This window comes from Delphinus delphis, chromosome 11 (assembly GCF_949987515.2).
Source record: "Delphinus delphis chromosome 11, mDelDel1.2, whole genome shotgun sequence".
NCBI lineage: Eukaryota > Metazoa > Chordata > Mammalia > Artiodactyla > Delphinidae > Delphinus > Delphinus delphis.
This window is the reverse complement of record NC_082693.1, coordinates 86,969,917-87,114,095: the sequence shown is the minus strand read 5'-3', so window position 1 is coordinate 87,114,095 and position 144,179 is coordinate 86,969,917. Positions and strand designations below refer to the sequence as shown.

Below are 144,179 nucleotides of genomic sequence, written 5' to 3'. Positions count from 1 at the left end.
AGTGGCCATGGCTCACGGGCCCAGCCGCTCCGGGGCATGTGGAATCTTCCCGGACCGGGGCACGAACCCGTGTCCCCTGCATCAGCAAGCAGACTCCCAACCACTGCACCACCAGGGAAGCCCATGATTCACAATTTTTAAAGGTTATACTTCATTTATAGTTATAAAATGTTGGCTATGTTCCCTGTGTTGTATAATATATCCTTGTAGCTTATTTTAAACATAATAGTTTGTACCCCTTAGTCCCCATCCTTCTATTGCCCCTCCTCCTCGCCTCTCCCCACTAGCAACCATTAGTTTGTTCTCTGTATCTGTGAATCTGTTTCTTTCTTCTTATATTCACTAGTTTGTTGTATTCTTTTAGATTCCACATATGTGATATCATACAGTATTTGTCTTTCTCTGACTTATTTCACTTAACATAATGCCCTCCAAGTCCATCCACGTTGTTGCAAATCACAAAATTTCATTCTTTTTATGGCTGAGTAGTAGTATTCCATTGTGTGTGTGTGTATATATATATATATATATATATATATATATATATATATACACACCACACCTTCTTTATCTATTCAGCTCTTGATGGACATTTAGGTTGCTTTCATGTCTTGATAATTGTAAATAATGCTGCTATGAACATTGGGGTGCATGTATCTTTTCAAATTAGTGTTCTGGGGGGCTTTTTTTGGATATATACCCAGGAGTGGAATTGCTGGCTTATATGGTAGTTCTTTGAGAAACTAGTTTTTTGAGAACACTCCATACTGTTCTCCATAGTGACTGCACCAATTTACATTCCAACCAGCAGTGTAGGAGGGTTCCCTTTTCTCCACATCTGCACCAACATTTGTTATTTGTGTTCTTTTTGATGATAGCCATTCTGACAGGTGTGAGGTGAACTCTCACTGTGCTTGTGATTTGCATTTCCATGATGATTACCGATGTTGAACATCTTTTCATGTGCCTGTTGGCCATCTGCATGTCCTCTTTGGAAAAACGTCTATTCAGGTCTTCTGCCCATTTTTTAATTGGGTTGTTTGCTTTTTTGATGCTGAGTTGTATGAGCTATTTATATATTTTGGATATTAACCCCTTATTGGTCCTATCATTTGCAAATATTTTCTCCCATTCAGTAGGTTGTCTTTTTGTTGTGACACGTATCTGTGTTTATGTCCACTTTTCCCCTTAATTACATGGATCAAGCTGGTTGAAGTGAATAGTTTCCACTTCTCATCCAGCCAGTATGCACCTGGGTTTCAATTCCTCCACACAAGACAAGGCACTCAAGTTACTCAATTCCAACCATTCCAATCAAGTCAACTATTTACTACTTTCCTAATATGTATGCAGAGCTATCCCCTGTGTTGCAAAAGGACCTGGGAATTTAGAAATGATATCTGACCCCACAGATCATATAATCTCTATGGCAATAGATGCCCAAAACAAAAGAATTTGAGATCACTGTAGAAAGAAATCTAGCATTAAGTATGAAGAGCCTTAGAAATGTTCATACCTTTAACCTAGCAATTTCGTTCCAAGAATATTCTAAGTCAACAATTAGAAAGCCAGATAAGAATACATGAAAAAAGATGTTGACAATGTGCTGTCTTTTCAATAGCCAAAAGGTCATACAACTAACTGTTAAACAGTCACAAAATTTATGTTTATGAAAAGTTTTTATATTATGGGAAACATAATATTATATGTTTATGTTTTTAATGTTATGAGAAACAAAATATTATGAGGAAAGTGTTCATCATATATTATGCCGGGGGGGCAGTTTACAAATGTGCATACAGTATAGTGGTTAAGTACGTAGATTTTGCGGTTGAATGGACTAGTTCCAAGTTCCTTCTGTGAAACTCATCGGTTATTCATTCATTTATTTATGTATTTATTTATTTAAATTTAAACTAACTTCTCCAAGTCTCTAAAGCTAGTATGGATAAATAGAGAGGGAAGGAAAAAAATTTTAAGAGGAAAGAAATGCCTTAGTAAGTTACCATAGAGCAAAAGGTGCCAGTTTTGAGTGGAGCACAGAACAAGAGAACGTCTGGCACAAAAAACTCTACCAGTTGGTTCATACAATGCAGCAGATCCGATGGTGTTCGGAGCAACAATGGCAGATAGGAATGCTTTTTGGAGCCTTTGGCAGCCCCTATAGGTGAATCACAGCATGGACTCGGGATTTTGGAGCAAAACCCTGCCATCATCTGCGGATAGATTCTCTCCTTTTGAGAAACAGGGCTTTGCCTTCTACTGGGCCTTAGTAGAGACTGAATGCTTAACCATGGTCCACCAAGTTGACATGTGACCTGAACTGTCCATCATGAACTAGGTATTGTCTGACCCAACAAGTTGGGTTGACATGTGACCTGAACTGTCCATCATGAACTAGGTATTGTCTGACCCAACAAGCCATAAAGTTGAGTGTGCACAGCAACACTCCATCATCAGATGGAAGTGGTAAATATTCAGTACATGATCAGGCCCAAGCAGGCCCAGGATGCCACACTACATTTAGTTAAAGATCTGGCATCCTGGGAAAGAGACTCAGGGTGAAGAGACCAATTAGATAAGAATTGTAAGAATCCAGGTTTAGGAATCTAGCCTAAAGAGATGACATTAGGAACGAATGAGGAAGTGGGTTACATTGATGAAGAAAAAAATCTGTACTTGATAAAAATTTATAAATAATCTATTGGTCTCCTTACTGTTTCTAAAAATTCCAAGCCTGCTCCTGACTCAGAGCCTTCACACCTGCTGTTCCCTTTGCCTAGAATACTCTTCCTCTCCATAGCCTTACAACTAACTCCATCCCTTCCTTCAGTCTTAGCTCAAAAGTGACTTTCTCCAAACAGTATAAAAATCTTATTTTCTTGAATAATAATTATGTTTCAGAAAGTAAATAAATAAATTAAAATAAATAATAATATCTAATGGGGGGGAAAAAGTGACTTTCTCAGTGAGGCTTCCCCTGACCCAATTTCCATCCCTTCCCTAACACTTCACATCCCTATTTCCTGCTTTCTTTTTTTTTTTCCTCCTTAGCATTCATCACTAACATGCTATGTAACTGACTAATTTCTTTATTTTGTTTCCTTCATGAGAGTAGAGATTTTTGTCTGTTTTGTTCACGTCTATACCCTGGAGCCCAGAACGTTTCCAAACACACATTGAATCATGCTAAAGGGACTAGCCAATAGAGAACCTTGGTTTTTGAATCTGGGCGATGGGGGAAATGATGATGTGGTTGGCAGAAATAAGATACCTGAGAAAGTTAGCATGGAGAGAAAGACAGCAGCTGACATTTGTAATGAGTCCTGGTAGAGTGGCTATATCATGAGTGTAAAGAGAGGCTGGTATCTTTTCACTCTCTATGCCCCCATATTGTTCATCAATAAGCCAGGAAGCACTGGACATGGAGCAAGCCCACTAGGGCTCTTGTCCTGGCTCAGCTAAGAACTAGCTAGATGACCTCAGCTAAGAACTAGCCGGGTGATCAATCCTTCATGTCAGGTCTCAACTTCCTCATCAAAAAAACGAGAGAGTTGAAGATGATTTCTAAATTTCCTCCAAGCTTTACAGATCCTATGATCCCAGGACCAAAAGGCTGCAAGCTAAGCCATTACATAAGAGGTCCTTTCTAGCCTTGAAAGTCTGTGGTTCTAAGAAGGGTACTATGTGGACATCCTTTTGTGCAAACAGCAGATGCAGAGATAGACAGCTCAGGAAGAGGAGCCCTCTCACGAGGCAGGTCAAAGCTGTTTCCTTCAAAAAGGTGCCCCAGAAAGGGTGGAATTTTGCTTTCTAGACTGACTTCATTGTCTCCACAAGATATAATCTCATTCTTAGAGCGCCACCTACTGATAAAGGGCTTTTCAGCAGCAGATAAAATGTGATCTCAAAAAGGCTTGTTACCTCTTCCTGATCTCGAGCTTTAATAAGTGTGTTTTAGGAAAGAGCATCGGGTAATATTTAAAAACAAAAATTCTCCCATAAAGACACTTCTTTAACAGCTTTAACATTCAGAAAGGAAAAGGAAATAACGCTTTGCAGACCTTCTTTAGTATTTCTAAGAAAGAATCAAACCTTTAATCTGCTCTTCCGTACAAGGGATCCTTTGCTTAATAAAACAGGCATTTTCCTGAAAGGTCAGGAGTGTTAACCAAATTTGAATAGAGAAATTTACATCTTAATTGTAGTAAGGGAGAGCCCTGCTTTAAAGTGTCCCAAGGGTAATCCTGTTCTAAAGCAAAATAATCACTCCATAATGTTTGCTTTGGTAAATTCAGACTCTCATTTATTTTGTTTTCAATCCAGACCCACCTGTTCTTGTGACATGAGTTCTGGGCAATTTTAAATGACAGACTTTAGCTCACACTCTCTTTAAAAGCAAACCAAATACATTCAAAACCCTTTCTGAGCTGGCAGTGAAGCTTGTGTAAGAGGTTATTTACGACGTGGTACGCTTGCCTGGATCTGGTGGGCAGCCCAGACGGGCCCCATACTCTTGTCTTTCCCAGGCAAGAAACCTCTGCCCCGCCATCCCTGGCTTTTTAAATGCTGTCTTTAGCAACTACCAATCTAGGGTGCTTGAAATCTTTGTGTGGACTCCGTTGTGGTTTTGTAACTAGCGCATCCCCCAAAGAGCAGAATTTAGTGTAAGATGGACTAAGGGGGGTTAGTTACCTTACAACAAAAAGGAGCCTCTTTTAAAAGGATTATATTCTAACTTGTGGGCCGGGAGAGAGCATTAAAATGAGATCCTAGGGCCTGATAATGATGCTGATATGTCAGGTGGGATAACAAGCCTTCAAGGCCAAGAGCCTTTAAAAGATACTTTTATATCTTTTGGTAAGAAAAGAAGGTTCTGAGAAATCCAGCCATAGTGCCAGATAGTTCAAAGCTTGGGTTCTGGGGTCAGAAAGAATTGGATTTAAATCTCATCCTGCCTTTTACGCACTGTCATTTAAAGTGTTGGGAGAGTTACTTATCCTCTCTGGGACTCAATTTTCTCGACTATAAAGTGGGATAATAAGAAGATGTACCTCACTGGGCTGTTGCCAAGACTGAGTTTGATACACAGCATCAGGCACCTACAAAGGGCTCTATAAATGGTAGTGATCATTATTAATAATGATGATATCTAATACAATAGTCCCTTAGCCAGCACTGATAAGGGGATTAGAAGGGCAGAATGAGGCAGTGGGAAAGGCATTGGGTTGGAGATCAGGTTTTTAACCCAGCTCCGATAAGAACTACTCATATGACTTGGGGCCAGTCCACTTGGTTCTCTTGGGACCTCAGTTTCTTCACTTACTAGATAAAATCGCTAGTGTACCTGGTTTTCAGCTCTGAAATTAAAATCAATGAGATCCGTTGCTTTTAAAGTAGCTTTAAGGTTCTGAGTAATGGAAAGAATTTATTACTATAAAAATGACTATTCTGGGGCTAAGGAGAAGCTTTTCAATCAAATCTTTAGGTTGAGTTTTTCCTCCCAAACTAGAGCTATCATAAATGAGAACATTTTGAAGTACAAAGACTTCCTTGTTGATTGCTCTTAAAGGTTTGAGTTGAAATTGGGGGAGAGGGGGAGCAGGGCCTGAGTACCACCAGCCTGGCTGAGCAGAACTCCGGGCAGCCTTCCTCAGGGCACCTGGAGACCCAGTTGGGACAACCCTGAAGTTTAGCATGTCAGGTTCCCTGAGGAGCAACTTCCCATTGGATTGAATTATGTCAACTAGAGGAGCTGCTTGTAAAAACGAGCAAATATTCCCCAAGGATCAGATTTGAACCAACACATTGTACCTTTCAAACGGCTGAATACAACATGTGGGAAAATGACCTTGTCATCAAACCAGACTGCCAATGTGAGGTCAGCCCAGAATGGAAGTGATTTGGGATATAGAAATCAAATTTATGACTTTATACCACCAGCTTTTATTGATTCTTTGGCTAGGCTGGGGGTAGGTAAAGTTAATGTAGCCAGTCTGAAGGCAGCTAGCCTGCTGAGCAGTGGACTCCTTTTTTCCAGAAAATTTAACTTGGTCTCAATTATGAATCAATCCAAGGGTAAGGCCCTGAAGAACTATGTAAAGGCAAGTTGTAGAACTCATATACTAACCCTTGACCAGCAAAGCATTCTAGAACTGGGGGATTTTCCAATAAAATCTAATATTTCTTCTGCCAGGTAACTTTTTTGATTGGCTTTGTCTTGTTTTAAAATAAGTGAATTATGTTCACATGGAATTGTTTAGGACAGAGAACTATTATCCAGGTCCACTTAGAAAACCAACACCACACACATTTTTTTTCTTTTTACAAAACTAATATTATAAACAGAAAAATGATAACAAGAAAAAGAAAAGCTTCCCTTAATTCCAGAACCCAATGAGATCCATAATTAATGTCTTATAGTATTTTTCTATGTATCTGTATGTAGATGTAAATAAAATTGGTATACACACTTCCCTGGTGGTCCAGTGGCTAAGACTCCACGCTCCCAATGCAGGGGGCCCAGGTTCGATCTCTGGTCAGGGAACTAGATCTCACGTGCTGCAACTTAAGATCCTGCACGCAGCAATGAAGATCCTGCGTGCCGCAACTAAGACCTGGCGTAGCCAAATAAATAAATAAAATATAAAATTGGTCTAAAATCTATGACTTTATTTTTTTAACAGCTATAAAGAAAGTTCTGACAAAAAAAAAGTTCTGGCATACTTTGAAAATCAAAAAGATTGACAAGGAGTGGATAATGGTCAAGTTAGAAAACTAGAACTTAAAATGTTCAAAATTCAGGAGGGCATGTGACTGATATCCTGGAGTAGAGTATAATTTCAGAAAACAAAAATAATTTGTAATTTAAAAGGTGTCCTCTTCTTTTCAGAGGTTTTTTGTTTTGTTTTTTTCTGTCAGGTCTACTTGCATATTTTGCAGTTTTTTGCTCCTAATCTCTACAACAACCTGAGACCATTCAATTATGCCCTGTACATCTTTTTTAGTGCTCCCTTTATTGGAAAGAGACTTCAAAGCACTCCCCAAAATTCAGCTACAAAGATCCTCATTAAACAGTCAAGGAAAGTTATGTGACTTAAGATACTGTGCAGCTCTGAGACTGATGGGATTATATTGTCAAGTGAGATGAAAATGCTATTAAAACTGATTGGATATAAGACACTACAAAGAGCTGTGCCTCAATAACTTTGAAATAAGTCTGTGATTTGCTATTTTAAGATTCAAGGACTTTATTTCTATCAATGTGGCCATGTTATCTATGGAATTTCTTATGGGATTAGAAAAAAATTATATTATACAACTTATAACTACATTATATGGCTTGGAGTTGTACATCTCACATCGTCATGTGAAATTTAGCCAGATTCTCCTGTGCTGTCTACACAAGACACATAAACAACAATCAAAGCCAAAAAGTGGCTGTGTTTCAGAAACAAAATTTAGCAGATTAAAGTCCACTGAGGTAGCACAATTCTGATTCACAGAGAATTTTTGAACCTGAAAAATAACTGAGGCGCAACGGATATTGCTGAACATTCCAGTGAATAACAATAAGGGCCAACATACATTGAATGCTTACTTTACGCCAGACACTTACATAAGTTAACACATTTAGTCCTGACAATAGCCTAGTGAATCAAGAACTGTCACTTTCCTGAGAGCATAGCTCAGAGTCTATGAGTTTAACAAGACCCTCTCTCTTCTCTCTTCTCATTACAAGAACAAAAACTTGCTTAAGATAAATTACAGGCTCTCTCTATGGTTCCTGGTCTACTTAACTCAGATATCTTTTAGAACTCACTAGAAACCTTGCTTCCCTGGAAGAATTTCCCTGGTTCCTTAGGTTACTTTTGGTCCATTTTCTTACACTTACCCTCCTAGTACCATGTACTTCAACCAGCATAACCCAAATCATAATTTTTGAAAATAATTCATTGAATTAATTGTCCTCCCCAGTAGAATTCTTCAGGAAGGCAGGGATTATGTCTGTTTTGCTTAACACCTTAGTCTCAGTACAGGGCAGACAGTAGGCACATGATACATCTTTACTGCATGAATAAATAAATAAGCACATAATAGTTGTCCTTGATCATGGGAGGTGATAGAGAAAATGTGCCCTACGTATAAGAAGCATGCCACATATGGAAAAACATTGTTACGAAAACAGTTAACCAAAAGCAGACCGCAGGATCACCACAGAGATCAGGCCTGACCTCTGCTGGTGGTTCTGGGTATACAGGAGAGGCTGGTTCTTAAAAGCACCCATTCATTCATCCAGGCTGTCTACCTTTAGGGGACTCACATGGTGCTGTTCTCAGAGGGATACGACATAAAATAGAAACAATCATTACCAGCCTGACAAGTTCTGCCTACGAACCCTTGAAGGAAAAAGGGGAAGAAAAAACAAAACAAACAACAACAACAACAAAAGACTTCACTTACACTGACTTAGAAGCTAGCTTCAATCTATTCAGGCTTTTTGTTGTTTAATGGCTTTACACAAAAGAAGCAGACAATTTCCAAAGACTTTGTTGATTTAGTATAAATATTATCTCTATTTTATCCTGGGCTTCTAATGGTTATAGCTTATCCTACTAACTTGACCTTATTCATTTGATTTGGGACTCTAGCCTTGCAATCTAATTCCAGTTTAGTTTGTTTGTTCATTTCATACATTTTTTTTGAAGGCTATTATATGCTAAATGTTGTGCTAGTCCCTGGGACACAACAGTGAACAAAACAGATGCTACCTGACCTCACAGTGTAGTCTGGTGGAGAATACTGATGTGCTAATAGGCCACTGCAAAAATAGCAGGGACCTATAGCTCATGCATGATATTCAGGGAGTTCTTAAAAATTCCCTTAAGTGGTAAGCACAACTGGGTATGTGTGTTTTTCATTGTTTTCAGCAGATTCTTAATCATCTTCAGTCTAATAGTTGGGGTGAGACAAAACTACATGAAGAAGGTACAAGAGCATGTATAACCAAAGCATAAACAAATCATCCAGCTCAGCTATTTTGAACTGGATATAGCATATAATTGGGGCCAGGCAGGGGCAGCTCTGAATTAGTTACCAAAAGATCTTGTTTAGAAATTCTATGTAGAGACTATTCAAAAAAACCAAAAAGGCAGGTGTTGTAGATTGTATTATTGTTCCCTATCATTCTCTCTTCTCTCCCTGTGATTTGATTATACTTCTCCACCCCCCTGACATCAGACTTGGCCACATGGTTTGTTTTGCCTATTGCAATGTACTTGGAAGTGTTGTATGCACCATCCAAGCAGAAGCTTGAAGAGCTTTCCAGCAGTTACGCATTGCTCTTTTTCCTCTGACACACAAAATAGCCTGTCCCAGGAATGGACTCCTCCTCCAACCTAGATCCCAGAATGAAGATGTGTAGCAGACTGACCAGTGAATAACATGTCAGATGAATAAGAAGTAAACCTCTGTGGTTGTAAGCCACTTAGACTTGGTGGTTGTTTGTTATTTCACATAACCCAGCAAGAGTAGACTAGATCACCAAGTTTCAGACACCCAGTAGGATTCAAACAGAGGCTCAAAAGGAAATACAGAGTAAACGTAGAATAGGCACAACTTCCTAGAGCAAGACAAGAAATTAAACATAAAATAAACATATAAAGAAGTTTATAGTCAACTGAACAAAGAAGCAAATTAAGGCAGAAAAAGAAGTAAAGATATTAAAGTTTAAAAATTAATAAAAGAGTTAGCAAAGTTTCTGGCTACAAAATCAGTATACAATAGAAAATTGCATTTGTATATATAAGTAACAAAGAGGATATATAATAACAACAACAAACTTAGTTAGAAATAAATCTAATAAAAGACATGTAAGACCTCTATAGAGAAAATATAAATCTAATATTAAATATTAAATTAAATTAAATAATATTAAGGAAGACTTAAACAAGGAGGACATCAGACAAAGGCGACATTAGTGCCTTAGTAGCCTCTGTAAGCAAACCAGAACCTAAGCCTGTAATGCCTCAAGGCTAAGAAATTGAAACCTAACGACAACCAATCACAAACAGCCAACTAGCCTTTCCAAAATAATGCAAACTCTTAAGCTATAGCCAGTAATTTCCTTGCTTTGCTTCCACCTCTTCTCTATAAAAGTCTTTTCCCCTAACTCCTATTAGCAGAGTGCAGATTCTAACCACGTTTGGTTTAATGGTGCTCCATTCAAACCTATATTTGCTCAAGTAAATTTCAAAAATTTTAATATGCCTCAGTTTACCTTTCAACAAGACCATATAAATGGAGAAAGATATAAAATATGTAAGAGTGCGCGTGTGCGTATGTGAAAACCAGTAACTAATCCTATTATATGAAAACGTGAAAAAGAAGAACAAAGTAGGAATACTTGCCCTATTATATAGTAATTGAAACTAACTGACCAGTGAAGCTGAATAAACAATCCTGAAACAGACTCTACATGAAGAATTCCAAAACATCAGTAAGGCAGAGACAACGCAATTTTTAAATGGGCAAAAGACTTGAATAGGGACTTCAGAGAGGAAAAAGCATAGCCAATGGAAAGAAATATATGAAAAGATTCTCACCTTCATTATTATCCAGGAAACTGCAAATCAAAGCTAACATGAGGGGCTTCCCTGGTGGAGAAGTGGTTGAGAGTCCGCCTGCCGATGCAGGGGGAGTGGGTTCGTGCCCTGGTTCGGGAGGATCCCTCGTGCCACGGAGCGGCTGGGCCCGTGAGCCATGGCCGCTGAGCCTGCGCGTCCGGAGCCTGTGCTCCGCAACGGGAGAGACCACAACTGTGAGAGGCCCGCGTACCGCAAAACAAACAAACAAACAAAGCTAAAATGAGATATTTTACATCCATCAGATTGGCAAAAAATTTAAATCCTCGTAATATCAAATTTGATTGCAGATGAGGAACAAGGGAAACTCGTGTACTCTTCGAATGGAAGTAGAAGTAGATACAACCTATTTGGAAAACAATTTGACATTAATTAATAATGTCAAAGATGCACACAACTTATGATCCAGCAATTCCACTTCCAGTTGTATTTGCTAAAGAACTCTTGAATATAAATATCAGGAGGCAAAATGTTTATAGCAGCAATGTTTGCAACAGTAAAAAACATGAAATTTACCCAAACCAATTGATAAGAGAATGGATAGATTGTGGCTTGTTCTTTAAATGGAATACTAGGTATGAATATGAAGTTGGTTGCATTTCAAAAGCACAAGGTGAGCAAAAAAACAAGTCACAGAAGACTAGACTCCATGTAATTCCACATACATGACGTTCAAAAATACAGAAAACTAAACAATATATTGATTAGAGATTGATATGTGATAAAATCATAAAGAAAAATAAGAGAATAACAGGCATAAAATTCAGGATTGCGGTTATGCCTGGTAAGACAGAGGGATGAGAGCAAGGAGGCACACAGGGTGGGCTTGGCTACAAAGGCACTGGTAATAGTCCTTTGTTAAACAAGATATTGAATTCATGGGTGTTCATGGTATTGTTATTCTTTAAGCCTAGCATGAGTCAGTAGGGAAGGCCAAAAAATAAAAAATAAATTTTAAAAAAATGCACGGAATATAGTGAATGATGAGTGTGCAATAGCAGAAATAATAAAAGTTTAAAATTTGAAAACAGGACTTCCCTGGTAGTCCAGTGGCTAAGACTCCACGCTCCCAATGCAGGGGGCCTGGGTTTGATCCCTCATCAGGGAACTAGATCCCACGTGCCGCAACTAAAAGATCCCGGGTGCAACTAAAGATCCTGCATGCCACAACTAAGACCTGGTGCAGTCAAATAAATAAATTAATTTTTTAAAAAAGAAAGAAACTTAAAAAAAAAAATGAAAACAGATTTAATTCCCTTTTCCTCGTTTCCCAAAAAACTAGAACAAAGAGCAACTTGGGTTTATTTTTCAAACCTTCTGGTTTTCAGCAGTAATTTTTTCTCTCCATCTTCAGCAGGGACGTGAACGAAATGAGAAAATAAGCCATGCAGTTATCTGGGAGAAGCTTCTGGAACCAAAGGGTAGAATGGAGAGGAAAAATATAAACTGACCTTTGTTCCAAAGTTAATCAGACCCATTGAGAAGGCAACAGTAAATCCCCTTAGTGGCTTGCATCCGATCTGTGTATGACATTCACCCCACCTCCCACCACTGCCTCTCACCCCCCATCTCAGCCTTACTTTGATCTTATTATGATAAAGATACTGGGTTGCATTACAAAGCCCTCATCCATTAACCTGGCACAGTAGGCTCCATGTCTAATCACCACTTCCTAATTCCCATGATCCCTCACCTGGCTCTGAAGGACTGTCTTTGGTGAGAGAAGAGGGTCCCACATTTCCATACTTTTCAAATTTGCTCCTTTTTCTCTATCTTCACTCCCATCTGCATCATTATTACCTACCTAGAGTGGTCTCCCTGAGTGGCCCAGAAGTTAAATTTGACAAGTACTGAGTACATTTACTAGTTCCCTTACTTTGGGATTCCTAGTCCAGTTTATTCTAAATTTAAGTCTACCTACCTGGCTCTCAGAAGACTCTAGGGTTATCAATCCATTTCTAAAGAATGATGAACCATGCAGTTGTGTAAACCATACTTCCTGAGCTCTTCACTTACTCTGAGGTGTTGGGCAAGTTACTGAGACTCTTTGTATTCCAGTTTCCTCTCCTCTAAAATGGAAGAAACACAAGACTTATATGACAGAGCTATTGTGAGGATAAAAGATGGTATACATATAGCAGACCCTTTGGGGCTACTTATTGATATCCCAACTCTCTCCCGGAAAAGACTGCCTCAGAATCACATCGGAAACCTGTGAAACATACAGATTCCGGAGTTCTGCTCAGCTCTGCTAAACCAGAATCTCAGAGAAGAAGAGGGATGGCCGAGAATCTGTAAATTTGATTCTGATCAAAGTGATAATTCTGATGCCTATGTGGTAGGCACCATTCTAAGAATGGCCCCCAATGACCCTCACTCTTGCATAATCCCATCCCTTTCGAGTAGGGATGAAACCTGGGATTATGATGAGATATCATTTCCCCAAAAGGAGATTATCTGGGTGGGTCTCATGAGCACTTTAACAGCAGAGTTTTCTCCAGATAGTAACAGAAGAGAAAATCTGTGAAACCCTAAGGAGAGAGCCCAGTGGAGCTTACCTGGACTTTTGACCTATGGAATTGTGAGATAATAAAATGGGGGTTTGAAGCCACCAAACTTGTGGCAACTTGTTATGCAGCAACAGAAAACCAGAACAACATCCAAACTTGGGAACGGCTAGAAATAATATCCTATTCTCAGCCCCCTATCCTCTATACACGCTAGCATTGATTTGTCTCTGTCAACATTTGGAGGCATTTTTTTCTTTTTTTTAAACTGGAAGAAGGTGGGCGGATGTTTCTAGGAGAAGGGCTGAGTAATGGGGAAAAAAAACAGGAAGTTGAAAGGTGATAGAATAGTGACTAGTTTTCAATCTCTAAAGAGACTGAAAGTTTAGAGTTCAAGGGGGATTTGAGGGGCTTTCAACATAAGGAAAGTGGCTTTGGGAGGAAACCACATCCACCACTGCCCAAACCCTTGGCAAACACCATTCAGTTGGAATCTGAGTGAACCCAGAGGCAGTGCCCTTGGCAGAGTCCTGGGCACCCCCCTGCTGGGTGTGGGTCTTTTCCCAGCAGCTGTATCGACGATGTCTACGGACACAAGGTACCAACCAACAGAAGGAAGATGACAGTCACACCTTTGGGTGTCTTCTGGAAATAACTGGGGTCACTGATGAGAGTGGGGGCAGGTTGTGGTATAACTACTAACTAGCAGGGCCCATCAAACTAGCAGACATCTGGGCTGCATGTAGAAAATACATACCATAGGTATGATATTTAGCAGACTTTTCATAAAGGGTGGGTCTAATCTAAACTTCCCCTTAATTGACAAGAATGTTCTATAGCCCTGATCATCAAATCTGACTCCTGGCCTAATTCTCTATTAATTATATTAATATATTCTATATTAATTATATAATGTATTCTATATTAATTATATTAATATATTTTGTATTAATTATATTAATATATTCTGTTATATATCAATTTGAGCAAAAAATTACTTCTTTCTATTGTAGCTGTCTATGGTAGCTACCCTTTGCTGCCTGCCTACATGCCTGTACTTTTCCTAGGAATGAGGGTTGTATCAAAGCTTGACTTCAGCCACAATACTTGGCCAAAATCTGGTTTTGGCATTGGCTTTGATCTTTGGAAGGTCAAAAGCTTTCTGGCATTCTGAGTAGCAGAATGCCAACTTTAATGTCATTTCTAGCCTCCTGAACTTGCATATGATCAATTTGCAAGTGACTGCAAAGCTAACCATTAAAGCTACTCAGCTTAACAATGTCAGTGATAGAACAAGACTTATCATTCAGAGTCATTATTAATATCTGAATACATACTTTCAAATATAAGTAAGCATTTTAATGTAACTCAGAGCAAAAAAAAAATTTGTGTGCTTTGGATTTTTAATTCCTATCACTCAGTTGAAGTCTAAATGTATATTTTTAGTTTGTAGAGTAAAATGTTACAATAATTAATGAGGATTTTGAAAGCTCTATATGTTACGGAAAAATACTAAGAAACTTCTAATATAGAGAGATCATTAACTAGAAAATTTTAGGAGGACTATCATCTTTTTTGAATCAACAAGCTTTATAAAACTTTAAAATAACAAGGCAGAATAATGGAGATTAGATTATATCATAATTCTAATCTTTGTAGAACTGTCTAGTGTTCTAAGATTCATAACATTAAATACAATACTTCTAAAACTGCCTTTGGGTTTTAGTTATTTAATTCCATTTAGGCCATGAATCTTCGGTTGTGTTTTCTGAACGTAATTAGCATGCAGCCTAATGAAGCAGAATTACTGACTGTAAACAGAAAGATAACAGGCCACTTTCATCATTTTCCTTCAAGCAAAGACAAACCACAAGGCAGACAAAGGATTCTGGAGTTGCCTTGTCGTGTACTTATACAAGATGTTCAAACAAGATGAAATAGCAGCAATTACATTCTTAAAAGACTGCTTGAATGAAAGAAAGACTTCTTTAATGCAGTACTTTGCAGATTAAAATACCAATATAACAGGGCTTAGAAACCACCAGTGGTTGCCTGCAGAGAAAGTAGTTCATATGACAGAAACTGCCAAAGAAATAGCCAAAGCAATGTTCCTTAAGAGAGCAAGTGTTTTTTATCTGTAAATAAGCCAGGGAAGATGCTAAAATTGGTGTGCATGCCACAAAAGCCAAATTGCAGACGGAAATGCAGGGAATTGTGTTATCTTAGAAGCCAATTAATTTGGTCCATTGCCACATTTATGGACCCAAGACTTAAGAACAATTTTATTTTCTCCAGTGATGGTGTGAGACAGCAAGTATGTGCAGAAATATTAAGAATAAAATATGGAAACGATGGCAATAATTTTATGTTTACTTCAGAGAATACAGAGCATCTTCAGATGGTGCACAGAGCTTTCATTTGTGGCCTCAAAAACTAGTATCCTCACCATTGTTAGCAGATAGGGTAGGGGGTCTCCAGAGAAAGAGAAATAGGCGTGGCTTTCTTGACATAAGAGAAGCCATTTTTGCCTAAGCCATTTTGTGATCTAAGCCTGGCCACAATGCTTGCCCTTCAACAGGTCTCAGTAATGACCTTAAGGGAAGTGAGGGAATCCAGGAACAAAAGGAAAAGCAGTCAAGAAACAATAGTTCAGTGATAACACTTAGTCCCAGCTCCTCCTCAAGGGATATACTGTGTTGGCCAAAAAGTTTGTTCGGGTTTTTCCAAATGAACTTTTTGGCCAACCCAATACCTACCAATCTGATACATATCTTCTGCAGGAATTAAAGCCCCCACCGGGGTGGAAGATGGTAACTACATGCTGAGACCCCAGACTGGTTGGAACCAGAAGGTTGATGATTGAGATTCCTAGAACACCACCCTGTTACCTCATCATCAACCAATCAGAAGAAAGTCATACACCCTGCAGCTGCCATGCCAAATATTGCCTTTAAAAAGTCTTCCCTGAAAACCATCTGGGAGTTTGGGTCTTTTGAGCACAGGTCTCCCATTCTCCTTGCTTGGCTCTGCAATAAAACTTTCTCTGCTCCAGACTGGCATTTCTGGACTCACTGTGCCTCGGGCACAGGGGCTTGGTTTTGTCAATGATCTACGTTCCAGGCAAGCTGGCACAAAAAATCATGTGACCAGTCACCGTAATTTCAGCGAGGTCCCTTCTCTCTGCCCTTTTAGAGCCTGACAAGCATCTTGCATGAAAGGTTCACACAAAGGCAAAATGTAACATATTCTGACACTGGAAGCTTTGACGGCAGAGCTCTCCAATAAAAATATTATGTGCGTCACATATGTAATTTAAAATTTTCTAGTAGCCACATTAAAAACAACAACAACACAGGTAAAAAGGAACAGGTGAAGCTCATTGTTGGTTTATTTGTTTTTGGCTTTTATATTATAAGAAAAAAAAATGAGATCACAGATACTGAAAACCACACAGAAAAAATGTATAACTTAATGAGTTATTATAAGGTGAGCATCTATGTAACAACTAACCAAGTTAAGAAATAGGACTTTGCTGCCTACCTCAGAAGTCTCTTCATGTGTCCTGGCCCAGTTTCAACCCAATCCTGCCTTCTATGTGTTATCAGTCTCCTGATTTCTTTCTTTTTTTTTAACTTATAGACATTACTATTAGAACAATTTTAGATTTACAGAAAAAAAATGAGCAGATGGTACAAGAGTTCTTGTATGCCTCCACAGACATACCCAGTTTCCCCTATTATTAGCATCTTACATTAATTGGGTGTATTTGTTACAGTATTGATACATTATTATCAACTAAGTCCAACGTTTATTTAGATTTCCTTTGTTTTTAACCTAATGTCTGTATTGTTCCAGAAGCCAATTCAGGATTGGATTTTTTTCATAGGGGTTGAGGAGAGAGAACACTTTAATTAATACTTTACAATATCACCTTGCCAACACTTAAATTAGCTATAGTCCTTTAAAAGCTCTAGTGAGAGCAGCAACACTAACATACACTCGCTCTAACAGGCTCTAAAAGTGTGCCATTTACAAAAGGATGCATCATCAGCTTTCAGGGAAAGTCATTTGTAGCTAATTCACAATACTCCGCCTGGATATTCTTGCATTTTTCTCTCATTTGTGAGTCAATATTTGACCTCAAAGTTACAAATGTTTCACTTTTTAATAGTTCTAAAATGTTATGGAATTCCCTTCCAATCAAAACAATTTTGTCAAATAGTTTCCAGGCTAGTTCCCTAAGCCTGTTTCATTCATATTGTAGCAGAAATCAATTACATTTGAACTGAAAATTGTTGGAAACAATACTGTTACATTATGTAAGGGAGCCCTGGGCACAGAAAGATACAACACACATGCCCCGTAGGAAAAGCTGATCCAGCTAAATTGGCCTAATGGTCTCAGAAGCTCTCCTTCCCTCTCCACTCTCCCAGTTTTCTTCTCCTTGGGATTTCATCACAGCTCTCTTTTTTCCTTTTCATCAATCTTTTGAATAGTAAGGACTCATAGGGAAAAAATGAAGACTGCTCTTTTAGCTTGAGGTCCATGGAGGAGAGGTGGAAGGTTGGTGATATGTAAAGAAAAGATGATTTTTAAACTTATATTCAATTTTTTAAATGATAAAATTTAAAGCCATATTCCTTAAGCCTTTAAATTCAACATACAAATCTCATTATTCTATTAATAAGTCTAGTACATTTTAATAAGGGGGCTTTGATTAATATTCTCAAGTTGAACAAACTAAACTTCCTTCAACCAGTTATGTTTACAAGCTTAGTTTAATTAAATTTTCCCTAAATGCTTTAAACTGCATTAATAAATTTAACATTTTCAATTTTCTTTTTTTTAAAGTATGTTTATCACCTCTCCTGACAAGCAAAACATTCTCAGTACTTACAGACTAAATTAAATTTGTAAATATAACAAATCTCTTAAAGATTCCAATACTATACTGCTTGCAAACCATAAAATCCTCTTATATCTTTCAGTGATAAATTACAAATCTAAAGTCAGTTACCCCGTTACACATTTCAAGTTGGAATCGGGAGGCTAATCTCTCAGCCATTCTCCTACACCCAATTATTTCAAACATTATAAATACTGTGAATACCAAATATACAGATTGTTGTTCTTAAATTTAATACAAAAGTGTTAATACTGTGGATTTGGTGTCTTGCTTGTCTATATTTAATTCTAAATCTTCCCATGGCTAAAATACATGAGCACACTACAGCTAAGGGAACTGTTATAGCATCTCAAAATGAGTTGATGTTCCCATCCTAAGCAAGTTGCACTGATTTCTTGCCAGAGATTTCTGGCCCAAGGCAGGATCCAAATTCCAGGGTTATTTTTCTAGCACCAAAAATAGATGCGCTCGCCTTTTTAAAAGTTAGTCACTTATTCCAACTGGGGACTTTAAATCCAAATCTTTCCAAGGGAAATGGTTGGTTTTGCTGAACCCACGTTAGGAGTATAAATTACACCATTGTCTAATTCTTTGAGTCTGCAACCCACCCCATCCCTCATGTTACCTCACCTCTTTAAGTGGATTCAACTAGTCCTTTTACTGCTTGATTGAACTGAGCATTATTTTCAAATTTTTGTCTTCGTCTACTATCTGTTCAGTCTCTAAGTCTTATGGATGACGTAAGCAGTTCTTTCGCCCGTTTTCTATTTGTTCATCTCTGTTTTCCTCAGACCTTAATCATAAAGATGAGATCACTAGGCAGCATTTAACCTAACTCCAGATTTTTCCTTTACTGAATGTACACAACGCCTTGCCTAACCTGTTGATTCCTTTCCTGGATTAAAAGGAGTTAAGATAAATAAATAAATACATATTTTTTTTTTAAAAAAAGGAGATAAGAGTGAAGAATTAAGTAGTTAAAGAATGACTGACTCTACCTGTAGCTTCCCCTTAGAGAATCTGCAGGCAGACCACACGGGCAAGACAGCATCCAAAGGGAGATCAGAAGAAGTCAGCAGGTCTACACTCAATGGAAAAACGGTGAAGAATCTGATCTCCTACCTTAATGGTTAACTGAGATTGTTTCCCCCTTTTCCCTTTAAAAATTGTTATGGCCGGGGCTTCCCTGGTGGTGCAGTGCTTGAGAGTCCGCCTGCCGATGCAGGGGACACGGGTTCGTGCCCCGGTCCGGGAAGATCCCACATGCCGCGGAGCAGCTAGGCCCGTGAGCCATGGCCGCTGAGCCTGCACGTCTGGAGCCTGTGCTCCGCAACGGGAGAGGCCACAACAGTGAGAGGCCCGCGTACCATACCACAAAAAAAAAAATTGTCATGGCTGAGCAGAATCTTCAGATTTGGTCTCTGGATGTGAGAGACCACCTTCTCTGCAGATTGCCGGCTTTTCCGACTAAAGCACCTTTCCTTTCTACTGACACTTGTCCCTGGATTATTGGCTTTTGAGAGGAGAGCAGCTGAACTTGAGTTTGCTAACAATGATGTGTATTTAATTCAAGGAAAGACTGAGTCCCAGGAACACTTTGAGACTACATTCTGTTTAAAGAAGGAATGGGGAAGGGGAGAGAGCATGCTCTAGGGAAGGGAAGACCATGGCCACCTGTGTGTGATGGGAGAGGAAAGAAGCTAGCTGGACATTAAGAAGTGCGTGCCTGGGAAAGAGAGGAATCACGAATAACAATGGCCCAAGGCACGGAACCTCTGTACAGTGATTCCTGACCTCTCCACTTCGAAATCCTGTACTCGATTTGCTATAACCTCTCACCCCTTGAGGTGGTGGTGGTAGCGGGGGAATTGGTAGGGTCCCATCTCATTGCTGTATGGAGGTTATTTCTGACATCCTGTTATCCCAAGGGGAACCCCTGAATGTAGATTTTGTTCCCTAGAACTTCTTTGCAGGCAGATCTGAAAGCCACTGATAACCACTGATAAACTTTTTCCACCGGAAAATTCGTTCTTAAAATGTGGTCTTTGCTGGCCTGCTTTATCTCTTTATGCCCCTAGCCTCCTTTTCGACCATTCCCTGCCTTGCCCTTTCCACTTTTCAGCATGCTTTCACTTCTGCTTTGTCTCACTGCAGAACCTTTACCCTTGTCATTTCTTCTGCCCAGCTCCCTCTCCTCCCCTCACCTTTAATCTTCAGGTCTTAGTTTCAATTTCACTTGGGTTAACTCCTTTCTTTATAAGCTTCCACATTCTAATGAACTTCCTGTTGGGAAGGACCCACATCTGGGTTGTGATACCTTTTCAATGTGGTCCGTCCCACAGGGCTCCACCAGGGCAAGGGCTGTGTTTGTGTTTAGTTTTATTCTCGGTGCCTAGCACATATCGGGCATATAACTAATTGTTCCACAAAAACTATTTATAATGCAGCTTTGAATTCGAATTGGAACTCTAATCTCTAAAATTGAAGAAAATAATGTATCTTGAAATTTAGCATTTGAGAAAAACAGGTTTAATGAGGAGTTAAAGATTTCTAAAGATTTCACAGAGGGTGTGGATAGCAGAAGGATGCATAGTTAGATGCAGGTTATTAGTGATGGGTTGTATGGTAGGTTTAGGATTACTTATTATATTATGCTTTATACCTAGTATATGTTATAGAAGTCTGTATGAACTAAATATGTTGTACTTAATGTATTAAATATAAAAATAATAAAGGAAAAATGGAATAGTATGAAAAAACGATTTCTGAAGATTTCAAATTTGACATATGTAGCGAGAAACTTTACACTGAAGTATAACATACAGAAAAGTGCCAGAGTCGGTGTACGGCTTGAGTGTTCACGTAACCAGCTCCAGATCAAACAGAACATTCCCAGCACCCCAGAAGATCCTCTTGTGTCCCCTAACAGTCGTTTCCATATTTATTCAACTTTAATTTTTAATCTGATGATACTTCATTGCTCCAAAACTTAGTGACTTAAAACAGCTATAATCATTAATTTACTCACAAGTATGAAATTTGAGCAGGGCTTGGGACGAACCGCTGTCTCTGTACCATGTGTCAGCTTGACTAGGGGCAAAGAAAACACTTGCTCACCCCTATATCACTAGTTCTAACAGGACCAGGAACATAGAAATCTACTTCAATCAATTTTTTTGACTGACCAAATCCCAACCTGAAACCAGGCCTACATCTAGATTTTCAGTCATTTGAGCCAATATGTTTGCTTTTAAGCCAGTTTGAACTGTATTTTCTGTTGCTTACAACTATAAGATTCTTAACTGATAAGAGGGAGATTAGGGTGTAAAGGGAGAATAAAGTTATCTCAGAGAAGCAAGAAGAGGGATTCAGATTACCAGGGTCTAAGAAGAGACGTCCAGGCTTCCCTGGTGGCACAATGGTTAAGAATCCACCTGCCAACACAGGGGACACGGGTTCAAACTCTGGTCTGGGAGGATCCCACATGCCGCAGAGCAGTTAAGCCCGTGTGCCACAACTACTGAGCCTGCGCTCTAGAGCCCACGAGCCACAACTACTGAGGCCACGTGCCACAACTACTGAAGCCTGCGTGCCTAGAGCCCATGCTCTGCAACAAAAGAGGATACTGCAGTGAGAAGCCTGCTCACCACAACTAGAAAAGAGCCCCATGCACAGCAATGAAGACCCAACACAGCCAAAAATAAATAAATAAATTTCTTTTAAAAAAGAAGAGATGTCCCTAGCAGTGGAGGAGAAGCAGGGATCCTACATGCCTCTTGGTGGCAGTGCCCCAAGGAGGTGGCAAGGCCTCAGAGGGTTGGAGTGGTAACCTAGGGAAGTGGCTGCCTGGCCAGGGTTGGGGGAGATTCCAGCAGCAAAAAACAAACCATCATTCTGTAAGTGAAGCACAAAAATTGGTAGACAGCACCCAGATCTTAAAGGACCACATGAAAGCGACAATAGCCATCTCTGCAGAGGCCAGTATGGACAGTAGACTGAGGACCCCCAAAATGTGGGTCCTGCATGAGGCCACATAACCTTGCCATGACTCCCAGGAAGAGATATGAAAGCTCCAAGAATGACTGTGATAAATTTCCTGTCAACTTGGCAGAGTAGAAGCATGACATGAGAAATCAAGCTGATTTGTAGAAAATCATTTTTTCTGTACACATGGCTGTGTGGTCTGAGATTCATAGCAGCTAAATAAGCGTGATAAAGAGCTTGCCTGAGGTGGAATTAAGTTTCGAATACTGGAGGAAATGTGAGCATGGGAGCGGAGTGTGGGGGATTGATTGGTGGGGAGAATGCTCAGTAGGTGAAGCTCTCCTTGACTGTTGGGGAAGGGAAAGTGACTTACAAGCTCTTCCACTACAAGTGTTTCTGACATGCAAATTAGCCTATATGTGATTGTCTAATAGAGAAATGATGTCAGTGATAGGCAAAAGTTGTGTTGACTCATATGAAATTTTACCCAGTAGGTTAATGTTTTCTTCCACGAAAATTTCTCCACTTTGTTCCACTAAGTAACAACAGACGAATGGCAACATAGATGCACACGCAAGCCACAGAGAAATACAGTACTGTATAGAATACTGATGATTCATCCCATGTTTTTCTCTTGCCTTGATTTAGCCACATCCTCAGTCTAAGAGGTGGAATTCTACCTCATTTTTGTATATTGAATTCTTGTCTTCATAAATCGATAGCCTCAACCTGTTCTTTATTTTTTTTAATTTTTATTGGAGTACAGTGTTGATTTACAATGTTGTTAGTTTCTGCTGTACAGCAAAGTGACTCAGTTATACATATACATATATCCACACTTTTTTAGATTCTTTTCCCATACTTGTCATTACAGACTACTGTATAGAGTTCCCTGTGCTATACAGTTGGTCCTTATTAGGTATCTATTTTATATATAGTTGTGTGTATTCAACCTGTTCTTATACCCTTTACATCAAGCTAGCTTCATTTTTTTAAAAGTAAAGCCCAATATTTAATTACTCATTTCATTTTTTAATATTTATTTATTTATTGTGGCTGTGCCGGGTCTTAGGTGCGGCACTTGGCATCTTCGCTGCATCATGCAGGATCTTTAGTTGCAGCATGCGGGCTCTTAGTTGTGGCATGCATGCAGGACCTAGTTCCCTGACCAAGAATGGAACCCGGGCCCTCTGCATTGGGAGCACAGAGTCCTACCCACTGGACCATCAGGGAAGTCCCTAATTACTTATTTCTTTATAGGTGTTAAACTTGTCTTTTAATTGTATTTTTATTAGGATCGGGGTTTTTCTGTCGTTGTTAGTGCTGTGGTTATTAAGTTGCATACGTTTTAAGTGGTCTGGCTCAACCAAATATTTTCCATAAGACGTTGTTTTAACTGTGCTTCTTTGCAGAATGGAGATTTTTCTGAACATACATATGGATTCTTGTAGAACTGCCTGTAGTTCTTGCACTAGCCACCAGCTGGCATCACCAGGTGGTTGCCCCAGGCAAATTTGCTTTCCAGTAATTCTGAGAGGTTGGGGTCAGGGAAGTTCCAGGTTGGGTAATGCCTGTTCCCACACCTTGCCTCTTCCCACTTGCCTCAATCTTGTCTGCTAACTATTCTTACTTAAAAATCTAGCTTTAAGGACAAAAGACTTGCTCTTCCCTCTTCTGCCTTGAGTTCATAACACTTGTCATTTATGAGTATTTTCTTTAAAGAGTTCCTACCAGAACTTTTTTGGCCTTGATTAACTTATGAAGCAACTCCTAAATCCACTTTTCTACCCTGACCCTTCTCTAAGTGCTACCATCTCAACACAGCAACCCCAGGAGTGGCTGGATTATTCTTCATCAAATGCTAAAGAATTGTGGAGATGGGTCCTTTAAAAGCACATTGATAGCTCTGAGTAATATGCAGCACAATTCAGTGCGATCTTTCTGCCCTTTCTTTCCATCTCTGCCCTCCTATGCTGATGTTGCAGTTATAGCAAGTACCCTCCAGGTTCCTGTCACTGTTCACTAGGTTTTCAATTTATACTTGACAACTGTTTTTCCTCTATACACTTACTTTACCACATGAACACTGTATTTATTTATTTATAACATCTTTATTGGAGTATAATTGCTTTACAATTGTGTTAGTTCCTGTTTTATAATACAGTGAATCAGCGATACATATACATGTATCCCCATATCTCCTCCCTCTTGCGTCTCCCTCCCTCCCACCCTCCCTATCCCACCCCTCTAGGTGGTCGCAAAGCATCGAGCTGATCTCCTTGTGCTATGCGGCTGCTTCCCACTAGCTATCTGTTTTACGTTTGGTAGTATATATAAGTCCATGCCACTCTCTCACTTTGTTCCAGCATACCCTTCCCCCTCCCCGTGTCCTCAACTCCATTCTCTACATCTGCGTCTTTATTCTTGTCCTGCCCCTAGGTTCTTCAAAACCATTTTTTTTTTAGATTCCATATATATGTGTTAGCATACGGTATTTGGTTTTCTTTCTGACTTACTTCACTCTGTCTGACAGACTCTAGGTCCATCCACCTCACTACAAATAACTCAATTTCATTTCTTTTTATGGCTGAGTAATATTCCATTGTATATATGTGCCACATCTTCTTTATCCACTCGTCTGTTGATGGACACTTCGGTTGCTTCTATCTCCTGGCTATTGTAAATAGAGCTGCAATGGACATTGTGGTACATGACTCTTTTCGAATTATGGTTTTCTCAGGGTATATGCCCAGTAGTGGGATTGCTGGGACGTATGGTAGTTCTACTTTTAGTTTTTTAAGGAACCTCCATACTGTTCTCTATAGTAGCTATATCAATTTACATTCCCACCAACAATGCAAGAGGGTTCCCTTTTCTCCATACCCTCTCCAGTGTTTATTGTTTGTAGATTTTTTGATGATGGCCATTCTGACTGGTGTGAGGTGATACCTCATTGTAGTTTTGATTTGCATTTCTCTAATGATTAGTGATGTTGAGCATCCTTTCATGTGTTTGTTGGCAACCTGTATATCTTCTTTGGAGAAATGTCTATTTAGGTCTTCTGCCCATTTTTGGATTGGGTTGTTTGTTTTTTTGATATTGAGCTGCATGAGCTGCTTGTAAATTTTGGAGATTAATCCTTTGTAAATATTTTCTCCCATTCTGAGGATTGTCTTTTCGTCTTGTTTATTGTGCAAAAGCTTTTAAGTTTCATTAGGTCCCATTTGTTTATTTTTGTTTTTATTTCCATTTCTCTAGGAGGTGGGTCAAAAAGGATCTTGCTGTGATTTACATCATAGAGTGTTCTGCCTATGTCTTCCTCTAAGAGTTTTATAGTGTTTGGCCTTACATTTAGGTCTTTAATCCATTTTGAGTTTATTTTTGTGTATGGTGTTAGGGAGTGTTCTAATTTCATTCTTTTACATGTGGCTGTCCAGTTTTCCCAGCACCACTTATCGAGGAGGCTGTCTTTTCTCCATTGTATCTTCTTGCCTCCTTTATCAAAAATAAGGTGACCATATGTGTGTGGGTTTATCTCTGGGCTTTCTATCCTGTTCCAGTGATCTATATTTCTGTTTTTGTGCCAGTACCATACTGTCTTCATTACTGTAGCTTTAGTATAGTTTAGTATAGTTTAGTCATATAGTTTAGTCATATAGTTTGAAGTCAGGGAGTCTGATTCCTCCAGCTCCGTTTTTCTTTCTCAAGATTGCTTTGGCTATTCGGGGTCTTTTGCATTTCCATACAAATAGTGAAATTTTTTGTTCTAGTTCTGCTATTGGTAATTTGATAGGGATTGCACTGAATCTGTAGATTGCTTTGGGTAGTATAGTCATTTTCACAATATTGATTTGTTCCAATCCAAAAGCATGGTATATCTCTCCATCTGTTTGTATCATCTTTAATTTCTTTCATCAGTGTCTTATAGCACATGAAATTTCTTTCATCAGTGTCTTATTTTAAATAAATATATTGCTTTATATTGCACAATTATCTACTCCTTTGGAATCCTTTATTCATTTCTTTAATTTTTTTTCCCCGTGCAAATGCTACTTTCTACAAAAACCCTACCCAGATTCATCTTAACCAGAAATACTCAGCCTTCTCCCCATACTCTGATAGTCCTTGTCCTGCATCTATATGAAAGCACCTAAATGCCAGAGCAGTGAGAGCAGGAGAGTATGATGGGCAACCCACAGCCTCTGGAGTTGGGAGAACTTGGGTTTGCTTCCTGCCTTTTCCACTTTTGAGGGCAAGTTATGAGGCCTTAACTTTGGGCCCCAGTTTTCTCATCTGTAAAACGGGAACAGTGATATCTACTTTATACGGCTGTTGTGAAAATTAAATCACATACCTAAGGCTCTTAGCACAGTGCCTACTATAGTAGTTCTGTGTCTGGCACATATTAAGGACTGAATTGATCTTGGATATTATTAATATTGTTTAGGGTATTTATCCATTCATTCACTCTATAAATACTGTGGGGTGTCTTACTTCCTTTGGGTTGCTATAACAAAATACCACAGACTAGATAGGTTACAAACATCAAAAATTTATCCCTCACAGTTCTAGAGACTGGAAGTCCAAGATCAGGGTGCCAGCACAGGCTCTGGGGGAAGGCCCTCTTCCCACTTGCAGACTGCCGACTTTTCACTGTGCCCTCAGGTGGTGGAAGGGGTTAGGGAGCTCCTGGGAGCCTCCTTTATAAATCACTAATCCCATTCATGAGGGGGATTAGGATTTCAACATATGAATTTGGGGGCAGGGAGGGGGGAGACACACACAAACATTCCAGCCCACAGCATGGGGCTTACTCTATAGAGTGGACTGAAATGTGTCCCCCCAAAATTCGTAAGTTGAAGCCCTGACCCCCAAAGTGTCTGTATTTGGAGGTGGGGGTAGGGTCTTCCTGGAAGTATTTAAGGTTAAATAAGGTCATAAGTATAGGGCCCTGAACCAATAGGATTAGTGTCCTTATAAGAAGAGACACCAGATAGTTCTCTCTCCCCATCTTTCCATCTCCCTCTCTCTCTCCCTGCCATGTGAGGATACAACAGAAGGTAGTCTGCAAACCAGGAGGAGGGCTGTCACCAGAACCCGACCATGCTAGCACCTTGATCTTGGACTTCCAGCCTCTAGAATTGTGAGAAAATATATTGTTTAAGTCACCAGTCTATGGTATTTTGTTGTAGCAGCCCAAGCTGACTAATATGGACATGTAACCAAATAGATAAATATATAATTCATATACCGATGAGTACTAGAAGAAACATAAATGTGGGTGAGGGGATTTTAGAATGATAAGTATAGTTACAGTAGACAGGAAAGGCCACCCCAAGGAAGTGACACTGGGACAGACACCTGAAGGAAATGAGGAAGGATTTATGAGAATATCTTGGGTCACAACATTCCAGGCAAACAGCAAGTACAAAGTTCTTGAAGCATTCTTGGCCTGCTTGAGGAACAGCAAGGAGAGAGTAAGTGGGAGAGTGAGAGGAATAGGGATGCAGACCAGATTCCACGTCCAGATAGCTTGTGTAAGGTCTTTGGAGTTTCTATAATAATTGGCTGGATTTTGTAGCAAGTATAACATTTTTTCAGTCCACAAATCATGGTCCAAAAGTAACTGTCTTTATTTTTCTATAGCTAAACGTAGTTTCTATCTTAAGGTCTCAGTCTGCTCACTGGTTGAAAACTGGTCTGGTCAATTCCAGATTTTCTTGGTCAATTCAGGATTTTCCTGTCATCCCAAGTTTAAAATCAATCAATTTAAAAAAAAAAAAATCTCCTTTTCTCTGCTTCTCTTTAGGGTAGCATTTAAGTTCCCAGATATTTAAAGGACAGTGCAAAGGAGTGTTGATCTGTCATTCCTTACTTGCCAACACTGACATCTGCTGAATGTCTCATCCTGTCTGGTCCTCAGATGTCGTTATCTCTCCAGGATGACATCTGTTGAGATGCCCACATCCCCATCTAGTCCTTGGTCACAATATCTTGTGACATTTTGCACATGCTGTACCCTTTAGCAAAACCCCTTGGTTAACTGGTTTTGTCTTTCAGCTAACTCTAAGGAAGCCCTCTAAGGAAGAGGGGATGTCTAGAAAACTCCAGCTGTTCTCTTAGCCAGCAGGATGGTTGGCAGGGCTCCCCAGGCCCTCTCTGTCCAATAGCATCCCTCATGGGCTTTTGGGCTGGGTCACAGTAAAGTGGTAATGGGACTTCCGTGAGGGGTCAGCCTCCAGATTTCAGATGGAAAGTTGGCAAGTCTCTTCTACTCTCAGATCACTCTAAGCTTATCTAGGAATCTGGAGTTAATCCAAAAAGGGTAGGTGAGATATTATCTTCTTATTTTAGAAAAGATAGATAATTATCTTTCTCATACGGCACTCATTTCCCATTTGCCCCCTGCCAGGATACCAAAATCTGCAGATGCTTGAGTCCCTTCTATAAAATGGTGCAGTATTTGCATATAACCCACACACATCCTCCTGTATACTTTAAACCAGCTCTAAATTACTTACAATTCAAAGTAAATGCTGTGTAAATAGAAATAAATACAGTGTAAATTATATGTAAATAGTTGCCTGTGCACAGCAAATTCAAGTTTAGCTTTTTGAAACTTTCTGGAATCTTTTTTTTTTTTTTTTTTTGCAGTACGCGGGCCTCTCACTGTTGTGGCCTCTCCCGTTGCGGAGCACAGGCTCCGGACACGCAGGCTCAGCGGCCATGGCTCACGGACCCAGCCGCTCCGCGGCATGTGGGACCTTCCCGGACCCAGGCACGAACCCGTGTCCCCTGCATCGGCAGGCGGACTCTCAACCACTGCGCCACCAGGGAAGCTCTGGAATCTTTTTTTTTTTTTTAATATTTTTGATCTGCAGTTGGTTGAATCTGTGGATGTGGAACCTGTGGATACGGAGAGCCAGAGAGCCTAAGAGCCTGATGTATGTTCCTCCCCCAAGTGCCTGCGGCATCAGTGGAACAACAAAGAAACCAAGCATACCAGAACCAGGAAGAGAAGCCCCTTCCTCTTTCAGTTTCCCTCCAGCACCCTCTACTGGCAATGTTTAACATGGTGCCAGTGGTGAAGGAGAAATCCTTACAGAGTTTAGTTCCATTAACACAGAGGAAGCACAAAAGGTGAATTTGGAGCTGAGAGGCAATAAGTTGATAACTGACATGTGGATGATGTACAGCGTTCATGTGATCAACTGGGTGTTATCACGGTCTGTAGAAGAACATTGATTGAGAGTCTGTTGGGTACTGGGCACTGTGGCATATGCTAAGGGTATAATGAGGAACACGATAGACCAAAATATCTGCCCTCCTGGAGTTTGCATATGGGATTGGGGCAGGCATAGATTGCCTGACAGTAAATAAGTAAACAACCAAAAAAATACAGATAACAATCGGTGCTATGATGAAAGTAAACAGGGGACTATAATAGAAACTAAGAAGGGGTCCTTTTTAGAATGGGCTGACAGGGGAGACCTCTTCCAGGAGGTGACAAAAATTATGAATGACTTTGAAATGGGCAAAAAAGATCACTAGGTCTCTTGTCTGGGACACCCTTCAAGTTATTCTCTGTCTGTCATTATCTTTAAACTATTTTACAGCTCTGTAAATTGTAGATAAACGATGCAATGCAAAGGAATGTTAACTATGGACATGTAAGTGGATTTTTCCTGTGAAAGTGAAATTGATTTCCCTCCCCCCAACGCCTCTGTAGAAGTGTTTTGCATATATTAAGCAAATTTACTTTTAGCATTCCTGATGGCCTACATGTATAACTGCTCTTTGGAATCTCCTTTTATTTCATTGTAACATCGTACTGGTTCCCTCATTAATTAACAAGTTTAGTGAAATCTTTGACATGTGTTCATTTTATATTCATATGAGAATGACATTAAAATAATGACGATCCTGGGGGAAGGCAAAATGGGTAAAGGGGGTCAACTGTATGGTGATGGATGGAAACTAAACTTTTGGTGGTGAGCACACTGTAGTATATATAGAAGTCAAAATATAACATTATACACGTGAAACTCATGTAATGTTATAAACCAATGTTACTTCAATTTAAAAAAAGATCCCTTAACACATTTAAATTCAATCCCTCCAAAGACTCCAGTGCTGGGGGGGTCACTCAGCCAGGGACTATTAGCCTAATATTCACATCACACCAAGACTGAGGGAGCTGATCACACTGTCTACTCCTTCATTATTTGTGTGTTGATAACACACGCCCAAAATCACCTCTACAAGACAGGGTCAAGGGAGAACACAGCCTTGCAATTTAGAGGCTGACACAGTTTTATCAAGGGTGCTTATGAAATCAAAGAGATACTGATTTTTCTAACACTGTGGGCAGTTAAAAGAACGTTTAATAGGACTCTTCATAGATATTTTTGAGCACATGACAGGGCTGTGCTTATAGAATCCTAGAATTTTAAAATAGTATAGCAAACTTAGAAATCTATTTCAATCCCCCCATTTTACATATGAATTAAGCAAGCCAGGAAAGCCTAGATGACTAGCTCAAGATCATTAACTAATTAACGGCGAGCTCAGATATAACCCAGTGTCTTCCTCTTAGTCCCATACTCTTTCTACCACCAGGATGTAGGAGCCAAACAGAATTTCACAAGAGATTCCCAGCAATGCTCCCCATCCCTTCTTTCCTTCTTCATACATATACACTCATTCTGAAAAAGAAAGGGAGTGGTGGTGTCAGTGATGGTATGTGATAAGGAAAGAGCTTTGGGCTCAGAAACAGTCTTGGTTTTTCATCTGGTTTTTCTACGTATTTGTATTTCTGAGCTTTAGCGTCTTCATCTGCAAAGGCACAAATAATAAGCTGCCTTATAAGATTATTCTGAGGGTTAATAATAACCTATATAAAGTGCCTGGCATATAGTTGGTAATCAATAAGTCATAGCTTTTATTAAATGCTTACAAAAATATATTAAAGAACAACCTACATGCCATAAAAAACCTTTACTCTTTGAGGAATGCACAGTTGACAGTACTGACATTTTCATAATAAGTTAGTACTTTCATGTGTAAATGAAAGTTATACACCCACCCACATACAGCCGTCTGTTAAAAAAAAAACATCTATTGAATGGACAACTGGCAAACATAAGGCAACTCCACACAAATCAATATTCTCTCTCTACCTCCCACTGTTACACTTAGATGCTTAAAATAATTCTTACGTCTCTAGACAAAATCTGCTTACTTTTTTTCGTTTGTTTTTGTCTTAATATTTATTTATTTATTTGTCTGTGCTGGGTCTCAGTTGTGGCATGCAGGATCTTTAGTTGTGGCATGCAGGATCTAGTTCCCTGACCAGGAATTGAATCCAGGCCCCCTGCATTGGGAGCACGGAGTCTTAACCACTGGACCACCAGGTTAAGTCCCAGAATCCGCTTACTTTCAAACTGCCTAAAATGAAATATGAACTAGAAACACTGTAGTTTTACAAGTACAATAGGCCCTGGAGTATGAGGCAATCCAAATGAGTGCACAGCTCTGTTTGCCACATCCTCTGCAAAAGTGATGGGACCCTGGGTGTGGTAATTAACCGAGGCTCATCCCCACTGATAAAAATAACTGTTTAATACTTCATAGTGAACAACAGGTTTTCATATACTATATAATTTTAAATGTTAAGAAACTAAAAAGAAGATGCTATGCCCTCCCTACGGCAACAAAAGCAGGGTTAGGGAAGTCTATCCAGACATATTGGCTCACTGGAGGACTAAATTTACATTACAGCTGTATTAGTTTGCTAGAGCTGCTGTAGTGATGTACCACAAAATGAGTGGCTTAGAACAACAGGAATTTATCATCTCACAGTTCTGGAGGCCGGAAGTCGGAAATCAAAGTGTTGGCAGGGCCATTCTCCCTCTGAAGGCACTAGGGAAGGATCTGTTCCAGGCCACTCTCCTAGCTTCGAGTAGGTCTTCGGTTTGTGGCAGTATAACTCCAATCTTCACATGGCCTTCTCTCTGTGTGTGGGTCTGTGTTGCATCCAAATTTCCCCCTTTTTAAGATACCAGTCATTGGATTTGGTCCCCTAATGACCTCATCTGCAAAGACCTTATTTCCAAATAAGGTCACATTCACAGGTACTAGGGCTTATATGAATTTTAGAGGTACACAACTCAATCTATAACAACCACCTCAAAGGTGGTTGTAGTGAGCAGCAGATTCTAAAGAAGAGCATTTTATAGAGGGAAAAATAGAACATATAAAGGTTAACAGACAGATTGTGAACTCTGTGAGGGCTGAGATATTTGTCTCTTTCTCCCTTGTATCTGCAGCACTTCGAAAAGTGCCAGTTTCATTCAGTAAGTGATTGTTGAATGAATATAAGGTCATTGCATGTCTAAGGAATGGCATGGCCTTAAGTTCATTGTCCCCAGGAAGGTAGGCAAAGATTCTATTACGAAGAGCCCTGCAAACCACACTAAGTGTAAGAAACTAGGGCTGACATGTTGACGATATTAAGGAATTCCACGGATGCCTGGCACCCGCCAGCTACTCCTCTTCCCCAGAGCACATGCAAGGGTGCCATGCCGCGAGGGCCGCAAGAAGAAGGGCGCCAGCTCTACACACTCCAAAGTAGAGCTGGGGTCTCCAGCTAAAGCTGGATGGAAGCACATGGTTTGGGCTCCAAGTCTACGTGGAGCCTCCTACTTTGCTCTTTCCAACCCATCCTGCCCTCACTCCCCGCCCGGCTGCCCCGCCGACTCCTGGAAGACACCAGGCTGTCTCCAGGGCTCCGTGAACCCCGCGGGAGGAATCCCGGAACCCGCTCCAACCACCCCCGGCCCCGCCCTCCTTCCCACTGGAACGCAGCGAGAGCGCAAGCGCGCCTTCCAGAGCAGAGCGCGCGCTCGCGAGCTCCCCGCATACCCGTGCTCATCCGGGTCTCGGCGAACCTCAGCCAACGGTGGACGTTCACGGCCCTCGAGGGCGGGGCTAAGCCTTCTCTCACATGGGGCCTCTGCTCACAGTGGGCGCTTCCAGGCAACACCAACCAGTCAGCCGAGAAAAGGGGCAGAGGGAGAATGTCTAGCGTCTGGGCGAGGATAGACCGTTTTGAGATGGAGCAGCTGTCGCCCCGTAGAAGCGACTGAAGTGCAAGCAGATTCCCCAGAGCTGCTGTAGTAAACACACTTCAGAAACGTGAGGTGCCGGTGGTCACGTGGGGAGTGCCCCCTCCAATGAGGAGCCGAGGGCGGGGCCGAGGCCGCTGACGCGGCGGTGGCGGCGGAGTCACCCGGCCAGCCTCGGGACCGGTCACCGGCCGGCAACCGTCCAGCGGCCTCGACCACCGCCTCCGTGCTCCGTCCTCACTCCTCTTTCCCGGGCCGAGAGGCAGCGTGGCCGACAGTGGCTAAATTCTCTCTCATTCCTGTCGGCGACTCGCCTCAGGCGGGCCGTCTGCTCCTCGGGGGCCGCCTCGGTGGGGCTAGGTTTCCGTGACGAACCTCCTGGGGCTGCCCGCGCCCGCTCGGGCCGTCGTGTCGGCTCGATTTTGTTGAACTTGCTCAGCCTCCGCCGGTCCGGGGCCCTCGAAGTTATGCGTCTCGTCCAGGAGGTGGCGGCGGGTGCCGGCTCCTAAAGGCGTCATACCCGGACTCCGCTGACTGGGCAACCTCCATTCATCTTCCAGCTGCGCCGCCAGCGCCCTCTCCCTCTCCCGTCCCCTCCTCGGACTCATTTTTTCCTTCCCTCCCCTCTGCCGCCCTTTCCTCACTCCTTGGGTGCGGCGATTCTCCTGCGACCGGAGGTGTCGGTTATGAGCCGGACGCCCCTGCCCTGAATTTCTCCGCGGAGGAGCTCGGCGGCTCCCCGCCACCCGCCGCGTCCCCGGGATGGGGGTGAATGCTGTGCACTGGTTCCGAAAGGGGCTTCGGCTTCACGACAATCCTGCCCTGAAGGAGTGTATTCAGGGCGCCGACACCATCCGCTGCGTCTACATCCTCGACCCCTGGTTCGCCGGCTCCTCCAATGTTGGCATCAACAGGTGGCGGTGAGTCAAAATCCCGTGGGAAATTGGTTTCGCTGTTTGCTGAATCAAGACTTCACATGCGATCGGCCAGACCTGAGAATTTAGACCTGGCACCGGCTTGCCTATGCCGTTTTAATTACTGCAGGTGCTTTAAGTATTAAATAGAACGGATTTAATAGTCCTCTGGACAGAGAGTGCTGTGCTGGCAGCCTGGAACACCTTGGCCTTAAGGTGTGAGTTCCGTGGCTCTGCACTAATGGGAACTCTTACCGTGGATTTATGGAGTGCTTAGTGCTGGAGTTAAAGAAACACCCGTCCAGTTCTCAGTGGCCCGTGGGTTGATTTCCTTGGCCTCTTTGTGACGTTTGAAGGGATTGCGGTTTTTAATGTTTGCGTTTGTGTGTGTCTAGTTAACTCATAGTATGGAGAAAATCATTCAGTAGAGTCGCCTCCAAATCCGGTTTTCTTCCACCATGAGGTTGCCACAGGCAAAGCAAGGGAAACATTTCTCTTTGCTCGGCTCTCCCTCTCCACTCCTCCTTGTGGTTGACTAGACAAGCACAGTTTTTCTTTCTAGGCAATGTATAATCCTTCTAGGATTCAGAGCACTGGAAGAAATCGTAGAGAAGCTTTATGATCTTTTCCTGAAACGCCAAGCTAGAGGATTGTTAGGCCCCCTGGTGGAAATGAAACCGTTCTTTCAACAGATTATTGATCACCTACTGTATACCAGGCACTGCTTTAAACACTAGGGATACGGTAGTGAATGAAACAGATAGAACTTCTTGTGCTTTTCAAGCACATGTCCCAGAAAGCATATAGTATTTAGTGGCGATAAAGGATTTGCAGAAATAGAGATAAAAGGGATGAAAAATACAAGGGGTCGGGGTTGGAGTAGCAGTTTAAAATATGGTGATAGGGAAAAACTCAGAGAAAGTTACAGTTGAGCAAGATGATGAAGCAAGTAATGGATTACAGATATCTAGGGAAAAGCATTCCAGGGAGAAGGAACAGTAAGAGAAAAGAACCTGAGTTGGAAATATGCTTAACCTTTGGAAGGAACAACAGAAGAAACCAATATGGCTGGAGCAGAATAAGTGAGAGGAAAAGTAGTAGATGAGGTCAGAGATGTAATAGGGCCAGATTGAGTAGAGCTTTATAGGCAGTTGTCACGATTTGGGCTTTTACTCACAGCAAAGTGGGAATAATTGTAGGATTATGAGCAGAGAAGTGATGTGATTTGACGTAAGTTTTTAAAAAACTTCTCTGGCTGCGGTTCTGAGAACAGACTCAGATTGTGGGATGGAGGTGGACAAAAAGCAGTAAGACCAGTTAGGAGTCCATTGCATTCATCCAGGTGAGATATGATAATGACTTGGACCATAGTGATTGTGGTGGACATGGTGACAAGTAGTCAAGTGCTGAGTATATTTTGAAGGCAGGATTCACAGAATTTATTGACAGATTGGATATATGGTGTGAGAGAAAGAGAAGGAATTAGGAATGATTTCAAAATTTGACTTGAGAAACTAGAAGGATGGAACTGCTCTTTGCTAAGTGGTCAGTTGAAGAAGCCATTGAGAGGGTGATTTGAGTTCTCTTTTGAACTTGGTTAAGTTTGAAATGTTTATTACACATCCAGGTAGAGATAGCAGATAGGTAGTTGGATATATCTGGAGTTAAGGACAGAGATCCAGGCAGGAGGTATAAATTAGAGAGTCATCACTTTATAGGTACCTTTTAAAGCCATTTATTAATCCATTCAGTCATTGAACAGGTATATGGCATGCATGTACTACATGTCAGACACTTTTAGGTGTAGGGCATTCAGTATAAACAAAATAGCTAAAAAATCCCTGTCTTGTTGAAGCACATTCTGGTAGAGCCATGAGACTATATGAGAACATTAAGAAAATGAGTGTATATAGAGAAGAGAGGCGGTCCAAGAACTGAGCCTTGGGTACTCAAATGTGTTGAAATTGTGGACCTGTGGAAGAACCAGCGTAGGAATTTGAGAAGGAACATCTAGGAAGATAAGAAAACCCAGAAGAGTATGGTGTCTTGGAAGCCAAGTAAAGAAGGAGAGAGAGTGTTTCAAAGAAAGTGTTTTACCTTTGTCAAGTTGCTGGTCAAGTGAGATGAGGACTGAAAATTAAAAATCATATTTAGCATTTGAGATCATTCATAATCATGACTAAAGTGGTTCCAGTAGTGTCGGAGAGAAAAGCCTTTTGGGAATGGCTAGCTCTTTTTTTTTTTTTTTTTTTTTTTGCGGTACGCAGGCCTCTCACTGTTGTGGCCTCTCCCGTTGCCGAGCACAGGCTCCGGACGCGCAGGCTCAGCGGCCATGGCGCACAGGCCCAGCCGCTCCGCAGCATGTGGGATCTTCCCGGACCGGGGCACGAACCCGTGTCCCCTGCATCGGCAGGTGGACTCCCAACCACTGCGCCACCAGGGAAGCCCTAACTAGCTCTTCTAAGAAGTTTTCCTCTAGGGGGATCAGAGAAATGGTGTAGTTCCTGGAGGAGAACATGAAGTCAAGAGAGGATTTTTTTTAAGATGGGAGAAATTACAGCATGTTTGTGTACTGATGGGAATTATATAGCAACTCTATATAAAACACTTTCCTTAGCAGAATTGGTGTCAAAGTTGATTCTGGAAAAAGATAATAAATGTTATATATTTTAATCTATTAATATCTTAATATAGTAATGATTCCCTCTTCATAAGATTGTTAGGAGGATTAAATTAGTTTAAAAATGTTAAATGCGGGCTTCCCTGGTGACGCAGTGGTTGAGAGTCCGCCTGCCGATGCAGGGGACACGGGTTCGTGCCCCGGTCCGGGAAGATCCCACATGCCGAGGAGCCTGTGCGTCCGGAGCCTGTGCTCGGCAACGGGAGAGGCCACAACAGTGAGAGGCCCGCGTACTGGGAAAAAAAAAAAAAAAAAAAGTTAAATGCTTAAAATGTGAGTGGTAGTAGTAAGTGCTTATTTGCTGTTTGCTCTTAAATTGGAAGTCCTAGGTAAATAATATCTAGTTAAATGCCTACAGTCAGTTTCTTCTAGAGTACTTTATAAGTTTATAAAACCTAAACTATAAAATTCTGTAGATTAGGGGTTATATATTGCTTTACTTTGTACATCCAACAACTCACATTGTTAAATAATGAGTGAAATAAAACTTGTAAGCATAATAGGAATAGTCCCATATTTTCCTTTTTAAAAAGGATTTTTTTAACTACTAAATATTGCCCTTGATGAGTAACAGATAAAGATGTAAATAATGAAGAGAGACAGTTTTCCACTGAAGTCTGTTATAAAAAGGAGGGAGAGATTTTATTTAATTTGTTCTCATAGCACCAACTACAGTGCTTTTCATATAGTAGTAACTCAGTTAATGTTTGTTAATGAAGTGACTTCCAGGAGTCAATAATTTTATGTTTAAACAACTTTATTAATTTACTCATTGACCATAGAATAAGGTGCAAATTCCTTAGCTTGGCATTCAGGCTGTCTTGTGGGTTTCTGTCTTCTTTCCTTTGTGCCATTTCCTTTAATCAATAGTATTTCCTAGATTTTTGGATTTAACCGAAAAACAAATTTTTAAAAATTTATTTTGCCTAAGTAAATTAACAGAACCACCTTTTGATGTTGCCATCATTTCATTTAAGCAACTAGAGAAAGAAGAACAAACAAAAGCCGAAGTTAGCAGAAGGGATGAAATCATAAAGATCAGAGCAAAAATAAATGAAATAGAGACTAAGAAAACAGTAGAAAAGATCAATGAAACTAAAAGCTGGTTCTTTGACAAGATAAAATTAATGAACCTTTAGCCAGACTCATCAGGAAAAAAAAGGGAGAGGACCCAAATGAATAAAATTAGAAATGAAAAAGGAGAAGTTACAATGGACACCACAGAAATACAGAGGACCATAAGAGACTACTACAACCAACTATATGCCAATAAAATGGACAACCTAGAAGAAATGAACAAATTCTTAGTAAGGTGCAATCTCCTAAGACTGAACCAGGAAGAAATAGAAAATATGAACAGACCAATTACAAGTACTGAAATTCAATCGGTGATTAAATAGCTCCCAACCAACAAAAGTCCAGGACTAGATGGCTTCACAGGTGAATTCCACCAAACATTTAGAGAAGAGTTAACACCTGTCTTTCTGAAACTATTCCAAAAAACTGCAGAGGAAGGAACACTTCCAAACTCATTCTATGAGGCCACCATCACCCTAATACCAAAATCAGAAAAAGATACCACACACACAAAAAAATTACAGGCCAATATCACTGATGAACATAGATGCAAAAGTCCTCAACAAAATACTAGCAAACTGAATCCAGTCGTACATTAAAAGGATCATACATCATGATCAAGTGAGATTTATCCCAGGGATGCACAGATTTTTCAGTATCCACAAATCAATCAGTATGATACACCACATCAACAAATTGAAGAATAAAATCCATATGATCATCTCTGTAGATGCAGGAAAAGCTTTTGATAAAATTCAACATCCAGTTATGATAAAAACTCTCCAGAAAGTGGGCATAGAGGGAATATACCTCAACATACTAAAGGCCGTATATGACAGACCCACAGCTAACATAATCAATGAAAAGCTGAAAACATTTCCTCTAAGATTAGGAAAAAGACAAGGATGTCCACTCTTGCCACTTTTATTCAACGTGGTTTTGGAAGTCCTAGCCACGGTGATCAGAGGGGAAAAAAGAAATAAAAGGGAGCCAAATTGGGACAGAATAAGTAAAACTGTCACTGTTTGTGGATGACATGATACTATACATAGAAAATCCTGAAGATGCCACCAGAAAAATACTAGAGCTTATCAATGAATTTGGTAAAGTTGCAGGATACAAAATTAATATGCAGAAATCTGTTGCATTTCTATATGGTAACAGTGAAAGATCAGAAAGAGAAATTAAGGAAACAATTGAATTCACCATCACATCAAAAAGAATAAAATACCTAGGAATAAATTGACCTAAGGAGGCAAAAGACCTGTACTCCAAAAACTGTAAGACCCTGATGAAAGAAATTGAAGATGACACAAACAAATGGAAAGATGTACTGTATTCTTGGATTGAAAGAATCAATATTGTCAAAATGACTATACTACCCAAGTCACTCTACAGATCAAAGTACCAATGGCATTTTTCACAGAACTAGAACAAAAATTTTTTAAATTCGTATGGAAACAAAAAAGACTGCGAATAGCCAAAGCAATCTTGAGAAAGAAAAATGGAGCTGGAGGAATCATGCTCCCTGACTTCAGACTATACTACAAAGCAACAGTAATCAAAACAGTATGGTACTGGCACAAAAACAGAAGTATAGATCAATGGAACAGGTAGAAAGCCCATAAATAAACCCACACACCTATGGTCAATTACTCTACAATAAAGGAGGCAGTAACGTGTAATGGAGAAAAGACAGTCTCTTCAATAACCGGTGCTGAGAAGACAGGACAGCTACATGTAAAAGAATGAAATTAGAACATTCTTTAACACCATACACAAAAATAAACTCAAAATGCATTAAAGACCTAAATGTAAAATTGGATATCATAAAACTCTGAGAGGAAAACATAGGCAGAACACTCTTTGACACAAATCGTAGTAATATCTTTTTGGATGTGACTCCCAGAGTAATGGAAATAAAAACAAAAATAAACAAATGGGACCTAATTAAACTTAAAACCTTTTGCACAGCAAAGGAAACCAGAAAGAAAACAAAAAGACAACCTACAGAATGGGAGAAAATATTTGCAAATGATGTGACCGACAGGGAATTTATCTCTAAAATATACAAACAGCTCATACAGCTCAATATCAGAAAAAACAAACAATCCAATCAAAAAATGGGCAGCAGATCTAAATAGACATTTCTCCAAAGAAGGCATACAGATGGCCAAAGGCACATGAAAAGATGCTCATCATTGCTAATTATTAGATAAATGCAAATCAAAACTACAATGGGGTATCACCTCACACCAGTCAGAATGGCCATCATCAAAAATTCTACAAACAATAAATGCCGGAGAGAGTGTGGAGAAAAGGGAACCCTCCTACACTATTGGTGGGACTGTAAATTGGTACAGCCACTATGGAGAACGTATGGAGTTTCCTTAAAAAACTAAAAATAGAGCTACCATATGATCCTGCAATCCCACTCCTGGACATATATCTGGAGAAAACCATAATTCGAAAAGATACATGCATCCCAATGTCCGTAGCAGCACTTTTACAATAGCCAAGACCTGGAAACAACCTGTATGTCCATTGACAGATGAATGGATAAAGAAGATGTGAAACACACACACACACACACACACACACACACACACACTGGAATATTACTCAGCCATAAAAAGAATGAAATAATGACATTTGCAGCAACATGGGTGGGCCTAGAAGATTATCACGCTAAGTGAAGTAAGCCTGGCAAAGACAAATATCATATGATATCACTTATATGTGGAATCTAAAAAAAAAATATTATACAAATGAGCTTATATGCAAAACAGAAATAGACCCCCACACATAGAAAACAAACTTATGGTTACCAAAGGGGAAGGGGGGAGGATAAATTAGGAGTTTAGGATTAACATATATACACTACTATATATAAAACAGATAACCAACAAGGACCTACTATATGGCACAGAGAACTATACTCAATATTTTGTAATAACCTATAAGGGAAAAGAATCTGAAAAAGAACATATATATGTGTGTGTGTACATATCTATACACACACACACAAACACACATATATATAGTTATAACTGAATCACTTTGCTGTATACCTGAAACTAACACAACATTGTAAATCAACTATACTTCAATTTAAAAAGAAGGGTGCTCTACTATTTACAGTAGGCAAGACATGGAAACAATGTAAATTTCCATTAACAGATGAATGGATAAAGAAGATGTGGTACACACACACACACACACACACACACACACACACACACATACTCATATACTGGAATATTACTCAGCCATAGAAAAGAATGAAATAAGGTCACTTGCAGCTACATGGATGGACCTAGAGGTTATCCTATGAAGCAAAGTAAGTCAGAAAGAGAAAGACAAATAACATATGATATCATTTGTATGTGGAAGCTAAAATATGACACAAATGAACTTATTTACAAAAGAGAAACAGACTCACAGACATAGAGAACAGACTTGTGGTTGCCAAGGTGGAGGGGGGTGCAGGAGGGGGTTGGATTGGGAGTTTGAGACTAGCACATGCCAACTACTGTATATAAAATAAAGAAGAAGGTCCTACTGTATAGCACAGGGAACAATATTCAATATCCTGTAATCATAATGAAAAAAATATGAAAAATAATATATATGTAACTGAATCACTTTGCTGTACACCAGAAACTAATACAACATTGTGAATCGAATATACTTCAGTTTTTAAAAAAGGAGTGCTTTAACATTAAAAAAAAGTTTGAAGGACATTGTTACAAAATAAAAGTTCTTTGATTTGAATAAATTAAGCTTTATGAAAATTCACTTTGCCCCATTTGATCTCTCAGACCAGTGAAAATTTTATCGTGAATTTGTCATCTTTGGATTTGAGTAGTTTATAGTATTTCAATTCCTTCCTTCACTTATTTCTTGTTGAAGTTATGTGACACAAAAACTTATATGTGAATGTCCATAGAGTTACTATTATTCATAATAACCTAAAGGTAGAAACAACCTAAATGTCCATCTGTTGATGAATGGCTAAACAAAATATGATATATCTGTACAATGGAATATTATTCAATCATAAAAAGGGGTACTGATACATGCTACAACATGGATGGACATGAAAACATTATACTAAGTGAAGAAGCCAGTCACAGTATCCCACATGCTATTTGATTCTATTTATATGAAATGTCCTCAACGGCTAAGTATGTAGAGATAGAAAATAGATTAGTGACTTCTTCGGTCTGGTGGGGGAGGGGTTGTGGGAGTTGAGCTAAGGGGCATGGGGTTTCTTTTTGAGGTGATGAAAATGTTCTAGAAGGTGATGGTTGCACAACTTTGTGAATATACTAAAAACCATTGAATTGTACATGTTGAAAAATAAACAAAACCCCAGAACCCTACTCACCTCTTTAAGGCCCAGTCCAAATGACGCCGTTTCCAGTATACCTTTCTTTAACATCTTGTCTGGTTGATGAACAGTTTTGTGAGCTCTTATATCATTTTTTGATACTACTTATATCATCCTTAGTAATTACTTCTTTCATTTGTAAATATTGATATAGTTCTCATATATTCATTTCTCCCCTGTTTAACAGATTGCACCTCTTCTTCCTAAAGAGAAGATACTATTCATTTAATCAGAGTTTATTTGGGGTTCATATTCATGGCAGGCACTATTCTTGGTGCTGGGGATACAACAATGAATAAACAGAAAAAGTCCCTGCCTTGAGAAGCTTCTAGTATAGGAGGAAAAACAGACAATAAAACAAACATATCAGCTGGTGGTAATTGTAATGGAGAGAAATAAAGCAGAATGTGAGAACAGAGACCTAAATGAAGGAGAAAAAAGCTATGGAAATATCTGGGGGAAGAGCCCTGTGTATTCTTCACAATGTCTAGCATCATGTCTTGTACAAAGTAGGCATTTGGTAATTATCTTTTAAATTTTCTTTGTTAAGTCTAGGATTTGGGAGAGGGGCAGTTACTTCCCTTAACTTAGATGCTAATGTGTAACAAACTCATAATTTGGAAAAATAATTTTTAATGAAGAGATTACTTTTGATATTTAAACTTAAACATGTTTATGACACAGTTGATGCTGTCACATGAGAGTCTCTTAATTTTCAGTAACCGAATCTATAAATGTATCCACATCTTTACTTATTCTTTCCTTCTACTGTATGACTTCAGTGAAAGAGATATTGCTTACCCTATTCAAAACCAGTATCTTTTCTCCATTGTATATTCTTGCCTCCTTTGTTGTAAATCAATTGACCATAAGTGTCTGGGTTTATTTCTGGGCTTTCTATTCTGTTCCATTGATCTATGTGTCTGTTTTGTGCCAGTACTATATTGTGTTGATTACTATAGCTTTGTAGTATCATCTGAAGTCAGGGAGCATGATTCCTCCAGCTCTGTTCTTTCTCAAGATTTGGCTTTTCAGGGTCATTTGTGTTTCCACACAAATTTTAAAATTATTTGTTCTAGTTCTGTGAAAAATGCATTGGTATTTTGATAGGGGTTGCATTGAATCTGTAGAGTGCCTTGGGTAGTATGGTCATTTTAACAATATTGATTCTTTCAATCCAAGAACACAGTGTATCTTTCCATCTGTTTGTGTCATCTTGAATTTCTTCCATCAGTATCTTATAGTTTTTGGAGTACAGGCCTTTTGCCTCCTTAGGTAGGTTTATTCGTAGGTATTTTATTCTTTTTGATGTGATGGTAAATTCCATTGTTTCTTTAATTTCTCTTTCTGATCTTTCTGTATTAGTGTATAGAAATGCAACAGATTTCTGTGTGTTAATTTTGTATCCTGCAACCTTACCAGATTCGTTGATGAGCTCTAGTAGTTTTCTGGTGGTGTCTTTAAGATTTTCTAATTTGAAAAGATACATGCATCCCAATGTTCACAGCAGCATTGTTTACAATTGCCAAAATATGGAAGCAACCTAAGTGTCCATCAACAGCTAAATGGATAAAAATGGATAAACAAGATGTGGTGTGTGGTGTATATATATGTATGTGTATACACACACACACACAATGAAATACTATACAGCCATAAAAAAGAGCGAAAATTTGCCGTTTCCAGCAACATGGAGAAACATGGAGGGTATTATGTTAAGTGAAATAAGTCAGACAGAGAAAGAAAAATACTATATGATATCAGTTATATATGGAATCTAAAAAATACAACAAACTAGTGAATATAACAAAAAAGAAACAGACTCACAGATACAGAGAACAAACTAGTGCTTACCAGTGAGAAGGGGGAGAGGGATAATAGAGGGGTGGGGGAGTGGGTGGTAAAAACTGTTGGGTGTAAGATATGCTGCAAGGATGTATTGTACAACATGAAGAATATAGCCAATATTTTGTAATAATTGTAAATGGAGTGTAACCTTTAAAAATTGTATAAAGTAAAATAAATGCCTTTAAAAATCCCAGTATCTTCATCTGTACTCTATAAACTTTGTTAGCTTTATTGAGGTATAATTGACAAATTGAAATTGTATATATTTAAGCTGTAAGATAGATTTTTTGATATATGTATTCATCGTGAAGCTCATTTTTGATTATTCACTTTCACCTTTTCTTTAACGCTGTCCTCTTTTTAAGTTGCTTCCAATCAACATTTACACATGCTTAAAACCAAATTCTATAAACAAACAACAACAAAAAACCAAACAGGAACGAAACCTACCCTTGACATTCCTCTCCTGAAACTATGTTTCTCAGTTCCTTTATAGTCACACTTCCTAAACAAGGTGTCTAAATACTGACTGACTTCATTTCTTTATCTTCTACTCACCCTTGAACCCACTCCAAATTTGGTTTTACCCACTCCCCATCCCCTTCTCCACCAAAACTGTTTTCATCCAAAGGATACTTTAAAACTTTTCATTCCTGGACTTTTTACTGTTTGACACATTTGACTACACATTCCTCTTCTTCCCTCTGCTTTGGTTAGAGGTTTCTCCTACGTTTGTTTTTCTGCCAGAGCTATTAGTGTTCTTCCTTAACTTCTCTTTTTCTGTTCAACCCTTAAATGCCCCTTAAGTCTGTAATCTCCACCCTCTTTTCCTTATTCCTAGGTAATCTTCTCTCTTCATAAAGTCAGTTACCAATCTATATGCCCAGAATTCACAAATTAGTATTTGCAGCCCAGATCTCTCACCTGACCCCCAGATATGTGTCCACTATATATAGATTCCCTCCATATTTGAATGTATTATATTATCTTAAACTCAATTTGTTCAAAACAGAGTGCATCTTTTCCCTTACCTCTTTCTCAAAAACAAACAAAAAACTCCAAACTGACTTTTCTTGTGTTTCTTATCTTCATAAATAATACTGCCATTTGCCCAGTTGCTCACAGAGTTTACATATTAGGTTAATTGTGTATTCATTTATTCTACAGATAAATGTGTGTCCCTACTGTGTGCCAATCACTTTGCTAATTTCTGAGGATAAAATGGTAGTCAACAGATAAATTCTCTGTCCTCAGGGAGTTTACAATGTAGAGACAGATTTATTCAGAAATAAAGTAATCATGGAAGTACATTCTTCTGTCTCCATTGCCACTTTAGCCCATACCACTATCCTTTTTGTGTAGATTTTTCATAGTTTACAAATCATTGTTCCCCTTGCCCTCCTCTAATTCATCCTTTACACAACAACCAGAGTCATCTTTTAAAATTGTTAATCTGATCATGTCCTTTGCTATTTTAAAATCCTTCAGTGACATTTATTTACCCTTATGTAAGGGTTCAAAAAACCATAGCATGGTTTAAAATCTCTGTGTAATCTGGTCTTCTGCTGCTTTTCCCACCCTCCAGGGATTGCCTCACTGAGGCATTTGAACTAAGCATTGAAGTATGAGATGGATCTTAATAAACAGAGAAAAGAGGGAAGGGAATTCCAGCCAGAGGGAAGAAAATTCCAGACTGAGGAAAAAACGTGAGGGGAGGCACTGTATTCTGATACTGGTGAGGAGGTTGATGTAACCGAATCATATCATGCATAAAAAGATAGGCGGTGTTGTTTAGCACTCTTGGTTCAGTGCTTTAGATGGTTGCCTGACTCAGACGAGCTTAAGCAGAAAGACAGTTTATTGGCAGGTGTAATTGAACAATCCAAGGGAAATTGGCTTCAGACATGGGTTGATGCTAGGGCTCAGAAGGGCCAAATTCTCTCTGCATCTCCAAACTTCACTTATTCTGCACTGGGTTTTCAGACAGGCTGTCCTCTGGTGGTAAAATATAGCAATAACAATAGCAGGTATATAGTAAAAAGCATTTGCTTCTGCCCCAGAAGTGTCAGCAAAAGTCTGTGGCATTTCAGTGGCTCTGTTTGAGCCAATTCTGAACCAGTCATTATGAACCTGATTGTCTGAGCTGGAGTTGTTTGCCTCATGGGTGGAATCAGCTTGACTGGACTGAAGTAACTGAAGTAGAATAAGTAGGAAGTAGGTGGATGTCCTAAAACAACAGATGCCTATTATATAAGAACTCGGATCAGAAAGTGGGACTAAGTCAGAAAAACTTTGACCCCTGTTAGGGAACTATAACTTTGGCATCTGAGTGAATGATAGAGAAAAGAGACAATATAGCAGTGTGAAGCTTTATCAACAGTTCAGTTGAAAGATAATATAGACTTGAATTAGGGAAATGGCTGTGAGGAAGGGGAGGGATGCAAGAGGGTAATTGTAGAGGTGCGATGGATAGTTTAGGTGACTGTAAAAGGCAGTTACGTAGAGGAGGGTGAGGGAGAGAGTAAAATGTAAGATTCTCATGCTTTATGCCTCTTTGACAATTAAACATTAACTAAGTTAGGGATAGATCATATTTAGATGATGACAAGAGTGAGTTTAGTTTAGGTCATGATGAATATGAGGTGCTGCTAAGATATCAGTATGGGAAATGGAGAAAATAGAAGTTCAAGTTCGGGGAGTATAGACATTAGAGCTGTGGATATGGGAGTAATTCCTATATAATTAATAGGTGAAGCATGACTGCTGATATTAGATAGAATAAGACCCATCAGTACCTTGGAGAATACTGTATTTAAGATGAATAGGAAGTGGTGAAGGAGACTGAAGAGAATCAGTCAGAGAGAAAGGGAGTCAGGAAACCAAAGGTGGCAAGAATTTTCCTTCATTGTGCTGAAGAAGGCAGGTTAGGATGAGTTTTGACAGTTACGCGGGAAAAATTTGTCAGAGACTTGGAAATGGGCAGAAGAAATTACTGCGTATCTGAATGCTGGGCATTGGACCCTCCAGAACCTAGAGGACCCTCCAGGAATTATATTATTTTGATTTAGAGATATATATTTTTGTCCTTGATTGACTAGACTGTTTTACAACTCTGCAAAAAGGCGACAGAAGTTTCGTTCTAGAAAACTGGTAACAACAAATATTTCCTGCCTATACTAATGCAATTATTCCTGTTCATGCCATGCAAATGAATTTTATAGACTGGGCAATATAAATCTCTGAATGTCAGATTCTCATTTGAACCAGTTTTAACATCTTACTGGTTCCTTCATTCATTAATAAGTTCATTTCACATTTGTATGAGAGTCGTGATTTAACCATTTTAAAAATTATACTTTAACTATTACAAAGGCCTTTGGTAAACTTTGGGAAAGCAGCTTCAATGTAGTTGTAAGGACAGAAATCAGGGTGTTACAGAAAGTGTGTCTGTGTGTGTGTGTGTGTGGCTGGTGTAGGGGAGGAGGGTGATGATTGAGGGATTGGTGAAGAGAGTTTTTATGGGAGAGGTAAGACATAAGCTGGATGCACAGGTTCTGGACAGGCTGAGGGAAGGTGAATTTTGGGTAGATCGTCAGACTTGTAGTCCAGACAGGATGACAAATAGAAAATAAAATATATAGATAAGGTGAGGCCCGAATGTGTAGTCCTTTTAATGACAGCCTGAAGTGAGTTTAGAACATCTGACTGTCCTAAAACCTAGATACTAATCCCTGCTTTCCTGTTCAGTAGCAATTGGGCTGACTTTGGGTAAGTCACTCCTTCATTTTATTCATTCAGTAAATGTTCATTAAGAGATTGTTATCTGCCAGGCACTTTGCAAGGCACAAAGATGAAGGTCATAGTTTCTGCCCATAAAGAAACTTTCACACCACTCAAGGACAAATAATTAGAATATAGGATGTTAAATAGGACTTCTGTAGAAATATTCTGGAACTCCTCCTCTCTCAAACCAGTATCTCCCTCCCTCCTACCTCCTACACTTTCCCTCCCCCCAACTCACTCTCTCTCTCTCTTTCTCTCTTCCTCTCTCCCTCTCTCTATCTCTCTCTCTCTCTCTCTCTGTTCTCACACACACATACACACACACGCACACACCACCTCTACTCCTAATCCCTCCTCCTCCCCCAGGGTTGTCTCTCTTCTGTGCTCCTAAGATTATCCTAATATGAAAAGGAAGATACTAAAAAAAAAAAAAAAAGCCCTCTTATCTGATATCATTGGGACTAGCAGTTAGTTATTTGAAAAAGGCAAGTGTAAAAAATAACATATAAATGTACATTAATTTGACAGCTTTTGATGTAGGGTGGAATTCTAAGTCTGGATTCTCTGTCTCTCTTCTTTATCCACGTTTACTCCTTAGGTGATTTAATCTAGTCACATACTTGAATACCTCATGCATTTCCTGCCCTGACCTCTATCTTGAGTTACAGACCTAGGTATCCAGTATTTTTACTCAGATTGCAAATAAGCATCTTAAACTTAATTTTGCCTCCTTCTCCTCCACCTCCCACTGTTTCTCTATGTCACATATGGCAACATTCACCTCATTGCTCTGCAAAAACCTAAGAACCATCTTTCCTTCATTGCTTTTTTTCCCTCACAACCCCATCTCTAGTCCTTCAGCAATTACTGTTGCTTTTCTTTCAAAATAATTCCCATATTGATTCAAATCTCACATTTCCACTGCTATCATACTATCCAAGTCACCAACATTTCTTGCAGGACTACTGCAGTAGCCTCCTAACTTCTCTACTTCCATTTTTATAACTTCCTTCCCAGTCTCTTCCATGTGGAAGCCAGAGTAGTATTTTAAAAAACCTTAATCAAATCAGGTCATTCCCACGCTCAGAATCCTCCAGTGACTTCCAGGGTATTAGCATTTCTACTTCTCTACCTGAACATTATATTCCCTTATAACTTAACAGGGCTCATTCCTTCAGTATCTCTCCTTAGAGAGGCCTTTTCTGACCATCCTATGTCATTGCCCCTACTCCTTCCCTGCATCTCCCACTTTTCACTTTCTTCCTCCTTGCCCTGTTTTATTTTTCATGGCATTTATTACTACCTGAAATCATTGATTGATTGATTGAATGACTGATTGATTGATTGTTTTATTCCTTCACCAAATTACACAAGAGAGGGGTTGATTCATTATTGGTTCCTCAGTCCTGTAACACAGTTCTCACTGGTTGGTCTAGGGACGTTTTGGGTTCCCAAGACTCTTTCAGGGTATTTGTGAAGTCAAACTATTTTTGTAATAATACTAAGACATTATATGACTTTCTTACTGTCATTTTCTCATATCTGTACAGTTGAGTTTTCTAAAAGCTACACGGTAAGTGATGACATTATTGGCTATGATGGCTAATGGAATGTGTGCTGGTGTATTCTTGTGTTTTAAAATTTTTTCAGCTTTAATTTCTCACATGAATGTTGGTTGATATTACCTATAAGACAAAGCTCTTCGGGGTTACTCAGTAATTTTTAAGAGTATAAAGGGTCCTAAAGCCAAAAAAGTTTGAGAACTACTGCCTTAGAACAGCACCTGGCACAGGGTAGGTGTTCATTGTACACTTGTGGATTGAGTGTCTAAATGAATATTGTTCTGCTGAGTTTGCTGATGGAGTTTCATGTTGGCTTTCATGCATAAATTACACTCATAGTATGATATTGCCTATCATTTTCTTTAAAGTTGATTAAAACCTTAAAGACGCTTGTGAAGCAAAGCAGTATAGAATTCCTCTAGTACATTTTTTTCTTCTGATCTATTATAGCTATCTTATCCACAGATAATTAGAAACTTTTTTGGTGATTTGCTGTTTATCAAGCCTTTTTGAAGCATTCAATTTAGTTTTCTTTTTACACTCATTCAATCAGTTTATATAAAATGTAATTATGTGATTACAATAAGAAATTCAGCTGGAATGAACAGGTTTAAATAACACAATTGACTCTTGACATGCCTAGAAGTTTGATTAGAACAATAATCGGTTGTAACACAGAGCAATAGCTTGCTTTTCTTAAGCTGACTTTAGCCATGGCCATCAGTCAGTCAGTATGGCTTTGTATGTTTCACAGGAGTTATGGAGAGATTGTATGATGTCTATATGGAAATAGCAAAAATAGTTATTAGTAATATAAAAGCTGTAACTTTTCTTTTTAACTTGATATTTTAAAATTAATTCTGACATTTTTATTTGGTTTGGATTGCATATTTGTTTTAATCGGGCATTAGAGTTTCCTAGAGATGAAAGAAGGAAAAATGCAGTTTTAAAAATGGGATTCTATTGACTCTAGTTATTTTTGCCATTTTTATCTTATCGCAGCTCTCTCCCCTCAGTAGCAACAATAACAACAAACTAATATCTTAACGTTTGTGGTTTTATTCTAGTTTTGCTGTTTTAAGTGATATAAGCCGGCAGGAATTAAAAGGCTATAAATACAATGACTTAATATTAAACTACTGTGCTATAGTGTGTATGTACTGGCCAATCTTTTTACTGTTATTAACATATGATGGGTGGTCAGATTCTAATTTGGGGGTTAAAATACCTTTTTTGTTATAGGATTTAATGTTATTATTTTTTGTAGTGAGGGTCATAATTTTGGATGATATAATGGGAATAGAAAGGAAAGATTGAATGAAAGGGAAATACTAAAAATGATTTGGCAACATATATGAGAGGTTTTAGAAAAAGAAACAATGAAGATTCTAAGTTTTGAGATCCCAGAAAGGGAGATATGAAGTCAGAAGGAGCTAGTTCAGGAGTTAGGACGATAAGCTTGTTTCAAGGTGTACTGTAGTTAAGGAAACAGTAGGATATCCAGGTACAGGTACAATTGGTTAACAGGGACTGAAGCTGGGAAGGGAAGTTGGGGCTAGATGTATATATATAATTGGAAATAATCCTTTTTGAGGTGGTAATTCAAAATAGAAAATTATGAAAATACTAAAAGAGGGACATAAGAGAAAACAAAAAGGAATGACAGTGTTTATGATTTTTGAAAAAATATACATGTTAAAATCTTTGTACTCAAAAATTTCAGTTTATAGCAGTAATAATAAGCTTCAAAGGGCCTTTCCCACCCAAAGATGATATATTTATCTATATGCTTTTCTAATACATTTATATTTTCATTTATACATAAAAATATCTACAATTTATATTGACACTGAGGTTGAACTTCTAACTTCTTTTTCCCCAATTGAAGGTCATTTCCCCCAAATGGTGTTCAGATGTTCCAACAGTATTTATTGAATAATATCCCCACTGAAATGATATCTTAACCATACACTAAATTTTTAAATATTTTGAGGTCTGTTTCTAGGCTGTTTAATTTTCAAAATATGAAACTTTTTCTGATGAAAAATAAATTGTAAACAATTCAAAAAATATGAAGAAAATATCTGGTAATAGTTTAAAAGTACGAAAATATGAATGCATATGTATATTAAAACTAAGCATATTTATACATAAACTTTGGTGTCTCTATTCAAAAATGTAAATGATTCATTGGGTATTACTTTGGGAGCTAATTTTGTTAGGTTTTGATAATGGGATCATGTTAGCCTTGTAAAATACTTCATATCCTTTTTATACTCCCTAACATTATAAAAAAGATGAATTCTCTGTTCCATAAGGGTTTGCTAGAATTCACCCATAAAGTCTTTTGGGTTGGGGTCTTTTGGGAGTAGGCAGATTCTTTTTGTAAATATCTCAGGGTACCTGTGCAGTCCGCACACTGTACTGCCAACATCAAAAACCTTGCTAAAAGGATAAATTTTAGCTTCCATTTTAGTAGTTTATGACTCTCTAATCTACTTTTCCTATGGACCGTTTATTGGATTTAGAGTCCATACCTGACCCAAACTGTTCCAGTTTGGAATTTGGAAGTTTGGAAAAGGGATACACAAACTCTAGTTGATTGATACTGTGCCTAGACACTGAGCAGTCATAAAAAGCTAGGTATCTTAGCATAGAAAGGTGATTGTAGAAAGAGAAAAACAAGACCATTCATTTCCAAAAAGGAGCAGGTATCCTGGGTTCCTAACATTCCAGAACCCTTAGACTTGACTGTATTTCCTGAGCATAGGTTACCTGAGATACTCCAGTATTCTTCCAATTTTCTTTTCTTTTTTTTTTTTTTTTGCTTGACTTAGTTTCTTTTTGGTCACTTTGATAATTGAATTTGATAATAATTCATATTTTCTTAAAATGTCTACCACTTAATCTAATCACATTTTCATATGTATTGTCAAAGTTGTATACTATATTCTTTTATTTTAATAACCACTGCTGTTATGGTCCCTTTCTTATATTACTAATAGGTATTTGTATAGTTTTCTTTTTTTATTTTTTAGTGAGACTTGACAGATGCTTTTCTATCCTATTGATCTTTTGAAAGCATAGCTCTCACAGAAGGAAAAAAGAATATTGCCAAGAGTTACCTCCACAAAATGCATCGACTCAGATAGTTGGGTTCTACCAAACTTTTAAGAACATGTAGCTTCAGTGCTATAAGAAGCACTGTTCTGTAGCATGGTAAAAGAAGAGGGAACTATAGTCCAGTATTATTTAGGAATAAAATGTACAAATTTATCAAATGGAATACAAAATCATATTTTAGAAGTATACTCTATTGCATATAGAAAATGCAAGGATAATTCAATATTGGAAATATTTTAATATAAATCTATATTTAAAGAACAAAGAAAAATCATAAGATCATCTTCATAGATGCTGAAAAGACTTCTGATAAAGTTCAACATCCATTCTGAATAAAAACTAGCGCTAAACCAGTAATAGAAGGCTGCCTCCTTAATACAGTTATATTAAAAAAATCAGCTCAAAAGCCAGCATTATGCTTAATGAGTAAATTTTGGAAGAATTTCTGTAAAATTGAGAACAAGATACAAATGCTTGTTACCATCACTATTACTATCATTGTGCTAGAGATACTAACCAGTGAAGTCTAAAAGGCATAACAATGGAAAAGAAGGTAAAAGTATTGCTTTTAGATGATATGATTTTACATCTGAAATGTCCAGGAGAATCGACTGAAAGTGTTATAAATAATAAAAGAATTTAGTAATGTGGCTGGGCACTATTTTTCTTAACCTTGGGTGCAGAGAGTTAAACTGATCTTTAGATCAAGACACATTGTTGTCATGGGTGTATATAAAATCTCTTGCTTGATTTCTTTCTTTCTTTAGTCTCCTTTATATCTATCTATTTGAATTTCCTTTCCCTCATAAAGAAATGTCTTAATACTTGTTTATGTTATATTATTTTTCATAAAATAATTATATAGTATGTTATTACCTATATTCTAGTATATTTGTTTATCTTTTTGTAACTGTGTATTCTTGAAAAAAAGGGTATTATTGTTTTCTGTACATTTATTTTTTAAGTTATGTAAAAGTCATAGAGTAGTAAATCTTATTCTGCTACTTTCTGTCACTAGGCACTAAAATTTTAAGATTTACTCATGTTGGTACTTCTAATTCACTGCCTCTAATAGCTGCGTAATACTTTTGTGGGACGTTTACCTCATTTTACCTACCTGTTATCTTAGTGATAGCTACTTCCAATTTCCTGGCATCACAGATTATGTTGCAGTGAACATCCTGTACATGACTCTATGTAAGGATTTCTTTGGAACATGTATAAAAATGAATAGAATTGCTGAGTCATAAGATAACCCTATACTTGGTTTGACTAAGAAATGCCAGGTTGCTATCCCCAATAGCCTAACTAGTCTATATTCCCACAAGCAATGTATGAGTATTCATATATTCATATATACCAACATTTAAAAGTTATCCAGGTTTCTAAATTTTACCAGTCTAATAAGTGTAATGTCTGATTGTTTTGTACTTTTCTGATTATAATAGGTTTGAACATTTCTTGTTACCTTGGCTTTAGAGGCTTTTTTCCTTCTATTAAAAATTACCTTTTAATAGTCTTACTCATTCTTCTATTGATGTTTCAACTGTCTTTTAAAATTTTATTTGTAGGAGTCTTAAAATAAATATATATTAAAAAATACCAACAATGACTAACAAGCACGTATAAAGATATTCAACATTGTTAGTCATTAGGGAAATGCAAAGCAAAACCACAGTGTAATACTACTTTACACCCACTAGGATAGTTATCATAAAAATTCTTTTAAAGGAAAATAAGTATTGGTGAGGATGTGGAGAAATCTGAACCCTCATACATTGCTGGTTGAAAGTGTAAAATGATGTAGCCATTGTGGGAAACAGTTTGGTAGTTCCACAAAAAGTTGTAAACAGAATTGTTTGTGGCTGTGTTATGGTTCATACCATATGACCCAGCAATTCCACTCTAAGAATTCCAAAAGAATTAAAAACAGGTATTGAAACAAAAATTTGTACATGAGTGTCCATAGCAGCTCTGTGAACAATCACCAAAATGTCTATCAACTGATGAATGAATAAACAAAACGTAGTATATCCATACAATTGAATGTTATTCAGTGATAAAAAGGAATAAGGTACTACAACATGGATGAATATCCAGAATAGGTAAATCCATAGAGATAGAAAGCAAATTAGTGGTAGCCAGGGATAGGGGAAGGGAGAAATGGAGAGTGATTGCTTAATGGGTACAGTGTTTCCATTTGGGGTGATGAAAATTCTTTGGAACTAGAAAAAAGATAATGATTATGCAACATTATGAATTGAAGTAAATGCCACTAAATTGTGCACTTTAAAATGGTTAAAATTATGTGATATGAATTTTACCTCACAAAATTACAAATAGCTTTCTTTCATATTGGAGATTGGCAAACTTTTTGTGTAAGGGCCAGGTGATAAATATTTTAGACCGTACAACTTTTGTCACAGCTACCCAAATCTCCTGTTGTAGCATGAAAGCTGCCATAGACAATTTGTAAACAAATGAACATGTCTGTGTTCTAATAAAACTTTATTTACAAAGCAGGCAGTGAGCTGGATTGGCCCATGGGCCATACTTTGCTGACCCTCTGTTACATATAAACAACCAGTTAGAAAGTATCATAGGAAGAAAAATCCTTTTTATAACAGCAACAAAGAGAGATGACAATACCCAGCGATAACTTGAATTCAGGTACAAAGAGATTGGTGATTGGATCTTATTCTCTGCCTAAACTCTTGTTCTCAAATAAGGGAGGAGAGAGATGTGAAATAGCTAGGAAATTAACTCCTTCATGACCCATGAGACTTCCTCAGTTGAGAAGGTTCTTTCAAGATTGAACAAAGAATATAGTTTTAAGTTTTCCAGTGAGAAGAGGCAGAAAACCTATAATATCAGTTATCAGTCATTTGTAAGGTTTCAGCCTACATACAGACTCTTGCTCATTTTCCTCTTCCTCTTTTCTAAACTTTTCCAACATCTCCCTTCCCCAGTTAGCCTGCAGTCTGGTATCCTGCTATGTAGATTCTCTTCCTTTTCTCCTAGAAAGGCCTCAGGAAAGATACAGTAATCTGTGTGTCTCAGTGGTTTAAAATATAAAAAACAAAACTATAAAACTTGTACAAGAAAACTTGGGAGGAATTTTTTAAATACTCTTGAAGTACAGGGTATGTCTTTCTAACATGCAATTTAGAAACTAAAAAGAAAAGATTGGTAAATTCAGTTAGATGAGCATAGAGAAGTTGTACATGCCAATATAATCATAAAGTCTGAAGACAGCATGCATACGGGAAAAAGTCAATATATATGATAAAAGTCTGGTTTCCTTAATATATTAAGGCCTCCTATGTATAAGTTTATGCATTAGTGTAGATTGTACCTTGGGTCAGCAGATTAAAGGGCTAGATGGTAAATGTTTTAGTCTTTGTGACCCACACAGATAGTCTCTGTCTTATATTCTTCTTCTTCTTTTTTAAAATATAACCCTTTATAAATGTAAAAGCCATTGTTAGCTTGTGAGCCAATATAAAAACAGGCCATGGGCTTGCCTGGTGGCGCAGTGGTTGAGAGTCCGCCTGCTGATGCAGGGGACACGGGTTCGTGCCCCGTTCCGGGATTATCCCACATGCCGTGGAGTGGCTAGGCCTGTGAGCCATGGCCGCTGAGCCTGCGCATCCGGAGCCTGTGCTCCGCAACGGGAGAGGCCACAGCAGGGAGAGGCCCGCGTACCGCAAAAAAAAAAAAAACAACAAAAAAAAACAGGCCATGGGTCAGATTTGTCCCATGGGCCATAGTTTGCTGACCCTTATTGTAGACAGTTCCTTCTTTCTTTTGTTGAGCATTTTTGGGATTTTTTGCGTTGTGTGATGTTGTTAATGTTGTGATTCCTGCTTTCTCTTCGTTTTGACTTTGACTTGTCTGCTCTATCTTTGCTTTTATTTTTTGTATGACTCTTATAAACAGTATGTACCTGAGTATTTTTAACCTGATTTGAATTTTTAATCTTCAATAGCGAGATGTGATCCATTCACACTTGACGGATTCAGTTCCCTATTTCAGAGACATTTTCTTCTAACATAGTTTTGAATACTTTTTCTATTCCATGTGTTGTGTTCACTACTTGAAATTTACTAATTAAGTGGGATTGGCTTTGACTTTCCTATCTTTATGGTTTCAATCATTTCATTGTTTTTCTCTCAAATTGTTGTAATCTACATGTCATCTCCTACAGTTCCTACGTGTTATAGTCATTTGGTTATACTGTGTGGATTCTGCCCTTTTCTATTTCTAATATAATTCTGTAATGGGGGCCTATTATTAGTTTTTATTCTTACGTAGCTCTGCAATCTTTTTATCTCATTTTTCTATTTTATCATTTTTGTCTCTAAGCATTTGGCAAATTGATTTGATGTTCTTTTTCTTTTTGTGTGTGTGTGTGATACACGGGCCTCTCACTGTTGTGGCCTATCCCGTTGTGGAGCACAGGCTCTGGACGCGCAGGCTCAGCAGCCATGGCTCACGGGCCCAGCCGCTCCGCGGCATGTGGGATCTTCCTGGACTGGGGCACAAACCCATGTCCCCTGCATCGGCAGGCAGACTCTCAACCACTGCGCCACCAGGGAAGCCCTGTTGTTCTTTTTAAGTTCATCTGAAGGTGCAGATCTTTTTGGCAGATTTTTCTACTTTTCTCATGTGTTCTGTTTTCTTCTGTACTGGATTTTGTGGGCTTTTTGCCTGCTGTGGAATTATTTTTGTCTTTTATTTGCATTAACATTGCGATGTTATTTCTTTTCATCTTATTCATGCATAATGTGGGGACGGTATTTTACTTTTTTAAAAATTTAAATTAACATGTAGTAAAATTCACTTTTTTTGGTATACAGCTCTGAGTTTTAATGCACAGAACATTACAATCACCACCAAAATCAAGATACAGAATGGTTCCATCATTCCAGAAAAATTCCCTCATTCTATCCCTTTGTATTCACACCCCGCCCCCTCCCCTTTAGCCCCCTGGCAACCACTGATCTATTTTGTGTTTTCTAGAATGTCATAGCATGTTGCCTTTTGAATTTGGCTTCTTTTACTTAGCATCATGCATTTGATATTCATCCATGTCACTGTAGGTAGCAGTAGTTCATTTCTTTTCATTGCTGAGTAATATTCCATTGTATGGATGTTCTATGGTTTGTTTATCCATTCCCCAGTTCAACAAATATTTGGATTGTTTCCAGTTTTTGACAATTACAGATAAAGCCACTGTGTAGAAAAGAGTTAACATAACAGATCTGAGATTGCTATCCCTGGAAAGCCTGTTTACAGGGTTGGCTCTTGGCTATTGTCTGGAACTCAGATTTCAAGAGTGTTCCCACCATTCTCTAACTGATAAGTGTGGTTTATGTGCCTAAGCTGTTTATGCTAAATACATTCATTCCTTCTGGAAGTATGGAATTTTGGTACGTACTATAAGCTATGGTGACTGTATGACTAGCCCCCCAATAAAACCTATACTCCTAGGCTCAGGGAAGTTTCACTGGTAGATAGTACTTCACATACACTGTTGTAATTAATTGCTGGAAGGATTAAGTGCATCCTGCTGGGAGAGGACTCTTGGAAGCTTTCTTCAGGTTTCCAGTTTTACCCCATGTGCCTTTTTCCTTGGCTGGTTTTGCTTTGTTTCCTTTCTCTGTATTAAATCTTAATTGTAAGTATGACTATATGCTGAATCCCTTGAGTTCCTCAAGTAAATCATTGAACCTAGGCATTGTCATGGGGACCTCCCACATAACCATTATAAACATTCACACACAGGTTTTCTTGTGAATGTGGTTTTCATTTTGCTTGAGCATATATCTAGGGGTGAGATTGCTGGGTCTTATGGTAAGTATATGTTTTAGCTTTATTAAAAACTGCCAAATTGTTTTTATACCATTTGCAAATGCAAATTTTACCATTTTGCATTTCCACTGGCAATGCATGAGAGTTTGAGTTGCTCCTCATCCTTGTCAGCATTTGGTATTATCAGGGTTTTTTTTTTATTCTTATTCTAATAAGAGGTAATGGCATCTCATTGTGGTTTCAATTTGCATTTTTATGTACTTCTCATATCTGTATCATCTTCAGTGACATGTGTGTTCTAATCTTTTGCTTACTTTTTATTGGGTTGTTTTTTGTTGTTGAGTTTTAAGAGTTCTTTACATATTCTGGGTACAAGTTGTTGGATGTGTGATAAATGATTTGCAAATATTTTCTCCCAGTCAGTAGCTTGTCTTTTCATTCTCTTAACAGTGTCTTTCAAAGAATAATTTAAAAAATTTTAAACAAAATTCTGTTTATTAATTTTTTTTGGTATGGATTGTAGTTTTAGTGCCATACATAATGTCTTTGCCTAATCCAAAGTTACAAAGATTTCTCCTGTGTTTTCTTCTAAAACTTTCATAGTTTTACATTTTATATTTAGGTCTTTGATTTGTTTTTAGTTAATTTTTTTTTTTTTTTTTTTCTGTACGTGGGCCTCTCACTGTTGTGGCCTCTCCCGCTGCAGAGCACAGGCTCTGGACATGCAGGCTCAGCGGCCATGGCTCACGGGCCCAGCCGCTCCATGGCATGTGGGATCTTCCCGGACCTGGGCATGAACCCGCATCCCCTGCATCGGCAGGTGGACTCTCAACCACTGAGCCACCAGGGAAGCCCTTTAGTTAATTTTTGTGTGAGGTGGTGGTATGTGTCAAGGTTCATTTTGTTGCATATGGATCTCAGGTGGTTCCAGCACCACTTGTTGATAAGACTATCCTTTCTCCATTGAATTGCTTTTACATCTTTGTCAAAATTCAGTGTGTGTATGTGTGTACTCATATATAAATTAATTTATTTGTGGACTCTCTCTTCTGTTCCATTGATGTATGTATCTATCCTTTCATGAAAAACCATACTGTCTTGAAATCAGGTAGTGTGAATTCTCCAAATTTTTTCTTTTTCAAAAAAATTTTTTTTTATCTATTCTTGTTCCTTTGCTTTTCCATGTAAATTTTACAATTAATTTGTCAATATTTACAAAAAATCCTACTGGGATTTTGACTGAAATTGCACTGAATCTATAGCTCAATTTGTAAAAATTGACATCTTAACAATATCGAGTCTTTCAATCCATGAACATAGTATATCGCTCCATCTATTTAGGTCTTTTATTTTTTTCATGTGTTTTGTAGTTTCAGCATGCAGAGCCTGGGAACTGTTTTGAAGCCCTCTGTTTTGTAATAGTATGTGTGTGTTCTCCCTAACTCCTTTCCTATCTATCGAGACCTTTTCAGTTTTTCTCTGGAAACTATACTTGGAGCTAAAACATTGCATTTAATCTACTTCTCTTTACTTGGTGGCATTGGTGTGTGTGTGTGTGTGTGTGTGTGTGTGTGTGTGTGTGTGTGTGTGTTTTGATTAGACTACAGCTTTTGCTTTAGAGCTGAACTCTGCTCTGTGTTAACTTGTGTTAAAGTTCTATACTAGTGTTCTTTCCATCTAGATTAGGAAACACCCTTTTCTCATGGGGGCATATGCTCAGGTTTTGAATTGTGAATCTTCCTCAATTTGGGGCCCTAGAGCTATGTTTTCAACATTTAAAGTCTGCCATGGTTGTTCTCCAGGGGTATTTGTATCTCCCCAGGCAAAAAAATGATAAGGGTTCCTGTGGGTTTGGGCCCCAGTATTGACAGTTGATGAAAATGGGAGTGGCGAGTTAGAGAGGAGCAGTTCACTCTGATTTTATTGTAGGTTTACAGAATTTTAATTGTTTTCTCTTTTACTTCTAGCTTGCTAAATAAGACTTTGTTGATAGAAGTAAATAGCTCTAAGTAGTTATGACCATTGAGTTTTTCCTTTTGGCTTTTCTTCTAACCTAGGGGGACCAAAATGGCAATCTCTGATAATTCCTCCCTCTTCTGCAGAAATTCTGCAGTCCTGCAGTGGTTATAGGGGTTTCTAGTCTCAGTAGTTGTGTGCATTTCTTTATAACACTGATCATCACACTTCTTTACATGCTGATACCAATAAAATGTTATTTTTGTGACTGCCAGTGGCTTATTTATTAAGTAGTGAATCTTAATGACATGTTACAGTTTCTTGGGTGGGGCAAAAATAGTGATTTTTAATGTTGAGGATAAGATAAAAGGATTTCTAAAGACTGAATTGTAGTACAAATGGCTTAATAGTCGAGTTTGACTCTTTCCTAGCACTTGATGATTTTGTTCATTTGTTTAGAGAAAGAAATTAATGACATACTAGTGGATATATTAACAGAACATGTGTATGTTTGTGTATAGCAATAGAATTTGAAGATACACTTTGAAGTCCAAATGCAGGTAAAGAGTAGATTAGCAATCCATTTGTCACTGTTTCCCCAATTCAAGCATTTAGCTGTCAGCTTTTGTGGGGGTGCATGGATTTAGTTTCTGAGTTCTTAAAGTGTTCATGTCCCATTTTTGGTTATGAAATCAATTTTGCAGGTTGTAATGGACATTAAAAATAATGATACAGAATTACAACTATCAGAGGGCACTATATTATAACGGTAAGCCATTTTATGAAACTTTCAGTTATACACATAAACGCATACATGATTAGTTGTTCTCAATCATATTTCTTGCTATGGATCACTATCAAAAAGGTCACTGATTTAGTCTATTTGTCAGATGGAGAAATAGGTCCAGTGAGATTAAACCACTTGCCCCAGGCCATGTCTATTCCAGTAGTGTCTTAATATAAAACATGATTACTACATTCAAAATCCTTTTTTGTGTAATTGAAAATAATGATGAAATTGTCAAGAGATATATGAGTACAGACAGATAGCCTCACAGGGTTTCATATCAGAGTCCTTGCTCCAGGTTAACATTAACTAATTCAACAGTTCCCTATTGAATACAATTCATAGTTAAAAATCTTATCAAACCGTTCAGAATTTTCAATATTGTCCACAAAAAGCATCATTAACTTTGTCATATATCCCATCAGTCTAATAGTCCTGTCAGAAAGTGAAAAGAAATTGTTATCTTGCTGTTAACTTACCAGCAATACTGTTTTTGTTTTTAGAACAAGCTTTGTTTTCTATTATTTTCCAGGGGTGAATAAAATTAAACTTACTAGCTTATACTTTTTGAATCTTCCCTACACATACACACCTGTTAAAAAAAAAAAAAAGACTTATTTTCTCATCTACCGTCCTCTGACTCTTCTCATTTTGAGCTTGTTCATTATTCTTGCCAAGATTCATCTCTTGGACTTCTGTTCTCTCTTTAGGTTTGTACATCCCTATCTGATGTTTGTTGTTAGGGTATATATATTTACCAGGGGCTAGTGGAATAGGACATTCTGTATTCTCTGTCATCTATTAATATTATATTATTATCCTGAGTATAGACTTGAATTTTCTCTGTTAATTTTCTTGGCTTGAGCATGATTTTTAAAAGGGTTGTGTTGTCATATCTAGCATTTGAAACAAAACAAACAAATAAAAACGTCAGCCTTAACATTGCAGACATTTTTTTAAAGGTTTTTGTTTATTTTTGCAATTTTACTTGATTATACACCAGTCTTCTCACTTTTGAAATTTGGGCTTTTGAGAAAACTCCTTTAGGTAGAGAGAGACTTTTTTTTATCCCCTCCACCCCCAACTTAGTTTCTTTTCTCATTGCACTCATTCATAATAGCGTAGTCAGGACTTCATCATTTTTAATTCCTGTGCTATATTGCTTCTTGATTTGCCAACCCATCATGCAACAATTGTCATTTATGCCTGTTATGTAATAGGTACTTTGTAAATCTTTTTACTTGGCATTTTTTGTTCTTTCTTTATACCATTTTCTTTTTCTCTGTTTCTTTTTTTTTTGCGTTGTGGAGCACAGGTTCTGGACGCACAGGCTCAGCGGCCATGGCTCACGGGCCCAGCCGCTCCGCGGCATGTGGGATCTTCCCGGACCGGGGCACGAACCCGTGTACCCTGCATCGGCAGGCCGACTCTCAACCACTGTGCCACCAGGGAAGCCCGGATAATTATTTTTTTAAGAGTCAAGGTGAGACCTAAATCCATTCAGCCATTCATCCAAAAGCAACAGTTGCTTAAAATTTTTGTTTTTCCAGCCTATTGAAAATATACTACTGTCTTCTAGTTTCCACTGTTGCTCCTTTGAAGGTAATCTGTAGTCTACCCCTACCCTCGATCTGCCTTGGGGATTTTTCTCATTGTCTTTGAAAATTATTGGTGGGAAATTCCTGAGGGTTCCTTTCTTCGGAGAGAATTTGAACTTAATTCTTAGTGGCATTAGAGTCTTTGCCACTTGAGGGACACTTAACTTTTTGGTCTGAAGTTTCTCAGACTATCCTGATGATTTGAATTTGGGCTGCAAATCTGCCCCAGGGCTGGTCAGTGCTTACAACTTACAGATTCATTTCTTTCTGTTTATTTTCTTCCCTCCTTTTCTGCTGAATGCCAAGGCAACCTCACCACAGTGTGGTGTGAAGGATTTTGTATCCGGTTTATTCATTTCCTAAGAATGTGTGTAGTGTTTTGGCATCTTGACTTAATATTTTTGGGTATCTTCTTTTAGACTTTCCACGTTGGACTGATCCTAGGCTTTGTCTTCTGTTCCCCTTGCATCATGAGGTCATCAAAACCGCTCTTCAGATGCTTTGGGATTAGGAAATGCTCTTAGGGTAAAAGCTGATTATGTGTTCTACTTAGCTTCTAGTTTGTTAATTTTTATTGTCTTGTCAGCTCTTAGCTGCTTTAAGAAGATGTGTTTTTATATATATTAACCAATATTTTTATTTGTTTTTAATGGGAATGTTGATCTAAATAATTAGGCCATTACTTGGAATTGAAACCCACTTATTTTTGTGTGTGTGACCCAAATATATGTAGCATCTGTACTTATTTTGCCCTTTTCATTTTTGATATTCCTTATTTGTGTCTTCTCCCTTTTTGTTGTGATGAATTGATCAGAGGTTGATTAATTTTATCATCTTCAGAGAACCAACTTTTGTTCTTACTGATCATCTTTCTCTGTTGTAGATTTGTTTTCAATTTCATTAATGGCTCCTGTTACTTTTATTTCTTCCTTCTGATATCTTTTTCTTACTCTAACTTCTTGAGATGCATACTTAGGCTAATAATATTTAGCCTTTTTTCCCTAATAAAAGCATTTAGGTGTGTAAATATACCTTTAGTATTATTTATTTATAATATTTATATATTTCAAGCCTGTAAAGTTTTTCTAATTATCTTTTTAGTATTAATTTTTAGCTTAAATACACCAAGGTCAGAGAATATGCTCTGCATTGTTTAATTACATGAAATTTGTTTAGACTTTTTTAATGTCCCAGTATATTGTCAGTTTTTAAAAAATGTTCCATGTTCATACTGTTCTTCCAGCAGTAGTAGTCTACTACTGTGATTGCATGGAGTATTTTTTTTTCTCATTTGGTCAAAGTTGTTAATGTGTTGTCCAAATCTTCTGTAATCATTTTTTGTCTGCTTGTTTATCTCAGTTATTATCAGAAGAGTATTAAAATCTCCCCCAATTTATTTATTTATGTATTTTTTATGTATTTTATGTATTTTTTATGTATTTTATGTATTTTTATTTAAAAAAAACTTTTTTAATTGGGGTATAGTTGTTTTACAATGTTGTGTTAGTTTCTACTGTACAGTGAAGTAGAGTACCCTGTGCTATACAGCAGGTTCTCATTAGTTAACTATTTTATACATATTAGTGTATATATGTTAGTACCAGTCTCCCAGTTCATCCCACCCCCGCTTGATGTCCATACATTTGTTCTCTACATCTGTGTCTCTATTTCTGCCTTGCAAACCGGTTCATCTGTACCATTTTTTTAGATTCCACAAATATGCATTAATATACGATATTTGTTTTTCTCTTTCTGACTTACTTCACTCTGTATGACAGTGTCTAGGTCCATCCACGTCTCTACAAATTACCCAATTTTGTTCCTTTGATGGCTGAGTAATATTCCACTATATATATGTACCACATCTTCTTTATCCATTCGTCTGTCAATGGACATTTAGGTTGCTTCCGTGACCTGGCTATTGTAAATAGCGCTGCAACGAACATTGGGGTGCATGTGTCTTTTTGAATTATGGTTTTCTCTGGGTATATGCCCAGTAGTGGGATTGCTGGGTCATATGGTAATTCTATTTTTAGTTTTTTAAGGAACTTCCATACTCTTCTCCATAGTGTCTGTATCAATTTACCTTCCCACCAACAGTGCAAGAGTGTTCCCCTTTCTCCAGCATTCATTGTTTGTACATTTTCTGATGATGCCCCTTCTAACTGGTGTGAGGTGATACCTCATTGTAGTTTTGAAAATCTCCCCCAGTTTAATCGTGCTTCTCTCTGAAGTTCTGTCACTTTTTACTTTATACATTGTGAGATTATTATAATAGATATATGTCCTCCTGATTAATCGATGCTTTTAGTTTTTATCATTATGAAGTGTGATGAGTGTATGTGTAAAATTTATATATATATATATATTTATATAATATTTTCCTGGTGAATTGAAGTGTTATGAATGGTGCCAAGTATTTTTCCTTAAAGTTAATTATTTGATAATTGATACGGCTATGGCAGGTTTCTTTGGTATTTTTATGGTGAACTTTTGTTTCAGTTTTTCTGGAAACTTTGTTTTAGATGTCTCTTGTAAACAGTATATATTTGTTTTTTTGGTTAATTGGTCTGACAGCTTTTATTTTTTAATTGAAGCCTATTTATATTTGTTATAATTGCCTATGTGTTTGTATTTATGTCTACCATCTTATTTTGTGTTTTCTTTTTGTTCTGCTTGTTTTATTTATCTTTGCTTCTTTTAAATTTAATTAATTGTTTTAAATTTTATTCATTTCTTTGTACAAGCTTGGGAATTATACATTATTTTAACTATTATTCTAGCATTTACCCTAGAAATTACTGCAACTATACTGATCAATGTCTAAAGTTAATCAATGACTTTGTCCATATATTGGATCATACCTTAAAACACTTAAACTTTTAAACTCCAGTTAGTTTCCTCCTGACATATATTCTAATTCTCTCTGGTTTTTGTTTGTGTATTTGATTTTAAAAAAGCCAAAATGCATTATTTTTATTGTTTTATAAAACTAGTGTTTATTTACCTACATATTTACTACCTTCTGTGTTTTTTATTCTTCCTAGCACCTCAAATATTCCACTTGGAATCACTTTTATCTCAGATATATCTTTTAGAATTATCTGTAGTGCTAGTGGCAAACTCTCTCAAGCTTTGTATGAATACTGTGTTTCTCTCCTTACACTGGGTACAGAATTCTAGATTGACAGTATTTTTTCTCAGCATATTGGAGATAATAGTTATAGTCAGCCACCATTTCCACTGTTACTTTTTTGAGGGTAATATGTTGTTCCTTTTTGTCTAATTTTAAATCTTCTCTTTCTGTGATATATTTTTCAGTTTTTCAATGATGAATATAGGTGTGAGTTTCTTTACATTTATTCCTCTTGGATTTGTAAGGCTCTTTGAACCTGAGAGTTGGTATCTTTCATCAGTTCTGATAATTTTTCAGCTGTTACCTTTTCAAATATTGCCCTTACTTCATCTTCCTTTCTCCTTTTGGAACCCTATTTGTACATGTGTTAGATATTTTCACTGTGTTCTTAAGGTCTTCTCCATAATTTTCATCTCTTTGTCTCTCAGTATTTCATTTTATAAAATTTCTTTATGTCAGCTTTACATTTCATAAGATCTCTTTTTAACTGCATCATTATGTTTTATTTCAATTAGTTTTTAATAGAAGTTTTCCTTGGTTCCTTTTCAAACATGCCATTTCTTACTCCCTAAACTTTTTGTCTTGTTTTTGTTTTTTGCTTGTTTGCCTGCTTTTATTTATACTTTTTTACTTTAAGCATATTAATTAAATTATATTTTATCTGCTTTCAAAACGTATCCAAACTCAGACCATGTTACATACCTCCATATTAACTACCTTGGCCCAAGACACTACATAGAATATTGCAATAGTTTCCTTTTAGACTTTGCTGGTTCTGCGTTTCCTCCCATTTAACCTATTATGATTCTTTGTGACCATAAGGTCAGTCTTCTAGTGACTTACTTCTCAGAGTAAAAGACAACATCCTTACAATAGTTTATAAGATATTATGTGAACTGGAACTTGATAACTTGCTAACCTAATCTTTTACTACTCTGCATTTCACTCTGTGTGCTGCAGTCATACTGGCCTTTTGAGTATTCTTTTTACAATATTAGGCATATTCCCCATCTGGACTGTACATTTGCTGTTCCCTCTGCACAGAATATTCTTCTACCAGCATGGCTTACTCCCTCACTTGCCTTCAGGTCTCTGCACAAATGTTTCATTGTCACTGAGGATTTACCTGACAGTCTTATATAAAACAGCAATCTCCATTCTTTTATTCCCTAAAATCCCTATTCCCCCTTGAACCTTGTATTATTCACTTATTACCATTTGACTGATTTCTTTTTTGTTTCTTTATTATTCTGTCACCATCCCTCCCCCACTAGAATGTAAGCTATACAGTAGTAAGAATGTCTTTTTTAAAAAAGTCACAGCTGTGTCCCTAATGTTTAGTACAGTCCCCGGTGCCTAGTAGGTTCTCAATAAATACTTGTTGAATAAATAAATGATTATATAGCATTGTTGAAGCCACTGTCAATATGGTGAGTAGGTACCATCATTTTGGGAAAGTCACAAATCATATTACATTAGAATACTGTGGTTTACCTTCTATGACTTTTTAGATTTCTTCTTCTTTTATTATTATTGTTGTTTTTGGTGTACTTATTTGGTTACGATTGGAGAAAGCTTCTGGCAAACTTGAGATAATTGTGTTTAATTTAGGTCATGGATCAGAAAAATAAGTATAATTTTCAGCGTTTTTTAATAAATATTTTCAGAAAAGAAATTTTTTAGGCTATCTGACTATAAAAACCCATTATATGTAGCTCTCTAAAACAGTTTGCTGTTTACAAATGTTTAATAGATTTTATTTAATTCCATGTAAGTCCCCTAGAGCCCCAAAATAAATCTCCTACCTGATTTTGCCTGTCCTTTTGAGGTTACAATGCAGTGCGCTCTAAAAATAGACAAAGATTAGTAGGAGGCCTAGATTACAAATACTTCAATGTGATTTTTGAAATGAGGACAGCATAAGTTACATATACTTGTACTAGTGTAATTCAATTCCAGAAGGTATATGATACTTGTATTAAAGATCATCTTACATTCCTAACACAAAGTGAAATGCTGTGCTATTAAAAGACCTATATCAAACATCATCTGTGTGAAACTTCATGACCCTCCCTTGACAGATTTAACTCCTCCGTATTTTCTTAGTACCATAAACTTTGATCATACAGTTTAATAAGAAATTGTTTATTTTTATACCTTATTTTCATTAAATTTGGGAGGCCTTCAGGATGGGAGTTCTGTGTTTTTTATCTCAAGAAAATGCCCAAATGTTGATTTAAAGAACGAATGAATGAAAATGCTTCAGATATACTTTTCTATATTATGTCACTGGTTATTAGTATTAAAAAATTATAAAAATGGTGTGGACCATACCACCAATGGACCATAAAGATAGTAAAAGTTAATACATGCCTAAATATGATTTTTTACCTAAGTAAAATAATGTACTTCACACAGTTAGTTCATTAAGTACATTTCTGTTGTTGCTCTTTTTTCATCTACTTAGATTATGTTTTGTCATATAATTATGTAATATCTGTATGGTCAGGGAACATTTTTTATTTTCAGATGTGCAAACACATGCAATTGGAGTTTGTTTGTGGTCCATGGCAGGTCCAGACACTCTTGTTTGGAATTTAAGAAATGTCTCTTTCTCTCTCTTTCTCTGTCATTGGAAACTGCATGACACAATAGACCAGTTGGATTTAATTGATATCTACAGGACATTACATCCAAAAAACAGCCCAGAATACACATTCTTTTCAAGCACTCATGGAATGGTCTCTAAGATAGACAACATACTAGGTCACAAAACAAGCCTCAGCAAATTTAAAAGGATAGAAATTATTTCAAGCGTCTTTTCTGACCACAGTTGTATGAAACTAGAAATCAACGACAGAAAGAAAAACAGGAAAAGAATTAACACATGGAGACTAAACAACATGCTACTGAAAAACCAATGGGTCAACAATGTGATCAAAGAAGAAATTAGAAAATACCTTAAGACAAATGAAAATGAAAACACAGCCTTACAAAATCTATGGTATACAGCAAAAGCTGTTTTAAGAGGGAAGTTCATAGGGATACAGACCTTGCTCAAGAAACAAGAAAAATCTCAAACAACCTAACCTACCACCTAAAATAATTAGAAAAAGAACAGACAAAACCCAAAGTCAGCAGAAGGAAGGAAATAATAAAGATCAGAGAGAAAATAAATACAATAGACATAAAAATAGAAAATATCAATAAAATCAAGAGCTGTTTTTTTGAAAAGATAAACAAAATTGACAACCTCTAACCATGCTCACCAAGAAGAAAAGAGACTCAAATAAACAAAATAAGAAATAAAAGAGGAGAAATAGCAACAGATACCATGGAAATACAAAAAGATCATAAGAGAGTACTATGAAAAGTTATATGCCAGCAAATTGGACAACCTAGACAAAATGGAGAAGCTTCTAGAAACGTACAGCCTGCCAAAACTGAGTCAAGAAGAAATAGATGAATTGAATAGACGATCACTAGAAGTGAAATAGAATCTGTAATTTAAAAAACTCCCTCCAAATCAAAGTCAAGGTCCAGACAGCTTCACTGGGGAATTCTACCAAACATACAAAGAAGAACTTATACCTATCCTGCTCAAATTATTACAAAAAATTGAAGAGGAGGGAACACTCCCAAATTCATTCTATGAAGCCACCATCACCCTGATACCAAAACCAGACAAAGACACTACAAAAAAAGAAAATTACAGGCCAAAGTCCTTCATGAATATAGATGTGAAAATCCTCAACAAAATATTAGCAAACCAAATCCAACAATACATACATACCATCATCAAGTTGGATTCGTTCCAGAGTCACAAGGATGGCACAGCATACCCAAATCAATCAATGTGATACACCACATTAACAAAAGGAAACACAAAAACCACATGAGCATCTTAATAGGTGCAGAAAAAGCATTTGACCAAGTTCAGTGTCCATTTATGATAAAAATTCTCACCAAAGTGGGTATAGAGGGAACATATCTCAACATAATAAAAGACATTTATGACACATCCACAGCTAACGTAATTCTCAATGGTGGAAAACTGAAAGACTTCCCACTGAATTCAGGAATAAGACGAGGATGCCCACCCTCACCACTTTTATTCCACATAGTATTGGAAGTCCTAACCACAGCAGTCAAATAAGAAAAAGATATAAAAGATATCCAGATTGGAAGGGAAGAGGTAAAACTGTCAGTATTTGCAGATGGCATGATATTCTATGCGGAGAACCCTAAAGTCTCCACACAAAAACTATTAGAACTAATAAATGAATTCAGCAAGATAGCAATATATAATATTAATATACAGGAATCCATTGTATTTTTTTACACTAACAATGAAATATCAGAAAAAGAATGTAAAAAGAATCCTGTTTAAAATAACATTAAAAAAAATAAAATACCTAGGAGTAAACCTAACCAATGAGGTGAAAGACCTATACACTGAAAACAATAAAACATTGATAAAGGAAATTGAAGGTGATTCAAAGAAATGGAAAGCTATCCCATGCTCTTGAAAGGATTAATATTGTTAAAACGGCCGTACTATCCAAAGCAATCTATGAATTTAATGCAATTCCTATCAAAATACCCATGACATTTTTCACAGAACTAGAACAAATGATCCTAGAATTTTTATGGAACCACAGTGACCTAGAATTGCCAAAGCAATCCTGAGGAAAAAGAACAAAGGTGGAGGCATAACCCTCCCAGACTTCAGACTATACTACAAAGCGACAGTAATCAAAACAGCATGGTTTTGGCACAAAAACAGATATATGAATCAATGGGACAGAATAGAGAGCCCAGAAATAAACCCACACACCTACAGTCAATTAATCTATGACAAAGGAGGCAAGAATATACAATGGAGACAAGACAGTCTCTTCAGTAAGTGGTGCTGGGAAGGCCAGACAGCTGCATGTAAATCAGTGAAATTAGAACACTTCCTCACACCATATACAAAAATAAGCTCAAAATGGCTTAAAGACCTAACTATATGATATGACACCATAAAACTCCTAGAAGAGAATATAGGCAAAACATTCTCTGAGATAAAGCATAACTATATTTTCTTAGATCAGTCTCCCAAGACAAAAGAAATAAAACAAACAAACAAACAAAAAAACACATGGGGCCGAATCAAACATAAAAGCTTTTGCACCGCATAGGAAACCATCAACAAAATGAGAAGACAAAGTATGGACTGGGAGGAGATATTTGCAAATGATGTGACTGACAAAGGGTTAATATTTAAAATATACAAATAGCTCATACAACTCAATATTGAAAAAACAATCAATGTAATCAGAAAGTGGGTAGAAGACCTGAATAGAAATTGTTCCAAAGAAGACATACAGATGGCCAACAGGAACATGAAAAGATGCTCAACATCACTAATTATTAGAGAAATGCAAATCAAAACCACAATGAGGTGTTACCTCACAGAGGGCAGAATGGCTATCTTCAAATGCTGGAGAAGGTGTGGAGAAAAGGGAACCCTCCTACACTGTTGGTGGGAATGCAAATTGGTGCAGCCACTATGGACAACAGTATGGAGGTTACTTAAAAAGCTAAAAATAGAGCTACCATATAATCCAACAATCCCACTCCTGGACATATATCCAGAAAAGGCAAAAACTCTAATTCGAAAATATATGTGCACCCTAGTGTTCATAGCAACATGGTTTACAATAGCCAAGACATGGAAACAACTGAAGTGCCCATTAACAGATGACTGGTTTAAGAAGATGTGATATACGTATACATACGTATGTATATGTATATGTATACATATGTATGTATATGCATACATATGTATGTATATGTATATACACACACACACACACAATGGAATATTTACTCAGTCATAAAAAAAGAATGAAGTGTTGTCATTTGGACCTAGAAGTATTATACTTAGTGAAGTAATTCAGACAGAGAAGGACAAATATTATATGGTATCATATGTGGGATCTAAAAAATAATACAAATGAATACAAAACAGAAACAGACTCACAGATCTAGAAAACAAATTTACGGTTACCAAAGGGAAAAGGGAGGGGGGAGGGATAAATTAGGAGTATGGGGATAACAGATACAGACTACTATATATAAACTAGATAAGCAACAAGGATTTACTATATAGCACATAGGATTATGTTCAATATCTTGTAATAACCTAAATGGAAAATAATCTAGGAAAAAAATATATCTGAATCACTTTGCTATATACCTAAAACTAACACAATATTGTAAAACAACTATACTTAATTTTAAAAAAGAGACATTTCAGAAGGATTCCAGTCAGTGGCTAGTAGATCCTCCTGGCTAGACTAAAGAGCTGAAAAATCTTAAGGCTGTTGTCCGATAGAACTTGAACATTCTGCGCAAATTGGAGAGAGGCCTGTCTAGAGGAGAATCGAGGGTGTGACCTCTCTTGAATGGAGAGGACTAAAGTCAGACTCATAGGAAATTCATTGTTTTAAAGAGAGTTCTACTGGTGGAAGCACCACAGTGTGAACTGAGATGGCTCTAGTTACACAAAGACTTCTGGGGGCCCAAGTTTCTTTGAGTAGGAACAGAGTGAGAAAGCCAATCAGCTGCCACAAGGGCCATTTCTCATGGAAATGCAAAGACCCCTCCAAGGGCAGAGCTCTGAAGAACAAAGGACTGCAGTCTGTTCTACTTAGTAAAGCACACTTTCCTGACTTTTCTCTTCCCTGTCTCCTCACTGTGCTCCCTGAGATGACCGTCAAGTAAATTTCCCACTTTCAAGTTCTTGTCTCAGGGTCTGATTTTGGAAAATCAGACTATGATGCCAGGCATCCTTGTTTTGTCCTCAACTATAGTGGAAACTCCACTAGTGTTTTCCCACTACGTATGATGCTGGATAACTCTGGAGAGAAGGGTTGAGTGACCAAGACCTGGCAAGAAGACACATGTATAGGGATAAGCTGAGGAGGATGAGGAGTCCCAAGATTAAGATAGATTTGAGGGCCAGCAGAGGGTCATGGCCAGTGAGAAAGTTGGGGTAGGGAATAGCACTAGTGCTTTAGGGTGGAGATGTCTAATATTCAACTTCTAATTGTTACCTGTCTTGTAGTGTCATTTCCTACCACTACCCTAAACTTTCAATAAGAGCCTGCTGTCCATTAAAAAAAACGGTGGTGAAAGATAGGTATGAAGTGTCCAACTATTTTTTTATCACTGTTTTTATTATAGATTAGTTGTTGAATTCCATCAAGTTCCTTTTATGAACATCGTGACTCATCCATTCTTCTCCAGAATGATCATTATGAATAAAGCTACTGTGAACATTTTTGTATATGTCTCCCATTAAACATGTCCACACATTTTGGGGATATATATACATAGAAGTGGCATTGCTGGGTTATAAAGTGGGCATTTCTTCACTGTTAGTAGACACTGCCAGTTTTCCCAAGTGGTTATATCATTCACATTCCCACCAGCAGTCCATGGGAGTCTGAGATTACCTATGTTGTTGTCAACACTTGTTATTGTTAGTTTTTTTATTTTCAGTCATTCTGATAGATGTGAAGTGTTATTTCATTATAGCTTTAATTTTCACTTCATGATTACCAAAGAAGTTGAGCATTTTTTCATGTGGTTAGTAGTCATTAGATACTGTCTTTCGGGAAGTGCCTGTTCAGCTCCCGTGTCCGCTTTTCCATTGTGTTAATATTTGGCTCACTGATTTATAAAATTTCATTAAACACATTTTTAAAACAACTTAAATATGGGGGTTAAGATGGGCTGAAGTAAAAGCATGGGAAAAGATATACCAGGCAAAGGCTAACAGAAAGCTGGTATTGCTTTAGTAATATCAGATAAAGTAAAGTTTAAAGCAAGAAGCGTAATTGTCAGAGATAAAGAGGGATGTTTCACAGTCATTAAAATGGACAGTCCTCCAGAAAGATATAGCAATTCTAAATTTGTATGTGTAAAATATAGCCTCAAAATACAGAAAGCCAAAGCTGATAGAACTAAAAGGAGAAACAGACAAATTCAAAGTCACAGAGAAATATTAATACACTTCTTTCAGTAACTAATGGAACAAGCAGGCCAAATATCAGTAGTGTTATAAAGGATTGGAACAATATGATTAACAACTTTGACTTAATTCACATATGTAGAGCATTTTATCCAACACCTACAGTGTACATATTCTTTTCAAGGGCACATCGAAAGGTTAACAAAATTAATTGTATCCTGGGTCATAAAGCAAGTCTCATATTTCACAACATTGAAGTAACAGAGAATATGTTCTCTAATCACAATGAAATAAGCTCAGAATTAATAAAAAGATAATTAGAAAAGCCCCAAATACTGATAGTTAAGCAATATTCTTATAAATAATAAAGAAGAAATCACAGTGGAATTTTTAAATATTTTGAACTAAATGACAGTGACATACCAAAATTTGTGGAATACAGCTAAAGACATGTATGGCCCTAAAAGCATCAAGTTGAAAAGAAGAAAGACTGAAAAATCTGAAACATAAGCATTCTTTTCCAAGAAGTTGAAAAAAAAATCAGAAAAAGTAAACTGCAAGAAAGTGAAAGGAAGGAAATAATAAATATGAACCAAAATTAAAACTGAAACAAACAAAATTAAAATTAAAACAACTATACTTAAAACAAACAGAATAAAACAAAAAAAAATCCCCAAAGCTCTTTGTCCTGTATTTTCCCATTTCAGTAAATAGAAATTTTATCCTATCATGTGCTCTGAATTTGGAATCAACCTTGACTGCTCTCTTTCTCTCACACCTCACATTTATGAGGTGATCCTATAGATGGGGGGTCCCCAACTCCCAGTCCGCAGACCAGTACAGGTCCGTGGCCTGTTAGGAACTGGGCCACACAGCAGGAAGTGAGTGGCGAGCGAGCATGCCGCTCCCCATTGCTTGCATTACCGCCTGAATCATGCCCCACCAACCCCCGTGGAAAAATTGTCTTCCACGAAACTGGTCCCTGGTGCCATAAAGGTTGGGGACCGCTGCTATAGGTTATACCTTAAAAATATATCCAGAATCCAGTCACTTCTCATTCCCTTTGTTGATTACAGCCTGACCTAAGCCATCATTATCTCTTACCTGGATAACTGCTGTAATTTCTTAATTGATCTCTGTATTCCCTCTCTTAGCCCAGTTCTTCATATGATAGTCAGAATTACCCTGTAGAACCTTCATGTCACACTTGCTCTCTTATCTTTCCAGTCCCTTTCCATTTCTCTTGGCATAAAAGCCAAAGAAAGCCCTTACAATTACCAAGGAGACCCTGAATAATTTGCTCACCTTGTCTTATTTTTTGCCTTCTTCCTGTCCCTCCATGAGCTTCAACCATACTGGCCATCTTGCTGTTCTTCAGACATGCTATTGAATCTCTAGGCTGTCACACTTGCTGTTCGTTTTCCCAAATATCCACTTGGCTTACCTCACTTCAGAACTCTGCTAAGTATCACCTTATTAATGAAATCTTCTCAATCAACCCATAAAACAGCAATCCCCTTCCCCCATACTTGGCACTCCCTACTTTTTTTCTGTAATATATGCCTGGCACCTAGTAGACGCTCAAGTGTTTATTTGTTAAATGAATAAATTCATGGATGGAACTATTCAAGTGGTTACTACCGGAAGTGATGTGAAAGTAATATCTATGTAGGAAAAACTTCGCAAACCTGTTTATTTCAGGATACAATGCTCTGATTCTTCTGTTTTTTTGTTTTATCTTGAAATAAGTTTAGGCTTACAGAAGAGTTGCAAAAATAATGCAGAGAGAGGGCTTCCCTGGTGGTGCAGTGGTTAAGAATCCGCCTGCCAATGCAGGGGACACGGGTTCAATCCCTGGTCAGGGAAGATCCCATATGCCGTGGAGTAACTAAGCCCGTGCACTACAACTACTGAGCCTGCACTCTAGAGCCTGTGAGCCACAGCTACTGAGCCTGCGTACCACAACTACTGAGCCCATGTGCCACAACCACTGAAGCCCATGCACATAGAGCCTGTGCTCCACAACAAGAGAAGCCACCGCCATGAGAAGCCCATGCACTGCAGTGAAGAGTAACCCCTGCTCGCTGCAGCTAGAGAAAGCCCGCATGCAGCAGTGGAGACCCAACACAGCGAAAAAATAATAATACAGGGAGTTACCGTATACCCTTCACCCAGCACCTCTTAATGTTAATACCTTATATAATCATAATACAATTATCAAAAGTAAGAAATTAGCATTGGTGCAATGCTGTTAACGAAAGTACAGACTTTATTTGAATTTCGCTGATTTTTCCACTAGTAGTTTTTCTGTCCTAGAGTCCAGTCGAGAATTCCCTATTTCATTTAGTCATCATGTCCCCTTAATTTCTTCTGGCCGGTAACAATATCTCAGTCTTTCCTTATCTTTCAAGACCTTAAGACTTTTAAAAGTACTAGTCAGGCATTTTGTAGGATCTCCCTCAATTTGGACTTATCTGATGTTTTCTCATGATTAGATCAAGGTTTTGCATTTTTGAAAAATACCACAGAAGTGATATGGCCTTGTATCAGGGGAGACATGGTATCAGTGTGTCTTGTTACTGGTGATATTACCTTTGATCATGTGGTTAAAATAGTGTCTTCTGGGTTTCTCCACTGTAAAATTACTATTTTTTTCCTTTGTAATTAATAAATATTTTGGAAGAGATATTTTGATAAATATTCTTTTTCTTGTGATACTTTCAGATATTAATTTTAGTATTCATCAGTGGATCTTGCTTGAAGCAATTATTATGTGCTATTCCAATCATGATTTTTTTCATTCCTTCTATATTTATTAGTTGGAATTCTTCTGTAATGAAGACTTATTCCTTCTCCCCCCATTTATTTATTCAATAATTTATTTATAAAAGTGTGGGTTTGTGAGTATTTGTTTTATTCTTTGGGTTATAATCTATTACTGTTACTGTTTATTTTGTTTAAATTGGTCCAGCTTTGACATCCATCTTATTTTTAGACATGCACCCATCTTATTTCTCTTGAGCACTTCCTTACTTTCTGGCACCATGAGATGCTCCAGCTCATCTTGTATTTTTCTTGCTCTGCCCGGAAATCAGCCACTGCTCTGTGGAATCCTGGTTCTTCTAATTGGAGAAGGATATTTAGAAACCAAGATCTGGATACTGTTTCACCTTTTATAGCCTTTTTTTGTGTCCTGGCACTCTTTTTTTTCTTCTTCTTTTTTCATAGTCCTACCACCATGAAAACCTCTGAAAAACTTGACTTATATCTAGAGGAAAGTTAACATTATTAGAAGAGAATTTTCTGATAGGAATATCAGAAAACCAATATGTGTAACTCTGTCATTTGCTTTTGTACATGTGTTGAACAGATTTTATTTAGTTCTATTTTAATCCTCTAAAGCCTAGAAGTAGATTTTAAATATGATTTTTGGCCTATCCTCACAGTGTTACAATGTAATCGTTTCTAAAAATACACATGGGGTAGTAAAAGTCTTAGATTTCAAGTACTTTGTGATTTGGGGATTAGGCAGGCATAAATTACATAGCCTTATACTAGTGTAAATTAACCTCAGAAGTTAAAATATATTTCAAGTAAAGACTGACTTAAATTGTTATCACAAAGTGCTGTGATAGATAATAAAGATCCAGGTCAGTCATACCTGTAAAATTTTAGAGCTCTTCCTCAGCATAATTACCTTCCTTCTACATGTCCTTTAACAATAGGGACTTCAGTAATACAATATATTAATTACTAGTAATGAATTTGCACATCTTATTCTCATTGAACTTGGAGGCTCCAAGGACTGGAATTCTGGATGTATTTATTTATTATTTATTTTTATTTTTGGCTGAGTTGGGGTCTTCATTGTCGCGCACAGGCTCTCTCTAGTTGTGGCGAGCGGGGGCCACTCTTCGTTGCAGTGCATGGGCCTCTCATTGCAGTGGCCTCTCCTGCTGCGGAGCACAGGTTCCAGGCGTGCGGGCTTCAGCAGTTGTGGTTCACAGGCTCAGTAGTTGTGGCTCGCAGGCTCCAGAGCGCAGGCCCAGCAGTTGTGGCTCACGGGCCCAGTTGCTCCGCGGCATGTGGGATCTTCCCAGACTAGGGCTCGAACCCATGTCCCCTGCATTGGCGGGCGGATTCTCAACCACTGCGCCACCAGGGAAGCCCTGGATTTATTTTTTTGTGTCCTATTTAGATGCCCAGATGTTGGTTTATGAATGAAAGAATGTACCTCAGAATATGTGACTCTACATTTTATTAGATTACTAACAATTAATTCTCAAATATTTCTAAAGAGAGTAAAAGTTAATGTGAATCTAAATGAGTCTGTTTACCAAATAAGAAGAGATATGATAGTACTTCGGGTTTATTTAGTTTCATTTATGTTTCTCTAAGCATAGAACAAGTTCTGTATGTAGTTATATAGAATCTGTAAAGATGAGACGTTTCTTATTTTCAACTATGAAATTAATGGGATGTGTTTGAGGTCCATGACTAGTTCATAACTCACTTATTAATAATTAAGTAAAATTGACCCCTTTTTGTTATTGAGAACTGCATCAGACTCAGGATTCTAAAATTTCAGTTTGATTTCCATGTTATCTTCTTCTCTGCCTTTTTTTTTTGACACTTTACCATCTCACCCCCTACTCTATCCTTCTTTGTTCATTCTTGCTTCTCTGTCCCGTCAGTCTTTGCTTCTCTGTCCCATATAAGACATATAAGAGTATATGTCCCATATACTCTTGCTTCTTTCTATCATGTGTCCTTCTCTCATGTGTTATTGCATCTTTATCCCCCCTCCCTCCCTTCCTTCCATCAGTCATTCTTTCCATATTTCCTTCTAGGACTACATATCTATCCTCTGCTTCCGTATATCCAGACCTCATTCCATCCTTCCTTTTCTTATTCCTTCTCTCTCTCCAGCATTCTTTCTGTCCTATCATTCCTTCTGTTCATTCAAAGCGAAGGTCCTTTCTTCCATCAGTTCTTCTTTTCCTTTATCTAGTCTAATGACTACCATATATGTACTGATGAATTCCAATTTTATATCTTCCACCCACACACTTCTATCTTGGACTCCAGATTTAACAATCCCACTTCCTGTGCTATATTACCTGCTGAATTCCTACCCAGATACCAACTGCTCTTATCATTTTCACTATTACCACTGTTATTCATGCCACCATCATCTCTCCTCTAGAGCGGTATAGTAACCTCCTAAGTGGTCTTCCTATTTCTGCCCTTTGCCTGATACTCATTTTCTACCCAGCAGTCCAAGTGATTATTTTAAAAGTTAAGTCATGTCATGTCCCAGTCTCTGCTCAAAACCTTTCAAAGGATTCCTATCTTTTTTTTTATTATTGTTGAGGTAACATTGGTTTATAGGTTTCATGTGTAAATTATATTTTAATTTATGTGTACACTGCAGCATGCTTACCACTAATACAGTTACCGTACAGTTAACCCCCTTTACCTATTTTGCGCTTCCATCCTCTCTGGTAACCACCAATCTTATTTTTCACAGGTGAAAATAGAGATCTTATTTTTTTCTTTTTTCCCCAGCTTTATTGAGATATAATTGACATGTAACTAGTCTTTTTCTGAAGGAGAGAAATTTCAAATAAGACCGTTAGACTACTGAAAAGCATTACACATAGATCTGGGAAAGCATGCTTTTGAACACGTTAGACATTTTATTTAGTTATGTGTAAATCCTTTAAAGCCTAGAAGTACATCTTGTACTTGATTTTGGCCTAACCTGGTAGAGTCACAATGCTGTGGTTTCTAAAATTAGACAAGGAGTAAGAGTTCTAGATTATACATAGCTTTGTGTGAAATCAGAGAGGCTTAAGTTACATAGATTGTATTAGTGTAAATCGATTCCAGAGATTGAGTGATCTTGGCCCTTTTAAACTCTATTATTAATTTTAATAATTTTCTGTGTATTCCTTTTTTTATATTTTGATAGTGTCAATACCCATATCATCTGTAAATAATCATGTTTTTGTTTCTTCTTTTCCCATCCTTATACCCTTTATCTCTTGATCTTCTTATTACTACACTTGTTAGTCCTACTAGTACCAGGTTGAATAGAAGCCGTGGCAGGCATCCTTGTCTTCTTCCCAATCCTAAAAGAAGTACTTTCAACATTTTACCATTAAATATGATGTTTTGTGTACTTTTTGTGAATGCCCTTTTTCACATTAAGGAGGTTACCTTCTAGTCCTGGTTTGTTGAGGCTAAAATGAAATTGAATTTTAATAGCTACACTTTCTGCATCTGTTCAGTTGGTCATGTGAAATTTCTTTATTCTATGAATGAGGTGAATACACTAACCAGTTTTTAAACATTAAACTAATCAACTTTCTGTGGATAAGCCCAACTTGATCATGATGTATATTTTTTAATGTATTGTTGTATTTGGCTTGCTAATATGGTATACTTGTGAGTGAGATTAGTTTGTGATTTTCCTTTTGTACTGTCCTTGTCTGATTTTGGTATCAAGGTAAATCTCACCTCATAAAGTGAGTTAAGGAGTGTTCCTTTTTTGTCTATCCTCTGTATGAGGTTAGAATCCTCTGTAAAATTAAAACTGTCTATTTCATGAATGTTTGGTAGAATTCATCTGTACAGCTGACTGGCTCTTGTGTTTTCCATGTAAGGTTTTTAACCACGAATTCAGTTTCTTTAGTAGCTATGAGACCGTTCATGTTCTTTATTTGCTCTTGAGTCAGTTTTGGTAAGTTTTAAATTTCTTCTTGAGTCAGTTTTGGTAAGGAATTTATCCATTTTATCAAAGTTTTCAAATTTATTTGCATAAAATTTTTCATACTGCCTTATTTGCCATTTAATCCCTGCAATATCTGAGATTATATCCTCTTTTTTATTCTTAATATTGCTTATTTTGTCTGCTCTCTATTTTTCCCTTAATTTACCTTGTCAGAGTTTTACAGTATTGTTTCTTCAAGTAATAAATTTTGGCTTTGTTGTTTCTATTATGTATTTGTGTTCTCTTTTCACTAATTCCTGCTCTTGATCATTTCCTTCTTTCTTTTTCTTCTTTAGAACATAGAGAACAATAGATGAACAATAGAACAATAAACATCTTTATTACCTGAGCTAAGATAGGAGGGAGGAGGATTTGTTTGCTTTTCCGGGCATTGATTTTCCTCAGCTAGAACTCCAGCTCCTTGCATTCTAGCACATAGCCATCTGCTTGGCCACACTGGCCTGGTTTTGAAACAATGCATGCAAGGAGCTTGCCCTGCTGGAGCCTCCAGAAGGCTGCTGATTTTGGCATTCTTTTTCCTTTCATCATATTTCTTCTGAATTTTCTTTTATCGTTTTTTGTTTAAAATCCCTTCCTCCTCGGAAGTCAGCTTGGCTCCCTTCTTGCGGCCCCGGGGCAGTGCATAGTGGGACTCCTACCACTGTCAGAATAGTGTGCTGTCAGTGAGCACAATGCAGTTCTTCGCCAGGGTCTTGGTACTGACCAGTTCATTGTTGGAGGCACTGTAAACTATAATAAGCCTCGTTTTGCACGTACAACACTCCAAGCCTCAAGGGAAGTTCCCCATGTCCAGCCTCAAGTTCCCCACGTCCAGCAACTTCTTGTTGCCTCCCTGCATGTGGAATGTGTGTATGAGGCAGGGTCAATCTTAGTGTTGGCAGCGGGGATTCCCAGCTCATACTTCTACTTCTTGTAGTAGGTTTTTCTCTCGTTCCTAGTCTTGTGGCGCTTGTGCCAGTTGTTCCGAGATATGGCTATTGCTCAGTGCTGGCTGGAAAGAGATCATTTCCTTCTTTATATTTTTTTAAAGATCTATTCTGCTGTTTTCCTAACTCAATTTCAAGTCTTTTTTTCTAATGTAAGGATTTAAGCCTATATATTTTCTTCTAATACCTCTTTTTTGTTGTTTTTCATTCTGTGCATTTTAGATATATTTTTTTCATTATCATTCAGTTTTAGGTATTTACTAAAATCCATTGTGATGTTCTTTGTCTGATAAATTGTTTGGAGAAGTGTTTTTTTTTTTTTTTTTTTTGATATGCAGGCCTCTCACTGTTGTGGCCTCTCCCGTTGCGGAGCACAGGCTCCGGACGCGCAGGCTCAGCGGCCATGGCTCACGGGCCCAGCCGCTCCGCGGCATGTGGGATCTTCCTGGACCAGGGCACGAACCCATGTCCCCTGCATTGGCAGGCGGACTCTCAACCACTGCTCCACCAGGGAAGCCCGGAGAAGCGTTTTTTAATTTCAAAATGTATGATAGATACCAATTCCTTTAAATCTGTTGAATAGTATTATGACCTAGTACAGGGTCAATTTTCATGAGTATTCCATGTGTACTTGCATAAATGTTCTCTGCTTATTGGATATAATGTTCTCTGACTACTTTGTATCTTATGTCTTTGTCTTTGGTTTTGTGTAGTTTCTAGATGTGGATGTATCTAGATGGTATATGGTGTATCTAGATGTGGATCCTTTCTCTGTCTCTGTCTCATCTCTCCTTCTCTGTATCTCTGCTTATTTTTATCTGTTCTTTATTTCTGTTTTTATTTCCCCTCCTCTCCATCCCACCTCCCAACCGTATCCCCATGTACCTCTCTTTTTTACCCTGCTTGAGATTCATGAGCTTCTTGAATTGATATCTTTCAGTGGTTCTGGAAAATTCTCAGTAATTTTCAGGTCTCTTATTCTGCAACTCAGATTAAGTTCTTGTTTCCTTGTGTATTTTATGATTGATTGATTGATTTTTGGTGGAACTTTTTCTGTAGAAATTGAAGCATGGGTTGAAGTTGAGAATCCAGAGAGGATTTATAATTTCTTTTAACAATTATCTCAGATCACAACCAACCTGGGACCATGTTAAATGCAATGATATGCTTAAGACGTTTGGTACCGTTTAAATTCCATGAATTTGCATTGAGATTATGCATGGGGGGGATGCACAAGAATTTTTTAATAAAATAAATAATTTTAGATTTATAGAAAATGTGCAAATATAATACAGAGAGTTCCTGATTACTCTATACCCAGTTTCCCCTAATATTAACATCTTACATTACCACTGTATTTTTGTCAAAACTAAGAAATCATAGCACTAGCTAAATTCCAGATTGTATTCAGATTTCCGCTAATGTTCTTTTTGTGTTCCAGGATTTCATCCAAATTACCACATTGCATTTAGTCATGTGTCCTTAGTCTCCTCTGTCCTGTGACAGTTCCTCAGGCTTCCCTTGTTTTTTATGACCTTTTTGATTTAGAGTACTGGTCATGTATCTTGTAGAATAGTCTTCAATTTAGTTTTGTCTGATGTTTTTCTCATCTGTAGAGTGGGGTTATGGGTTTTGCGGAAAATATCACAAAGGTGAAGTGTTTTTCTCATCATATCATACCAAGATGTACATGATACATGACTGACTTATCACTGATGAGGTTTGCTCCGATATGTGGTTGCAGTACTGTTTGCCAGTTTTCTCCACTGTGAAATTACTATGTTTAACCTTTCCATTCAGGAAGGGAGATTTTATTTTCTTTCAGCCCAGACTGAGTAGAGACAGGCAAGTTTCCTTCCTGTCCTATTAAGATTTATGTCTTATTTACATTTGAACTGTGGATGGAGCTCTTTAAAGCCCAGGTTTTATATTGAGGGTCTATTATTAGTTTCCTCAGTTGGATGGGCCTTGGGTTTTATCTCCTGTCCTCCTCAACCTGGATTATATTTAAGCTTTCCAGGACTCTGTAGAAATCCTCAAGGCTAAAGCTGACCTTAGCACTCTGCTTAACCTCTTATGATTCCTTACTTTTGGGACAGTCCAGTGAATCATGTTTAAAAGTTTCCTTTTGTTGTTTTTTGTTAACTTTTTGTTAGTTATTTCCATTAAGGTATCTTAATCCAATGTATTGTCAGCAACAGAAGTTAGTAGGTTTCTTTTGACATTGATTTTGAATATTTTTAAAAGTGTTAACACTTGTGTTGGGGGGAAATACAGCTTAGACTTAGAAAGTATGTTACTTGTAGTCGTTCTCCCAATTCCTCACTCCCCCCGACCCAAACAACACAGTTCTTATGAGTTTCTTAATTTAAGGATACTGTTTTCTCTGCTTTGATTGATCTTTCCTACTTGATCCTCATGATCAACACCTATAGATTCCAAACTCTGTTCAAGTGTTTTCTTCCTCATGCCTTCTCCTGTCTCCTTTCCCCTGCCCCCACACACAGAGTTTGATTTCTTCTGTGCTGCCATAATATACCCTTCATTAAGAAATATGAAGACATATATATCAATGTTGGTTTGAATATTATGGTAGATGTTATTATTGTTCACCATTATTCACCTGCAGGAAGTTTATGCTTCTGCCTTCTTGAAGTTTGGCTTGCCCATGTAACCTGCTTTAACCAATTAAATGTGAGCAGAAATGCCTTGCCTGCAGTAGATACATAGCATGAGTGAGAAATAAACTTTAGTTATTTTAAGACACTGAGCTTTGAGAGTTGTTTGTTACCTCAGTGTAACCTAACATATTCTGTCTTAATTGACACACATGCTCATCCCTCATCTTGAAGGCAAAAGCTGTATTTTAGTCGTCTTTATGTCCTTAAAGCTGCCAGCCTAATTTTCCTAAAACATTTTAGATTATTATATATCCTTCAGGAAAGTAACATGGGTTTAGAGTCAGACACATCAAAATTAAAAAATTTTTTACTTGATTGCTTAGCTGAGTTACTTTGGAAGATGTCCTTGAGTTTTAGATTCATTTTTAAAATGAGATACCTTATAAAGTTGTTGGGAATATAGTATATGTAAAGTACCTAGTCCAGCAGACATTCTTTCCCTCTCACATTTCTTACTTCTCCATTGACTATTGAATCAAGTCTTTAAAAGTCCCTTTCTCCTGCTTTCATTAATTTATTTATTTGGTTAGTCATTAGATAAATATTTTTTGAACTGCTACTATATGTCAGGCATTGTCTAGTTACTGTGAAGTGGTGAACAAGGCCTAGTCCCAGACTTTAAGGTGGTTACAGTCCTATGGCCAATAATTCTCCCTTCCTGTCTTCAGCTATCAAGTAAAGTTATATTAATACTGCAAGTCCTCTCTACCATCACCTTGAAAATTTTGCCTAAATTTCTCCCCATCTCAAAAAAAAAGAAAAAAATCCAGAAGTGATTGTTCCCTCCTGATTGTTCAAAGCAAATTACTGGTATTCATATGTGTCTCTTATAATATATATTGCATTCTGCCATAACAGATTCTGTTATATTCATATACATCATGTACATTTTCAAGTTTCTTTTCTAAATGTTACACTCGAGTGTTGGAATTTCATATCATTTATTTTGTATTCCTCAAATCAAGAATATTATGTGGATAATGAATGTCATTCGTTAGAAGGTGTTTTGGGAATTTATGGGGGCATTTTTGGTAGTCACAGTGATTGGAGGGTCCTAGTGGAATTAATGAGGAGAGACTGAGGATGGAAAACTTGCAGTGCTCAGGACAGTCTCTCAAAATAAATAGTTGTCCTGAGTCCCACATAACTTTCAAATATTATACTAGATGTTTCGTGAAACATCTAGTAAGTGAAAAACTTATTCATGATTTTCAAAATCTAGAGCCTAAACCCATTTTTATGTGTAAACACTAGGTATTTTTTACACAATTTTAATATACACTGAGTGTTCCTAAAATATATTGATCACCAATGTGAATCAAGGGAAGATTGAACTTTGTCCAGACCTCTACTAAATCTTGCTCAACATTACAGAAAACCAAAGGCAGTAACACTTATGGTATTTGAGTCACCAATAATACAACTGTATCATTCTGTTTTTGTAGCTGTTGAATTTAAAGTGATTCTGTATGTAGGTGCAGGCATCCAACTAATTCATTGTCTTTTTGTTTCATACCCAGATATTTACTTATGGTAAGTAAATGTTGCTTTTTTAAAAAATATAAATGACTTTACTTAAACTTCTCTCATATATTACATTGGAGCGTTATATTAATGCTTTAAAATTGTATATAAGGATATGTTATCTATGAATTTCATTTCAGAATTTAAAATAAGGCAGTGAAAAATATTTGTTATAAAAGGTGACGTTGTGTCATGGTTTAGAGCCACTGATTTATGAACCATTAGAGCCTGGAAAAAATATGAACTTTGCTTTTAAAATACATATTTAATCCTGTTCAACATTAAACTGTTCTCTTTAGGGAAAGTGTATATCACAAATATTCTGATAATTTGAATAATGTTAGATAAGAGCACTAAAAATTTGTTACAAACCATAAAAAAAGCATATGTAAACTTTATTCAATTTATAAAGAGACAAATTGCTATTTATAATTTTTGAACTTCTAATGAAGCACCAATGACTGCTTAATGACTGAGACTCTCCATTTTTTCCTTTATTATAGTTAGTATATCCAGAACTTTTATTTAAAAAAATTTAACCCTGTTGTTTCACAAGGAGGAAGGGTAGAAGAGAAGATATCTTGCATGTGATTTAATGATCTTAATTTATAGTCTGTAAATCACTTCTCTAGGGTCAGCAATGAATTGTTTTGGTTTAGCTCTTCTAAGTGTAGTTTTCATTGTTGAGCATGTGATAAGATATATTTTATAAACTAAAGTGCAGAACCAGATGGCTTTATTCTGGTATGATACGTGTTAATTCATAATGCCTTGTTTTTAGCAGGAATGGGATTATGTCGTATCTTACTGTTGCCTTTTTTAGACTATTTTATAGACAGAACTAGAAATTCTAGTTATATAAAGCTGTACTAGCATAGGCTGGAAAGTAGGTCATTGTTATGGGGAGTATACCAAACTGCCCACTGGTTGCTATAGCAATGACCTACTTTAAGAAACTATTTCTGTTGATTCATGTTGAAATCATCTTTTGGAACCAGCATAAAGAAACACACCGCATGTAATTTTTCCTAATAGCAATAAGGTAGTGATCGCTGGAGGTAAAAAAAAAAAATCCTTAAAATGTTTAAAGTGAAGAAATATATTTTCTCACCTAACCCCTCTTCAATTTATTTTGAAGTGCTGCAGTTAGTATTGTAATTAAATAGTATAAGAACTGTTCTTCTGTGTAGGCAATACAATTATGCAGAGGGATATAGTGAGTTTTACTACCCTTTGGCCTATTTAAAAATCAACCTGTTACATGTAGTTAATAGCATTATTAACTGAGCCTTCAAATGGGTATGGTTTCAAGAAAACAGTAAACATGCCAAATTGGATAAGGTCTGAAAATAAGTCCCTATTAAAATTGTACCTTATGCAGGAGTTCCCTGGTGGTCTAGTGGTTAGGATTCTGGGCTTTTGCTGCCGTGGCCCTGGTCAGTCCCTGGTCGGGGAACTGAGATCCCGCAAGCTGCACGGTGGGGTCAAAAAAAAAACGTACCTTATGCAATTTCAATATATTGTATTAAATCATTCCATTCAATGTTGGATTCCTGTTCTTAGGTACATGCATTCGTAATATATAAAGTTTGAAATTGGTGTGTTCTCTGAAACACATTGAATCTGAACTCTCGCAGAACTCATTCTCTTCCCAGTTGAGGGTAAAGGATGAAAAGTTAGACTATAAAGTACCCTTTGAAGTAACATTATTCCTTCAGCACTAAAAAGAAATCTTACCTGTCAATGAGTTGATATTTTGAACTTGGTGTATTGGAGATTTTATGGTATTATCAAGGAAGAGTTATATGCTTAGAGATTAGTTGATTCAGGGTCTTAATTGCACTGTATCTTGTTGTATATATATTCATATTCACATTTGCCTTGCCTTGTGGGAAAGATTTTCATCAAACCTTTGTTCAAAGTCACATTCAGAGAAAGTTAAGAGATCAAGATGATTATGTATATAGATGTAGGCATTAACTAATTCATTATCTTCTGTTGTCATGCCCCAGTATTTACATATAGAAATACATGTTACTTCTTTCAAAACTATAAATTTTTCCCAAGGGAGAATAATTATAACTTCTGCTGAATGAATATCTACCAAGTACTAGTTATTTTATGCTCTTTCTATCCTTTCAGCAGATTTTCAAGACAACTCTATAGGTTATTTTCTACTATTTCTGATCTTTTCAACAAATTGTGTAAGGCACGTGATGAGATTTGTTTGCCAAATGTAGAATCCAAAAGACAGGTAAAGAAAACTGTGTAGTTAGGAGTGAGACACAGATACTTAATTTGAAATCCTTGAGGAGGAGAAGGTGATCTATATATTATAGCTATCATATAACGTACAATCTGAAAGTTTCTCTAGGATGAGGTTATGTCCTTTGAGGGTTTAGGGGATGGAGAAATTACTTTCAGGTGGAAGACTGAAGATTAGTAGAATGTGAACTTAAAGACATGGGAATTGGGAAAGGTACTCCAGGCCGAGGGAAGAGCATGGAGCAAATTCCAGGAGATTGAATGTGTGGGGAAAAGAGAAGTAGTTTGGTTTGGCGGGAGGGAAAGAGGAATGGTAGGAAATGAACCCTGGAACCCTAAGTTAGTCAAACAAAATAATTTGTTCTTTATTCTATAGAGAATGAATTTTTGAAGACCTTTTTACAGGAAAGTGTGCCTCAGGAAGATTTCATATTGTGTATAAAATGGATAAGAGTGGAGAGAGATTGTTGGTAGGCAGAGCCATTTTAAGGCATTGCAGCAAATAATACTGGCAAGAGATAACAAGGGATAGAATTATTGTAGCAAGAATAGAAGTGATAGGAAGGAGGAGAGTAAAAAAATAAATAAATAGCAGTTATATAATCATGCTTACTATGGGTCAGGCACTGTTCTAAGAGCTTCACTTATGTTATTTAATTCTCACAACAATAGTATGATATGGGCCCTGTTACTATTCCAATTTAACAGATGAGGAAATTAGAACTTTTCAGGATTGATTGAGGGATAGTAACTTGTTGCTATCAATTGTTAAATTATGGGACATCTATGGAATGGAATACTATGAAACCATGAAAATTGATGCCATAGAAGTATGTCTGTTGCTTTGAAAATATGTTCACTATGTGTTAAACCAGGTTTACAGTAAATATAATATTTCTGTTTTGTTCTACTTTGAATGAATATGCTAATTGTCAATTTTATAACTCTTATGACATTTAAAAAAAGTGTATGTTTCTCTCTTCTTTACCCCCACCCCAAACTCCCTCTCCCCAAGGGTAGCTATTATTAATAGCTTGGTGAGTATCCTTCCAGTTAACAAGTAGATATATGCAAAGTAAATTTTATTTTATCAAAATAATATATGCAACAGTTTTAAAAGTCGTAGTGCAAAAAGCCTTATAACAAGGACAGCATCACTGATATGTTCTCCTCCATCCTGCTCTTTTTCTCTTCTTCACAAGTCTTTTCTGAAATACCTATTTGAGTCCACTGTATCTCTGCAATCTTTATGTGAAATTATAGTGATATAAACAATAACATCCATGGAAGAAAAACACCATCAATAACATCTATGGGAGAAAAACATCATACCGCAATACAGCTTCTGTTCCTTTGTTTTATGAAGTGCCAAAACAAAATTAACTTTATGGTTGCAAAACTTTTTCCATTGCTTCAGCCCACGTCATTCTGTACAATGTTTGTTTGGTTCATAGAGTATTTATTGAAAAGCATTAAGAACGCTTATTCAGCTTGTGAACAAGAAAGGGAAAAATAAAGGGCTAATTATTAACTAATTCAGGCTTACTTGTTCATTTTATAAATGAATCAGATCCTTTTTTTTTCTTTTCCCATCTTGTTGTCTATCATTGACCTGCTTGTACTACATAAAAACTTTTCTACCAAAAAAGTAGAATATGGTGAACTCTTGCTACTTACTACCAGCTCTGGTAGAGAAGATACTGAAACTAATACTACAAAAGAGATTTGAGGATTATCTCTGCCTTGGATTATCCTCCCAGGACATTTTAGTTTTGTACTGTTTAAATTTAAGAAAACTTAAAAATTGCTAGTTCATTCAACTTCTTAATTTTTGATCTGAATACTACAGGCTCTAAAATTTCTTTTGCCAAGCAAATACAGAAAACTAGATGCTTCCCAATAAACATTTATCACCAAACATGATAAGTTATTTATAGTTACAGATAATTCTACAAAACTTAGATACTTTTATATTGCTCTAACAACAAACAACAACAATATTCTCCCTAAAGTATTTACACATTGGCAGTGGTGGGTTGGGATGGGGATTGGGTATTGGGGGGTAACTCCAAACCAAGACAGAAAGGGGATGTGGTGAAATGTAAATGTGAGTATATATTTGTTTACGGACAACTGTGAGACTTCCTAAGGTGAAATGATGGGATGTCTTTAACATCCTCGTGAGTATAGCACTGTGACTTCCCAGGCCCGTAGACATGATGATTCCTAAAGGGAAAGGAATATCAAACTTGACTAGGTATACTGATGTCACTAATAACTACAGTTGTAGAAAATTAACAAGACTTTCTTGGTGAAATTATGGGATCAGAATGGGCAAAGACAACAAAATGATCTATTCTGAATAATCTTCTAGAAAAATGCTGTCCAGTAGAACTTTCTGCAATGATGGAAGTGTTCTTCACCTGTGCTGTCCAACATGGTAGCTGCTAGGCACACATGTAGCTCTTGAGAGGCCTTGAAATGTGGCAAGTGTGACTGAGGAACTGAATTTTTAATTTTAATTAATTTAAATGGCTACATGTGCCTAGTGGCTACCATATTGAACAATGCAGTTCTGAAATATGCCTTTCCATTCATTTTAACCACTCCTTCTCACAAGTAAGACACAATCATTATTCTGAAAGAGCACATGGCCTGTAGAAAAGGCAGATAGATATTTAAGATGAAAAACAAAGAAGAAACAGAGTAGAGAGGAAATAAGATATATCCAGCTGAGAGGAACAGAATCTAGATGAAATATTAGAGAAAATTAACATGAGGCAAACAATGAGGTTGAACCTTCCAGGTATCTGATATCTCTTTTGGATTTGCTCTTGTGGGCTACTCCATTTCTTCCCAATGGAAGATGCAAAGTAAGCAGTCTTCTGCCTCTGCCCCAGAATTTCCCCAGATATCTATTATGCATAAGACTTACTGATAATTATTTCATTGAAAAAAGATCTATAGCTCCACCTGCATCATGAAACCTTCTTTGAAAAAATTAGTCTGGCATTCTCTACACTCAGAGAGTTAATGCCACATAATTTAACGTCTATTTATTATCAAATTCTTTTTCTTTAATTATATTAGAAATTTGAAAATGGGCATTATACTTTCTCTCTTGTACATAGATAATTACGATTGCTCAGAGTGATTAAATAGGATGTTACCTTTTTTTCCAGTAGAAAATGTTCTAGATTTTACAAGGTGGCTTTCCTATATGAACTTGAATTTATTTCACCAAGTTTCAACAATGAGATCAGTTCATTTAATTACTTTATTTCGTTTTTTAAATATTTATTTATTTATTTATTTTTGGCTGTGGTGGGTCATAGTTGTGGCACACGGGCTTCTCTCTAGTTGTGGCGCTCTGGCTCCAGAGCACGTGGGCTCTGCAGTTGCAGTGCATGAGCTCCAGGGTGCTTGGGCTCTGTAGTTGTGGCACGCAGGCTTTCTAGTTGTGGCACACAGGCTCAGTAGTTGAAGTGTGCAGGCTTAGTTGCCGTGCAGCATGTGGGATCTTAGTTCCCCGACCAGGGATCGAGCCTGCATCCCCTGTGTTGGAAGGCGGATTCTTAACTACTGGACCACCAGGGAAGTCCCTACTTTCTTTATATGATTTTTTTTTTTTTTTTTTTTTTGGTGGTACGTGGGCTTCTCACTGCTGTGGCCTCTCCCGTTGCGGAGCACAGGCTCCGGATGCGCAGGCTCAGCGGCCATGGCTCACGGGTCCAGCTGCTCCGCGGCATGTGGGATCTTCCCAGACCGGGGCACGAACCCGTGTCCCCTGCATCGGCAGGCGGACTCTCAACCACTGCTCTACCAGGGAAGTCCCTTTATATGATTTTTATGTTTACAAATTAAACTTTGCTAACAGTCACCCGTATTTAATGAAAGTTAGCAATTTAATTTAGGAACTTTATTAAAAAATACTGAGAAATTTGTGCTGTAATTAAAAAAAATTATATGATTTCTGGAAACAGTAATTTCTATATAAGCTGGAAATAATAAGATGATAAGAGGTAAAAAAGGTGATGGGGTGGCATTTCAAATTTTAGAATAACATGATTTTACATTACTTTATATCTTCTAAATATATATTTTGAAGAATTTAAATAATATTTTCCTCTCTCTAGATTTTTGCTTCAGTGTCTTGAAGACCTTGATGCCAATCTGCGAAAATTAAACTCTCGTCTGTTTGTGATTCGTGGACAACCAGCAGATGTGTTTCCCAGGCTTTTCAAGGTTATTGGAAAAATCTTTGCATAAAAAAATAATCTTTTGTCAGAGAAGACACGTATTTGGGGTAAAGTATGGGAAATATAAGTGCTTATAAATGAAATATTGTGGATATTTTCTGTATTTAATAAAAATGTTACACAGTGTAAAATCAGACAGTGAAAAAAATGATTTACAATGAAAAGTTTCTTTCTTCTACCTTAAACTGACAGTTCCCCTCTCAGAAGCAACAACTACTACCAGTTTGTGTATTCATTAGAAGTATTCTTTGCACAAATAAGAATGCATATGTGTATGTGTTTATATACACATATTTGTGTTTGTGTGAATGTTAACCATCCCCCCTTTTTAAAACCAAGGTGAGAACACGCTATGTTATACCATTCTATGCCATGCTTTATTCACATAACCATATATTTATATTTTGGAGATTGTTCCATGTTACCTTCTCAGTCTTCTTTTTTTTTTTTTTAATTTATTTATTTATGTTTGGCTGTGTTGGGTCTTTGTTTCTGTGCGAGGGCTTTCTCCAGTTGCGGCGAGCGGGGGCCACTCTTCATCGAGGTGCACGGGCCTCTCACTGCCGCGGCCTCTCGTTGCAGAGCACAGGCTCCAGACGCGCACGCTCAGTAGATGTGGCTCACGGGCCTAGTTGCTCCGCGGCATGTGGGATCTTCCCAGACCAGGGCTCAAACCCGTGTCCCCCGCATTGGCAGGCAGACTCTCAACCACTGTGCCACCAGGGAAGCCCCACTTTCTCAGTCTTTTAAATGGCTTCATAGTACTGCATTGTATAGATATGCTGTTAATTTTTTTTTAAATTAAAGTATAGTTAACTTACAATATCATTAGTTTCAGGTGTACAACATAGTAATGCAATATTTTTATAGATTACACACCATGCAAAGTTATTATAAAATATTGACTATATTCCCTGAGCTGTATATTATATCCCTGTGACTTATTTATTTTATAACTGGTAGCTTATACCTCTTAATCCCCTTCACCGGTTTCACCCCTACCCCTACCCCACTCCCCTCTGGTATCCACTAATTTGTTCCTTTTTGGTTTTTTAAAATTTATTTATTTATTTGGCTGCTTTGGGTTTTTGTTGCTACGCCCAGGCTTTCTCTAGTTGCAGTGAGTGGGGGCTACTCTTCGTTGCAGTGTACAGGCTGCTCATTGTGGTGGCTTCTCTTGTTGCAGAGCACGGGCTCTAGAGTGCATGCTCAGTAGTTGTGGCACACGGGCTTAGTTGCTCCACAGCATGTGGGATCTTCCCGGACCAGGGATCGAACCAGTGTCCCCTGCACTGGCAGGTGGATTCTTAACCACTGCGCCACCAGGGAAGTCCCCACTAATTTGTTCTTTGTATCTGGTGAGCCTATGTCTGTTTTGTTATATTTGTTTGCTTGTTTTTTAGATTCCACATATACGTGAAAACATACAGTATTTGTCTTTCTCTGTCTGACTTATTTTCACTTATCATAATGCCCTCCAGGTCCATCCACATTGTCACAAATGGCAAGATTTCATTCTTTTTTATGGCTGAGTAATCTTTCAGTTTGTGTGTGTGTGTGTGTGTGTGTGTGTGTGTGTGTGTGTGTGTACATCTTTATCCAGTCATCTGTTGGAGGGCACTTAGGTTGCTTCCATATATTGGATATTGTAAATAATGCTGATATGAACATTGGGGTACATATATCTTTTTGATATAGTGTTTTTGTTTTCTTCAGATAAATACCTAGGAGTGGAATTGCTGGATCATATTACCATATTATCTGTGTTCTATTTTTAATTTTTTGAGGGTATAATTTATTTCACTAGCTTTCTATTGAACATTTAGTTATTTTTCCACAGGCCTTTTGCTAATACAAGTAATGCTGTCAGTGAACATCCTTGTTCACAAAAGAGAAATCTTTGCTCACATGTGCCAGTACATTTGTGGGACAATTCTTGTAAGACTTTCTGAGTCAAAGGGCTGTAACAATTGACATGCTACAAAACTGTAATGTTTTTAACTTGGTAGAATCTTAAAAATCTCCTAATCTTATTTCCCCCTCTTTTTTCCAAATGAAAAAATTAGTCCTAGAGAGATTAAATGAGCTAACCTAGGTCATAAAACTAGCTCATGGAAGTGTTCAGACCAGAAACTGAGTTTTCTGGCTTTGTTAATCTATCCCTTCCTATTTACTACCATTAGTATTCCTAATGTATATCTGTTTTTCTCTTGCAGCTGTTTGATTCATCAAATTTTTATAATAGCATTTTTTCTACTTCTAATGCACAAGAAAACAGTTCCTTTTCCTGAATGAAATATCCACAGTGCTGGGAATCAAACCAGCACTACCTAGCCTTTTTTTCAGCAGTGTGAAAGAACCTTTTAATGTTTAGAGTTTGGCTAATACAACAGTTGTAGCTAGTGAAAATTTATTTTATAAAAGTTTTCGGGCTTCCCTGGTGGCACAGTGGTTGAGAGTCTGCCTGCCGATGCAGGGGACACGGGTTCGTGCCCCGGTCCAGGAAGATCCCACATGCTGCAGAATGGCTGGGCCCGTGAGCCATGGCCTCTGAGCCTGCACGTCTGGAGCCTGTGCTCTGCAACGGGAGAGGCCACAACAGTGAGAGGCCCGCGTACCGCAAAAAAAAAAAAAAGTTTTCTTACTACTGTAGCTACTTAGAGTCAGAATTTAACCCAGGTACATGGAAGAGCTCTGAGAAGAAAGGATATCAAAAACAATGGTGATAGTTTATCAGCATCTCACAAGTATAAAAGTATATGTGAATAACTGCTCAACCCTATCTAAATCCATGTGTTATAAGTAAAATGAATCTTAAGAGGATTTTAAGTACCTTTAAAATAACAAAACATTTACCTGCTTTTAAAAAAATGGTTTAACTCCGCAAGTCTTTTGTGTTCTTTATTTTGAGCTTTCTTCTGCCTGAAGTAACATATTATTGGATCAAACTATCTTCTGTATATAGATGATGTCCTGTCTTGTTACTTTGGCAGAGAGGCAATGGTTTATGCAAGGGCCATAAAAATACAGATACGTGAATATACTTTAATATACCTAGAGTGCTTATTATTGTATTCTGATACAGTAGTCTATATAAAATGTCATTTATGAAAACTTTCAGATTTATTTAATATGTCTGAACCATAGAGGGAGTTAATTCCTCTTTTTATTGTATTGATATTTTTATTTTTACTTTTTGTTTAGAGGTACTATATGCATGTGTTTCCAAAAAAGAGCCCAAGAGTATGTACGATAAAAAGCAGGTCTCCTTCTCATCCCTAACCCTTACACCCCCAGCTTCTCTGAGGAGGAAGATTCTTTTGTCAGTAACTAGCTGACTCATTTACATTACTGTCTCTGGTTTTATTATTCTAGTACAGCAGATAGTGAGAACTTTAATAGGTAAATAATCCAGCTTCCCACATTGGAGGTAAAACTGGTTTAGACCTGATAACAGTACCTTTAGTTTACTGGGGTGGAAATAGTGATTTCAGTACTGACGTCTCCTCTAGTGTGCACCTTCTTTCTATAGCATTCACTCATTTAATTCTGTTTATACTAAGTAGATTCAGGAATGGGGCCAGAGCATTTTTATAAACACATTTTTACACACATCTATGTTGGATAAACTTGTTTTTTCTTACGTGTTTTCTACGTAGAATTTTTCTCAGTTAAATTCTAACTTAATATAAGCTGACAACATGGCTTTTTTTTTTTTCTTTTCATGTTCTACTGAATAAATGATAAACTTAGCAGACACTAGCCTAGGCAAAACTTGAATGACAGTATTAATCATAGGTATCTTATATAAATTATTATTATTATGCAGTTAAATCTTATATCTTCTACATTTGGTGCCAGAGTGATAAGCTACCAAGACCACGCATATTCTAGGGCCTGCAGAAACTTTTTATGAAGAGTTTAAAGTATTGGTTTAAAACATTCCCATTATATCCAAGAGACAGAGACATGTGTCTAAAGTCTTTATAGATGGACACACTGAAGCATAATAAAATGTTTTGTTCAAAATCACAGAATAAATCAAAGAAGGACATATAAAGCCACTAACGTTTCACATGCATAAATTTATATTATGCTTTTTGAGTCATTTTGGATTCTTGCTTTATTATTTCATGGTACATGCTCATTTGAATAAGATAATTCATTCAACAGATATTGATTGAGTGCCTGCTATGTACATGGCAGTGTTCAAGGTGCTGGGGGTATACTGGTGAACCAAACAGAAAAAGTTCCTACCTTCACTGAGCTTACACTATATTGGGAAGCAGGCCAATAATAAGTAAATATGTAATGTCAGGTGGTGATAGGTACTAAAATAAAATGTGGGATAGAAAGTCCCAAGGTGAGGGAAGGATAGTTACTTTATATGGAATCATGGAAGGCCTCACTGATAAGGTAGCCTTTGAGCAAATATATGAAGAGATTGAGCCATGCAGATATCTGGGGTGTGATATATTGAATCCACAAAATTTTGCAGCTTGTTCATCAAAAGGTAGAGTTTATTTTCTCACTCCCTTAAATCTGGGTTGGCCTTATATCTTGTTTTCACTAAGTGCCAAAGGAGATACCGAGTGCCAAAGGAGATACCAAGTTTCAAATCCTAGGCCTCAAGCGACCTTGCAGCTTCTACCTTTGCCCACTTGGAATGCTCCTTGTACCATGTAAGGACTGGGCTAGAATGTCAAATTATGGGAGACCACGTTTAGAGAGAGTGGGCCAACCAACAGCCAGCACCAAGGTCTGAAATGTGTGAGAGAGGTCATTTAGATGCTCTGGCAGCAGCCAAGCTGCCAGCCGACTGCAAGCTTGTGAGTGAGCCCAGGTGAGACCAACAGAAGAACCATCTAGTTAACTGACAGACTTGGAGAATTAATCAGTTGTTTTAAGCTGCTAAGCTACTGCAGTTTGGGGAAAGAGTGTCACAGGCAGAGGGAACAGCAGTTACAAAGGCCCTGATGTGGAAGTGTGCCATGACTTATTTAGGAACAGCAAGGAAGGAGGCCAGTGTGCTCTAGCCAGAGCACAGTGAGTGAAAATAAGACATAAGGTCAGAGAGGTTGCAGGAGCCAGATCACAGGGCTTTACAATGTTAAGGACTTTGGCTTTTAATCTGAGTGAAATGGGATGCCATGGGACATTTCTGAGTAGGGGAGTGACATGATTTCACTTACATTTAAAAGAATCACTCTTGACTATAGAGAATAGATATTGGAGAATGGAAATGCTGTAAAGACTTAAGCAGAAAGATCAATTAGGAGACCATGGCAGTTATTTGGAAACAAGATGATGGTGACTAGGACTAGAGTAGCAGTAGGGGTGTTGAGAAGTGGTAGGATTTGGGTATATTTTTTAAATAGGACTATAGGGTTTGTTTATATGTGGTATTTGAGAGTCAAGGATGACTGCTAGGTTTTTAGCCTGGGCAAATGACACAGTGGGTTGCCATTTAGTGAGATGAGGAAGACTATATAGGAGGAACAAGTTTAGGGAAAAATCAGGAGTTCACCTTTTTTAACATTTTAAGTTTGAGATGCCTTTTAGACCTCTGAATGTATTTGTTGAGTGGGATTCAAGTCCAGAGCTCAGGGGAGAAGTCTGTACTAAATTTAGGAACCTTAAACATGTAAATTGTGTTTAAAACCCTGAGACTAGATTTATGGAGTAAAGGAAGGAGTAATGGATGGATGCGTGGAAATTTTTAGAGCTTTACCTTTATGTTTGGGTTATTTTGTGAGATAACATTTTTAAATGTAATTATACTACTTTAAATGCTTTCTCCCAGGAAGTTTGTTATTTATAACTTTGTTTTCTAAAAATTTTATGTTTCTTAATTATTTTCACAGTATTACTCGTGACTTTAAGAACTGCACATCCATTTAGTGGTTCATATTATGCCTTCTGAATGGTTAAACAAATAATTGTGATACACAAAAACAGATATGAATCTTAGTGCCTAAAATTGCAAAGTGAATATTCACTCATTTCACATGAATATATTTTAGTACTACATGCAAACTTATTGTTATATTTACTATTGAAATTCAAAGGTTAACCGCGTGTTGCTTAAAATAAAACCGGGGCTAAAGAGTAGATAGGGACTTCCACCTCTGGTTAAGATGTAGAAAGTTGCAGTAGACCAACATTCCTGTCTTAACAATGTGAAGGAAGTAAATATGCCACAATATCATAGGTTTTTTGTTTGTTTTTAACCTATTAGAGAGTTGATGACACAAACCTAAATAAACCAAATTGCATAAAGGGATGAGACTTTCATGGGAAAGAAGAGACCCATGGCTACATCCCTGAAATCACAGCAGGAAGAGAAGGGATTCTACCATAGTTGAGAGTGAAGAGAAACCAGTTGAAATTTTACCAAGCTTTTTGTGGTCATATGTGGGCTGACATGGCAGATTAGAATTTCAGGAAGCCCTAGTCACAGAGTAAGTTTACACCCACTCTCCAGTTCTTTCTTACAGTGCCTTCATGGAGTACCAGTGGCAGTGTGCCAAAGGCTGGAGCGAGGCAGAAGAGAGGAATCCCTCATTGAAGTGCACTGGGCATTCACTTAGTGCAAAGTAGCAGTTCACTGAAGCTGGAGACAGGACATCAGGGTAGAAAGATGCCTCCAGAGGTGTAGAAAATTAGGGGACAGGGCTAGAAAACAGAGAAGTCCTTAGCAACCATAAAGCTGTTGGGTAGACAGCAAAGCAGAGAGAGATGTCCTATAGTTTGTAAAGCTAGTGACTGTGCTGTAAAGCCGAGAGAGACATCTGGAGTCTTGTTAATACTCACATTTCAAGCCCTGTTGAAGAAAAATCTGAATCCTGCCCTCAAAATATTTGAAGCCAGTGGTGAATGAAATTTAATTACAGCAGCAACAAAGCCCAGACCCAGCTCAATTACTGACTCCAGCAATTCAACTTCTATCAGAGCAAAGACTATGCACTTTTCTAGAGATAAATGTTGTTTATTGCGTTTCTAGTCTTTTATAACATTGTCTGTTGTATGATCACAAATTATGAGACACATGAAGAAGCAGGAATATGTAACTTGCAATCAAGTAAAAGAAAAACTGTCAGTAGAACCAGTCCCACAGTTGATGCAGATGTTGGGATTAGAATAAAGAAAGGACTTTACAATAATTATGCTGTAGATAGTAGGGGATCTAGTCAACAGGTGAAAAACTATGTAAAGAGATGGTAATTTTAGTACAAAAATGGAAAGTATTAAAAAGAACCAAATGAAACTCCTAGAACTGAAACATGCAATATCAAAAATGAAAATTCATTAATTGGGTTTATCCAGATTGAACAGAGCAGAACAAAAGATCAGTGAAGTTGAAGACAGTATCCCAGCTGAAGCACAAAGAGGAAGAAGATTTTTTTAAAAAGGGAATAGAGTGTCTGAGACTTGTGGAAAAATAGTAAATGGCCTAACATATCCATAATTGTAGACCTATAAAAAAGAGGGAGAGAGAGATTGGGACAGAAAAAAAATATTTGAAGAGATAATTGAGTTTCCAAAATTGATGGACGATATCAACCTACAGTGCCAAGAAGCTCAACAAACCCCAAACAGCATAAACATAAAGGAAACCACATCTTACCACATCATAATCAATTAACTGAAAACCAAAGATAGAAAAATTTATAAGCAGCCAGAAGAGAAAGGACATATTCAGGGAACCACAGTAAGAGTGTTCAATGGTTTCTTATTAAAAAGAAAAGTCCAGAAGACAATGGAATGGCATTTTTAAAAAGCTAGAAATAGTAAAAATATTCATTTTTTTAAAAGAGAAGGCACAATGAAGGCATTTTCAGTCAGACAAATGCAGAGAGAATTTATTTCCATCAGATCTATACTATAAGAAATATTAAAAGGGGACTTCCCTGGTGGCACAGTGGTTAAGAATCTGCCTGCCAGTGCAGGGGACATGGGTTCAATCCTTGGTCTGGGAAGATCCTGCATGACTCGGAGCAACTAACCCCTTGTGCCACAATGACTGAGCCTGTGCTCTAGAGCCTGTGAGCCACAACTACAGAGCCCATGTGCCACAACTACTGAAGTCCATGCGCCACAATTACTGAAACCCGTGCACCTAGAGCCTGTGCTCCGCCAACAAGAGAAGCCACTGCAATAAGAAGCCCACACACTGCAACAAAAAGTAGCCCCCGCTTGCCACAACTAGAGAAAGCCCGTGCGCAGCAATGAAGACCCAACACAGCCAAAAATAAATAAATAAATAAATTTATTTATTTTTAAAAGAAATATTAAAGGAAGTTCTGCTAGGTAAAAGAAAATAATTCTAGGCTAAAGACAGAATCTTCAAAGAAGGAAGAGCACTAAAAATATGGGTAAATATAAAAGACCACTTTTTTTTAAGTTATGTATATTAATATATCCTATTTTCCTTTAAAAAGACCATTGAGAGGTTAAAACCAGCTAATATTGATAAATTGTAGGGAATAATATGAATATAGTGGGGCTTGAAACATATATAGAAATAAAATCTGTAACAAGATCACACAAGGTAGGAAGAAGGTAAATAGAAGTATGTGTAAATTCTTACATTATTCAAGTGTAATATATTATTTGAAGGAAGACTGTGATAACAATACATATTGTGATCTAAAATAACCCAAAGAGCTATTTCTAAAAAGTTAATAGAGGAATTTTAAATGGAATACTAAAAATATTACTCATTCAAATGAAGGCAGGTAGGGGGCACAGAGGAGTAAAAGAAGAGATGGGCAAACGGAGAACTTACCAACATGATAAAATTAAACACAACTATATCAATAATTATATTAAATGTAAGTGGTCTTTTTTAAACTCTCCATTTAAAAGACAGTTTATCAGACTACATAAAAAGACAAGCAAGAACCAACTATATGCTGATTAGAAGAGACACTTTAAATATGAAGAAACATAGTTTGAAATAAAAGAGACTGAGAAAGATGTACTTTGTAAGAAGTAAGATAAAGAAGTAGAATTCAAGACAAAATAACCACAGATGAAGAGTAAAGTCTCACATCAAAAATATATAACCTGGACTTCCCTGGTGGCGTAGTAGTTAAGAATCCGCCTGGCAAGGCAGGGGACACGGGTTCCTTCCCTGGTCCGGGAAGATCCCACATGCTGTGGAGCAGCTAAGCCCATGCACCACAACTACTGAGCCTGCACTCTAGAGCCCGTGAGCCACAACTACTGAGCCCACATGCCACGACTACTGAAGCCCACGTGCCTAGAGCCCATGTTCCACAAGAGAAGCCACCACAATGAGAAGCCTGGACACCACAACGAAGAGTAGCCCTGGCTTTCCACAATTAGAGAAAGCATGCACACAGCAACGAAGACCCAATGCAGCCAAAAAGAAAGAAAGAAGGAAAGAAATGTATTAAAAGAAAAAGTATAACCATCATGAATATGTATTATCTACTAATAGCATAAAAACACATGAATCTCAAACTGATAAAACTAAAAGGAGAAATAGATAAATTCATAATCATAGTTGGTGATTTTTACATCTCATTTATTGATTGAATATACAAAAATTAATAAAGATATGGATGATATGAATAACACTATGAAATCAATTTGATGTAACTGATATTTGTAGAACACTACACCCAAGAACTAGAGGATGCACATTATTTTCTTGTGCATATGAAACATTTACCAAGATAGACCATATGTTCAGTCGCAAAACAGTTATCAACAGATTTCAAGACTGAAATCTTACAGAATAATATTCTCTGACTTCAACAGAATTAAATTAAAATGAATAGCAAAAATGTGTTCTTTCCAAGAAGTTTGATTGAATTACTGTATACATTTACTGTCCTATGTGACAATTTTATCATTGTTAGAGATTTCAGTAATTAAAATGGGAAACAGAGCTTAGGTTATTTTCCTTATCAAAACTATGTTCATTGGAGCCACAATATTATGGTTTTTGTGCTCATGTACATTGCATGTCTTAAGCTGAGTGCAGTTTAGGGGATCCTTTCTAATTACAGGAAGGTGCTTCTTTCCTTCAACACTGTGATCTGACCTGTGACAAATCTGTACTATACACTATGTAAATGGCTAACAAGTGAATTGCAAACCAACTGAATGTACAAATCTTAGTGCTGGTGCTGAAATCTCTTCAGAATAGAAGAAATCAGAATAGCTGAAATCTCTTCATCATGATCTCAAAGTTTGTTTCAAAATTTGCAGGCATCAGGTGTCAATCAACACTGAAGATGAAACAGTAATGAATGTTGAATTCTCATGCTTTAGGTGTAGTTCCTTATTAGAGTTTTTGGTTCTCTGCTATTTTTACCATACTGTTTCATTTAAATTTCCTATAGGCTAACTTCATTTGTGCGATTGAAATAAAATTGCAGTATATAAAAAATAAGTAAAATTTAAAATAAAATGAATAGCAAGAGAATAGCAAATCTTTGTAACTGAATGATAATGGAAATATGGTATATCAAACATACCGTATTTGAATACGGTATATCAAAATTTATGAGATTCAGCTATAGTAGTGCTTAGAGGAAAATTAATAGCTTTCAATACTCTATTAGAAAAGAATCAAAGAACTAAGTTTCTACCTTAAAAAATAGAGAAAGAACAAATTAAACCAATAGTAGAAGAAAGGAGATAATAAGGAGAGGAATGGAAATCAATGAAACTGAAAGCAGACAAACAACAGAGAAAATAAACATGGAATAAACAATTTCTTGTCTCTCGGCTCCAAATCCACCCTTCTTTGCCCTGCTTTGTGATACTGAAGCTGGATGCTGTAAACTTTCTTCCTTTGCTGGCTGGCTTGATTTTAGGTTTTGTCAGTAGAAATTGCTGTTGGTTCTTTGTAAGGTCACAGCAGGAGAGAAGGGGCTTTCTTTTTGGTATCTTTATAGTTTTTTTCCTAGCACCTTAGCCAGCAAATGAGCATGTGGGAGGACCAGTAGCACTTACCTCAGTAGCCCTCACCTCAGTAGCCCTCCTGGACAAGCTCCAGCTCATTCACACCCTCTGGCATATTTCTCTGCCATGTAGTGGACTGATTCTACAGATCAGCTCCAGTCAGCCCATACCCTGCAGGAAGTTTCTCAGCCACCAACTGGGCTGTTCCTAGGAACCAGCTCTGGCCCTAGCCCTCTGGCAGGTTTCTTCGCTACAGGGAAGGTTGTTCTTGAGTCAGCACACCCCATACAATGAGGTGTGAATCTCAGCAGCAGGGAAGAAAGGGAACTTTCTTAATTCATTGCTTAATTATTTTCCCTCCATTTAGAGGTGGTAGCTGCTTTTGGACACCTTAGAACAATACTATCCAACAGAAGCTACATGTGTAATTTAAAATTTTCTAATAGCCACCTTTAAAAAAGGAAAATGTGAAGTTAATTTTTTAGATTTATTTAACACTGTATGTCTAAAATATTATCTTTTCAATATAAAATCATTACAAAACAAACTATTTTAACCTTTTTTTATATGAAGTCTTTAAAATGCACTGCATATTTTATGCTTATAACACATCTCCATTCCAACTAGCCACATTTCAAGTGCTCAGAACCCACTTCAGTGGCAAGTGGTTATCTACCATATTGGACAGTATATAGCCTTAACTCTTCTTTTACTTGCTGACAATTCTTCAGGTTAAATTTTCCCTGTTCAAATTACTAATGTGGTTTCTGTCTACTGACTGAACTCTGATTGATTCAGAGTTCAGTTTTCTTTTGAAAAGATTAATAAAATTGATAAACTCCTAGCAATACTGATCAGGGCCAAAAAGGGAGAAAACAACACAAATTACCTTAATCAAGAATAAAAAAGGGGACATCACGAGAGAGTCTCTAAACTTTAAAAACATAATAAAGGATATTGTAAACATCATAATACCAATATATTGTACAACTAAGATGAAATGAAAAATATTCTTGAAAAGTGCAACTTACTAAAATTCTCAGGAGAAAGAAAAATTGAATAGCCCTCTCTTAAAGAAATTGCATTTGTAATTATAAAAACCTTCCAATAAGTAAAACTGCAGTTCCCAGGTGGCTTTACTTGTGAATTCTACCACATATTTAAGAAAGAAATAATACCAGTCTTATGACACTCTTTCAGAAAACAGAGGATAATATTGGGCACACTGAACTTGTTTATGAGGCCAGCATAACTCATACCAAAACCTGATGAACTTTTAAGAAAGAAAAAAAAAGTATAGCCAAGTGTCCCCCATAACACACACTCAGATATCCTTAATATATTAACAAATAGAATTTAGCAATATTTTAAAATAATACTACATCATGATCAGTGGGGTTTATTTCAAGAATACAAAGTTGGTTCAACATTATAAAATTAACAAGCCTATTAATGGAGTAAAGGACAGGGTATTATGATTGTCTCAGTAGATGAAGAAAAATCATTTGACAGAAGTCAACACCCATTTATAATTTTTAAAAACTTTATGCAAACTATATGCAAACTAGGAATAGAAAATTGATAAATATCAATTTGGTAAGGATTGTCCACAAAAAGCATAGCTAACATCATACTTAATTGTGAAACATTGAATGCTTTACACCTAAGATAGGGAGCAAAGCAAGGATATTCACTTTCACCACTTACTGAAAAGTCTAGCCAGTGTAATTAAGAGTAGATAATTAACTTACCAGCTCTCCCTCACCCCCATATCCTCTATCATAGCATCCTATTTTTTTTCTAATAGTTATTATATATTTAATTATTTATTTACCTCTGTAAGTTCCTCAGTAAGTTCCAGGAGGGAGGAGTAGAATTGCTTCACAATACTGTGTTTCTGTTGCATGAAAAAGTGAATCAGCCATATGCATACACATGTCCCCATATCCCCTCCCTCTTGAGCCTCCTTCCCATCCTCCCTATCCCACCTCTCTAGCTCATTGCAAAGCACTGAGCCGATCTCCCTGTGCTATGCTGCTGCTTCCCACCAGCCAACTATTTTACATTTGGTAGTATATATATGTCAATGGTACTCTCACTTCACCCCAGCTTTGCCCTCCCACCCCATGTCCTCAAGTCCATTTTCTGTGTCTACCTCTTTATTCCTGCCCTGCAACTAGGTTCATCAGTACCACTTTTTTTTTTTTTTAGATTCCATATATATGTGTTAGCATACAGTATTTGTTTTTCTGACTTCACGCTGCATGACAGTCTCTAAGTCTATCCACCTCACTACAAATGACTCAATTTCATTTCTTTTTATGGCCGAGTAATATTCCATTGTATATATGTGCCATATCTTCTTTATCCATTCATTTGTCGATGGACATTTAGGTTGGTTCCATGTCCTGGCTATTGTAAATAGTGCTGCAATAAACATTGTGGTACATGTCTCTTTTTGAATTGTGGTTTTCTCAGGGTATATGCCCAGTAGTGGGATTGCTGGGTCATATGGTAGTTCTATTTTTAGTTTTTTAAGGAACCTCTGTACTGTTTTCCATAGTGGTTGTATCAGTTTACATTCCCACCAACAGTGTGGGAGGGTTCCCTTTTCACCACACCCTTTCCAGCATTTATTGTTTCTAGATTTTTTGATAATGGCCATTCTGACTGGCATGAGGTGATACCTCATTGTAGTTTTGATTTGCATTTCTCTAATAATTAGTGATGTTGGGCATCTTTTCATGTGCCTCTTGGCCATCTGTATGTCTTCCTTGGTGAAATGTCTGTTTAGGTCTTCTGCCCATTTTTTAAATGGATTGTATGTTTTTTTGATATTGAGCTCCATGAGCTGTTTGTATATTTTGGAGATTAATCCTTTGTCTGTTGTTTCACTTGCAAATATTTTCTCACATACTGAGGGTTGTCTTTTTGTCTTGTTTATTTTTCCTTTGCTTGCAAAAGCTTTTAAGTTTAATTAAGTTCCATTTGTTTATTTTTGTTTTTATTTCCTTTACTCTAGGAGGTAGGTCAAAGATCTTGCAGTGGCTTATGTCAAAGAGTGTTTTTCCTATGTTTTCCTCCAAGAGTTTTATAGTGTCTGGTCTTACATTTAAGTGTTTAATCCATTTGGAGTTTATTTTTGTGTATAGTGTTAGGGAGTGTTCTAATTTCATTCTTTTACATGTAGCTATCCAGTTTTCCCAGCACCACTTATTGAAGAGGCTGTCTTTTCTCTTTGTCATAAATTAGGTGTCCATATGTGCGTGGGTTTATCTCTGGGCATTCTGTCTTGTACCATTGATCTATATTTCTGTTTTTGTGCCAGTACCATACTGTCTTGAGTACTGTAGCTTTGTGGTGTAGTTTGAAGTCAGGGAGCCTGATTCCTCCAACTCCGTTTTTCTTTCTCAAGGTTGCTTTGGCTATTCGAGGTCTTTTGTGTTTCCATACGAATTGTAAGATTTTTTGTTCTGATTCTGTGAAGAATGCCATTGGTAGTTTGATAGGGATTGCATTGAATCTGTAGATTGCTTTGGGTAGTATAGTCATTTTCACAGTATTGATTCTTCCAATCCAAGAACATGGTATATTTCTCCATCTGTTTATGTTATCTTTGATTTCTTTCATCAGTGTTTTATAGTTTTCTGAGTACAAGTCTTTTGCCTCCTCAGGCAGGTTCATTCCTAGGTATTTTATTCTTTTTGTTGCAGTGGTAAATGAGAGTGTTTCCTTAATTTCTCTTTCTGATTTTTCATTGTTGGTGTATAGGAATGCCAGAGATTTCTGTGCATTAATTTTGTATCCTGCAACCTTACCAAATTCACTAATTAGTTCTAGTAGTTTTCTGGTGGCATCTTTAGCATTTTCTAGGTATAGTATCATGTCATTGGCAAACAGTGGCAGTTTTACTTCTTCTTTTCTAATTTGTATTCCTTTTATTTCTTTTTCTTCTCGGATTGCTGTGGCTAGGACTTCCAAAACTATGTTGAATAAGAGTAATGAGAGTAGACATTCTTGTCTTGTTCCTGATCTTAGTGGAAATGCTTTCAGTTTTTCACCATTGAATATGATGCTTACTGTGGGTTTGTCATGTATGGCCTTTACTATGTTGAGGTAGGTTCCCTCTATGCCCATTTTCTGGAGAGTTTTTATCATAAATGGTGTTGAATTTTGTCGAAAGCTTTTTCTGCATCTATTGAGATGACCATATGGTTTTTATTCCTTAATTTGTTAATGTGGTGTATCACATTGACTGATTTGTGTATATTGAAGAATCCTTGCATCCCTGGGATAAATCCCACTTGATCATGGTGTATCATCCTTTTAATGTATGATTGGATTCAGTTTGCTGGTATTTTGTTGAGGATTTTTGCATCTATGTTCATCAGTGATATTACTCTATAATTTTCTTTTTTTGTGATACCTTTTTCTGGTTTTGGTATCAGGGTGATGGTGGCTTCGTATAATTAATTTGGGAGTGTTTCTCCCTCTGAAATTTTTTGGAAGAGTTTGAGAAGGATTGGTGTTAGCTTTTCTCTGAATGTTTGATAGAATTCACCTGTGAAGCCATCTGGTCCTGGACTTTTGTTTGTTGGAAGATTTTTAATTATGGTTTCAATTTCATTACTTGTGATCGGTCTGTTTATATTTTCTAATTCTTCCTGGTTCAGTCTTGGAAAATTGTACCTTTCCAAGAATTTGTCCATTTCTTCGTGGTTGTCCATTTTATTGGCATATAGTTGTTGCAGAGTCTCTTATAATCCTTTGTATTTCTGCAGTGTCAGTTGTGATTTCTCCTTTTTCATTTCTTTTTTTAAAAATTTATTTATTTTATTTATTTATTACCTTTGGCTCTGTTGGGTCTTTGTTGCTGTGCGCAGGCTTCCTCTAGTTGTGGCGAGTGGGTGCTGCTCTTTGTTGTGGTGCACGGGCTTCTCATTGCGGTGGCTTCTCTTGTCATGGAGCACGGGCTCTAGAGTGCAGGCTCAGTAGTTGTGGTGCACAGGCTTAGTTGCTCTGCGGCATGTGGGATTTTCCCAGACCAGAACTCAAACCTGTGTCCCCTGCATTGGCAGGTGGATTCTTAACCATTGTGCAACCAGGGAAGCCCCTCCTTTTTCATTTCTAATTTTATTGATTTACATCCTCTCCCTTTCTTCCTTGATGAGTCTGGCTACGGGTTTATCAATTTTGTTTATCTTCTCAAAGAACCAGCTTTTAGTTTTATTGATCTTTGCTATTGTTTTGTTTCTATTTCATTTTTTTCTGCTCTGATCATTATGACTTCTTTCCTTCTACTGACTTTGGGTTTTCTTTGTTCTTCTTTATCTAGTTGTTTTAAGTGTAGGGTTAGATTGTTTATTTGAGATGTTTGTTTCTTGAGGTGAGATTGTATTGCTATAAACTTCCCTCTTAGGACTGCTTTTGCTGCATCCCATAGGTTTCGGGTCCTCGTGTTTTTGTTGTCATTTGTTTCTATGTATTTTTTTAATTTCTTCTTTGATTTCTTCAATGATCTCTTGGTTATTTAGTAGTGCACTGTTTAGCTTCCATGTATTTGTGGGTTTTTTCCTGTAATTGATTTCCAATCTCATAGCGTTGTGGTCAGAAAAGGTGTATGATATGATTTCAGTCTTCCTAAATTTTCCAAGGCTTAATTTGTGACCCAAGATGTGGTCTATTCTGGAGAAGTTCCATATGCACTTGAGAAGAAAGTATATTCTGCCACTTTTGGGTGGAGTGTTCTATAAATATCAGTTAGATATATCTGGTCTATTGTATCATTTAAAGCTTGTGTTTCCTTATTTATTTTCTGTTTGGATTATCTGTCCATTGGTGTAAGTGGGGTGTTAAAGTCCCCTGCTATTATTGTGTTACTGTCGAATTCTCCTTTCAGGGTTGTTAGCATTTGCCTTATGTATTGAGGTGCTCCTGTGTTGGAGCATAAACATTTATAATTGTTATATCTTCTTCTTGGATTGATCCTTTGATCATTATGTAGTGTCCCTCCTTTCCTCTTGTAACAGTCTCTATTTTATCTGATACGAGTATTGCTACCCAGCTTTCTTGATTTCCATTTGCATGGAATATCTTTCTCCATCCCTTCACTTTCAGCCTGTATGTGTCCCTAGGTCTGAAGTGGGCCTCTTTTAGACAGCACATATATGGGTCTTGTTTTTGTATCTATTCAGCCAGTCTCTGTCTTTTGGTTGGGGCATTTAGTACATTTACGTTCAAGGTTATGATCGATATGTATGTTCCTATTACCATTTTCTTAATTGTTTTGGGTTTGTTTTTGTGGGTCTTTTTCTTCTCTTGTGTTTCCCACCTAGAGAAATTTCTTTAGCATTTGTTGTAAAGCTGGTTTGGTGGTGCTGAATTCTCTTAGCTTTTGCTTGTCTGAAAAGCTTGTGACTTCTCCATCGAATCTGAATGAGAGCCTTGCCGGGTAGAGTAATCTTGGTTGTAGGTTTTTCTCTTTCATCACTTTAAGTATATCCTGCCACTCCTTTCTGGCCTGTAGAGTTTCTGCTGAAAAATCAGCTGATAACCTTATGGGGATTCCTTTGTATGTTAGTTTTTGTTTTTCCCTTGCTGCTTTTAATATTTTTTCTTTGAATTTAATTTTTGTTAGTTTGATTAATATGTGTCTCGGTGTGTTTTTCCTACAGTTTATCCTGTATGGGACTCTCTGTGCTTCCTGGGCTTGGGTGACTATTGCCTTTCCCATGTTAGGGAAGTTTTCAACTATAATCTCTTCAGATATTTTCTCAGAGCCTTTCTTTTTCTCTTCTACTTCTGGGACCCCTATGATCCAAATATTGGTTCATTTAGTGTTGTCCCAGAGGCCTCTGAGATTGTCTTCAATTCTTTTCATTCTTTTTTCTTTATTCTGCTCCTCAGCAGTTATTTCCACCCTTTTGTCTTCCAGCATACTTATTCGTTCTTCTGCCTCAGTTATTCTGCTATTGATTCCTTCTAGTGTATTTTTCATTTCAGTTATTGTGTTGTTCATCTGTTTGTTTGGTCTTTTAGATCTTTGTTAAACATTTCTTGTATTTTCTCAATCTGTACCTCCTTTCTATTTCCGAGATTCTGGATCATCTTTACTATCATTACTCTGAATTCTTTTTCAGGTAGATTGCCTATTTCCTCTTCATTTATTTGATCTTGTAGGTTTTTACCTTGCTCCTTAATCTGTGACATATTTTTTTGCCATCTCATTTTTTTTTTTTTTTTTTTTTTTTTTTATGAGTGGGATTGTGTTCCTTTCTTACTGGTTGTTTGGCCTGAGGCTTCCAACACTGGAGTTTGTAGGCTATTGGGTAGAGCTGGGTCTTGGTGCTGAGATGAGGAACTCCATGAGACCTCCTCACTCGGATGAATATTCCCTGGGGTCTGAGATTCTCTGTTAGTCCAGTGGTTTGGACTCGGAGTTCCCACCACAGGAGCTTCAGCCTGTCCCCAGGCTCATGAACCAAGATCCTGCAAACCTCCTGGGGCAGCAAAAAAAAAAAAAAGATAAAAAATAACAAAGTAAAAAATAAAATTAGACTAGGAAACTAAGAGATATTTTAGGAAGAATATAAAAGCAAAAATATAGATGAATCAACAACGAGAAGGTACATCAGTACCACAGTAGTAAAAAAGAGGAGGAGGGAAAAGAACAAAAATAGTGGGGGTGCCGGGAGAGGCCTTGGCTCTGGAGGGTGGGGCCTAAGCAAGGGTGAGGTTTGGATGGTGGGCCAGGCCAATGCACAGGACCCACAGGGCTGGAAAAGGCCGTGGGGGGTGGAGCTTAGGCTCAAGGAACAGAAGGGGCCCAGGCATGCCCCCAACCCCTGGTCTCAGAGGTCAGGGGACCTCACCTGGGAGCCCAGCAGGCTTCCTGGGCTCGAGTGGGTGGGGCAAATGCCCTCCTCTCCTGTCCTGCTCCTCTTGTCTGGGAGGGCCCCTGCCGCCTGCCTCTCCTGATCTCCCCGGCCTCCCTCCTATGCCCCCAAGGACCTGTGCAGCCTGGAGGGGGCTTTGGAGGGCAGGGGACTGGCCTGGGAGCTCAGCAGGCTCCCGGGGCCTGAGTGGGCGGAGCAATCACCCTCCGCTTCTCTCCCGCTCCTCCCAGATGGCCCCTCCCGCCTGCCTCTCCTGATCTCTCTGGCCTCCCTCCTACTACTCCAAGGACCCATGCTGTCTGGAGGGGGCTTTGGAAGGCAGAGGATTGACCTGGGAGCTCAGCAGGTTCCCTGGCCCGAGGGGCAGGGCTATCGCCCTCTGCTCCTCCCCCACTCCTCCTTCCTGCCTCTCCTGATCTCCCTGGCCTCAGGGGCCCTGATCCTGTCTGACCTCCACTTCTCCTCCCTCCTCAGTCCCCCTATGTCCTACTGGTTCACTTTCAGGTTCCTCCTGTCTCCTTTGGCATCAGAGTCCACCACCAGCGGCCGTCAGGCACCCTAGTTGTGGGGAGATGCTAACTCCTCGTCTTTCCACACTGCCATCTTGACTCTGCCCTGAATACTTTTAATGTTTGGGGAACCTTCTCTTCCCTAGCTTTTCATTTTTTTTCTGGAGAGATGTTCACTAATTTATCCCCAGGGAAGAAGTGAATGATCTCACTGGTGAGTTAATAGAAGGAGTTAGGTGAGTATCACTCATATCATACCTTTTTGCCTATTCAGTTGCAGAGAGCACTTATCCTAGTCCCTTCTTCCATGTAATAAATTTTGTAGGGGCAGCCCACACTGCAAGGAAGGTGCTGCTTATCATTGGGTAGCTAAATCTGTTTAATTCAGGGGTAAAAAATTAGCAAGCTTATCTGTCCTTAAACATAACATGTTTACTCCAATTCAACTTTACTAGTAATGTGGTCTATATATATATATATATATATTTAAATTGAAGTATAGTTGATTTACAATATTGTGTTAATTTCTGCTTTACAGCAAAGAGATTCAGTTATACATATATACATTCTTTTTATATATTATTTTCCATTATGGCTTATCATAGGATATTGAATATAGTTCTCTGTGCTATACAGTTGGACCTTGTTGTTTATCCATTCTATGTATAATAGCCTACTTCTGCTAACCCCAACCTCCTACTCCATCCTTCCCCCCAACCTCCTCCCCCTTGGCAACCACAAGGTTGTTCTCTATGTCCATGAGTCTGTTTCTGTTTCATAGGTTCATTTGTGTCATATTTTAGATTCCATGTAAAAGAGATATCATGTGGTATTTGTCTTTCTCTTTCTGACTTACTTCACTTAGTATGATAATCTCTAGTTGCATCCATGTTGCTGCAAATGGCATTATTTCATTCTTTTTTATGGCTGAGTAGTATTCTGTTGTATATATGTACCACATCTTCTTTATCCATTCATTTGTCAGTGGACATTAGGTTGTTTCCATGTCTTGGCTTTTGTGCATAGTGCTGCTAATGAACATGGGGTACATGTATCTTTTTTAATTAGAGTTTTGTCTGGATGTATGCCCAGGAGTGCCACTGCTGGATCATATGATAATTCTATTTTTAGTTTTCTGAGGAAACCTTCATGCTGTTTTCCATAGTGGCTGTACCAACTTACATTCCTACCAGCAGTATAGGAGGATTCCCTTTCCTCCATATCCTCTCCAGCATTTGTAGACTTTTTAGTGATGGCCATCTGACCACCAGAATCAGTGCAAAGTGATACCTCATTGTAGTTTAGATTTATATTTCTCTAATTATTAGTGATGTTGAGCACCTTTTCATGTGCCTGTTGGCCATTTGTATTTCTTCTTTGGAGGAATGTCTATTTAGGTCTGCTGCCCATTTTTTAATTGGGTTATTTGGTTTTTTTTCTGTTGAGTTGTATGAGCTGTTTGTATTAAGCCCTTGTTAGTTACATTATTTGCAAATATTTTCTCCCACTCTGTAGGTTATCTTTTCATTCTGTTTATGGTTTCCTTTGCTGTGCAAAAGCTTGTAAGTTTCATTAGGTCCCATTTGTTTATTTTTGTTTTTATTTCAGTTGCCTTGGGAGACTGTGTGATCTATATTTTTACCTTTAGTTTTCTGACTTATATTCCCTTCCTTTTCAAAAAGGGAAAAGGGGAGGGAGTGTTATTGACTTGTTCTAAATTCTAACATTTACTAACTAAAAACTAAATATTTATTTGTCAAAAAAATCATAGAATTAAATTACAAACTATTTAGGAAAAAAAGTGACACAGGTGATAGAGAAGGTTTGCTATCATTAAAATATAAGGAGCTCTTACAAATCCTTAAGAGAAAAATTAACTGCGATAGAAACCCAAGAAAACATAAGCTGCAACCCACAAAGTAAGAAATATACAAATGGCTAGTAGTAATGACAGCTATCATTCACTGAGGACTTACTATGTACTATGTCCTAAACAATTTATATGCATTGACTCATTTAATCTTTCAGCAACTTGGTAACATGTTATTTTTTTCCATTTTACCATGACAAACACTTATATATAGTGTTTGTTATATACTAGGTAGCATTGGAGCTTTTCACTTTTTTCCAGCCTATGTCATTATAATAGAAAAACTAATTGTTAAAATTTATGTATGTTTTTGCCCCTTTCTTTTATTTTAGGAATGGAACATTACTAAACTTTCAATTGAATATGATTCTGAGCCCTTTGGAAAGGAACGAGATGCAGCTATTAAGAAATTGGCTACTGAAGCTGGGGTAGAAGTAATTGTACGAATTTCACATACATTATATGACCTAGACAAGTAAGTTTTTTTTAATGGTAAAATACTATAATATTTTTCATCTTAACCACTTTTAAGTGTACATTTCAGTGGTTTTAAGTACATAGAAAATGTACTGTGGGAATGTACTGTGGGACTAGTTTATAAAGTGGAAATAAAAACATACACAATAGACTTGTGGTAGAATTAAGTGAATATATGTCAAACCTTTAGCATTTTATTTAACATCTGTGATTTTTGTTTACCCAGTGACAGATACCAAAATTACAGACATAAGTACATAAGATAAACATACTCAGAATTTCAATTTCAAAACTATTAAAAGCATCACACAGTTATCTTTGACTGTTCTAACTCAGCCTACTAACTTGCCTTTCTGGGCTCTTAGCAATGTTAATTTTATAGTTTATATGACATACATAGCCACAAACTGCCTTGATATATTTTACATGATTGTCATAAGTTATTTTATTTTATGTGTATATATCTAGTCTCTGGATTTTAAGTCCATATGCACATTTTATGTAATATTACATAGTCTTCTGAACAATGGTATAATATCTTATTTCTCAAAGCGTATTTCCTGGACTATCAGTTTTTGGTGATGCTTTGTCCAACAAAGATTCCGTGGTCAAGTTTAAATTTAGAAAGCTTTATATGCTGTAAGATTTGAAGGTTCATAAGATTTGTTAACATTAACCTTTAGCATACTATCATCCTTACAAGTGCTGAAATCTCACAATTTACGTACCTTTTAAATTATTTTACTTTTTTATTTTCACATTTTGTCAAGTTAATAAAACTAATTCTGTAAGTAACACGACAAGCTAGTTAATTTTATTCCAAGTGTATCAAAATATTGTGGTTCGATTCAGTCAAGGCTCTTACTTGATATTAAGCCAGAAGTCATATATCCTTCGATAATAAAGTTGCCTTCTAGTTTACCAGATTTCTTAACTTTAGAGAGCTGATAGCAAGGAGGCAAAACAAGATAAGAGCAATTGCTTTAAGTGGGAAACTCAGTGTTGTGCATAAAATTGGAATGTTTGTTAGATTGAGTGTGAGTATTTACCACATATAATCCATCATATAAAAATGTAACATATAGAAAACATTTTTTCTAAGATTTTTATTCTGCTTCTGTTATGTAATTAGCAGTGTCCTCAGTAGTGCCATTGTAGTATCATTATAGTGGACAGATTTCATTATGACCCTATATATAAACTCAAAGTATTATACCAAAGCAAAATTACTAAAAGCAGAGAGCATAGTTTTTATGGTGGTTACTTTCTGTATGTACAACTGATACATAATTATATGTGGTATAATGAAAACTGTACTGTATTTGGATTAAGAAAACCTTGATTTGCTATTTATTAGTTATGTGACCTTGACTGTTAAATTCTCTTGAGGCTTCAGTTGCTGATGCATAAAACGATGGAGTTGGATTTTACCAATAATTTTTTACTAAGGCTAAATGCTAGTAAGCAAATGGCCATAGTGAAAAAGAATAATTGGTATTTCCAAATTGTGTCTAATTCAGACTACCATTGGTAAGACTTATCTTTCCTTTTAGTATTACTTAATTGAGAAATTAGTGATCAGAATTAAATATAAAATATATACATGAGATACATATGCTGACATTTAACAAAAACATGAGCACAATAGAAAATAGCAAGTGATTATCATGACAGTAATATAGAATCCTAATTAATGAGACTTGCTGATTGCTCCTTGGTATAATATTGGCCTGGTTTAGTTTTTATTGATGATTAAGAGATTCTTTGAGCTGTGTTGTGGTATGTTTTTATATTTCCATATATATTATTTTTTGTTTTTGCCTTTAGGCTTATTTAGCCACTTGTTTTTCCACTCATAGGTGCTTAATTCCCTTTGTCTTAAAAGTTTTGATATTTGCATACACTATATTTTTGATACCTAGCAGATGTCTATAAAATGAAGAGAATGATTTTTAGATTTGTTAATTATTTTAACAAGTTTCTTGGTCCTTAAGCCTTTTCAGAATTTATCAATCAAAATGTATTGTCCTTTTTTTAATACTAACAGCATTTTACTAACTTTTGTAATAGGATCATAGAACTAAATGGTGGACAACCACCTCTTACTTATAAAAGATTCCAGACTCTCATCAGCAAAATGGAACCACTAGAGATACCAGTAGAGACAATTACTTCAGAAGTGATAGAAAAGTGCACAACTCCTCTGTCTGATGACCATGATGAGAAATATGGAGTCCCTTCACTGGAAGAACTAGGTAGGTGTAAACGGTAATACATGTGGAGCTTAAGAGTTAATAAACCATTCAGAAAAATCCCACTTCTAATTTGTCATGTAAAGTATTTTGCACTAAAAGGAAAAGAAAGGAGAAAAAAGAAAAGAAACTCTGAAACTAAGAAGTGATAAATCTGTGCGTTATTTATGTGTTCTATAAATATGTGGTCTATCTGTTATCACCTTAAAATGTACATCTTAAAGAACAGAGACCATGTTATATATCATCTATTTTTGAGGACCTATCCAGGGCTGTCATTTCATTTTTATGCGACTGTCAATTTTTTTTCTTTTCTTTTCTTTTTTTTTTTAGGTTTTGATACAGATGGTTTATCTTCTGCAGTGTGGCCAGGCGGAGAAACTGAAGCACTTACACGTTTGGAAAGGCATTTGGAAAGAAAAGTATGATAATACAGATGATGTTTATATTGTCAAACTGGCACTTTAAAAATAATTTCACTCTTTTTTAAAAACAGAAAAACTGTTGAAAAAGAAGAATTGAGAGAAATAGTTAAAATAGAGCAATCCTAATTGTTTGAAAATTAACAACTATCTCTTCATTTAAATACCCTTCTTCCTCCTCTTCTGATTATTTCCTCTTTAGCTACTATCAATACTAGCCCTTCTATTCTTACTTTGTAAGCTGGTATCTGATGACTATAACTTTGAAGCTAGGATAGAGTTCTTCTATTTCATATTTTTCTCAGTGTCAGAGAGACAGATTGAAGGTGCTCTCAGCCTTGTGTTAGGAATTTACTGCATGAGGATGGCTAAAACAAAAGAATGATCACTTTTATCTTGCTTGTTTTTTATTAAAATCTGTCATTTGTGGCTAGAAAAATGATATTTTATTTTCCAAGCCCTATGTAACTTTTAAAAAAATCTCAACTTTAAACAATCTTTTAAAATGGAAAAGGCAATTAGTTAGCATAATTTTCTCTGTGTGTTTTCAGGCTTGGGTGGCAAACTTTGAAAGACCTCGAATGAATGCGAATTCCCTGCTCGCTAGCCCTACTGGACTCAGTCCTTATCTCCGATTTGGTTGTTTGTCATGTCGACTGTTTTACTTCAAACTGACAGATCTCTACAAAAAGGTATTATCTGGAACTGGAGCTTATTTTTCAAAATACTTTTTTCTTAAATTGCTGATAATACTTCTTTGCTTTTTAATCTTAGGTAAAAAAGAACAGTTCCCCTCCCCTTTCCCTTTATGGGCAACTGTTATGGCGTGAATTTTTCTATACAGCAGCAACAAATAATCCACGCTTTGACAAAATGGAAGGAAATCCCATCTGTGTTCAGATTCCTTGGGATAAGAATCCTGAGGCTTTAGCGAAATGGGCAGAAGGACGGACAGGCTTTCCATGGATTGATGCCATCATGACACAGCTTCGTCAGGAGGGTTGGATCCATCATTTAGCCAGACATGCAGTTGCTTGCTTCCTGACACGAGGTGACCTGTGGATTAGTTGGGAAGAAGGAATGAAGGTAAGTGTTCTTCCAGCTAATGTAGTATGGCCTTATTCTGAAGAACTCTGTACCTTTATAAAACAATTCCTAAAAATTGTCTGCTATGTAGATTCATTTATAGTCTAATTTTTTCAATAGAAAAGCATTTAATTCTCATCATACAGACACACTTTTGGGGAGCAGAATGGCATAATCAGATAGGAGAACTGGTGAAAAGTGGTTCAGTTAACCTGAAGTCATTTCAATGGCTAAATCAGCCTAGCCATCAAGGGAGCTATAAGATTTAATACTCTGGACTTATTGGGTCGATATATATTTATAGGTGATCATTTCTGTCACATAAAGGATTCATCTGAGTTCTTAGAAATAGCACATTTGTTTTATAAATTTTAAGCTATAAATCATTTCATCTCACTTCAATACCATAGCTTTTTGTCATAATTATATTATGTAATGTGAAGCATACAACATTTTGTGACATCTTTTGGTTATATATAATGGGACTTAAATATATGTTTTACCTTCCTGCCTATATCATAAATTTCCCCTATCCAAAGACCATTTCTGATCCTGTGTTTTTTTACATCTCCTGTATTTCCTAGTACAAAGTTGTGCATGAGGTAGATGTACAGCACACAATGAATTTATAAAAAATAATTTATTTTAATTCTATTTCTCTTTTGGATCAAGGAATCCCAAATTTAAACTGTATAATACTAATGAATTTTTAAAGGTCATTTGTATTTGATTGTTCCCATTATGTAGGCCATTGTACTAAGCTTCCAAGTTTTTGTTGGTGGTTTATTTGGTAGCATTTTTGCATTCTTGAAAGTGTTTACTGCTTTTTCTTCCAGTTTTTTAATCTTCTCATATCCCATCTTATCCTTTTAAATTGGTGACTTTAATAACTTTTACTCTCCCCTCTTCCAGTAACACTGCAAAGATTAGAATAGTAAATTCTATTCAGAAATCTATATATTACTAATATGTTTCTTTCCCTGAAATAACTCATTATAGAATAGAACACAGACAAGGAAGCTAACTTTGGAATGTTTAAGTTTACAGCTCTGTGCTAGATTTTCTTGCCTTGACTTTTGATCTACAGAGACCTGGAAAAATGCTTGCTTTGAGAATTACGTGTGTGCAGACTAATTGTGATTACTGTTACTTCCGAAGGTATTTGAAGAATTATTACTTGATGCAGATTGGAGCATAAATGCTGGAAGTTGGATGTGGCTGTCTTGTAGTTCCTTTTTCCAACAATTTTTTCACTGCTATTGCCCTGTTGGTTTTGGTAGGAGAACAGATCCCAATGGAGACTATATCAGGTAAATCAAGAATGATTATTATTCAGTCTGGAATAGCTAATCTAGGAAGAACTTTTCATGTTTAAGCAACATGAAAAGTGGGTATTCCCCACTCATCATGGGCAGCAGAGATGAGCAGAAGGGTAACAAATCATTTAAATGGTATTGATTTGATTTTGGTCATTCATAGCTAATAAATAGTTTGTTATAATTTGCTTATAGTTCATTTTATTAATAATTTTTCTTCCTTCTCCCAAAAGACGTTATTTGCCTGTCCTACGAGGCTTCCCTGCAAAATATATCTATGATCCCTGGAATGCACCAGAAGGTATTCAAAAGGTAGCCAAATGTTTGATAGGAGTTAATTACCCCAAACCAATGGTGAACCATGCTGAGGCAAGCCGTTTGAATATTGAGAGGATGAAACAGATCTATCAGCAGCTTTCACGATATAGAGGACTAGGTATGTCAGTAAATGCCTTTGATTTGTTTCTTTGGCAGCTGTTTATGTACCCATCCTTGAACTTGATCTTGATCATAACTTCATAGGAAATTTTTTCCCTTTAGGTCTTCTTGCATCAGTGCCATCTAATCCTAATGGGAATGGAGGCCTCATGGGGTATTCTCCTGGAGAAAATATCCCAGGTTATAGCAGCAGTGGAAGTAAGTGAAAAGGAAATTTCTGCACTTAGTAACATAAAGAGATTAATTATAAATATATTGTTTATCATACCTCACTATAATATGTTTTTTAAAATCTATCTTTAAATTGTGTAATAGGTTCCTTGTACACATGCATACATGTACATATACATACACACATACCCTCACTCCATTAGTGACATTTTAGAGATAGAAACATCATTATATATAGTGGAATTGGGTCAAGGTAAAGATCTTGCAAACTGAATGAGGTTAGCAATTTTTAAGGATAAAATGAAACTGAAATGTTATATATTCAGAATGGTCATTATTTTTTACTCCCTTTAAGTATATATCAGCTATAAGGTAATTAGTTAAGAAGGTCAGAGGCCCTGTGAACGTGGCCAAAAGATTTATCACGCACATGCATAGGGCCTCTAGTCCTTTTGCACGTGAGTTTTTTCTTACAAAGCCTGGTCTATAATGGTTTTCTTTGTGATATATATAGTTAGTTGCCACATATGTTCTTAATATGTGTCAAGAAGTCAGTATGTATTGGAAATTTGAATCATATCAATTTTCAAAGTTTCTAACCAAAAATAGCATGAAGCTAATTAATTTGATTAAAAACAAGGCTGAATGGCTGGACTTATTACTTTCTGTTTGGTCGTGTAAGGGGATAAAAACATCCATATTCTAAATTCTAAAACGTCATTTTGTGGTTTGGAAATAAGGTTTTTTTGGTATTTCAGTTATAGGTAGTAAAATAAATAATTCTGCATGGTTACTAAAAGGCAAAAAAAAAAAAACACCAAGGCTGCATTAGAGGAAAGCTTATTTTTTTTTAAAAAAAGAAGTCAGCTATTCAAAATTTGATATTAAGAATAACACCTTTAACAAATTGAACCTTTCTGAATTCAGAAATATTTTGCGTACTTTTGAGAGCATCAACAATTAGCTTAAGGAGAAAGAAACGAAAGCACTCATATCTTGACTGCCTACTTTGTGCCTAAGTATGAGGGGATTTTGGCCACATACTCACAATAACCTTGAGGGGTGGTGGTAGGCTTCTCATTTTATGATTGGGAAAATTAGCCTAGAAGAGTTAGGTAACTTAACCAAGATCCCACAGTTAGTAAGTAGTTGAGCTAAGATTCAGATCCAAGTCTAACTAGTCCTAAAGTTCATACTCTTTCCTGTATCACTGGGTCTCCCCTGCAAATGTAATGCCAAATGTAGTGTTCATAAGACAAAATATTTTATTACTGGAATGTGTTTCACCTGCATTCAAATTGTTGCTAATGATGGCAGTGTACTTCAAAAATGTTCTTTCTCAGCGTCTCCTACAATTTGAAGTAAACTTTAACAAGGTAGCATTTCAAAAGTTCTATCAGATTTATTATGCAGTTCACAGACTGCCTCTTTTGCCCACACATGAGTTTGAGGGACAGAAGTTCTGTGAAGCAGTGAGATAACAAGCAGGTGGCAGAGGGTGGAAAGCAACAGACTCCAGTTACCTAGCTAATGGATAATGATGGTACATACTGTTTCTTAGTCCAAATCTGTATTTATCTGCAAAACTAATCATGTTAGCAAGTTAAACTGGAATAATTTTGCTTCACAAATTTATAAACATGATGTTTTGTGATAGGATTAATAAATCTTGAAAGTAGTCTAATCATGTAAATATTTGCCTATAACACACTTTGTAGCTAGGTGCTTAGAGGCTTTCAAAAGACATAGAAGACATAAAAGCTACATAGAGCTTAGAGTCTAAATGGGGGTGTGGAAGGGGTAAAAAGAAAATGAAAAAAGTGATAAATTGTAAGACACTGCCTCCTCATGCAATAGGAAAAAAGGGAGTTGAAGGAACTAGGAAACTTTTCTTAGAAGATGGTGGGGGACTTCCCTGGTGGTGCAGTGGTTAAGAATTTGCCTGCCAATGCAGGGAACATGGATTCAAGCCCTGGTCAGGGAAGATCCCACACGCTGCGGAACAACTAAGCTGGTGCGCCACAATTACTGAGCCTGTGCTCTGGAGCCCGTGAGCCACAACTTCTGAGCCCGTGTGCCACAACTACAGAAGCCCACGTGCCTAGAGCCTGTGCTCCGCAACAAGAGAAGCCACCGCAATGAGAATGAAGAGTATCCCCGACTCAACCACAGCTAGAGAAAGCCCGCAGACAGCAACAAAGACCCAATGCAGCCAAAAATAAATAAATAAATAAAATTTTTTTAAAAAGAAGATGGTGGGGTGGGTAGCATTTAAGTAGGCAGATGAAGGAGAGAGCATTGTAGACCTGAAAATGGGAGTGATTATGGCAAGATCCTTAGGTTACTATGCTGTTAAGAATTTCTCCCCTCAGGTTTCTGTTCCATTTGAAAGGACTTACATGGGGACTTCCCTGGTGGCGCAGTGATTAAGAATCTGTCTGCCAATGCAGGGGACATGGGTTCGATCCTTGGTCCAGGAAGATCCCACATACCACAGAGCAGCCAAGCCCACACGCCACAACTACTGAAGCCCGCATGCCCTAGAGCCCGCATGGTGCAACTACTGAGCCTGCGTGCTGCAACTACAGAAACCGGCACACCTAGAGCCAGCGCTTCACAACAAGAGAAGCCACCGCAACGAGAAGCCCACGCACTGCAACAAAGAGTAACTCGCGCTCACCGCAACTAGAGAAAGCCTGTGCGCAGCAATGAAGACCCAACGCAGCCAAAATATAAATTAAAAATTTTTTTTAAATGCTAGAAAGGACTTATACTTCAGAAGCGTATCCCTTAATGCCCCATACTTACCCTATTCGTAGGCTTTTATTTACAGTGTCTTAAAGGCATTTCAAAGGGCAAGATTCTTTATGATTTAAGTTTTTTAATGACTGTGCAAAAATTCTTAATCTCTGCAACAGAAACTGCATTTTTGTCCTCTCATTTTTGTAGACTTTTTGTGCTCAGGAAAGGAATAAACTAACATACAAAGATGTCTTGAGGTATTTTTGTTCTTATAATAAAGCAGACTACTAAAATTTTTTCTATTATAAAATACCTGTTCAGCATTATTAGTTATTGGGGAAATGCAAATTAAAACTACTAAGAGATAGGACTTCACACCCACTTAGGGTGACCAGTTATCACTGATTGCCTGGCATTGAGGAGTTTCTTGGGACACAGGACTTTCCATGCTAACACTTGAAGAGTCCCAAACTGGGATGAGTTGGTCACCCTATAACCACTAGAGTGGTTGAAATAAAAAAGACAGACAGTAACAAGTGTGTGGAGGATGTGAAGAAACTGGAAAGCTCATACATTGCTGAGAGGTAGGGTGTAAAACAGTGAAGCCATTTTGGGAAGCAGTTTGGCAGTTTCTTAAAAGCTAAACATAAATTTAACATACAACCCAGAAATTCCATTCCTAAGTATCTATCCAAAAGAAGTGAAAATATATGTCTACACAGAGACTTATATGTGAATGTTTATAATAGCTTTATTCATGATAGTCAAAATGGAGTATATCCATATAATGGAATATTAATTCATAAAAAGGAACAAAATGCTGATATATGCTACAACATGGATAAATCTCAAAAATATTATGTTAAGGGCTTCCCTGGTGGTGCAGTGGTTGAGTGTCCGTCTGCCGATGCAGGGGACGCGGGTTCGTGCCCCGGTCTGGGAGGATCCCACGTGCCGCGGAGCGGCTGGGCCCGTGAGCCATGGCCGCTGGGCCTGCGCGTCCGGAGCCTGTGCTCCGCAACGGGAGAGGCCACGACGGTGAGAGGCCCGCGTACCTCAAAAAAAAAAAAAAAAAAAAAAAAAAAAAAATATTATGTTAAGTTAAAGAAGCCAGACACAAAAGACCACATGCTGCATGATTCCACTTATATGAACTAGTGAGAAAAGTCATGTTTTTAAAAGAGAAATTAGATTAGTGCCTACCTTAGGCTTATAGGTAGGAATGGAGAATGAAAGCAAATGGACATGAGGGATCTTTTGGATGTGATGAAAATGTTCTAAAGCTGGATTATGCTGGTGATTACACAACTCTGTAAATTAACTAAAAATTATTGAACTGTACCCTTAAAACAGTTGAATTTTATGGTATGTAAATTACTCCTCAAAACTGCTTTAAAAAACTATTCACTATAGACAGTTTAGAAAATTCAGAAAAATAGAAAATAACAATAAAAATCAAATAAATACGATAATTGAAAAATGTATTTGTTGAAGTTTTTTTAATTGTAAAATATGCACAACATAAAATTTAGCATTTTAACCATTTTAAATGTACAATTCAGTGGAATTAAGTACCTTCACATTATTTTGTGAAGATTTCAGTAGAGTCATGCAAAGATGCATGATGACAAGTATCGCTACTAGGGGAAGCCCTGATGATGGTAAGACCAGTAGCAGCACCATTCAGCGGTGAATTTGCCACAGTCCTGAGTCTGGCCTTCAGCCTTACAAGTCTAAAACCTGAACGTTTGCTATAATTAGTGGTGACCATTCTGTGAATGACAGACTAGAAATTTTAAAATCATATGAATTAAAATATCAACAGGGAACATTAGTTTATTAGCTTATGGTGGAAATATTCCTTTCCAGAAGTCCTCATCCTTGATCAGGGCATTCACTTTCCCAATTTTGAGTACCCGAAAAGCTGAATTCTTTATCCAGAGAAATGTGATAAGTATGAAGTTACACTAAAAATAAGTAGATTGTCTTGTTCGGGCCATCATGCAACCACTCCTAGGGGTAGGATCCTCATATTTTTCCATAATGTTTTCTCTAGAATCTACTTTTCTGTGCTAACCCATTCTCCTATAACATTTTTTCTTTTTAGGAGAGTTGATACAATTTTACAGGCTAGGTAACTGCTCCATTGTTTAACTCTCATCTGGCAGGACCTTATTCCCTTACTGTATCTCCAAGGACATATGTTTTAGATAGGTGCTGAGGGAGGAGGAGGTGAAGGAAGGATGTATATCTCACTGATGCCCTATGTTTTGACTTCATGATCAAGTGTCTAATTGTCATCCAGTAAAGAAGTGTTTTTTAGAAAATGATTATTAGTGATTTTGCCCTTGAACAGTCAACATTCCTATGACCCTAAATTTAAGGACAAGTTAAGTTTTCCTGATTTGGGTATGAGTTTTGGTTCATATGAAGGGTTGTGGATTAATCCTAAAACGCACAATACAAATACTAAAAATTAGATTTGTAATCGTAATATATACAACTTGAAATTAGTTTAAGTAATTTTACTATGTTTAACATACTAACAGGTTGCACTCCGGGGAGTGGTATTTTACATTATGCTTATGGAGATAGTCAGCAAACTCACCTGTTAAAGCAAGGTAAGAATGTAGCATTTGAGCATACTCTTCTTCTCACCTTTCTTATCTTAAACATACATTTTTTTTAAATGTGTAGGAAGAAGCTCCACGTGCACTGGTCTCAGCAGTGGGAAACGTCCTAGTCAGGAAGAGGACACACAGAGTATTGGTCCTAAAGTCCAGAGACAGAGCACTAACTAGGTAAATATTTTAGAGCTTTATTTCTTGCTTTAGCGGAGTATATAATCAACATAAATTAATATAATTTCCAAAATGGAGCTAATCTCTATTTTCAAACCAGAGAATCTGAGGCATAAATTTTTCAGTGATTGTTACAAAATCAGTTAATTCTTAGACAAGAGAAATGTATCTGTACTGGACAAAGTGCTGTACTCAGTTTTATGGTCGTCTGAACTGATGATCTTCAAATTTGAAAAGCTTATGATGTCATGCTCAGGTTTTTCCTCGGAAAAAGCCATCCTTTTCATTTCCTTCCTGTGTGACCAGGAGTCTAAAACAATTAAAGTGACTTTTTTATTTTAGTGGTATTAATATAATCCCCTTATGAAAATTTCCCCAAATCTTCTCTTGATTTTATAAATTTCTTTTATTTATTGTGATACTTCTAAAATCTAAATTATTTCCAGTTTGGGAATAGTTTAAGTTTTTTTAAAATGTTGGCCCTTTTTGGAAGTGTCAGAAAGCCATGCCTGTATTCAGTTCAACTGGTTATGGGATACTATTTTGTGATTTAAATTTATATGAAAAGTATTCATATAGTGCATTTGCCAGTTTTTAAAGACTGCTGTTTCTTCAGTTATCTTGAACTGTTTACGTTTTTTAATCATTGCTATTTTTTAATACCAATATAATTAATCTGTAAATTTCTTGAAGATCAATAAACAGTCATCAGATTTTTGTCATTCCTTGCAATCAAGCTTTACCCAGTTTTTTTTTTTCCTTAAATCACAGAAAACATTCAGAAGGAATACCGTTGCAGCAGAAATTGGTGGGCAGTTCAGTACTTTTTCAGTTAAATTATTTTAAAATGTTCTTCATTAATGGAAAACAGTTACATATTGAAATGCATTATTTCTAATAACATTTCTGTAGTTTTTAACTTTTTAATGAATTTGACATAGGACAAATGGTAATTTGTATATAAAGAACTTGGTAAAAGAATTTGCTTAATGTAAATATGAATAGTCACAATTAGTATAGACCCATCAATATATTTTTGATAATCTTTCATGTATGGTAAAAATTAAAGTGGCAAACTGATATTCTGATATAAAAATCAAAGTTTTGAGAGTCAATGTGAGAATATAGGATTTTAGACTTTCTTAAAAGACTTTGTTAAAATTTTAAGACAGAATTTTTCTTGACATCATTATTTGGTCTAACTTTGAACTCTTTGACAATAATGTTTCAGAAAACATGTGTAATCAAAATTGGTAGTTGTAGCCTCCATTAACATAGACAATATATATTTTAAAGCTTTATGTATGCCTGTTTTGACCCAAAGTTGTGGATATCATAGTATCATGTGTTAAGTTCTTCTTGTCTCCCTTTCTTTGTTCAGTTACAGCTAAAGTGACTTTGTTATTAAAGTATATGCGTATATGGAATCCTGTGTACTTGGTGGTTGCTTTTTTTTTTTTCCTTTCCTTTTTTAAAAATTTTTTGTTTGTTTTAGGTAAGGGGGAGAGCATTGGTATGTGAGATGTGATCACAAATTAGAGACAGATTCTGTAAACTACATGTCACCATTCTGAATGAAGAAACAGCTAATATATATTTAGTAAAATACTTTTCAAAATTATTCCAAGTAAGAATACTATCTTCCAAATACTTCGTACTTTTAAAAATAAAGTTATCTATAAGAAAGATTTAAAATCAAAGAGATTTTTTTCAAGTAATTGGGCTTATAACTCTGAGTTAGTCAGTATGGGGTAGCAGTTAAGAGTGTGGGCCCTGGAGTCAAATGCCTGGCTCTGTCACTCATTAGCTTTGAGATCTTGGGCAATTATTAACCTTTTGTGCCTTCTTTTTTCTCTTCTATAAAAAGTGAGGATGAGAGTAGTATCTGCTTCATACTACATATGAAATGGTCATAACAGTGCCTGGCATGTGGTAGGATGCTCAGTAAATATTAGCTACAGGATTGCTGTTCTGTGTAGCTAGCTCCCTGGAATGTACAGTGCATAGTCTGCATAACTGCCCGCTGCAGCTCTGGCTAGCTGCCATTATTGTTATCATTATTATTATCCCTTTACTGTTCTCCAGTAGGCCAGTTCTTACCATTTGGAATTATAAACATTGGCTTTTGTTTTCCCATCTTTATTAGTGATGTTCAGTGTGGTAATTGTATTTAAAGGTAACTCAAAATAAATTTGAGTCAGAAATCCAGAAACAATCATTTTTATTTTTAGATGATACACATTTTAAAAAGTATCCTGGATAATGAATTAATACTGATCAATAAATTCATTACTGAGAAAGAAATGAGATGAAAGAAAATGAAAGAAAAAACTGCCTTATCTTCTTTTATCACTGTTAATAAGGAGTAATATTTTGTTTTTCACACCTGTACTTTACATCCTGCTCTTTGGACCTGATTGTACTATACAGAATTGAGAAATTCATTGACTTGGAATTTACCATCACCATTTGGGGAATAAAAGATGCAGTTTTCATATGAATAAATCAGTATTTTAGTAAAAGAACACTATTTCAACATAGGCACTGATATTTTACTTTTAAATGTAGAAGGATTTTCGTATGTTTGGGGGGTGGGATGGGGAAAGCTTTTTTCAGTTTGGTCTAAATTGTGACTAAAACAAAAAAATCACCAAAAGGGAAAGAGAGGTATCAATCAATGTGCTCCAACTGAGCAAATGCACTATGTTTGAATACAGTGTTGTCCCCCTAACTGGAAGGGTTAGTGTTCTAAAAACCCTATAGGTGGTTGAGGGATTTTAAGACATTTTGTTCATTCAGCAGATACTTCTTGAACTCTTATTACCAAAAACTGTGCTTAGCAACTTGGAAAAACTGAATTGAGGGAACTACGTTTTTAAGTTTTTCACATTCACTTAAAACAGTTACTAATTTGGGGTATAAAAGACTGATAGCAATATTACTTTTAACCATCTCTTGTGTACTAGAAACTTCAGGATCTTCCCACAATTTCAAACATATGTTTGTAATTTTCTTGTAGGTAATATGCCTAATACTAGGTTCTAGGTTCTTTGAACCCCCGTTTCTCCATCCAAGTGTTTTTCTGATTGTATGGTTCTAGAAATGAACTCTTTAAACTAGGATGGAAAAAACTTTGGGTAGCATTTATTTAAGACAACTGGCATAGCTAAGTTGGTCAATTTCAAGTGTGATTACAATGCACAGGGTTATATGTATTGTCATTCCTCATACAATTATGTGGAGCCCTGATATAAGCTGCTAGCACCTTAATGCACATCTCTGCTCCCTCCCTCCTGACCAGTGACTGCCGCATGCAGTTCTAAGGCCCTAGTTTACATTCCTTAACGTCCTTCTCCTTTCTGTATCCTACTTTAATTCCCTTTTCCTAGATGCAGGTGACACACTTTGGTTAGTCTGGACCCCAAATCCTTGTATTTCAGGAAAAAGAGTGCGATAAAGCCATGAATAATGGGAGTTTTGTATACGGGTAACTCAGAGGGAGAAGGGTTACTGGGCAAACACTCCCCTACCTCACATACATTAGCCACCCAGTTAATTCTAGAATATCCTGGAGATCAAAGTTGACCTAGAGACAAGGAGCCAGGATTCTTGCTGCTACTCTGTGGAATTAAAGTGCAACTTGTCAGTCCCTCTCAACAAAGCCATTGAGCACAAACTGGGTAATAAGGCTAGACTCAAAGATTTGGTTAGCATTTTCTGAGTCCCTACCATGTGCCAAGCACTGTTCATAGGAAAATTAATTCATCAGTATCCACAAGGACACTCCACAAGGAGAGAGGGCCATCTTGAAGAATTACAGTGCTGCGCGTTAAGGTGTTAGAACTGTGCACTGTATACTATGAAATACGCAAAGTGAGGGGACTACATGCAGGCTGGGAAAATCACAGCTTTCCTGACCCCCAACTCCACACCCAGCATAGGACAGCTAGGCCAGTCAGGGCACCCTGTCCTTGGAAACATTCAACTCTAGTTGTGATTAATCATGTCATTGGTTGTTAATGTCTTTGTTCTCCAATAGAATGTAAACCTCATCAGGATAGGGAATGTACTTTATTCCCTTTTGTCTTGTGCACCGCTGTTTTGTCATTGCAGCTTCACATGCTTGACACTTTAACAGGCATGCCATAAATATGTGTATGGATAAATATGAGAATAAATGGGACAGACATTGAGCCTGGCTTTAAGGAGAAATTTGTTAGTCTATGAGGTTGGCATCACAGGTAATAAATAGAATGTAAAGCACCTAGCAGTTTATCAGAAAAGGTGAGTATTTGGGTGAAAGCAGCAGGAGGGAGGCTGTTAAAGACGCATCAGACACTGTAGCTGACTGCTGGATTGGGGTGGGGAGGGGGCAGGAAAGCTAGATAGGTACCGGAGAAGTTTCGGGATTTTTTAAACTACGTTTCTTTTGTAACTTAGTTCTTTACCTATCGACTAATTTGGGGAATTCTGACTGGCTGTAGCTTAAAGATATAGCTTAAAGATATAGCGGTTTGAGTTATTTCTACCCTTTTTTTCTCCCGGGCTAGTGACACTCCCCAAGGGACAAAAGGACTGAAACTCCAAGTTCTCTAAAATACTGGCAGGGAAAGGGTGAGAAAATGCCGGAAGCAATAGTTGCCGGCCAGAGGCGCTGTTCCCCGGACAGGCGACTCGCACGCTGGCCCCCTCCGCTCCGCCTGGCCCCGCCCCGCCGCGTCAGGAGGGTCACGTAGCCTGCGACCCGCGCCCTGATTGGCTGCGTTGGGAGCTCTAGGGCGTGTCTGTGGGTTCCGCGAAGCGGGGCCGGAGCTGCTGAGGGGAATTGGCTGGCGGCTTGGTACCCTGGCCCCTGTTCCCAGGCCTCGGGAGGACGCCAGGCTGCGGGGAGCCTCGGCCTGGGGAGGGGGGTAGGACGGAGCCAGAGACCCGGAACTCGCGCCTTGTGCAGAGTGGACGCAGACAGGTGAGTCGCCCCGGTCCTGCGCCCCTGGGGGTGATCGTCTCCGGCCGCACAGCGGCCGAGAGGCTGGAGTCAGGAGCTGCCCACCGTGAAGCCAGACTTCCAGCCAGCTGCTCAGCTCCGCCTGGCTGGCTCGGGAGCTGGGTGGACGCTGGGGCGCGGCAGGTCGGAAGTTTCTCTGGATATGAGCGCAGGCCCCACATGATGGATGTGCGGCTTTCGATCGCTCCCCAGTATCCTCTGCTTTGGGCCCTCGTTTTTCCTTTCTTACAAACATTGGGGTTAATTTGAAACTGTCAGCAGGTCGTACATATTATAAAAGTAGACGTTAACTGAATTACCGGTGTTTGTCGAGGGAACCGTGTTATGAAAATTGTGCATATTACAGAAGTGGGTTTCACTCCTCAAAAACGCTTACGAAACATGAAGTATTAGAAAATAAACCACGTTGTGATTTAGAAAACATTTACCTGGATCATTGCTATGTGCAGAGCACAGGGCTAAGAGCAGGACTCAGCTAAGCTGTTGGGTTTGAATCCAAGGTCTCCCCTTTATTAGCTGACCAACCTTGGGCTACTTTACGTGCATCTGTTAACTCATCTTTAAAATGGGTTGCTGTGGTGGTTTAATGAGTTTCTGAATGCTTTGTCATTTATGGTATTAATTAATTTAACCTTCACAATCACCCAGGATGTAATCTTCACGAACACCTAGTGATGCCATTTTCCTGGTGCTTAAACTGAGGCACAGAGAGGTGAAGTGACTTCCTCAAGTCACAGCACAACTAATGGCCAGGAATTAAGCCCAGGCAGCCCACAGCTTTACCCACTACATTAAGTTGTAGTGAACTTGGTTTGTCATTGAGTTTCAGTTGACAGATACTGATTTTGTTTCTGTGGACCAAGTTCTTTGCTGGGTACAGGGGATAAAGTAGAAGAGCACGCAGACCCTGCTTTCCAGGTGCTTGCAATCTGGTGCAGGTTGTTCATAGACTGCAGGGTGCTCATGAACCCTGCTAAAGTCTTTTGCAAAATGTGAGTATGGGTCCTTTTCTGGAAAAGAGAGGGAGTGTGGCTCACACCGTGTTCTCTGGTGGGTCTGTGATTCAAAGGTATGAAGAAACATTTTAGCAGAAAAGCTAGTATCTAGCATAATGCCTGACACACAGAATGAGCCAAACAAACAAAAACAAAAAAAACTGGTTGAATGAATGAAGAACTTACAGGAGTATAAGTGCCACAGTAGGGTCAAGAGCAGGGTGCTGTGGAAGAGCACACATGAAAGTCACCTGCCCAGGAATGCCTCCTAGAGTCAGCAATGCCAGCCAGGTGAAAGGTAGGGAAGCAATTCATTGGAACATGGCAGTAAACGTTTCTGCCCTCACGGAGGGTGAGACAGAAACCACTCATGAACAGCTGCAGCTATGACAAGTGGCACATAGGAACAGTCCATGGTGATAAGAGAGCCTGTCAGGGGGACAGGAAGCCTCATCTATTCATGAAGGGCAGGGAACTTTCCCTGAGAAAGTGACACTTAGACCTAGGAGTTAGGAGCATTGTGGGCATAGGGGTTAGCCCTCAGTCTTCAGAGACCCAGTGATGGGAACAGGTAAAGCACCAGGGGCAGAAAGGAAGCTGGTGCAGCTGGTGTAGGCAGAGGGGGACAGGAGATTTGGGTGGTGACAAAGCCTAAGACAAAGAGGCCTTGCAGGCCATGGTAAGGCTTTTTTACTTTGTGTCTTTATCCTAAAGTGCCATCGGAAAGTTATTGCAGGGAGGTGACAAGATCACATTTTGAGAAGAAGCTGGAAAGAAGCCCAAGTGGATTAAGAAGCCCCGGATGAGGACAGGATCTCTGGGGAGAAACTCTAAGGTAAGAAGAGGAGAGGGCCTAGAACCAAGCCTTGAAGATGAGCCTGCAGGGGAGACAACTAAAGGACAGTCAGGAGTGTAGGAAGGAAGGAGGAGAACCAGGGGAGTGGGAGGTTTTGGAAGTCAGGTATGAGTATTTCACAGAGAAAGTGGTCACCTATGCTGAAAACTGCCGGTGTCAAAAGAGGGAGGAACTAAAACTACTCATTGGCTTTAATCACATGAAAGTTGTCTTTATGGGAAGTTGTATACATAGGAAGAGAGGAAATGGAAAGAAAGAAGGAGCTGCAAGAATTAACCTGAGGGGAAGAGAAAAACGGGATTTTAGTTGGAGGGGCAGTGAGAGAAAGAGCCACTGAGGTGAAGGGTGGGAACCTCAGAGAGGAGGATGCAGCTGAAGGAGTGAATACATGAGAAAGAAGGGCTCTAGACACTTCAGGCCACAGAGGCTGGGATCAGCACGAGCAGGAATTACCCTGCATGATGAAAAATGTCATTGTAGGGAAGGGGAGATAGCAGAAGGTTTATGTTTGGTATGATGAATTGCACTCCTTTCTTTGTACAAGTTAGAGGCAAGGATATTGGTTGAGAGTGAAGGAGAGAATGGGTGTCAGGGGAAGCTGGAGGTCTGAGTTGAGAAGATTTGACATAGTTGTTGGGGGATGTGAAAGAGTGAGTTGACCAGAGATTGTTTTAGGATGGTCTGGCAGAGGGAGCCAAGTAAACAGCAAAGGCCGGAAATTAGCCACCTGGCTCATTCAGGGAATTGCAAAAATAGTAGGGGAGTGAGGACAGAGGCTAGCTAGAAACAGAAACTACATTAAATACAGTATAACAAAGGAGGCATCACAAATCATGGGGAAGGAAACGATTGTTCAAACATGGTGCTTAGAGATAGCTAACCTATTGATAAAATCTATTTACATTCTTAGCTCACAATCAGAAATTTCAAATGAATTAAAGGAGCTAGCTTTTAAAATTCAAACAAAGGTCAGGTGCCTTCAATGTGGCAGAGGAGTAAGACGTGGAGATCACCTTCCTCCCCACAAATACATCAAAACTACATCTACATGTGGAACAGCTCCTACAGAACACCTACTGAATGCTGGCAGAAGACCTCAGACTTCCCAAAAGGCAAGAAACTCCCCACGTACCTGGGTAGGGTAAAAAAAAAGGAAAAACAGAGACAAAAGAACAGGGATGGGACCTGCACCTCAGGGAGGGAGCTGTAAAGGAGGAAAAGTTTCCACACACTAGGAAGCCCCTTCACTGGGGGAGACAGGGGGTGGGCACGGGGGGGGGAGCTTCGGAGCCACAGAGGAGAGCGCAGCCACAGGGGTGCAGAGGGCAAAGCGGAGAGATTCCCACACAGAGGATCGGTGCCGACTCTCACCAGCCTGAGAGGGTTGTCCACTCACCCGCCAGGGCGGGTGGGGGCTGGGAGCTGAGGCTTGAGCTTTGGCGTTCAGATCCCAGGGAGAGGACTGGGGTTGGCTGCGTGAATACAGCCTGAAGGGGGCTAGTGTGCCACAGCTAGCCGGCAGGGAGTCTGGGAAAAAGTCTGGAACTGCCTAAGAGGCGAGAGACCATTGTTTTAGGGTGCGCAAAGAGAGGGGATTCAGAGCACCGCCTAAATGAGCTCCAGAGATGGGCGCGAGTCGCAGCTATCAGCACGGACATCAGAGACAGGCATGAAATGGCTGGGCTGCTACTACAGCCACCAAGAATCCTGTGTGCAAGCACAGGTCACTATCCACACTTCCCTTCCCGGGAGCCTGTGCAGCCCGCCACTGCCAGGGTCCCGTGATCCAGGGCCAACTTCCCTGGGAGAACACATGGCACACTTCAGGCTGTTGCAATGTCACGCCGGCCTCTGCTGCTGCAGGCTTGCCCCACATTCCATACCCCTCCCTCCCCCCCAGCCTGAGTGAGCCAGAGCCCCCTAATCAGCTGCTCTTTTAACCCCGTCCTGAGTGAAGTACAGACGCCCTCAGGTGACCTACACACAGAGGTGGGGCCAAATCCACAGCTGAACCCCAGGAGCTGTGCAAACAAAGGAGAGAAAGGGAAATCTCTCCCAGCAGCCTCAGGAGCAGTGGATTAAATCTCAAGTGCACATGGAACATTCTCCCGGGTAGATCATATCTTGGGTCACAAATCAAGCATTGGTAAATTTAAGAAAATTGAAATCGTATCAAGTATCATTTCCGACCACAACGCTGAGACTAGATATCAATTACAGGAAAAAATCTGTAAAAGATACAAACACATGGGAGGCTAAATAATATACTACTAAATAATGAAGAGATCACTGAAGAAATCAAAGAGGACATCAAAAAAATACCTAGAAATAAATGACAATGAAAACATAATGACCCAAGACCTGTGGGATCCAGCAAAAGCAGTTCTAAGAGGGAAGGTTATAGCAATACAATCCTACCTCAAGAAACAAGAAATGGGACTTCCCTGGTAGCGCAGTGGTTAAGAATCTGCCTGCCAATCCAGGGGACACGGGTTTGAGCCCTGGTTCGGGAAGACCCCACATGCTGCAGAGCAACTAAGCCTGTGCGCCACAACTACTAAGCCTGCTCTCTAGAGCCCGCAAGCTACAACTACTGAATCCCACGCGCCTAGAGTCCATGCTTCATGACCAGAGAAGCCACTGCAATGAGAAGCCCGCCCACCACAATGAAGAGTAGCCCCCACTTGCCACACTAGAAAAAGCCGGCACGCAGCAAAGAAGACCCAAAGCAGCCAAAAACAGAGAAAGAAACAAGAAACATCTCAAATAAACAACCTAACCTTACACCTAAAGCAATTAGAGAAAGAAGAACAAAAAACCCCCAAAGTTAGCAAAAGGAAAGAAATCATACAGATCAGATCAGAAATAAATGAAAAAGAAATGAAGGAAACGATAGCAAAGATCAATAAAACTAAAAGCTGGTTCTTTGAGGAAATAACCAAAATTGATAAACCATTAGCCAGATTCATCAAGAAAAAAAGGGAGAAGACTCAAATCAACAGAATTAGAAATGAAAAAGGAGAAGTAACAACTGACAATGCAGAAATACAAAGGATCATGAGAGATTACTATAAACAAGTATATGCCAATAAAATGGACAACCTGGAAGAAATGGACAAATTCTTAGAAAAGCACAGCCTTCTGAGACTGAACCAGGAAGAAATAGAAAATATAAACAGACCTATCACAAGCACTGAAATTGAAACTGTGATTTAAAATCTTCCAGCAGACAAAAGCCTGGGACCAGACGGCTTCACAGGCGAATTCTATCAAACATTTAGAGAAGAGCTGACACCTATCCTTCTCAAACTCTTCCAAAATATAGCAGAGGGAGGAGCACTCCCAAACTCATTCTACAAAGCCACCATCACCCTGGTATGAAAACCAGACAAAGATATCACAAAGAAAGAAAACTACAGGCCAGTATCACTGATGAACGTAGATGCAAAAATCCTCAACAAAATACCAGCAAACAGAATCCAACAGCACATTTAAAGGATCATACACCATGATCAAGTGGGATTGCAACGATTCTTCAATATATGCAAATCAGTCAATGTGATAAATCATATTAACAGAATCCAACAGCACATTTAAAGGATCATACACCATGATCAAGTGGGATTGCAATGATTCTTCAATATATGCAAATCAGTCAATGTGATAAATCATATTAACAAATTGAAGGAGAAAAGCCATATGATCATCTTAATAGATGCAGAAGACGTTTTCGACAAAATTCAACACCCATTTTTTGACAAAAACTCTCCAGAAAGTAGGCATATAGGGAACTTACCTCAACATAATAAAGGCCATTTATGACAAACCCACAGCCAACATCACTCTCAATGGTGAAAAACTGAAACCATTTCCACTAATATCAGGAACAAGACAAGGTTGCCCACTGTCACCACTATTATTCAACATAGTTTTGGAAGTTTTAGCCACAGCAATCAGAGAAGAAAAAGAAGTAAAAAGAATCCAAATCGGAAAGGAAGAAGTAAAACTGTCACTGTTTGCAGATGACATGATACTATACATGGAGAATCCTAAAGATGCCACGAGAAAACTACTAGAGCTAATCAATGAATCTGGTGAAGTAGCACAATACAAAATTAATGCACAGAAATCTCTTTCATTCCTATACCCTAATGATGAAAAATCTGAAAGAGAAATTAAGGAAACTCTCCCATTTACCACTGCAACAAAAAGAATGAAATACATAGGAATAAACCTACCTAAGGAGACAAAAGATCTGTATGCAGAAAACTATAAGACACTGATGAAAGAAATTAAAGATGATCAAACAGATGGAGAGATATACCATGTTCTTGGATTGGAAGAATCAACATTGTGAAAATAACTATACTACCCACAGCAATCTACAGATTCAGTGCAATCCCTACCCAACTACCACTGGCATTTTTCACAGCACTAGAACAAAAAAATTTCACAATTTGTATGGAAACATGAAAGACCCCAAATAGCCAAAGCAATCTTGAGAAAGACAAACAGAGCTGGAAAAATCAGGCTCCCTGACTTCAAACTATACTACAAAGCTACAGTAATGAAGACAGTATGGTACTGGCACAAAAACAGAAATATAGATCAGTGGAACAGGATAGAAAGCCCAGAGATAAACCCATGCACATATGGTCACCTTATCTTTGATAAAGGGGGCAAGAATATACAATGGAGAAAAGACAGCCTCTTCAGTAAGTGGTGCTGGGAAAACTGGACAGCTACGTGTAAAAGAATGAAATTAGAACACTCCCTAAAACCATACACAAAAATAAACTCAAAATGGATTAAAGACCTAAATGTAAGGCCAGACACTATAAAACTCTTAGAGGAAAACATAGGCAGAACACTCTGTGACATAAATCACAGCAAGATCCTTTTTGACCCACCTCCTAGAGAAACGGAAATAAAAACAAAAATTAAAAACGGGACTTAATAAAACTTAAAAGCTTTTGCACAGCAAAGGAAACCATAAAGACGACGAAAAGACAACCCTCAGAATGGGAGAAAATATTTGCAAATGAAGCAACTGGCAAAGGATTAATCTCCAAAATATACAAGCAGCTCATGCAGCTCAGTATCAAAAAAACAAACAGCCCAATACAAAAATGGGCAGAAAACCTAAATAGACATTTCTCCAAAGAGGATATACAGATTGCCTTCAAACACATGAAAGGATGTTCAACACCCTAATCATGAGAGAAATGCAAATAAAAACTACAATGAGGTATCACCTCACACCAGTCAGAATGGCCATCATCAAAAAATCTACAAACAATAAATGCTGGAGAGGGTGTGGAGAAAAGGGAACCCTCTTACACTGTTGGTGGGAATGTAAATTGATACAGCCGCTATGGAGAACAGTATGGAGGTTCCTCAAAAAATTAAAAATAGAACTACCATATGACCCAGCAATCCCACTACTGGGCATATACCCTGAGAAAACCATAATTCAGAAAGAGTCATGTACCACAATGTTCATTTCAGCTCTATTTACAATAGCAAGGACATGGAAGCAACCTAAGTGTCCACTGACAGATGAATGGATAAAGAAGATGTGGCACATATATACAATGGGATATTACTCAGCCATAAAAAGAAACAAAACTGAGTTATTTGTAGCGAGGTGGATGGACCCAGAGACTGTCATACAGAGTGAAGTAAGTAGAAAGAGAAAAACAAATACCATATGCTAACACATATACATGGAATCTAAAAAAAAAGAAAAAAATGGTTCTGAAGAACCTAGGGGCAGGACAGGAATGAAGACACAGACATAGAGAATGGACTTAAGGAAACGGGGAGTGGGAAGCTGGGACGAAGTGAGAGTGTGGCATGGACATATATACACTACCAAATGTAAAATAGATAGCTAGTGGGAAGCAGCTGCATAGCACAGGGAGATCAGCCTGGTGCTTTTTGTCCACCTAGAGGGGTGGGATAGGGAGGGTGGGAGGGAGATGCCAGAGGGAGGAGATATGGGGATGTATGTATAGGTATAGCTGATTCACTTTGTTATACAGTAGAAACTAACACATCATTGTAAAGCAATTATAGTGTAATAAAGATGTTAAGAAAAAAACAGGGACTGAAAAATAAATTTCAAACAAAAATATAGAAGCAAATAGGGATGAATTTTTATCTTTTCATCTGATGCATAAAAGCAGTAGGAATCCTAAAGGAAAGGGAAACTTCCTTGATCCTTTGACCAATTAAAATTAACCGATTTGTCCTGACACATGCTACACAGTGTATGAAGCTTGAAGACATTATGCTAAGTGAAATAAGCCATGGTCACCATTCCACAGCTAACCTGATTTTCTATGGCTTCACTAGGGCAGTCACATGGCATTCCTCATTTTACCTGGCTGAGACTTATTTTAATTCTAGATTTATAAAAAAGTTTTTCACATAATTCTCATAAAAAAGCATACATTTATTCACCCATTTTAGAGAAAACAAATTCACTGACTTATTTTGATAATAGTTATTTAGCAAAAGAATATTTACTCTAAAATATAAAATTAGAGTTGACACCCCTCCTTAAAAAGTATTTGCTTCAGCTAAACATCAGCTTGAAAATGTAAAATGTTAAAACAAAAAAAAGTGGGTGTGTGTAAATAGCGTATGTGTCCTAAACCTGAACGTATCAGAGTTGAAAGGGAGTGTGTGTCAAAATAACATTTGAGGTTTGTGAATCTTTGAACTCCTTGTGGTTTTGCTACTGGTCTGTAAAATGGAACTAACTACTGCACGAGGTTGTTGCAAACTCAGACAATGTATTTATAAAGTTTAAGATGTGAAGCAGTGTATTACAGTTACTTCATCAATTATTTAAGAGGCTCTATTTAATATACTCCACATGAGTTGTCTAATTTAAGTCCGTTTTATTTCCATGCTTACTACTTACAGCTCAAATTTGTGTTTGTATTCTGAAAGTCAACACCCTTTATGTTAAAAACCTGTATTTTCTTTGATATAGGTATGATGAGTACCTTCTGAGTCTCAGGATGGTGGGAATTAGCCAGTGGATTGCAGGCATGTTGTGGAAGTTGCTGATGAGATCCCAGCCCTGCAGGCTCTGTTCTTTCAGAAAGATGCTATCAGCTCCAAAATACACACATTTTCTAGCATCCTTCACCTATACAACTGATAATCAGTCAAATAGAGAAAATAAAAAGACAGTAGAAAAGCTCTATAAATTGTCAGTTGACATCAGGAAAATTCGAAGATTAAAAGGATGGGTACTTCTGGAGGATGAAACCTATGTTGAAGAAATTGCAAATATTTTACAACAGCTAGGTGCCGATGAGACTGCTGTAGCCAGTATCTTGGAACGCTGCCCAGAAGCAATTAAATGCAGTCCACCTGCTGTTAACACCCAGCGAGAACTCTGGCAGTCGGTTTGCAAGAACGAGAAAGAGTTAGTTAAGTTAATAGAACAGTTTCCAGAATCTTTCTTTACTGTTCAAGACCAGGAAAACCAGAAGCTGAATGTCCAATTCTTTCAAGAGTTGGGATTCAAAAATGTGGTCATTAGTAGGTTTTTGACAACTGCATCTAATATTTTTCACACTCCTATTGAGAAGAATAAGCAAATGATAAATGTTCTTCAAGAGAGTTATCTAAATTTAGGTGGCTCTGAGGTCAACATGAAAGTTTGGCTACTAAAATTATTAAGCCAAAACCCATTTATTTTGTTAAATTCTTCTGCATCTATAAAGGAAACACTAGAATTTCTCCAGGAGCAGGGTTTTACAAACTTTGAAATTCTCCAACTTCTCTCCAAACTCAAAGGATTTCTGTTTCAACTTTGCCCAAGAAGTATACAGAACAGTATGTCCTTCTCTAAACATGCTTTTAAATGTACTGATCATGACCTGAAGCAATTAGTTTTGAAATGTCCTGCCCTTTTATATTATTCCGTTCCAGTTTTGGAAGAGAGAATTCAGGGATTATTGAAAGAAGGAATTTCCATAGCTCAGATAAGAGAGACACCAAAGGTTCTTGAATTAACGCCACAAATAGTACAGTACAGGGTAAGGAAACTGAATTCCTTAGGCTATAGAATAAAGGATGGATATCTAGCATATCTAAATGGAACAAAAAAAGAGTTTGAGGCTAACTTTGGTAAAATTCAGGCCAAAAAAGGTAGGCCATTATTTAATCCTGTGGCACCATTAAATATTGATGAGTAACTTGCTGACTGATGCTTCTTTTTATCAGTGCTGAGTAAAACCGAGTAGCAAAAACTTAAGTGATTCAGGCATATTGTGGGCACCAGTAATTTTAAGAACCTACTTAGCTTCTGAGTTGTGTTTAAATGACCTCTAAGTAGAAAATCTCTCACTTAGTTGCTGTACTTAAAAATATAAATTGCATTTATTTTAAATAAAGTTTGTAATTTTGACCTTGAGCTATTTTAAAAAACTATTAAATGGTCTATCAGTGTGATATTTTATAAGTGAGTAATTTCTAAGAAACTGACAAGTGCACTCTATTCAAAGTATGGATACATTTTTACTCATATAGCACATTTCACCTGGGATGCAGACCCAGCCTTCTTTCTCACCACCAGCTCTGAAACATCACTCTACTATGGTGTGAATTCTGTAGCTTAGTGTTTAGTGAAACATTAGCAAACTTCTAATACATTTTTGTGGAGAAAGTTGATTTCATCTCCAGGTTGGAATAAGGGAATATCTTTGAGAACCAAGTATTGCCCATCAAAAGGAATAATTAGAGCTTATTGGTGTGGTTTAAAATTGACTATTTTATCTCATGAAACACTTTTATGTGCATTTATTACTTTCCCCTTTTTATAGATGAGGAAACAAGCTTAGAGAGCCATCCAGCTGCCACATGCCAGAGCCCAGATTTACTAAGATCTCTCTTCTGTTCAAACCTTGTGAACAGAAAAAGGATTGCTTATGAGTTGGCATAAGAAAAGTCACTCCTACCTGACATGCTAAAAGAGTACCAACTACAAATTTAGGGATTTTTATGAAAACATCTCTGTAAAATTCCTTAAATTTGAAATGATCTAATTTGTATAAACTTTCTGAAAATCCAGGTCTGACTGTAAAATATGAAAGGTAAAGTGTGTGATGGTTGGTACTGATTTTAGTTAGGTTTCAAGTTTCTATTTCTAAACTTTGTTCCAAGATAAATATTATGCAAAAAAGACTGGCTCACTTTCAGCTGTGGAGTTTGAACTCTAACAAATACACAAACAATTGACTCTTCACACTCAAACATCTGCGCTATGTGTGCGTGGCCTTAAGTGATGAAAAAATTATGAAAAATGCAGGCCACATCTTCACTCTATTCCTTCAATCAGCAAATGCAGGCAACTCTCACTCTCCACATCTGTTAAGTTCCTTAGTTAGGAAAGCGAAAGGTATCTCTGTGCAGCACCTACTAAGTGCTGGGCACGTTGTGCTTTACAACTCTAAGAGCTGAGTACCACTTTATTGTTCTAACAGATGAGGACATTCAGGCACAGAGAGGGTAAGTCACTTACTCAAAGTCACACAGAAATGTCTGTTCAAGAGAAAGCATGGCAGCCAGTATAGTCGGGGCAGAGTTAAGTGATGGGAAGAGTGACACAAGATGAGCATCACAGGTCCATCTAAGGAACAGGATCTCATTCTAAATGTGATGGGAAACGCTTTGGCAGATTTTAGTTTATGCTGACGAAATTATCAGCAGTGCTTTCACCCTCAAAAGTATCTCAGTTTGGAATACATTACACATTATATGGTCACCTTGGTAGTTCTATGTTAGATGTCAATTTTGAGATGCCTACAAGAATCTGAGCAGAGATTTCAAATAGAAAAATGGTGAAGTCTGGAGTAGTGAGAAATCAGGACTGGAGATACAGATAATCAGGGATCATCTGCATATCTATGGTATTTAAAGCTATAGCTCTGGGTGAGACTGCCAGAAAGAAGATAGATTTGGAGTAGTGGCTGACCAAGCCTAGAAAGGATTGACCAGAGTAAGTCTGCCAAGAAAAGAGGGCATTTTCAATAATATTGAATACCATGGGGAGGTCAACTAAGATAAGGAGAAGTGACTAGTGGATCTGGCTAAAGGGAAATCATTGGTTGGCCCTATCAAGAGTGATTCTGGGGGATTCCCTGGTGGTGTACTGGTTAAGAATCTGCCTGCCAATGCAGGGGACACAGGTTTGAGCCCTGGTCCAGGAAGATCCCACATGCTGCAGAGCAACTAAGCCCGTGCGCCACAACTACTGAGCCTGCCACGAGCTCATGAGCCACAACTACTGGAGCCCACGTGCCTAGAGCCCATGCTCTGCAACAAAAGCCACCGCAATGAGAAGCCCACATACTGCAACAAAAGAGTAGCCCCCACTCACCGCAACTAGAGAAAGCCCACACACAGCAACGAAGAGCCAATTCAGCCAAAAATAAATAAATAAATAAATTTTTTAAAAAAAGTAATTCTGGTGGAATGAGAAAGGTAAGAAGGCAGCTAGAGTGGGTTGAAAGAATAGGAGATGAGGGCTTCCCTGGTGGTGCAGTGGCTAAGAATCCGCCTGCCAATGCAGGAGACATGGGTCAGAGCCCTGGTCCAGAAAGATCCCACATGCTGCGGAGCAACTAAGCCCATGCGCCACAACTACTGAGCCTGCGCTCTAAAGCCTACAAGCCACAACTACTGAGCCAATATGTCGCAACTACTGAAGCCTGCGTGCCTAGAGCCCATGCTCTGCAACCAGAGAAGCCACCGCAATGAAACCTGCACACTGCAACGAAGAGTAGCTCCCGCTCGCCTCAACCAGAGGAAGACCGCACGTATCAACAAAAACCCAACGCAGCCTAAATAAATAAATATATTTAAAAAAAAAAAAGAATAGAGGAAGAGTCAGAGACTATATAGTTTTTCAAGAAGTTTTGCTGCAAAAGGAAGCAGAAAAATGGAGATTATGAGATTAATTTTTCTTTAAAGAAATAGTGGAAAATGTTTATATGCCGATGGGTATGACCCAAGGAGAGAGAGATGGATGAGATGGAAAATCAATTAATTTTAAGGATTAATATCCTTGAGGAAGTGAAGGTGGACTGACTTCGGATAAAAGCAGAGCTACTAGTCCTGGTCCACAGAGCATGGGAACAGATGCAGGCAGGTTGATAGAGTGTGCATTGTGAGAGGCAGGAGTCTTACTGTCTGGTTGCCTCTTTTTACAGAGATTTAGAATGGGAGGAAGGGAGTATAGCAGGAGAGATGGAAAGAGGAGGTATGAAATAGTCACTTTGAGGAGTAGGAAAGTAAACAAACATGAAGGTATATAGGAAAGTTTAGCAGAGTTGAGTGGCCATGTGTGCTTTGTGGCCATGAAGAGCTTTGTCAGTACAGCAGCAAATGGGGCAGTTATGGTTACAGAAATGCATTTGTAGCTTACTCTAACTTGAGAAGTTTAAACTAAAATAAATCCACATTCATGGTCAAACATGCAGTATACTGACCTGTCCTTTAGACCAAATCCTAGTCCGTTATCTTTTAGCCCTTGTACCTCTGCCTTTTTCTATTCTTGCATTCTTACTCAGATCTTCCTACAAATAAAATTTTAGATTTTCAAAAACAACGTTAACAGGGGGAGATATCCTTACATAAAACACTAGAGTCAAATTTCATTTCCTCTGTGAAAAAAAGGCTATAACAAAATACATGATTTCCTTTAAACAGTTTATGTATAAATTCATATCTGTGGCAAAATGTAATTAGCTGCCAAAGTAAATATGATCACCCAGAAGACTTCCAGTGAGCTCAAATCAGACAGCCTGGTAAATCAAGCATACAGGCAGCACTAATGCCAGCAGCGGAATGAAGGACTAGCTACTGAGTAGTTCCCTTTGTTTCTGGACATAAGATGGAGAGGTTCTGACTTACACAAATTCAAAAGTGTTACGGGAAATTCAACACTGGAACTGTGCTTGCTCCATATTTGTAAAAAGGGAATAAAGATACTTTTCCTCATAAGGTCCTCATACTGATTAAATCAGAGAATTTATGGACAGTACTTGGTAGGTAAGTAGATGCCCAGT

General features: G+C 37.7%; 2 protein-coding genes and 1 pseudogene across 7 annotated transcripts; 2 read left to right on the top strand and 1 right to left on the bottom strand.

The window, feature by feature from the left end:
• The first annotated feature begins 33,131 nt into the window (after positions 1 to 33,131).
• CRY1 (cryptochrome circadian regulator 1) lies at positions 33,132 to 126,971 on the top strand. 5 transcript variants are annotated; one of them, XM_060025549.2, is made up of 13 exons: positions 33,132 to 34,086; positions 92,189 to 92,297; positions 113,859 to 114,001; positions 116,074 to 116,258; positions 116,589 to 116,677; positions 117,229 to 117,369; positions 117,452 to 117,763; positions 118,922 to 119,073; positions 119,313 to 119,515; positions 119,620 to 119,715; positions 124,980 to 125,051; positions 125,132 to 125,231; positions 126,003 to 126,971. In XM_060025549.2, the coding sequence occupies exons 1-13, from the start codon at positions 33,929 to 33,931 to the stop codon at positions 126,127 to 126,129; spliced, it is 1,887 nt and encodes a 628-aa protein (XP_059881532.1). In that variant the 5' UTR covers positions 33,132 to 33,928; the 3' UTR covers positions 126,130 to 126,971. The 5 variants fall into 5 exon arrangements, with proteins under 5 accessions (XP_059881532.1, XP_059881527.1, XP_059881528.1 ...); XM_060025544.2 differs by having other exon boundaries at positions 125,128 to 125,231; positions 126,003 to 126,138; XM_060025548.2 differs by having other exon boundaries at positions 33,955 to 34,086; positions 92,189 to 92,358; positions 125,128 to 125,231; positions 126,003 to 126,138.
• Positions 79,941 to 82,803, bottom strand: LOC132434214 (small ribosomal subunit protein eS8 pseudogene; annotated as a pseudogene).
• A 3,069-nt stretch (positions 126,972 to 130,040) lies between the features above and the next one.
• On the top strand, positions 130,041 to 140,541 carry MTERF2 (mitochondrial transcription termination factor 2). 2 transcript variants are annotated; one of them, XM_060025541.1, is made up of 3 exons: positions 130,041 to 130,197; positions 131,946 to 132,066; positions 139,091 to 140,541. In XM_060025541.1, exon 3 carries the CDS (start codon positions 139,119 to 139,121, stop codon positions 140,304 to 140,306), a length of 1,188 nt encoding a protein of 395 aa, XP_059881524.1. In that variant the 5' UTR covers positions 130,041 to 130,197; positions 131,946 to 132,066; positions 139,091 to 139,118; the 3' UTR covers positions 140,307 to 140,541. The 2 variants fall into 2 exon arrangements, with proteins under 2 accessions (XP_059881524.1, XP_059881525.1); XM_060025542.1 differs by lacking the exon at positions 130,041 to 130,197 and having other exon boundaries at positions 131,854 to 132,066.
• Positions 140,542 to 144,179: the final 3,638 nt, after the last annotated feature.

Excerpts from the sequence above, each read along its gene's own strand:
- CRY1 (XM_060025549.2), top strand. The coding sequence starts at position 33,929 with ATGGGGGTGAATGCTGTGCACTGGTTCCGAAAGGGGCTTCGGCTTCAC. Across the intron at positions 34,087-92,188 it reads GTTGGCATCAACAGGTGGCG|ATTTTTGCTTCAGTGTCTTG; the intron begins GTGAGTCAAAAT and ends TCCTCTCTCTAG. Across the intron at positions 116,259-116,588 it reads CCCTTCACTGGAAGAACTAG|GTTTTGATACAGATGGTTTA; the intron begins GTAGGTGTAAAC and ends TTTTTTTTTTAG.
- MTERF2 (XM_060025541.1), top strand. The coding sequence starts at position 139,119 with ATGGTGGGAATTAGCCAGTGGATTGCAGGCATGTTGTGGAAGTTGCTG.